Below are 144,179 nucleotides of genomic sequence, written 5' to 3'. Positions count from 1 at the left end.
TCTATGTTTTAGAGTATAAATTCTTTTGTGTATGTGTGGGAGTGCATGCATGTTGAGACAAGAGACAACCTTGTATTCCATCCTTACGAGCATTATCTACTTCCTGAGAGACAGGGTCTTTCATTGGCCTGGTGCTCACCAGTGAGGCTAGAATGAAGGGTCAACAGGCTCCAGGCATCACCACCTTGCCAGTGCTGGGAGCAGAGACATGTGCCAACGGGACTGGCATTTTCATGTGGATTCTTGAGACTGAGCTCAGGTCCTACTGCTTGTGAGACAAGCACTTTACTGACCGATTTATCTCCCAGTCCCACGCTTTGTATAATTTAAAAACAATCTGTCTCTTCCTGGTAACACTAGATGATCAAACCAGAGCTAGTGAGAAGAAGCCCATAGGTAGGACACATGTTGTAGTTACCTTTTCTGCCCATGCATAACCATTAACCCATATGCCAGGATACAGAGTCATTCCTACAAGGCAATAAAAATAAAAAAGAAAAGCTGTCAGGAGAGTATGTAAAAAATATGCAGGGTTTCCTGTGCACATTTCTGTATGTATATGAATAGAAAATGTATGAAACTGTAAAACAGAAAAATCCTTGTCACAAGGGACTACCTCTGGGGAGAATTCGGTAGGGTACGTATGGGGACAACTTTAAGTATTTAATAAACGTTTGTAATACTTTGTGGACTGCTATGTTTGATACATCATGAGAAAAATGTAAGGAATAAATGAGAAATAATTATAAGAAAAAAATGTGATGTTAGGGAGAGAACTGGAGCCATCAGAACCCAAAGGGAAGAGCTAGTCCCCACTGGCTAGCTTTTCTCCGGAGACAGCCAAGAGAAGTCCGGGAAAGAGCTGGCCCTTGCTGTCTGGATACACAGCTGCTTCATGGGGTGTTGGGCTGGTGGCCCACAAGGTTCTGCCACTCCTGTGACTCTACTATATTTTCAAAGTCTGTGGGATGAAGCCACTGAGTGCTGATATTTATGATGATTTGAAAGTCATAATCCTGGGCCTGAGGGCAAACACTTGGCAGCGGTTCTAGTCCCTTCTTTTAGGACTATCTCTGTTTACTGTTGTTGGTCAACAGTAGCTCATTTATACAAGTGCTGTGCTCCAGTCACTTTGCTTAACGCACATAACTTCATTTAATTTTAACTGCACATGCCGACCCTAGTGCTGTTCCCATTCCAATGATTAGGCAACTGAGGCTCATTACCCGTGTAGTGGAGGTTTGGGTACCAACATCTTAGCATTTATCTGACCTCTCCCAAATCATATTAGAACACATGACTTTGAGTTTATCTACTCTCTAAAAATTTTTTAATTGGGTTAGCTAACAACTGTAATGTCTGTTTTAAAAATAAATATTATTGTCTTGTGTTCGTTGATGAGATCACTTGAAATTTGATGTGTGCTTTTTATTTTTCTTCCTAGGAAGTCTTTCTGAAGGAATGACGATGGCCTGGTGGGATCAGAACATACCTCTGCCTGCATGGGTGGGGTGGGAAAGCATGAGGGGAGGGTGTGGACCTTAGAAATCTCACACATAGAATGCGAAGACCAAGGTTTCTATACCCAGAAAAAACAAATCACATTCTGCCCGAAGACAATGGTCTTCCAAGGCAGCTATTGTTTTGAGGAGTGATTTTTCTAAATTCCTTAATTTCCCCTAAAATATACAAAGGAAGGGGCCTCCTTCTCAACCAGGGTGAGAAAGCCTGGGTACCAAGGTTGCTGCTCTTCCATGTATTACCCCGTGGGGAAGTATATGAATAGCACAGCATTTGTGCTGTGGGAAGAAGAGAAATGTAGGAGGGAAGGGGCGTGTGGAAAGATGAGAAGCAGGTACCCATGCCTTTTTCTCTCTGTACTGAAACCTCAGAGAGGATGGGTATACAAGACCAGCTGAAGGGGGGCCAGGGAGCCCAAGGGGAAGGCTTGTTCTTGCTTATTAGTCCTATACGGAATAACCTCCAGTGAGCCAGGCTCTGGAGACCCTTAAGGCTAGAGCCGGTTGTGACAGGTGTCTGGTAGCACAGAGATCCTGGTGTTCTGACCTGTTGAGATTGGAGCCCTATGGGTAAAGAAGGCCGTGTGGGTCACAGAGGCCAGTCGGATGAAAAGGCTATTTTCCCTCCATCATTTCATCAGGCTTTCTGATGTAGACTGGGGACAGTATCAGTGGGACAAACAGAGATTGGGTCTCTATAAAATGCCCCCAAGCCAGCAATCGAAGGACAGAGGTTTGTACGGCTACCCCAAGATCACCGAAGGATCCCAGAGTTGATGCAGCGGGGGCTCACTAAAGGTCAATCCTGGGTGGTAGAATTCCTGCCACCAACTTCAGAAAGAGAGAAAGCTACTGCTTCTTCCAAACTTCAGCCTTCCCCAGAACTCGGTGCCTGGAGAGGTCGATATTGGAAGAGCCGAGACACAGTAGGATCTGGAGTAGTATTGTCAGAGGGATGCCGCCATGATGCCCAAACTCTGAGTATGCAGGGTGGTGGAGGGACGCTGCCATGATGCACAAGCTCTGAGTATGCAGGGTGGTGGAGGGACGCCGCCATGATGCCCAAGCTCTGAGTATGCAGGGTGGCAGCCCTGGGCCACAGCTGGCAGTTAAACACCAGGACGCAGCTAGGAACACAGAGGAACTGGGCTCCTCCAATATCAAGCATTATTTTGAAAATGCATTTTATACATAATGATTGGGCAGATTTATGGGGTGGACTGGTATTTCAACACAGGTATATAAGAGTGATGATCAAATCGGAGGAACTAGCATCTACATGCCCCCAAATATTGGTTATTGCTTTGTTCTGAGAACAGTGAAAAATCCTCTCTTCCACCTATTTTGATGTATACAATAAGGCATTGTTAGCTCCAACCAACTGTATTGTGCTGTAGAGCATAGACGTCATCTCTCCCACACAACTCTAGCTTCGTACCCTTTGCCCCACTTCAAACATTATTTTTAAAATGTTTTAATTCTTTAAGAATTCCACAGGCTGTATTTTGACCATGCTCACTCTGATTTCTTCTCCTAATTCGATGGTGCCTCAGTTAAGGCTAGGATTCGTGACCTCCTTTCCCCTACATGCTGGAACGCTGACTGAATTGTCAAGTATCATTTTTTATTGTAAAAAAAGTTAAAAGATAACTTAAAATATTAAACAATATTTTATCACTCAATCCTTACACCCTAATGTAGTTGCTTCTTTCCATCCTCTTGTGCATTTGTTTCAACATTTTTTAAATCATAGGATAGACACACAAGACAAAAATCGACTTTCAGTTATTTCACCTCTAAAGAGATCTTGGAAGAAAGCTAAATGATTTCCAAAGGGTAGTGGAAACAAGCTCTTGTATTTATTGTTGAGAGTTGTTTTAAGGAGTCAGAGGGGTGTGGGGGTCGAACAGATTGAGTGTGTGGGTTGATTTGTACGTGTTAGCAAAGCTAAGCAGGCCCTGGATCCTGCACAAGGTGGTGCACATTCAGGGATTTTATTTAAAGAATTTGACTGACTGAATTGCATTTTTTTTCGAGACAGGGTTTTTCTGTGTAGCTTTGGAGCCTTTCCTGGAACTCACTCTGTAGCCCAGGCTGGCCTTGAACTCACAGAGATCTGCCTGGCTCTGCCTCCCTTGTGCTGGGATTAAAGGCGTGTGCCACCACCGCCTGGCCTGAATTGCATTTTCATGTGGGTAGGATGAAACACTGGTCCCTCTTATAAAGACTGCATTAAAAGCCGGGCGGTGGTGGCGCACGCCTTTAATCCCAGCACTCGGGAGGCAGAGCCAGGCGGATCTCTGTGAGTTCGAGGCCAGCCTGGACTACCAAGTGAGTTCCAGGAAAGGCGCAAAGCTACACAGAGAAACCCTGTCTCGAAAAACCAAAAAAAAAAAAAAAAAAAAAAAAAAAAAAAAAAAAAAAAAAAGACTGCATTAATAACAGACCAAACTTCTCATCTGTGTAGACATCCAACAGTTATGTGGATTTGGATCCACTCCCTGTGTTACTGCATACTGTTGAAGAATCTGCAAAACATAGGAGAGCTAAAAGGAAAAAAAAAGTTAATATCTATAATCCTACCTCCCCCCCCCCTTTTACCTTAATAAATGTCTCTCTGGTCCCATGCATGGGTGTGTCTGTGTGTGCAGGATTGTGGAGTTACATCATCCTATTGTTTTACAGTTTGCTCTTTTCCTTGTGTTCTATCACAACTAAGTCCCCGAATAAAACTATTGATGCTGTCTGTGACGCTTCTAGTAATGAATGCTGCTTTGACAAGTGTCCTGACTGCCGACCTTTGTTCACAGCCACACTCTGTCTATGCTTCTACTCCCCTCCATCTCACATCTCTCCACTTCTCTAGAAGTTTCTTCCTGTGCAATCAATGACCCTTTCCCTTCAACCCACCAATTTATCTTTTCCTTATCTTCCCCTGGAGCCCCCCCCCGACCTTGAAGGAACTGGAGGCTGATCATTTTCATCACTTAAATCCAGCTGTTTACCAAGGTTGAGCTGGACAAGGGGAGGCAGACCCTGTGTTGTCTCCTGCCTCCTGGCTGGGAATGGGGTCCTCCACATGTCGCCACTTGAGATTTAAGAGGCAGAGAGGACATGGCTTGTTTCCTGTTTATGGAAGGCTCCTCTTCCCTTACCAGCTTACCTGTCTCCTTCTTCCTGCCCTTGCCTGTCATGTGCCCCAGACAACTTCCTGCTCTGTGTGTCCTGTGATCGGAGCTTGATGAGAGACCTCCTTCACCAGCCAAGATCATTTTATATTCCATGTACTCAACTATAAAGCATTTCTAAAACCCCATGGATGACTTTCTGCTGTTTGGGATCATTTTCCCAGCTGGACTCCCTTCTCAGTGGCAAACCACTGTGCTAAGATCGCTTGGTCCTGGGACAGATTCCTTAAATAATTAAACTATGACAGCAGTAAAAGGAATAGGAAGGAGTCGTTTGCTACTGATAATCGTCTTCACACGCCGTGACTCATCCATCCCTGATTGTAAGCCGGAGTGAATAATAACTTTTGGTAAAGAGTGGCTTTCACAATGATTTTATCCAAAAAGCACGAAAAGATACAGAGCAAAAGCAACGATGTCTCTGACCCTCACCCTTCTCTTTACATGGGGACTCTTTCCATCGTCCTGTGAAAATGACTGTACCTTTGACGGTCAGTTACAGAGCAGCTAGGACATGTGCCTTGAGCACAGCACACTAAACCAGGAAACGTGACTAGTCTGAACTGACCTGTGCTACAAGTGTGAAACACATTTAAACTTATGAAATAATATAATCCATCTCATAAATGTTTCATACCAATTGCATGTCTATAGTATTTGGGGTACCATGAAGTACATTTTATATGTTTCTTTTTATTTTTCTAAGTGCAGTTACTGGAAAATTTTAAGTTGCCTATGTGGCTTACATTTGTTGCTTAGATTGTATTTCTACTGGACAGTGCTGGTCTATTATAAAATAAATGAGTTCATAGGCACATTTGTGTATGGGCACAAACAGGGCAGGGTAACATGAATGATATTCACATCTTTCCATTCCACTTGGCAATAGCTTTGGAAATAATTACATACCACTGTCTAAAGAGACTTTAACAATAATTATTCATGGTATTCTGTTATATAAAACTCCTTGTATATTATCAGCCCTTCTGATAAATCTTTCATTTATTTCAGTTTATTCCTCATTTCATTTATAGATGATGATGTAATAAACACCTTTATTTCTCACACTTGCATACTGGGAAGAACTGGTTCAAAGAATATGCACAGGGTTAATTTTGACAGATGTCAACTTTTTCTTCTTTGAAGATGTGACAGTTCACATACCTACATGCAGTGATGAGCCTTTTCCTATATGACCATTGGCATCTATAAGATTAATCTTTACTACTGAGTCATCTACTTCTGTTTAAATAATGTCTGAAAACAATAATGACTAGTTTTATATAGCAAATGATGGCTTCCAAAGCATTTTCATGTACCTCATTATATTATTACAACATTTTACCTAGGAGAAAAACTAAAACCAAGGTAAAGAGGAAAAGGAGATTTGTGTGTGGAAAATATACATGTAAACTAATTTACGTTTCAGGTCTATATGGAAATAGATTCTGTGGGTTTTGTTATTCTTGTTTTAACATATCAATATACTAAAATCCAAATAGCAAAGTAAATCACCAGAAAATACAGAACTAGTGAATAGGAGATTAGTGGCCTAACTTTGTTGTTAAGTAGGCACAAGTCAACTGTGGTTCAGTTATTTTAGTAGCTATGTGAACTTGAGCAAGTTCTTTGATTCATATGTATGTGTCAATGTATAGAATATGGAGGACCATGCTGGGAGTGTAACTTAGGGGTACAGAACTTACCTAGTAATCCACAAGGCTCTAGACCCAGGCCCCACAAAGACTGTAGCAAATACGAATGTGAGCGCATGTGTGCACATGTACACATGTGTGCATGTCTTTCTATTCCAAGACTCAAACCCAGGCTCTGGTTTTCTAAGTTCTCATCCTGCCTGTCATCTTTCCCATCCTAGTGACTCAGTCCCTCCTGGGGAGCAAGGCTCAGTTTGTCTGACCCAGGTCTTATTTTGGTGTGAGTTGGGGGAAGGGCAGGAATGCTGGGGAGACATTTCCACCTATTCAAGTGCTTGTCTCTCCTCCCCAGCCTGGGAAGGTGTTCAGCCTCCATGGAGCTGAGCATCATCTTCCTCATCTAGGGAGCCACTGAGTGTGTGTGTGTAAACAGGTAGCTTTGGTTCTGGGGACCCAGGTGGAAACTGCTGGGCGTTCAAGGGCACCAATAGGTTAGGTAAGTCCTTCTGTTCACCCTCACCACAAATCAAGCACACAATTATAATAAACTCCAATTGTGAAGTGCAGCAGAGGCTCCTGTGATTTATGAATGGTCTTTCTTCTTTCCCTGCAGAAAAAAAATGACAGGAAATAAGTGATCCGGAAGTGTAGGAACAATAGGCTTTTCCTGGAAGAGTGCTTCTGAAGCAATGACTAACTGACTAGCCACGCTGGACTGAAAGGCGAAGCTGGAAACCACTGGCCATAGGCAGGGAAGGGGGTCTGGTATGCAGTTAGAGGCAGTCAATAAGAAGATTTGGGCAAGTACATTATTTACTCTATCTACCTGGTGACAGGGAAAGACGGGTTTCTTGGGGTGGTCACACTAGACCTGGACACCATCAAGTTGGTAATTGGCAATCCCTGCTTCCTGACTCAAAGCTTTGAAAACATGCTCAGTATCAGACAGGGACAGTCAAGGGGAGCTGCCTTTGTTTGCTTCCATAAAAGAGACATCCTAAAGGTCTGGGAGAGCTTTAAAAAGGGAAGAACCACCAGCAGTGCTGATGGGTTTTTGACCTCTTGGATGTCTTTGAATCCCCTGAAGTCTTTGTTAGTGTTTGGAGAGACTATGAATTCCTAAGCAGAATTTATTAATTCAAGAATTATTTTCTCTCTTGAAGAATAAGTGGTTATAATTGGTAAATCAAAAAGCAAGAAAGAAAGATGAAAAAGGAAGCTGCCCTTCTGTCTTTTGAGCCTCAGTGTGGGAAGAATCACCAAGAATGAATGGGATCACGGCCTGAAATGAAGACCCTGTTTTAGTAGGTCCAAGCAACCCAGCCCCAGTGATGCCTCACTCCTGCTGGGCTCTGTGAGATGCTGCAGCCTCCCCACAGCTGCTTATCGGTCTTCCCAGATCCTCCAACCTCGGCATCTGTTTTGCAGGGATCTTTGGGAAAGGAGAGAGTCCCTTTCCAACTGAGTATCATCTTCAAGTAAAATTAATAGTTTTATTTACTTGGAAAATATTTTTTAAAGAAGAGAGAAAAAAATCACAATTCTGCCATTTTGACAAATAAGAAAAACATCTCCTTAGTTCTCTTATGCTGTGTTCCAGACAACTGCTGTTAATAAATAAATAAAAACAAAAAGTAGGTATACCTACCATTTAACTGTGCGATTATATTTATACCCATTCTTAAGTGAAGTGTAATGACATTGTAATGTGTTGGCCCAGAGTGTTCAAATCAGAAGCCAGAGAACTTCCTTTTAAAACTAGTTATAATGTGATATGCAGAAATTATAAAATGATAACACAATTATGAAAACCATTGACAGCTAGCTCATTGTAAAGTTGACCATACTCAACCCATGACTCCTAAATCTTACTTTTATAAAAAAAAAAAAAGAAAAGAAAAGAAAAGAAAACACGGACATGTAAGCTCTTGTATGTAAAACTCATGGCAGTTTTAGTCATAGACTCTGTAGACGATGGAAGCCTCTGGAACGTCTCTCAGCTAGTGAGTGGAAGAACAGATTTGCTGCATCCATGACATACTGCTCAGCAGAAAAAGTGAAGACACGCAGCCGCACACAAGCCCCCTGATGATGCAGAACTCACAGCTGACTTCAGGATCTCAGGCACAGAAGGGTATGTGCTTTGAGTCCACCTTGGTGGTATTCTAAAACAGCCTAAGCACACACAGCTCAGGGGTCCATGAGACAGAAGGAGAGGATACCCTCTAGAGGGACATGTGGAAGTTCTTTGGGATGACAAAAAAAGTCTTGATTGTTCTGGGAGTTTCACATTTCATACAGTTACCCAGATTCATAGGATTTCAGCATCCTAGGGTTGGGTGAATATATAAGTTACACCCCAAACAGAAGCAAAAATAAATGAAGGTGTTAAAAAATAGCTGAAACTTAGTAGTTTGTTAGGTAGTCTTCTAGTATATTCAAAGTGTTAACTCAATTGTCACTGTGACTTATGAAATAAACACTTCTGTCATGGCCACCTTACAATGCTGAGTGGTGGAAGCCTGGACAGGTGATTTGCTCAGGACCACACCACATGGCTACCCCAGGATTCTGAGTCAAATCCTGAGGCTCCATCACCCACAGACCTCAGCTGCATTCATTATCCGACAACTTAGCCTTGCTCATAGCCTCCTATTGTGGTTGGGTGCAGGTTAGTTAGGCATTCTAGTTTTTCTTCTCTTCCCTGTCCCAATGCCTAGTGGATATTGTACACACATTTTCATTTGCCCGTGTTTTCCACGAAGAAAGCTGATTTTACAGAAATGGGACTGCTGGATTAAATAATAGACATATTTGAAATTTCAGTTAAGGGTTGAGTGTGTAGCTTGGGCACAGAATACTTGCCTTTGATGACCAAGGTCCTGGATATGATCTCAAGACTGCAAGAAAAACAACAATATCAAGTAAAACTTCAACTAAATTTCCCTTTTTATACATCTGCTAGGTGACAGGCATATTGGCTACATATTTAACTTTTATGGTGCTATGGTTTGGATAAGCTTTGGTTTGCCAAAAGCCCATATGTTGAAGACTTGGCCGTAGTTGGGGCTATTGGGTGGTAGTGAAAACTTAGGATATGAGGCTTAGTAGAAGACTTTTAGATTTAAAGGTGTTCCCTTGACAAGGATCGTGGGACCCTAGTCTCTTCCTCTGCTGCTCCTTTGCCTCTGGCCAGGAAGTAGATGGCTTCGTTCTACCAGGTTATAATAAATGTTAGGTGGTAACAGGGCCACTGTGAGATGGACAGGTAGCTTGTAATCAAGCTGCGTACCATGTGTTATCCATAGGAAGACATAAAAAAGAGTATGGAAGCTGGGTGGTGGTGGTGGTGGCGGCGGCGGCGGCGGCGGCGGCGGCGGTGGTGGCGCACGCCTTTAATCCCAGCACTTGGGAGGCAGAGGCAGGCGGATCTCTGTGAGTTCGAGGCCACCCTGAGCTACAGAGTGAGTTCCAGGAAAGGCGCAAAGCTACACAGAGAAACCCTGTCTCGAAAAAACAAAACAAACAAACAAAAAACCATGATTCCAGTTTCTAGGGAAAAAATGAGGTAGTTGGGGTGATCATGTTGAGGAGAAGCTAGGATAAAATGGAGCTGAGGGAGGAAGAATGAGTCTTCCTAGGGGATGAGCCCCCTAATTGGCTATCCAATGCCAAGTAGTCAGCCCTGAAATCATATGCATACAAACAACACTAAACAGACTCCATTGAAACTGAATTCCTTCTTCCCCTCCCCCCATCTTCAAGTTGGCCAGAAACCCCGAGGATCTTCCCTATCAAAACATAAAATGTCTTCTTCCTCAGTGAGAGAGGGAAGGGAAGAAGGGGAATATTATAATTGTATTTTAATTAAAATAATTTTTATAGAATTTTTTATTATTATTTTATGTGCATTGGTGTTTTGCCTGCATGTGCGAGGGTGTCAAATCCCCTAGAACTGGAGTTACAGACAGTTGGGAGCTGCCGTGTGCGTGCTGGGAACTGAACTGCGTGCTCTGGAAGAGGAGCCAGTGCTCTTAACCTCTAAGCCATCTCTTCAGTCCCAGTTAAAATAATTTTTAAAAATGAAAACTGACTACCAGGTGGAGACCCTTTGACACCGGCCTCTACCATGAAGCTGTGCCTCCCCTCCCCTCCCCTCCGGCTTCTTAGAGCACACCATGGTTCCTCACAGTTCTGCCTTTAAGCTTTCCCATTTCTCAACTTCAGTCTCTCTAGCCATTATCGACGGTTACAGAAACCAGAAAGATTAAGGATAGATGAGTGCAATGGTTAATTTAATTGTCAACCTGTCTAGATTGAGAGCCACCTAGGGGGGGGCAAGTTTACAGGCACACCTGTAAGTGATTTTCTAGATTAGTTTAATTGGGAGTGGAAAGATCCACCTTAACTGTGGGTGACACTACCCTCTGGGCTGGGGTCCTCGACTACATAAAAAGAGAAAGCTGGCTGTGTGGTAACATCCTTGTGGATGCCTTGTGACCAGCTAGCTGCCTTGAGTTCCTGCCGCCTTGACTTCATCACCATGATGGACTGCACCCTGGAATCATGGACCAAAATAAATCCTCCCTTCTTCAAATTGCTTTTCTCAGATGTTCTGCTGCGGCAACAAAACAAGTCATGGATACCTTGAGGAAGAAGACGTTTTATGTTTTGGTAGGGAAGTTGCTTGGGAGTTTTGACTAACTTGGAGATAGGGGCACAGCAAGAAGGAATTCAGTTTCAAGCAGCAACCTGAGACTCAGCGTTCACTGTTGGTTCTTGGAGTTCTTGGATCCATTGAATCTTTTTCTTCCCCCAAATGATAAAATGTTCTCTCTCCTTTTGCATTTTGCCTGAGTGGGTGTGAATTAATCAAACCCTATGGAGTGTGTTGAGGATCACAGGACCCACAGCTCTATCTAGGTATGTGTGTGGGGTAATTCACCAGATGTGATTGTCGAGTTAGTAAAACTGTTCACAACAGCTGGGGCAAAGTTTTATCTAGGAAGAGCCAAATCTGTGGATAAAACAGGCTCTTAGTTTTGATCCCTAGGTCCTCATAGTCTGTGTCCTCTACTAATTGAGACCTGGCTCTGGGCCAGTGATATAGCAGCCTCAGAACCAACATGTGTGCTCTTTACTATCACCTGGCAATAACTATTGAGTCTGTACAACTAGCTGGGAAATCTCGTTTAAAAACTCAGAAAAAAAAATGGTCTTTTGCTGATAAATTGGCTCCTCTTCTATTGCACTTGGTGCTATCATTCAAAGGAAAAAAGATTTTTTTACTTTTCCCAGATTTTTTTTTTTTTTTTGTGGTTTGGATGCAGAAGCTAAGAAAAAAACACAATGCTAAAAAAAGGACAAGTGAAAAGATGGATTAAAGACGATCCAAGATCCAAGTGAAGAAAGTTCACGATCCTCTGTGGCTTGGCCTGCTCACCACTTCCCTCCTACAGGCGGGTTCCAGCTCTTCCTCTGGAGAACCACATCTCCCTGATGCTGATTGTATGGTTTGGATGTGGGGATTGCTACCTCTCAACTGTATTGGAGACTCAGGTCTGATCAACGAATATCCCATAACTCCCCATAACCCCCCAGTCACAGTAACTATTCTGGGCTGGGTCGCTGACCAACACCACATCAAAAAGACAAACCTGAGGATCTTGCTTGAATTCTCAGGAAAGAGATCGTTTCCTACCTAGAGTTGATGGGGGATATCTTGTCACCATGGAAGAAAACCCTGCCAGGAAGCAAAACCAACATAAAGGGGGAAAAAGTCAAGAGATGGATGCTAATTCCCATGACACCTTGTGAGTGTCTGGGATGAAGCCAGGCTAGAAGCCATGTATGTTAGCTGAAAAAAAAAAAAAAACAACTCTTTTTTTCCCTCTCTTTTTCTTTGCTTCCTTCCTTCTTTCCCTCTTTCCTTTTTGGTTAAAGCCAGTTTTAGCTTTTTTAAACCTCAGATAATTTGGAAATATATCCCATGGCCAGAAAAAGAATCCATCAACACGCAAAGGTATAGCCCAGAGAAAGGAAGTGTTACAAGGTTCTGTTCAAGGCATCAAAGGAAAACACCTCACCTATGCTACTGTCCTCCTATTGGCTGCTCTCCAAAATATGTCAGCATGAGAAATCACGTTTTTCTTTCTCTCCCTCCCAAACGTGTTTCTGACAAGCATGTGATGTTCAGATAGCTAGTGTCCCTGCACAAATCCCCTGTCTGTCTCACCTTGTCATGGTCAGTCCTATCTCTGTTTGTAGAGACTAGGTGTCCCTTCTCTGTCTTTGGTCTTGACTCTAATGACCCAGTCCCTATCTACAGCTCTGTAGACTCACATTTCTCCTTTCAGGAAAGTATCCCCACCCCCCACATGAATCACACTGACTTTGTAGATTGCACTCACCTCCCAGGGAACCACCAGGGAACCCCTAGGTCTTGGGGGAGATGAAGAAAGAGGTGTGGAGGTAATCTAGAGAGGAGAGCAGAGCTGATTTAGGCAGCTGTTAGAAGGCTCATTTTCCCCAGATGCCATGGCTAGTGTTGCTCCTGTTATCAGAAGCCGAACCTTAGGTCAGTGATTGTAAAATACAACTGGCCTAATGCCAGGAAAACATTACAGTGAGAACCCCCTGACTCCACGTGTCTGGCTTTACTGCAAAGAAAACTATGTCCAATGGTGGATGAAGCCATTAGAGCGGAGTCCAGGCTGGAGACCTAACTGGGTGGAGACGATGGGGTAGGGTCCGAGTGCCTGAATGTTGGAAGGACACTGCTCTCCCACCACACATGTGGACCTGGTGCAGGGACCGTGGCTGTGACACCAGATCCTCTGTGCTTCAAAGAGAGGCTTCGAGCCCAGAAGGATCGGTGTGTGGCCTCTGGTTCTCAGCGGCATGGATGGTTGTGCCGGCTCGCTGCAGAGTGAGCTGTGTTCAGATCTAATTTAGTTCCCAGCAGCACCCCCAGTGTTGACAGTACAGGCACTGGTGCCACGCTGACCTGGGTGTGTGGGTTGGCTTTGCCACTCAGGAGTGTCACGGCCTTCTGCAAGGAGCTTAGTGGCTGAGTGGCAGTTTCTACGTCCAGGCTGTGGGGTTGTAGTTTCTACCAATGACTAAAGCGTAGGTTGGGGAGGGGTGGATTTTGAGGTTAAATTACATGATATGGATTGCTCTCAATGTCGTCACCAAGTAGCCATGGTAAATACTGGGAATCCTACAGATAGAACTGAAGGTATTCATGTAAGATACTGATTTTGTCTTTTCCTGGAGGAGTATCTGCTCAGGGAGATAATATGCAGTCGTAGTTAAGGACGCCAATCTTCTCATCAAATCCTGCTCGCTTCTTATCACGAGCCTGTGGCCTCAGTCTTCACATCTGTACAACGGGGGCCTAAGGTGCTCTCCTACGTGATTAGAAGGCTAGTTAAATGAGGTAGTGTACACTGCACTCAACATTTCTACGACTTTCTAGCGTAGTCTGGTGAAGAGAAGAACTAAGGGTGTGAAAGGTTTTAATTCTGTAATTGCAAGCAAGTTTGAATAGATCCTGTGTTGTAACTAAGACTTAGCATACCTCTGAATTCACAATTTATAGTGCTCAGTAGCTTAGAGTCTTGTAAAAATCTACCTACAAAACTATAGGGAAAGGTGTAAAAAAAGAGAGAAAAAGAAGGGGAGGGAGAGACCGTCAAGGTCACAACAGCCTGCAGTTCTGAATACTTGTGGGAGGAAACTGCCGTCATGCTCCTGTGCAGGTAAGAATGCTCAGCTTACCCGCTACTCCCAGCTCCAAGCCCTAGACTGCTTGCTCCGTGGATAAAAAGAACTAGTGGAAATGAGATTTGTATTTGCTGAAAAGGGAGAGGCAAGTAACTGGCTGTGGTAGGGAAGTGATTCCGGGAGGCACTTGCTAGATGGGAACAGAGGAGGGCTCATCCACTCAGCGTCATACTAAGAATTATTTGAAGCTGTTCCCATATGTCATGCATAACCCGCCCCCATCCCCATGAACTGAGACGCTTCACTGAACGACACTCAGGAGAGACATGTGGCATAAGAGTTCTTACAAGTCCACCAGGAGGTCAGAAAGGAAGTCTGACCTCAAGTGAATGGTCTTTTCATCTCTGTGAAACCCAGTTTCTTCCTCTTTAAGGTGAGGGCAAGAGCAACCTTTAGCTCCCTCTCCACTTCAAATTCCCTAGCAGAAAAAAGTTCATTAGAAATGATCACAAATGGAACAAATCAACTATTAGCGAAGTCCAAGCCTAAAATGACCCATTGTCTAATTCATCTCATGATTTAGGCAATACATACTTAAAGGAAGAGCTGAGTTAACAGCTAGCTTCTTTTGGTAAATGTTTACTGGACATGTGCTTCCGTAGGGCACTGCCTCTGACTTCATCAACGTGGACAGCTGCTCCGAGTAACTACAGCAGCCCACAGCATCTTATCAATGGCTCTGGGAGGTTTGCGGATACATTCCTGACACATCTTCAGTTGCGCGCTACATTTTCCCTACGATTGCCTGTCAACCCTCCTTTTCTTTCTTTTTTAACTATAGACAGCACATCTGCCCCTGAACACTCCCATCGAGATCTTGGAAGCTCAGCGGGGCTGGACCCGGTTAGTACTTGAGTGGGAGAACACGTGTCTAAGTGATAAATTGGCTTTACTTCCATGGGCCTTTCTACTCCCGATTTATTACTATTTAGAAGTACGACTAACCACTTTGAAAAACAACATGAATTTTACTCAGCAGGGAAAATATACTTTTATTGCTGAGTTCTTCCCAGGTCAGGTTGTTTTCAAGTAGTTGACTACAATTAAAGCTATTGACTCGGTAATAATGCACTTAAGAACTCGAAAGAGAGTGATAAAAATTCCTATGGAAACAATGACATCACAATCCTTGGGGAAAGACGGAGCCTAACATTATCTTCAGGAGAAAGCAATGTACTTTATTCAGAGTAATTCCTAGGTGGAAAGGACTGACCATCTAGCCTGAGTTTTGCATTGCTAGAACGTTATTAACAAGGTCACCAGAAGTCTAATTGCCTGGCCTCTGCAGAGCTTTAAAAGGGTAATCAAGCATTTCCAAGGAGCACCTGAACTCACGCTTCTGCACTACTCTAAACTAGAATGGAAAGACCCTGAGGATGAGGTTATACGTTCGTTCTTGTAACCCTCCAGCAAGTACCTGTCATCAAACAGATTCCAAAGACTTTCATAACTGATACTTTTGAGTCTATAAATTACACTAATGCCTTTGTTGCCTTTGAGCCAAATACCACTATCCCTGTATTAGCTAAATACTCCGTTGTGAAGTTGTGTGGTTCATAAGTTTGAACGTCTTATAAGTTACCTTGGCCTGCTTGGCTTCCCTAACAATTTCCCATGGGGGTGACCAAGTGCTTTCTTTGGTAGTCAAAGAAGAAAGTCTCTTGGAAGTAGTTCAGTATGACCCTCATTGCAAATATCTGGAGAAAGAAGCCTTGCAATCTATGCACAGGCCACACAGCCTCTTTCTAGTACAGTTGGGTAATAATTTCTCATAGGATAGCTGTGGTTGACAACAATGAGCTGTACATTTCAAAACAGCTAGTACAGAGAATTTTGAATGCACTCAACACAGTCAATGTTGCAGGTGGTAGATAGGCTAGTTCCCATGAGCTGATCATCATACATTGTATATATGTATTGAAATGTCACACTGTGTGGTGCGAACATGGACATTCACTCCATTTCAAGTACAAATGAAAATGGGTATTAAAAGTATCCGTTGCCATTTGCTCTGTCTGAGGCTTAGAGGCAGCTAGCTCTCCCAAGGGCGCCTTCTTGGCTATTTAACCTTCTGTTCCAATCTCTGCAAATAGGGAAAGTGAGTAGGGTGCTTCTTTCATCCCTGATCACTTTGGGAACATCAAAGGATGATGGGAAATGTTTTTTTCTGTGTCTCTCACCTACTTCTTCTGTCCCCTCCTCTTCACTCTCCATAAAGCTTATCTCGGAAGCCAGACACCATTTGCCATGTCACAGTAAGGTGTGTGTAACGCATGCTCTGATAGGGTTGTGTTTATAGCACAGCTACATGGAGTTGTCATTGAGGCAAGAATTGCTTGCTATCAGGGCGAGCGTCCTCCCCAGGGATTGCCCAGACTGGCCTGGACTCAGATTGGCTTCTTACCATAAGGTGTCTCTCCCATTTGATATTGCGTCTTGTTTACGAGATCTCCACTTGTTTGCTGGTGCTCTTCCTGCTGTCCTCATCTTCTTTTCGGATCTCAACCTAGTTCTGTGCACACTTGTGTTTCGTTTTGGAAAAAAAAGAAAGACTAGGCTCTTCCCCTTTGAGAAGGGTAGAGGTAAAAACAAAATGAAACGGGAAGCTGGGCAGATAACCCAGGGGGATTTTAAAACCCCTTTGTTATAACAATCCTTTTATGTTTGAAATATTTATTGGGCCTCTTCCTGGTCACCATCGGAAGGGAAACCTGAATTGGTGCCCTCTAAGCTGCTCGGGCAGACAGAAGAGCACATGTTTACACGTCAAGATGGTGCTTGATCTTGGAACGACAGGAAATGATTTTGCAAATCCAGATAAACTATTTTATCCTAGAAAGCGTATGGGCTAAAGACAGTTCAAAGTAAGCACGGGAGATTCTTTACACTGTGCCCCCGAGGTAGCAAGTCGGGGGAGCCTAGCTTCACCTTAGGGAAGATCTGGTGAAACAGAGGGGCTTGTCTTGGTGACAGCACTCCCACAGTGTCAGCACTGAGCTGTTAACACAGTGAAGGGGTGCACGGTGACACGGAGGGACTTGTTCAAATGAGCAAATGAAGGAGTGAGTAGCCTCACTCCCCAGAGCTTCCTGATTTGACATCTGTATGGTAAAAGTTGTGAGTGTTGGACAAGATGATGCTACATGCCATCTCTAGTTTTGATATTTGTTTGGTGAGAGCAGTTTTCTTCTAGACAGGATGGAGCTGCCGGCTCAGTTCCACTGCTCATCGAAAGTGATTTTTGAGTAATTTAAAGTTTGTGCAGATGAATGTTGTACGGTCAGATTGTTTCAAAGCTTATAAGATAAACACACAAATCAATTTCTGACACAAGAGCAGAGACAGCTAGTGAGCGAATACTTTTGCCCCAAACCCTGCCTGACAAGTTAGACCTTGGAGCACATGTGGTGGAATGAGAGAACCCACTTCTGAAATGTGTGATCTCCCCAAACACATCATGAGATTCACAAGCATTCACACACATATGCACACACACACACACACACACACACACACACACACACACACACACACACACACACGAACAAACAAATGTAAGGGCTGGAGAGATGATTCAACAGTTAAGAGCACTGGCTGCTTTTCCGGAAGACCCGAGTTTGATTCCCAGCACCCACATGGTGGCTCACAACTGCCTGTGATTCCAGTTCCAGGGGGATCTGATGTTCTCTTCTGACCTCTGTAGGCACTGCACATATGTGGTGCACAGACACATAGGGAAAAAAACACCCATACACATAATTCTTTAAAAAATGAAAAAGATTGCTGGAAGAGGGCCAGGGAGAGGAAACTTCCCTTCCAGTCTTTATGATTTATCATGAAGCTAAAAACAAAAAGTATAACATTTATATGTAGATCAATGGAAGCAAAAACCTAAAATAGATCAATATATACATATATTGATACATATATATACTTTATATATATTATACATATAATATATATAAACTTTATACTACTAAACTCTGCATTTTGACTGAGAACAATGTTTAACCAATCATGTCAGTACTGTCCCACTGGCTTAGTTAGCTGAATGAGCCCTTCCTACCCACTAGTTAGTATTCCAGGAGCTTCTTATGCATGAACTCAATTCTCACAACACCCCCTTGAGAGAGCCATTGTTATCATCCTCGTTAGCAGACGAAAATGCTGGAACACAGCAAGGTTTGGTGACTGATCTAAAGTTAAACAGCTGCTAAGTGGTAGAGACAGGAATTGAACCTAGGCAATAAAACTTGACTTATACCACATACGAAATTAACTTCAGGTAGATTAAAAATGTATGAAGGCGGTGATGTTATAACCTCTTTATACTAATAAAAGGTAATCTAGAGAAACATTCATGCACACTTCCCTAAGCAAGACTGAATCCCAGAAAACATAAAGGAAAAACTTTGATTTAATGACATAAAATTTCAAAATCTCCGCTGACACAGCACAATAGCAAAATCAGAAGTCATGTGGATAAGCAAGAAAAATGTATCTGCAATACATTTGATAGCATGTTTAGAATATGTAACAGATAACGAATGTTTATAAAATTGCTTAAGCACAGTTCAATTGAGAAATGGGAAAGGCACCAGAACCAGTATTTCACTGGAGGTCCAGATACATCAAGAAAACCCATGGTGGCAATATGTATGGTACCAATGGACTTTTGGAGAAACTCCCAACTTCCCTGTTTAATTTCATTTTGAGAAGGGAACTGAGCTGGGGTGGTAGCTCACCCCATCTCTCACCTCCATCCTCTTTGAAGGTACAGAAGTTTTTTGCCCAGTTCTGGGGCTCTTACAAATCCAGACTGTAGGTGGAAGCTTGCCAGTGGCCGGGGAGGGGAGAGGTTGAGCATGCATGCTTCAAAGCTTCTCCTGAGAGGATTTCCTGTGGTTCTGTTTCCTGGTTTTCTTGGTGGGAGGTGTTTCTCCCTCCCACTTGGTGGTCCAGTCTTCCTGTCACTGCTTCTGCTCCTAGTAGAGTGGCTCTTTGACCTCCCAATCTATGGCTTTTCCTTCTACCCACCATCTTATCTAGTCTTGGGGGGAAGGAGAACAATGCATTGGAGTCTCCCTCCCCTTCACATTGGGCTGGGATTCTGCTTGGGGTGAACGTAGTGAACGCAGTCTGTTCTAGTGAGAGTCCATGGGAAGCAGACTTTTTGAGATAGTATCTTGCCCCAAGTCAATGTTTTAAAAACTTCTCTTGTGGCTCAGGAAACATGAATAATGATGAAACAATCCTTCAATTAGGTTGATTAAAGATTAAATTATTGATAGCATTTGATACAGACAAGGGTAAGGTGGGAAGGAATGCTCTTATACATTGTTATTAGAAATGAATTGCTGAATGTTTTTAGAAATTGCCAAAACATGTCTTTATTTATTAAAATTCAAATTGACAACACTTTTAAACCTAATATGCCTAAAAATTTAGCCAAAAGAAACAAAACATGGGCTTTGTTTCAAATGTGTTCATTGAAGAATTTGTCCAAGAACTCTAGACAACCAAATAGCTCTTAGGGAATATTTGAGTGAATTACATCATATCCTCATGTAGACTATCATATGGCTGCTAAAAGGAACCTCTTAACTCTGTGATGCTCTTTCAAAAAGTTTTATAAAACATAGTATGAGTAGCTCACTTAGAAATAGGTTTATATAAGTATAAAGACTTTAAAAAATACAGCCATGCTATCAACATATGACAAGCCTGAAACATGTCCATGACTCCAAACTAGGAAGCTGATAAATGAAGCTGAGAGGGTACTGATGCAAGGGAGGACTCTCATTAGTATTGGGAATTTAGGAATGGGGCAGACAATGGGCTCAAAGTCCAGAAGATACGGTTATTATAAAGCAAACAAAAAGTAGGACACAAACAGATGCAGTTGGCTTACGTGAGAGTGAGCAGATGGCTGTTTCTACTTTTCTACAATGAAGGAGGTTAAGGGCTGGAGGAAGGTTCCCTGGAGTATGAGAAGGGGAGACATCCTAGGATGTCCAATCCTTTTAGCTTGGTGAGCACGAACTTACAGTATGACCACCAAATACTCTTTAGATTGGATTGAATACTAGAAACCATAGCAAACCTCAGGTGGAAGTTGTAATTTTTGTCTTTTGAAGAAAGAAATTCCAAAGACCAAGAAGAGGGTTGTAAAGTGGTATAGCCACTCTAAAAAAGAAACAGATGAACTCATGCCTTGCTGGTGGGAGTACAAATGGGTAATATTGTTTCATGCTATATCTATAGCACATATTAGTTAGTGGACATGCTTATAGCTCAGGCAGATGAGAATCTATCTCACAGAAACAGTCACACACACAAAAAAAGGCACATTAAAAGATATACGTTGAAAATTCTGAAACCACTTAAATGTCTATCAATAATAATAGGAATTTCGCCCTCAAAATGCGCCCCCCAATTCCAGTGTCTCTACCAGTACTCTTTCCCTCCATCCCTCCCTGCCGCCTGATCCCTCCTATTCCCACCCCCATAGCCCCAGTCCACCTGCAAGATCAATTCTATTTCCCCTTCCCAGGGAGATGCAATCGAAGCTCCCTGGAATCCATGAGGAAGAACCTAGTGAAGACTTCTGGTAATGGGAGATACGGAGCCTGAGCCACCATCTTCTGTAACCAGGCAAGGCTTCCAGTGGTGCCCCTGGGACACCAACCCAGCCACCAAACCTTCAACCTAGAATTTGTCCTGCCTGCAAGATGTGCTGGGGTAATGACGGCGCAGAACTTCTGGCAGTGGCCAACCAATGAAATGATTCCTAATAATATTCTGCTATACTAGGAAACCAAAGGCTAGCCCAATTGTCATCAGAGAGGCTTCACCCAGCAACTGATCAGAGCATATGCACAGAACTACAGCCAAACATTAGGTGGAGTTTGGAGAACTCTGAGGAAGAGGAGGAAGGAGGATTGTAGAGGCCAGAGGGGTTGAGGACACCACAAGAACATGGTCCACAGAATCAACTATCCAGGGCTCAGAGGGGCTCACAGAGACTGGAGAGACAATCACAGACCCTATATGGGTCTGAGCTAGATCCTCTGTATATATGTAATGAATGTTAGCTTGGTATTCTTTTGGGACTCCTAACAGTGGGGGTGGGGGTTGTCTTTGATTCTTTTCCTTGCTCTTGAGACCCTTTCCCTCCTACTGGGTTGCCTAGTCTAGCTTTGATATGAGAGTATGTGCCTAGCCTTTTTGTAACTTGTTATACTGTGTTAGGTTGATATCCCTGGAAGGCCTGCTCTTTTATGAGGGGAAACAGAAAAAGAGTGGATCGGGGGGAGGGGGGAGAGGGGAGGTTGCGGGGGAGACTGGGAAGAAGGAGGGAAAGGAAACTGCAGTTGTAATATATGGGAGAAGGATAGATTAATAAAATAATAGGAATTAAATCTCTGGAAGGCAAGGTTTATTGTTAAGAAAAGCAACAAAAAAGTATCTCACAACAATATATCTCACAAACAACCCACTCTCTTTTGAAAGTACTAATAACCAAAGGTGTGTGTGTTTGTGTGTGTGTGTTTGAGAGAGAGAGAGAGAGAGAGAGAGAGAGAGAGAGAGAGAGAGAGAGAGAGAGAAGAAAGAGAGAGAGATGTGTATGAGAGAGATGTGTGTGTATGCATGTATGTAATAAAGAGATGTATGTGTGAAAGAGAGATAGAGAGAGATGTGTGTGTGTGAGAGAGAGGTGTGTGTGTGTGTATCTATATGTGTAATAGAAAACTGTAATTACATCACTATCAGTGTCCCCTGTGTCTTAGTTAAGGTTTCTATTGCTGCAACGCAACACCATGACCAAAAAGCAAGCCAGGGAGGAAAGGGCTGATCTGGCTTACACTTCCACATCACTGTTCATCATCAGAGGAAGTCAGGACAGGAACTCAAGCAGGGCAGGAACCTGGAGGCAGGAGCTAATGTGGAGGCCATGGAGGAGTGCTGCTTACTGGCTTGCTCACATGGCTTACTCAGCCTGCTTTCTTATAGAACCTAGGACCACCAGGGATGGCACCACCCACAATAGGCTGGACCTCCCCCATCAATCACAAATTAAGAAAATTCCCTACAGCTGGATCTTATGGAGGCATTTCCTCAACTGAAGTTCTATCCATTCAGAAGACTTTGGCCTGTGTCAAGTTGACTACTAGCCACAACACCCTGGGTGCATGTGCATACCTGGGAGTGCCTGGTGGTTACAGTGAAGGAATAACACACTGTTTCCTAAATAATAACATAGTCACCTTAACATTTATGGAGCACTTACTGTATGTCCAGCATCATGTTAAGAGCTTCATGTGAAATATTGGGTTTAATAATGGCAACCATCTTATGAATATTAGTACTAGAGTTCTGGCATTAAATGAACAGGGTCACAAATGGGTGAAATGATTCATTTGAGATGATAAAGTCAAAAAATAGAAGTGTTTATGATCTAATCTAAATCAATGTAGTCCGTCTCTAGAGACCATCAACCCATTCATCCATCTACCCACCTCCCTTATGACCACATGGATATCATCTATCTATCTATCTGTCTGTCTGTCTGTCTGTCTGTCTATCATCTTCCTACATTTATACCTTTTTCCACACTAAGGTTCTTAGGCTGCCATGGTGGGGAACCAGTTTTTTAGTTTCATCACTTACTTATAAATACAAATTCTGAAAATATACTTTTTTTTTCACAGACGAGCACACAAGACTGGTGACCTAATTGCCTTTATCTCGTGTGTAAGGGAAGTGGCCCTTTCCAAGGATGCATGTGGAGACTGACAAGCTGTAGATCTCCAGATAGCGCAGAACTGCTGTCTCTGGCTTGCTGTGGAGCCACAGAACCAAAGTCCCGCATGACAGAACTTTAGAGATCCTGTTAATTTGCCAATGAAGACACAGGATCCAGAGCACATTAGTGACAGAATCTGCCTTAAAATTAGATTTTCTGACTCTTGCATTAGCCCTCTTTCCAGCATATCATGACTTAGGATTGGCCATTTGTACATACATTTGCTTTCTATAGGATGTGACTAGACATAAGGGCACTCAGTGCTGATCCACTCATCTCTGGAGACCCTCACATTTTCATATCCTTTTCCATAAGGAAAGTAGATGCTGAACAATTAATATTGAGCAAACATTTTGCCTGTCAGTCTTAAAGATGTGGTTACTGTCCCATCCCGCAACAAGAACCTCAAAGAAACCACGTAAGTTCAATTTATTTCCCCAGACTCAGGCTGGCCAGTTAGTCAGCTAGTTGGCTCCTCCAACTTTTCTGTTTCAAAGATCTCCCTCCCTGCTAAGTAACAAAAGCACCGTCATTAGATGGTATCTTCAGAAAACGACATGAAAACCACAGGGGTGACCTAGGCACCCCAATGAGCCACAGTCCAGGGCCATGGAGATGAGCAGGATGTAACCATCAGCCAAGCTCATGTGCAGGTGACTGCCCTTGACTGCCAAAGGTCAGGAAACACGTGGACCCTGAAGAGGGCAAAGAAAATACAGAGTTTAAACAGCATTTCCTGATTCTCTTCAGCCAAGTGGAAGGCTAAGGACTGTGGCAACAAACTTCTCTGAGTTGGTGTATCAGGAGGATGGCCTGCACTCAGTCACCTCCAGATCTCAAACACATATCTCATGGCCACCAGCTGCCCTGCTCAGAGCTCCTCAGGTATAAGAAAAAAGGCCACATCCATGTCTACAGTGCCTCCATCTTGTCCGCAGTTGTTAAAGGTCTCTAGAAGGGAGCATTGCCTGGCTCTTGGCCCTTCACATTATCTTCTCCTGGTTTTGTTGTTGTTTTGTGGGGTCTCACTGTGGATACTTGGCTGGCTTGGAACTTGATATGTAGACAAGGCTGGCCTTGAGCTCACAGAGATCCATCTTCCTGTACCTCCTGAGTGCTGAGATTAAAGGTACATGCCACCATGCCCAGCAGTTTCTTTTTAAACACTGTCATGAGTTGTATGACTGCCTCAGTTTATAAACTGAAGATTCTGAGGCTGTGAACTATATTTTAGCATCAAAAGTCAAAATATTCATCCATCTTTTGCTTGAGGGAAATTTGATCTCCTGTGAGGCAATGGTTAAATAAGTACTCATATTTACTAATGAAAATAATTGGTACACAATGACCGTTCTACATTTATTTTTTATGGGCCTTTTGATAATAGCCTCATTTTGAGTCTCTGGGACTGCCAGTAAAACAGAGACTCCAAAACCCCCAAATGTAAAAACTGCACATATAGATACATCCAAACTGTACCATGTTTTTAGGTTATCAATGTAATATGTACTTCAAATTTTCCACCAGCATGGAAAATAACACAATGAGAAATGAAAGTCAACTGCCAATCTCATAGACCCCAGCATCATTAACACTTTCTCATGTTGCCCCTTGGGAATGGTTTGTGCCTGAGCTACAAACATTGGTGCCGATGTCCTTTCTGCCTTAACTGGGATCACCCGAGACATTATTGCTCGCTGGCTTACCTTTTCCTGTATTTAACTCCTGTCTATTGGCAGGCAGTAAGACTGTGTTCAGTTTTAACATTTTCAGTTACCTGGCCTTGCTATGTCTGCCGTAGGCACCTTTGCAGAAGCCTATTTGTGCATTCCCATTTTTACATCATTATATTTTAGTGCCCATTTTTCAACTCCAGCCAAAGTTTCAGAAAGGGGAACTGAAGGCTAAAAGAAAAGGGGACTTTTCTCTAACCTTAACTGCAAGTGGTAAACTTGAAACTCGGTTGTGGGAAGAGGAAGAAACAGAAGAGATATACTCTTAGGAATTGTAGGCAAGGACTATTTTCTTCCTGGCTCTGGTAGAGCTGCGAGTTAGCCTTTATCTTAATGAGCAATTAAGAGGAAAGTTCATTTGCCACAAGATCAGTTTTTCTTCTTCAAATCTCACCAGTGTCGAGGGGTTCCTGTTTCCCCAACTTTGGTTTTTGTTCTTTTTGAAGTGAGTCTATGGTACTTTCTGCCTTTCCTGTAAATCAGGTATGCAGCTTTGCATATTTACTTTCTAAGTACTTTCTCTGGTTTCCTAATCTTACCCACCTCTCCAGGGCAGGTTTGATATCTGGGAAGCTTTGGGTACGAGATCAGTAATTAGTTACTTTAAGAATTAATTTCTCTAGATTCTAATGCTGCACCCCATTTTCTCATTAACACCAACAGACGAATAAGGGCAGCTTCTTTCCTATGGTAGACCGATGCTCGGCATCCCAGATGAATTTTCCAAGCTGTGTTTCCAGAGTCTGGGTGGACCAGAATATTACGTGTTGGTAGGCAGTGACCGTGAACTTTTGTTTTGTTTCCTTTCACACGTCAGGTGGCCTTAGCTGGCACATAAGTACAAACAGATGTTGAGAAGGGCAATACGGTATGCTGTGCCAGTGTCTCAGTCCTGGGAAAAGGAAACACTTCACAAAGAATAGGTGCTACCTGTAGGGAGCTACAGTTTGCCAAGTAAAACCAGTTTGACCAAAAATAGTTAAAAATAATTCCCTGGGGTATACGGTGATATTTGTTTACCTATGACTTTGAATGAGTGTGTGTGTGTGTGTGTGTGTGTGTGTGTGTGTGTGTGTGTGTGTGTGTGTGTATACATATGTACGTGCCTGGCTGAGTGTGTGCACCTTGCTTGCTTACGTTCCATAAACATGAAGCTTTGTGATCCACTCATGAATCTAGTTGCTGAAATAACAATTTTTATTTAATATTTGACTTAGTACAAAGACCACAATTGTTAAGCAAACTTTTAAAAGGCATAGAAGAATTTAAAATATCCTTCTGTCTTCAGCTCTCCCAGTGAGATTCACTAAGCTATCTAGAAATGACTGAGTTCTCTGAAGAACTCCAGGATCTTACATAACTCATAACTATAAAACATGACTGACTCAAATTTTCCTCCTATCAGAACTTGGCTACATCTGGAAGATGAATTATAACAAGTCTATTAGATGGAACTGAATGCAGACTCCATGTCTCCCTGAACAAACTTGGTGTGCCTTAGGTTTCTCATGCTTAAAATGGGTATGGTAACTGCACATAGCTCACAGACCTGCTGAGAATAGTCAATGTTCTAAGACAGTGATGGCATGGGCCTATAGGAGGTTCCTACTTCACCATCCCCCAACTCTTCATTTCTTCCTTGTTGATTTTCACAAAGTGCACAAAAATCAATAATCTAACTTATTAATGAAACTCCATTGAATTTTGTGAAATCCTCTAATGTGAGGGCTCATTATTTCCTTTAACCTTGGAATTAAAGTCTGATGCTATGAGAAAAGCACTATATGAAGACCCCTACAACTTGGGTTTAGGTATAGGCTTGGTACTTTCTATCAGTTCGGAAAAGTCACCTCATTTTCTGAGGAGTCTCTCTTTCTTCAACTGTTGTATGGGGGGATGTGAATGAATGAGATGGTTCATAGGTGCCTTCTGGTCGAAATTCAGATGATTTGGGTCATTACAGACCATCAAACAAACAAACAAACAAACAACAACAAACACCCTGCAATGTTTTATTATTTCAAGGTGAACTCAGCTGCCAATTTATTTCTAATGAGTTAAAACTAATCCTTTTGCAAGTGAAAGAGCTTAGGTTGGAACTGAAAATAAGTTTTAAAAATTTCCAAAACAGGCTTAAAATAGGACATTAGATTATAAAATCCACAACGGCCAGGACAATGCCCTAGTACATATCCTCACATCCTTAGAGGCTGCCAGAGGTCCTGGCATATAGTAAGTGCCAAAAATAAAGTTTACTCTAATAAATAACTCAGAATTTAGAGTCAGTGTAGTTTATGGGGTAAATCCCACTTGATTTGGATTGAACTCGGGGTTTTAATTTTGAGGAAGCTTGACATTCTGAAATTGGGGAGCATTATATGACAAGAGAAGTTCTCTTAAGGTTGCAGGAGTGACGTCATAACCACTCCCCACGTACCACCAACTGTTCTACACAGTGAAATACAGGTTCCCAGGCTCCACCAGAAACCTAGTGAAGATGAAGTCTGTCTTCATTTGCACTCGTTTACAGATGAACTTCAGATTCACTGCAGAAGTGAGTGTGGAAGAAAAGACGTTCCTATCGTCGTGAGCACCCTGCATGGCTTCCTCTCTGTCCTCCCCTCCCACCACACTGGTACATTCATCATGGTCAAACGACGCTACGTAAAAACATCATCGCTTTTGAGGCGCGCCACCCAGATTCTTTCTTGGTAGTGCACATTGCAAGGGTTTTGACCCATATGTAAAAACATGACTCCCCCAGGGTGGAGGTCATACATACTAGTTTCACTAAACAACTAAACAAGTCATGTTTTCCAAAACCCTCCAGTGATTCTCATGCACATTCAAGTCTAACAACCGTTGCATCGCATTGCAGGTACTACCAAACCTACCCTGAAGAAAAAGTCAAGAAACCAAGATCATCTTAAAACCTACTTCTGAATTGAAGCTATAATCACCTTACCTTTAGTTCTCCTTTTCCTACTTCTCTGATGGTGGGAATCGGATCCATGGCCTTGACCATCCTAGGCAAGGATGCTACTAGCGAGGTCCATCTCTAGCCCTTGCTTTTTGAGGCAGGGGTATCTCAGGCTGGCTTGAGCTTGTGAGATAGGCTTGCTTCACCTTGAACTTTCAATTCTCTGGTCTCTGCCTGTGAATGCTGGGGTTAGGGGTCCTAACTCCCCATTAACACACATTTGGATGCTAATGAGCAGTATGGTTTTCAAAAAGGCTTTTGAAACTCTTTTTCTTTTAGATCGATGGAGATATTATTGCACATGGGGGACTCATAGAATTGGTAAAGTCTTGGTTTATCAAAGTCCAGCACAATATATGCTTCTCTAATGTATCTAGAAGGCAATTTATATTTACCTGGAAAGAAAATCTGCCACCAAAGCCCATTTATGGAAGAGCCTACCTTCGGACACTTACAGAGTTATCACTCAATGCCATCATGGTCAACATTTCCAATTAAACTTTATAAAATCACCTTATAAGTCATTTCCTATACTAATTTATGATTTTTTTAAAAAAGGCTAGGCTCACAATAAAAAACAGACTTTTGAACTCTGAGTGTCTGAGCATCTGCTTCTGTCCTTGATGAAAATTTGGGACTTCTTCCTCATCCAGCATGCTAATTGTAAAGCATGAGAGATGCTATGGAAAGGAGACTGGTTTGTTTTTTAAATAAAATATTTTAAAGTTTTAAATATTAAGAACAGAGAAAACAATGATAATCCTTACATAGTATTACTTATCCTGAGTAATTATCAACTTAGGTCTATCTTATGTCACATAATGTTTTTCTCCTTCAAAATTTTTTTTAATAAATGTAAGGGAATAGTATAATTTCACTGTAAACATATGATTCAGAAGACAGAGAAGTTGGGTACTCTTCAACTGATTGTATGAGGTAATGTACCATTACCACGATAACAGAAACAGAAAATTATAGAAAAGAAACATACTCCTTGTGAAAATGGGATTTTAAATTCTCAATAAGGGCTGGGATGCAGCTCCGTGGGTAAAAGCTCTTACTGCGGAAAGCAGGAAGACTTGAGATATGGACCCTCAGAAGCTGATGAAGCTGGGTATTACAGCATGCATCTGTAACCCCAGTGCTCCCAGAGTGGTGATATGGGAGACTAAGACAAGCGAACCCCAGAGGGACTATGGGCCATAGCCTCGCATACACAGTGATGAGCAGCAAGAAAATCCTGTCCCATACAAAGTGAAAGATGAGGACTGATACCCGAGGAAGTTTTTTTCGAACCTCCATGTGTTCTGCGACATATTGTGTTTCATGCACACGTGCAAATATTCAGACATTTGTCCTGGTTGGTTTTTGTCAATTTGACACAAGCTAGGTTATCTGGGAATAAGAACCTCAACTGATGAACAATGCCTCCATCTGATTGCCTCAGGGCAACTTTTGTGATTCATGATTGATGTGGGAGTGCCCCAGCCCACCACATGCAGTGCCACGCCGGGGCATGTGGTCCTGGGCGGTATGGGAAAAAACAGGTTGAATAAGCTGTGGAGAGCAAGCCAGAAAGAAGGATTCCTCCATGGTCTCTGCTTCAGTTCCTGTCTGCTATTTCCCAACCGAAGTTCCTGGCCTGGCTTCCCCTGATGAAGGACTGTAACCTATAAGAAGCCAAATAAACCCTTTCCTCCCCCAGGCTATTTATGGTCCTGGTGTTTTATCACAGTCACAAAAAGAAAGTAAACTATGACATCCTATATACACAGAAACACAGACTTAAAAAAATATGCTTAGTAAAATATTGGCAAATCAAATATGTCCCTGTGTAGAAAAACAGAGCATATCACATCTAAGTGTGACTTTAGAACGGGGAATGTGAGGTTAGGGTCATTAAAATATTAACAAATGTAATATGATATAACAGTAAAAAGACAAGTGTTTATGGTTTATTTTAATATGTGCTGAATTCTAAATTCGGTAAAAATTTAGAATTTACAACTTCTGATAAATTAGGACTAGGAGTGAACTTCCTCAGTCTAACAAAAAGCATCTATGAAAAAACCTCTAACTGCATACTTTATGAAGAGAGGCTGTGTGCCTCTTTTCAAGGTGATACATTCCTATCACTGGTATTTAACGTTATGTTAGAGAAGTAGCTTATGCAACTGTTGGAACACAGTCCAAGAGTGGAGTCGTATGAAGGGAATTCTGAGTGCTTGTGAGAAAACTCTAAGAAAACAAGTGTCTTTTTTTCCTCAGTTTCTTCAGAGACACAAGAATTATTCTTGGATTATGCTTCTGTGCCCCTCCCAGGTGTAGTGGTCAGGAGTGAGTTTACTTCAGATTACTCATCACAACTGGCTGTTCTTATTTGTTTACATGCCTCTATGGAAAAGCATGTTTCTCATCACCCTATGGCTTGTCCTTGTGATTGCACACTTTACTCATGTGACTCTTCTTAACCCTCAGAGTATAAATCGTCGGATGCTCTGAAGAAAGTTGGCTGTTGCATGAGCCTTTAGTCCGCCTTATTTTTTGGCTCCATTCCCCCAGGTCCCACTCCCTCTTGAGTGGTAAACATGCAACAAATCAAGAGCTAAAAGACACGTGGATTGGAATGGCATAAAACTTTTCCTTATTTCTGACAACATGATTATCTATATAGAAAGATCTCAAGAAATCCACAAAAATACCCAAGTAGAATCGGTGTATGCGTTTGTCAAAAGTACAGATGACAAGGACATAAAACTTCATTATATGTCTTGTAGCATGAATCTTAAAGAGTCTTATTAATAAAAACAAACCTGGAGCCAGGTATTGGGGTGAATGCTGGAAGATCAGAGAAGCAGAACAAGTCACAGCTTCCTCACCTTGCCAGTTCCTCAGCTGATCCTGTTTCCTCAGACTGGAAGCCTCTGTGTCCTCATCCAGAATGAATCTCAGCTGAACTGTTGCTCAAAAGCCTAAAAGCTTAACCAGGCCAAAAGCTTCTAGTTCCTGGTTTTCATGCCTTATATACCTTTCTGTTTTCTGACATCACTTCCTGGGATTAAAGGCATGCGTCACCATGCCTGGCTGTTTCCAGTGTGGCCTTGAACTCACAGAGATCTGCATGGATTTCTGCCTCCCAAGTGATAGGATTAAAGGTGTGTGTGCCACCATTTTCTGGCCTCTATATCTAGTGGCTGTTCTGTTCTCTGACCCCAGATAAGTTTATTAGGGTGCACAATATTTTGGGGGAACACAATACCACCACAATGTCTGAATCCTAATAAACAACAATTGGAAAGTGAAGCTTACCAAAATGGAACTTTTGTTTTGTTTTTTTTTTTTCAAGACAGGGTTTCTCTGTAGCCTTGGAGCCTGTCCTGGAACTCACTCTGCAGACCAGACTAGCTTCGAACTCACTGAGATCCGCCTGTCTCTGCCTCTCGAGTGCTGGGGTTAAAGGCGTGTGCTACCGCTGCCCAGCCAAAATAGAACTCTTTATAATGGCATAAAAGGACAAAATACCTCAGAATAAATCTCTCAGAGCAGGGTCAACATTTGAATGTGGAAAACAATGAGACACTAATGAGAAAATGTGCAGTCGGCTGCCCCCTTCATCAGTCCCAAGAACAATTACAAGTATGGAGGGGATGAGGGAGAGAATCTCTCTCTTCTCTCTCTCTCTCTCTCTCTCTCTCTCTCTCTCCCTCTCTCTCTCTCTCTCTCTCTCTCTCTCTCCTCTCTCTCTCTCTCTCTCTCTCTCTCAGATGGTGTCTTCCAATGTTATCTTGACTGGCTTAGGATGCTTTATGAAGACCAGGCTTGCCAAAGATCCTTCCGTTGCTGTTCCCAAGTGCTAGGATTAAGGCGTGTGTCAGCTCACCTGGCCCAAACTAATGAATTTCTAAAGCTAGAACATGATGCTCCTTCTGTAAAATATCATTTCTTACATATTTCTCACTTTCTCCTCAGAAGAGCACTGTGGGGCCCAGAAACTTCAAGCATCTTTGACAGGGAGCCATGCTAAAAGGTGGAAGAACCAGAATTTCAGTCCACATTTCCCTACATTCACAAGGCCAAGCCTTAAATGAAAATAAAACTCAGGAAACGATTGGGAAATCTGAACACTAACTGGGTATCTGTCAGAGTTGGTGATATTCCTGCCTACATAATTCTCCGTAAAACTCTATCATTCTATAATTCCTCTTAGATTTCACACGATTAGTCAACATCCATGTCTACCAATATCCTTGAGATAAATATTTCTCAGTCTTGAACTTCTACCGAAGCTGAAGCAGTGCAATGGCTTGGAGTTTCTTAGGAGTTCTGTCATTTAATTGAATGATCCTCTGAGGAAGATTCAGGTGTTCCTGCTGCACCCTCTGCCTCCATGGTCCAATGTTTTCCAGAACTTAAACCCTCATTGGCAGCCTAGCCAATGTTGTAACTCTTTCACTAACAATCTCTTCAATATTACTTATGACTTCTTTAACTCACTTCTCAAAGTCTTAGCTTCTTCTGAACAACCCCATCGGAAGGCCACACCAACAAGCAAAAATACTTGCCATGAAAATGTCTCACTTGTTGGTTCCAAGGCCCATGTTAGCTCTCTATTATGGATTAACAAATTGCTCCCAAATCCAGTGGCTTCAACAACAAGTATTTGGCATTTCTTGGCATTTCTGTGAAACAGTAGTATAGAGCAGCTTCCTTGGGTGGCTCTGGTTTGGGGTTTGGCATTTCTTGGCATTTCTGTGAAACAGTAGTATAGAGCAGCTTCCTTGAGTGGCTCTGATTTTGGGGTCGCTTGCAGATTAGGCTGTTGTCAGCAAGTGATGCAGTCATGTGACTGCACAAGTCCAGCTGAATGTATTTCTAGTGTGACTCACTCACATGGAGAACAGCAGGACTCGATCCTCACTGAACGCTGGGAGTGTCTGGTGAGTTACTCATGGCCTCATGACATGAGAGTTGGCTTCCCTAGAGCAAGTGACCCAACATACCAAGGGAGAAGCTACAATGTCACTTGTGGCCTATAATGTCAAGTTATACAATGTCTTGTCCACAATATCCCCCTGTTTCTTCTCAGGCGCAGCCTTCTTCAGCGTAGGAGAATGCTAACAGCAGGAGAGGGGCCATCTTGCAGCCAACTGCACATTTTCTCATTAGCGTCTCATTGTTTTCCACATTCAAATGTTGACCCTGCTCTGAGAGATTTATTCTGAGGTATTTTGTCCTTTTATGCCATTATAAAGAGTTCTATTTTGGCCGGGCAGCGGTAGCACACGCCTTTAACCCCAGCACTCGAGAGGCAGAGACAGGCGGATCTCAGTGAATGAGAACGAAAGGGGTGGGGAGCTGATTTAAAACAATTTGGGACTTCTTTGTGGTCATGGTTGTGCTTTGTCAACATCATTTAATCTATGGTAAAGCCAAGAACGTGTAACAGAACCACGTCTGGATCCTTTGATGCTGTGTCTAGCCTAGTCTTTTAACACTACAACATGACATCAATCATCCATTAAGTTCTTCTTGAGAACAAGGTAATTTTCTAGTTACAGTGAAAATTGCAAAAAGAAAACAAAAAAAAACCCCTCATAATGTTGTAGGTAAGTTTATGATTTTTTTTTTTATTGGTTACATGTGGACACATGTGATCTGAGAGTGGTGGGTTGGCCAAACACACCTGCAGAGGACAGGCAAGCTGTCACCCTCACCCCCTTGTACAAAAGACGGGCTCATAAAGTCACCTCCAGAGAGAACCGAGACGGCCTCTCCTGCCTTTTTTACAGTTCAAAATTTATCAGCACAAGTTCAATACATTATATTCTAAGTTATCAATAAAAATACTTTAAAAATATAAAATGGTATGGATAATTAAACAAAATCTTTTCCACTTTCTCATCTACTATCCTGATTTTAGGGAGTAATTATGCTTCGTGTTTGACTGTTAAGATTTTCTTTCTATTCTTATACGTATTGAACATATTAAGTGATTCTTGAAGAAACTTTCAGCTGTCTATATTTTTCTCACTGGAGAATACCCACTGTTAGATTGGGGTGGGTAAATATTTAGTGTGTACACTATATGCAAACAGACATACACGCTTTTAATCTTTTCAAATGCAAGCTCATGAAGAATTTTACAGACGGTTATAGTTTGGAGTCCTTATTTTCGATCCTGGAGAATCTTAACTACCTGTGACTGCTACCCTCCACACATTGCCCCCGCCTTTATTTTTTGACTTTCGAGGTTAAGGGCCAGGAAGGGTGAAACATGAACATATTACACTGTGTTCAGCAATGTCTGTGGATCAGAGAAACCAATTTCCATGATTTATCTTTCTTGAGACTCAGTTTTAGTGTCTTCCTCCCACGCAGTCTCTCAAGCAGTTCTTTCTGTCATAACAGAATTTAATAAGAAACATAGCAGGAAAAATGAAAAAAAAAAAAAAAAAAGCCGGAGAGCCATTTTCCTAGCCACGGAGTCTTATCTTCCGTGTGAAGGGAAGCTGTGATTTTCTATCAAGAATGTATTGGTGTTTCCAGACTGTTGATTTCCAACTTGTACTTCCTTAGTATTTTTTTTTTTTTAGTGGTAACTGGGAACGTTCTGTGCTGTCAAATGCTGAGTAGGAATGTGAAGTATTTGAAGATGCTTTCAGACCCGATTGCAAGAGATTTTCTCAGGAGATCTACCCCGAGTCACGGCAGACATGTTCAAATTCACTCAGGACTCACATCAAATAGATTTTGAGGGGGTGAACACTATTGAAAAGAATCAGTCATTTTGTCTGATTCGAAGAACAAATGACTTCGTTCTTAAGAGTTAGACTTGAAAAACGTCTCACGTATTTTTGACACTTGCTAGAATGTTCTCCAAGCTTCGAGCACCAATGAATAAAACAATCCTGCAAAGCTTGGGTTCCCACACCCACGTTTTAGAAGGATTACTTTTGTTCTTGGGAACAAGAATTTTATGTGATGTCATGGAATCATATTAGAAAACAAGGAAATAAACTAACCTCTTCAGTCAGCTCTCCTCCCAGAGATTTTAATTTAAATGTAGAAAGGTATCCAGAACAGGTATTTGTTAAAAGCTCTCAGGCCTAAGAAATCATGACACATAGCCAGGATAGGGAAGCCTTGGATTAATAGTCATAAATAAATCATCTAATGAACCATAAATAACTGGATACAGTTGAAATGAAACAAAACAACAGATATCTAACGCATTAATCAGTAAGAGTGTATCTAGTGCCTGAGTACTACTTTTAAAGCCTAAATTTCTGGTATTTGTGTAGCTAAATCATCATTATCTTGCTGTTAAAAAGTAAGTGAGGGCTGGGTGTGGTGACCCAAGCCTTTAATCCCAGCACTCAGGAGGCAGAGCCAGGCGGATCTCAGCCTGGTCTACAGAGTGAGTTCCAGGACATCCAGAACTACATTGTGAGACCCTGTCTCAAAACAAGAACAGAAAGTAAGTCAGGGGATGGTGGGATTGCTCCGTTGGTAAAGTTGCTTCCTCGGCAAGCCTGGCGAGCTGAGTTCAATCCCCAAAGGCTGTATAGAAGAACGCTGAGCTGGAGGAGGCTGAAGAAGAAATTGAAGGTGGGAAGAGCCAAAGAGTTCTGCTTTGGACATCCTAGTTTCAACAGCCGGAGAGATATACCCAAGGATGTCCAGAAAGGGTCGGAGACTAGAACCTGGAGCTGTGGGAAGACTCATAGAGTTGGCCAGCTCCGCTTGCAAGTTATCTCCATAATGAAGATAAAGACACAGGAATGCGAGCCCTGAGAAGGTCGTGGAAGAGCCGAAGGTGGGTGGGCAAGATGGATCTGGTGACTCCTGTCCTTACAGTGGAGGTATAGAGTCAAAGCCAGCCAGGGGCACTGGCTGGATGGGCGCATGTTATAGGGCCTCAACTAAGATGCAGTTCCAAGGCAGATAGACCACGAGATGAGTGCTGAGGACACGTTGGGCAGTGTGGAGACCGTGACTGTATTTGAGGAGAGAGGCTGAAGGAAGACCTCTTCTCCTTCAAGAACCTCTCTAAGGCAGTAGGATGCTTCAGGAGAAGCAAGTCAAGTTTACTTAGGAGGAGGAAATGTAGCGGTGAAGGTAGCTTACATGCCAGAGAGCACTTTTCCCGTCCACCACTTTTGATGCAGCCCTTTCCTGCTAGGCTTGTGCTCTCTTCATCTGGAACTTCTGTTCATGCTATGGAGTCAGACGCGTGAAATGACTCCCTGGGGCCTCTCATCTGCCTAGACCCAGCCTGACCTACTTTTGGCTGATTATCAAATACATCCCAAGTTGTGTTTTCCACTTGGAGACTTTCTCTCTGTGAGACATTCCTCGATGAGTCATTGGACTTATCGTGTGCATGAAGCCAGTGATACGTTAGAAATGAGTGTATAAATGAATGAACAGAAAGAGAACTTTCATGTGTGCCTCAAGGGACTGCCCGCCAACATTTTGGAAACTCTGGAGACTAAGTTTATATACAAGGAACATAAAACTTTCTGCTGCCATTGAGGAGCTGTTGCTGCTGGAGCAGCAGCCTTACTGCAAAACATCGTCTTTATTCTGCAAAAACGTGAACACCATTGCAAACTAATAGAATGTCTTAGTTGCTTTATGCATCCCTGCATGACCTTTGCATTACATTTTTACACATCCCTGCATGAACTTATGGGAGGAAAGGTTTATTGTGGCTTACAGTGCCAAGGAGATTCCGTCCTTCATAGCAAGGAAGGTACAGCGGCAGGAGCATGATGCTGGCTGAAAGCAAAGGAAGCAAAGAATAGGAAGTCGGGCAGGGCCATGGAGCTCTAATGCTCACAGCTAGTGATCCACTTTTTTTTAGTGAGGATCCACCTCCTAAAGGCTCTACAGTGTTACTGAAGAGTGTCACCAGCCGAGGACCAAGTGTTCAAACACATGAATCTAATGAGGGACATTTCACAATAAAATCACAACATACAATTGACTTATGAGTGTGTATAACCTCCTTATAAGAGATGTGGGCAAGATGCATCTGGCAAGTCCTGTCCTTGCAGTTGACATGAGATGGAGGATGCTGAGTACAGTCTGGGCAGAGATTTATAACTGGTTACTGCTCTAGAATACAAAAGATATCTCTGTGTATGTTTAGTCCTTTGAAGACCTGAGAAGATTTAGGAAGGAAGATGGGTAATACACTGGAAAATGGTTACAATCTGCAAATGGCAGAGATAGGAGATTCAAATCATATTTATTATATAGTCCATACAAATATTATAATGCTGTTTTTTCTCACTTAAAATTAAAAGGCCTTTCAATTTCCACTTATTACTAATTACAAAGACTCTGTAGATTGGTTGACATTGAATAGTTTCACATCCATCAGCGGGTTGCTGTCATTAAAGACAATTGTGATGGGCACCAGAGACATGTGACTTTGAGTGGTAGGAGACAGAGGAGAAACAAAGGGCACCAGAAATGGACATTAAAAAATACAGTCTCAATGTTATTAATACATCAAGAGGTTTTGGACATTAGGAATACAGGATGAATCTGACCTAATTTCTACTATCGAGAGAGAAAATTTGCCTAAACGTACAGCTGCATCATCATATATCATACAATATGATACATCATAGATCATGGGTGTGCAGAAAAGGGAAAGTCATTCACTGGTTCTGTCACTAGTAAGACAGTCTATATCAAATTGTCTAAGATAAAGTGTAAATTCAGCACACAATTGGTTATACATTGTTATATATAACTATCTTCTAAATGTGAATGTAAAGGTGAATATATGAAGTATGTTTTACATGGCTAGAGCATATAATTTTAAACCCACAATATCTTCATTTTTTCTTTTATACAATTACTTATTTTACTTATTTTTCAATTTTTTTTAAAAAATACTTTTAAGATTTATTTTATTTTGTATGTATGAGTGTTTTTCCTACATGCATGTCTGGTGCCCACAGAGATCAGAAAGAGACCTTAGGTTTCCTAGAACTGGAGTCATAAGCCACCTTATGGATGCTGGGAACTGAATCTGGGTCCTCTCAAGAGCAAAAAGGGCTCTTAACTGCTGAGACATCTTACCAGCCACCTCTGCCATTTTCTTATTTTATTTGTGTGTCCGTACATACATGCCCCAGCACATAGGCAGAGGTCAGGGACAATTTGTAGGAGTCAGTTCTCCCCTTTTTTTTTTTTTGGTTTTTCGAGACAGGGTTTCTCTGTGTAGCTTTGCGCCTTTCCTGGAACTCGCTTTGGAGACCAGGCTGGCCTCGAACTCACAGAGATCCGCCTGGCTCTGCCTCCCGAGTGCTGGGATTAAAGGCGTGCAACACCACCGCCCGGCCAGTTCTCCCTTTACCATGTGGGTCCTTGGGCTCTGACTAAGGTTGTCCGACTTAATGGCAAGTCTCTTTATTTGTTGCGTCATCTTGCTGCCCAAATTCCTTAGTATCTCTGTCTAATGAGACATTCGTAATAGGTTTCATAACAGACAAAAGTAGATTTTATTAACATTCATCATTATGCCCTTTACCATTTTTACTATATATTAATAGTCATCCTTTTAAATTTAATTCCTTCCTCGGCTGATTGATTTTATGGGAGAGTTCCAGGAAGATAGCTGGAGAGATGGATTAACCGCCAGGAGCAATGGCTGCTCTTCCAGAGAGCCTAGGAAGTTCCTGGCACTCACATGGTGACTCACAGTCATCTGTAACTCCAGTTCCAGGGAATCTGAGGACCTCTTCTGACCTCTGTGAGCACCAAGAGCACACTTGGTTCACAGACGTACATGCAAGCAAGTGATTGATCCATACATAGAAGTAAAATAATAAAGTGTAAAAAAAGGAGGAGGAGGAAGAGGGAGGAAAGGGAGGAAAGAAAGAGAAAAAAGAAGGAAAGAGAAAAAGAAAGACAGAAAAAAGAAGGAAAGAAAGGAAGGAAGGAAGGAAGAAAGAAAAGAAAGAAAAGAAAGAGAAAAAGAAGGAAAGAAAGAAAATAAGAAAACACATTGCTTGGGTCTCACATTTCAGCTGGGTATTAAAAGATGTCCAGGAGGACAAAAGATTTTTTATTTTTTTAAAACAGAAAAGAAATACAGAAAACAAAGTTTGTTAGTGATTGCTCTTCCATTAGTGGAGAAGACTGGTGATTTGAAGGTTAAGTAGAAGAGGCAGAGATAACATGACTCTGTTTCCTTGGGTGGAGGCAGCCCGATGACTTGCCTTTCTTCCTTGGTCCAGCATCTCAAAGTCCCTCCCCTAAATCACTCTCAGCTCACCATCTTTCTAGGAAAATGGGTCATTTAAGGGGGATGTAGTGGTTTGGACATGAATGTCCCCCATAGGCTCAGATATTCAAATGGTTTAGTCTGCCGTGGGTGGAGGGAGGTTAGGAGGTGCAGCCTTGCTGGAGGAAGTATGTTACCAGAGGCGGGGCTCTGAGATTATAAAGCCTCACCTACTATGTGGTCGTAAGTTTTCTGTGGTTCTGTCCAGCTCTGTGGTCTGCACAAATCTCTCTCACATATGGTCCTGCAGCCAAAAGTTTTCTCTGGTCCTGCCCGGCCCCATGGTCAGGATGAATCTCTCCCACCTGCGCTTGGACCTAAATAAACACACAGAGGCTTATATTATTTTCAAACTGTATGGCCTATGGCAGGCTTCTTGCTAGCTAGCTCTTATAACTTAACCCATTTCTAGTGATCTAAGTTTTGCCACATGTTCCGTGGCTTTATCGGTCTGCTGGCATCTTGTTCCTTGGGCAGCAGGCTGCTGTCTTCCCTGCCTCTCCTCTCTTCTTCCTGTCTCTCTTGGATTTTCCACCTGCCTCTAAGCTGCCTTGCCATAGGCCAAAGTGACTTATTTACTAACCAATGGGAAAAACATATATTCACAACACCCAGAAAGACATCCCTCAGCATTTCTTCCTCATTCTCTCTCTGCTTCCTGCTTGTGTTTGACTTGATGAGCTCTCAGATTCCTGATCCTGTTGCCATGCCTGCCCACCATGATAGACTCTTAATCCTCTGGAACAGTAAGCTCAAATAAAGTCTTTTCTATAGGTTTCCTTGGTCATGGTGCATTGAAAAGCTTACAGGGGAACCGGAGGTGCTGATTCACTTAGCTTTATCCTTGGGTGAGGTCAGTCATCTGTAAGAAACGATAAGCTTAAAGGTCTTGGATGCTTAACATCTATTTTAAAAATCGTATCCAGCAACTTAGAATGGTGAAGTATCGGAAAGCTACTTAAACCTTCTGAATTCCTTCCCTCATTCTACTGGATTATATAGAACATTTTCTATCTGGTTTTTTGAGCAGTAAACATGACAAATGAAGGAAAATGCCTGCCATACAAAGAGTGTTCCTAAATGTATTTGTTTGGTTCTTGCTTTTAAACGCATAGTGTCTTGACTTCCATTGTTGCTAACAGTGAGAAAATACGCTTGTGGAGCTGGAGAGATGGCTCGGTTGTTAAGAGCACGTGTTGTTACAGAAGCCCTGGGTTCAGTTTTCAGCACCCACATGGTGGCTAACACCTGTAACTCTAGTTCTAGGGGATCAGACACCCTCTTCTTACCTCTGAAAACACCAGGCACACATGTGGTGTACATATATACATAAAGGCAAAATACTCACACACATAAAAATAAATAAATCTAAAACAATTATTTGAAAAAAGAAAAAAGACACCTGATGTTAGAAAACCTGTATGACACTTTCTTTTGCACAGCTTTAAGAAGGGAGGAAGACATGCTCTTACATCAAGAATAATTTCTTTTTCTTTCTAACCCCCAAGACTGTCAATAGTGTTTGCTACCCTCATGGGTTGTCTTAAGGATGAGGCAAGAATGAAGTTCACTATTCTGCTGAACTATGTGTTCTCAAATGCTGGCTGCTTTTATATTTTCTGGCATCCTTCTCTGGTGCTATGTAGATATTCAGTTGTTTAAGTTCCTGTATCTTTTATATGCTTTACTAAAGAAACATTTATTTTATTATTTGTATATATGTGTGTGGGTCTGTGAGTATGTATGTGTTTTCCCATGGAAACCATGGCAACAGAATCCCTGGAGTTGTAGTTACACATGGGCTATGAGCTGCCTGGGGTAGGTGCTGAGAACCAAACTCGGGTCTCGGAGAAGAGCAGCAAGCATCCTTAATGCTGAGCCATCTCTCCACCTCTACTTTAAAACTTTTAATTTATCTTTTTTTTCTTTTTGAGGAAGTTCCAAGTAACTATAGGAAAGTGTCTGGTGGTAAACACATGGGTGCATATGTCCCTAGGACCAAGATATTTCCTTTACAGGTAGCAAGTGATGAAGAGTCATTTTATCTGTTTCACAAAAAGGATGGAATGTCCTTAAACTATTTATTCCACTGTAAGATGTTATGAGTAGGATTGAACTCTGATGAAACTTGCAAGGCAAATCTGAATTCCAGGTAACTGAACCTTCTTTTCCTTGAACATAAAATACACGCTTTAAGTTAAAAATGTAAGCTGCACTTGGAGTAAAATAAACTTGGGAGCAGAAAGAAATCTGATAATGAGAAGAAAACAATGCTCAAGAGTTTGACAAGAACACCAGTTGCAGGCATGTATGGGTTGTAAACGGAACCGACATCTGGTAAGGCAGTCATGTGCTCTGTTAAGTCCCAGCACACGAAAACATGGGAAAGCAATTACATGAAGTAAACATAAGGAGGTGTCACGCAAATGTGTAATTGACTAATGGCAATGTTTGAAACCCCAGCAGCCCCAAGAACAGAATAGCTTGTCACATTTTAGATGTGAAAGTGATTTTTTTTTTGGAAAAATATGTAAGAAGCAAATATTTCTTCTCTCCCACCTGTCTTTGCAGAAAGCACTTCCTAAATGCTGGAATTTATATAGTGTGATCATTCTGGGTACTGCTTATGACATTTCCTACTGTTCATCTATGTCTGTACCTAAATAGGGAGTGTCATCGAACAATTGTGTGTGGGTGTGCGCATGCATGCCCACACATAATGTTTTGATGGGGGTGGTTCATCCTGCTGGAGGTGAACTTTGAGTATCATTTCTCAAGAGTTCCTACTTTGAGACAGTGTCACTCACTGGTCTGAGGGGCTCTAGCTGATTCATCTAGGTTTGGGGGAGGGGGCTCAGGGCTCCTTGTATCTCTGCCTCCTTGGCACCGGGATAACAAGGCTACCACCACACCTGACTTTTTAAACATGGGTCTGGAAGCTCAGACTTGGGGTTTTTATCCTTGCATAGTAACTTCACAAACTGAACCGTTTCCCGATCCTCCCCTCTGTTTTTTTGCCTCTTTCTTTCTTTCTTTCTTTCTTTCTTTCTTTCTTTCTTTCTTTCTTTCTTTCTTTCCTTTTAAAACAGAACTTGTCCTTTTTTGCTTCCCTCTAACAAATGCAAAACATTTCTCAGTGTGTGTTGGAGGGAATACAGTAGACTGATTTCACTCAGATTCTGTCAAATCTGGGTCCCCTAGCCATCAAAGCTGCATGATTCCCTCTAAGATTCTAAAGGGGCTATTACCATGGGCCTGCAGGTTCTGGTTTGTATTAGAGGAGACACTCTCTTCTTAAACAAAACATGGAAGAGGAAGTGTCCAGAATTGTAAATAAGGCTTCTAGAGAAGTCTTGCTTGGGGGACCAGGATGGAGAAAACGTACCTTGTCTGAGCCAGGATCCATCTTCGCTGCCTTTACTCAAATCTGACACAGCCAGAAGTTTTCTGAAGTTTGGTTTAGTTTGTTTGCTTTACTCTCCAGGAGGAGAAGTTTCCTTAAGTGTTCTACCTTGTTCTCAAATAAATAACTCTTGGATAAAAGTTTACCTACGCAGTAGGACACCATTGAGAAGAATGAACCAGGGCCTTCAGAATGTTCTCCATGGGTACACTGTACAGTAAAAAAAGTGAAGGCTCCCAACAGACTTCATATGGAGTTTCCATTTGTCAGAAGAGAATGGAATACACAGCGACCTAAATGTGCATAGGATTGCATGCCTCCACCCAAAGAAGATGCTCCGCACCGAGCATCTCTGTGTTTTTCTAGCATAATTTCACCATATAGATTCACTATGTGTACAAACATTTTTTTACTGTGAACTTGGGGGGAAAAAACCCTCCTGGGCTTGGCACCTGCTTCTAGCATGATCCTTCTGGCTAATGCACATTTGTGATGAGAGGGCAGCACTGTTTCTCCCCTCTTGAAAAAAGAAAAGCATCATGTTACATTAATTGTGCATTAACGTACATTAATGTAGTTGGTATTAGATACAGGAATAATAATCTTATCTCTTTATCCTGCTGAAGGACTGCCTTTAACCTGTCATTATAAACGCATTTGGTTATAGTCGGGAGTAAAAGATGAAGGAATAGAAAGAAAACTAGTGGTCATGAAGGAACCGCAGCTCCTCAACAATCGCTACTTGAAGTCTACATAGATGAAGAATGTAGGCGGTCTCATCACCCAGGGGTCACTTGCCTCTTTGCTTCAGCGGTGACACTCCGGTAGAGAAATGCCCGTCTTTTCCGCTGAAGGGCATCTTGGTTGAAAGGCCAGCTCTAAAAAAGACCTGGCCAAAGTCATTCTAGGGGACCGTGGTCACAGAACCGGGTGGACCAAAGTACTCTGGCAGTCGCAGAAGGACCGGTCAGTGATCATCACCCTGCGGCTGCCAGGGAGCCCTGGTCACCGTCAACTCCCTGGAACTCACGTTGTAGATTTTTTGGACAGAGCCAGGCAGGAGTCCCCAACCGAAATGTCTTCTAGAGCTAGGCAGGTAACTTCAGATTTGAAGTTGCTGGGTGGAGGAGAAAATAGTAGGGACATCGGCAACCTGAATAAGCGCCCGTCTAATTAAGCCGTTCAGACCCGAGTTTTAAAACTTTGGCTCAGCTGGCCAAAGCACCATAAAACAAAACTCCCAAGTTCTGGCCAACTCACTGCAAGTTGGTGCCCCAAATACATCTAGGTCCAATGTCTGACCTGCCGCAGCCGATTTTTGGTCCCTCGGGATGCTCAGCTGCAGCAGCTAATTGAGTTCCGCACTTGGAGGCGCCTAATGAGGGCGCAGTGGGCCTTGTCCTTCTGGGGACAGCAAGTGTCTCAGAGCCCGTTACTGGCTACATTTTACTTCCACCAGAAACCGAACTGCGTCCAGATTTTCTCTCGGGTGCGACTTGCCGCCAGGCACAGTTCCGGGCTAGTGGGGGAGTGGGCGTGGGAAACCGGGAAATCCAAACCTGGTATCCAGCGAGGGGCGTGGCCGGACGCAGGGAGTCCCCGCCCCTCCCAGCAATGACCCCGCCCCCATGCTCTAGTGTTTAGCCAGCGCTCGCGCTCGGCACTGAGTCCTCTGGACCCCAGGAGAGTGGTAATAGGCTGTGTTTCCTTAGATCGCGCCGGACGCTACCTGCACCACAGAAAGCTCAGATTGAGTCCTGCAGCCGGGATAACCTGGCTTGCCGGTGTCCGCAGATCCCGCTGCAGTTGCGGCCGGAGCCAGGGCGCCCTTGCCGGGCGCTCTCCCCGGTCCTGCGCTACGGGACGCGCATCGCCTCTGCGACTTCTTTGCGGGCCAGGGACCGAGAAAGAGTCTGTGCCTGAGAACTGGGCTCTGTGCCCAGCGCGAGGTGCAGGATGGAGAGCAAGGCGCTGCTAGCTGTCGCTCTGTGGCTCTGCGTGGAGACCCGGGCGGCCTCTGTGGGTAAGGAAGGAGCCCACTCTCTGAAAGTAAGGCGACGAAGTAGGGTGCGGGCGGAGAGCGGGGATGCCAGAGAAGAGGACCTAACTCGGAGAGAACTAGGGACCTGCCCTTTGGTGTTCTTTCATTATCAACGGGGACACGGGCTCAAAGACCAGCCCTAAAGGACTCAACCAAGCAGTGGTCTCCAGCGCTCTAGCCCAGAATTCTAATCTCCCCCAGGCTTAGGTTAGAGCTTGTTGTGCCTCGGGCGCTGGGGAGACGGGAGTGGGAAGGCGCTCGGAGCCGGGGCAGGAGATGCCCCCACAGGCAAGAACAGGCAGTGAAAACTCCTGGAAGCCAGCGCCAGCCGGGCGCCCTGCGTGGCATCCTGCACTCCGTGGAGCAGGGAACCCGCCCCCTGCTCCGCTCTGCTTTTGCTCCAGCACTTGAGCACACAGACTATGTGAAGTGAGGTCTCTTCATAGGGCGACACTTTCCTCCTCCAACTTTCTTTGATGCAGAATGCTACTTTCCTCGCAGGAATTATAGGCGGTTCCCTCTTCTTTGACAGCGTCTCCGGGTGTCTTAAAGTAACTATCCACTTAATACTCCAAAGCGTTTGGTCCTGGGGTAAACTCATAGTCAAAAGCTGAGTTCCAGAAATCTCTTGGGCTTGGCACCTAGTTATAGGGCCCCTTTTCGTGTCACTTAAAAATGCTCTCTGCTTCAAGGTTAGTAGCACACAAGCTCTTGGGCTCTTGGTGCAACAAATTCCCTTCCCTTCCCTCCCCTTCCCTTCCTTTCCCTCCCCTCCCCTTCCCTTTCCTCCCCTTCTCTCCTACCTCCACTCTTCCTCCGCTATTTCTCATTTCCTTTTTGTAGCCACAGTTTGCAGAATTCCCAGTCTCCACCCATTGGAGAATGAAGGGTCAGGAAAAAAAAAAGTCAATTCTGTAAAAGCATTCCTTGCATCAGAGGAGAATTGCATGCCTTAAAAACACTGGCACTAACATACAGTACCAAGATCATCTGTCCACAGTTATTGAATTTTCTTCATAATGACTTGGTTCATCAGGCCAGCTCCGTCATGGGTGCTCATTTGTCCCTGACAAACGGGCACTCTTCCCCCTTTCTGGGAAGAGAAAGACAGTCTGGAACATGTGCTTGCCCTATGTCCCACAAAGATGTGAGTTGCTTTGAAGCCCGGGGTGTTCCTAGTACAGCAGTTTAACAGTAGCCTGCTTCCCTGAATAAAATGGAGGGTGCCCTTTTGGAGTGTGTGACTTGCTTAATTGGATTGGACTATAATTGGTGCCGTCGAAGTCTAGAGACAGAGCTGCTGTTGTTTTTCCTTCTCGTCTTCAAGCGGGAAGGATAACAGTGCACAAATTAATTAATGTTGGTTCTGGGATTTGAACATAAAAGGGCTTTTATTGTGTAGTAGCATATGTACCTCTTACAGTCAGAATGAGCTGTCTAAGGGAGAGGACCCAAACTTGCCAATGAAAATGAATGAGGTTTAATGGGGGGGGGGAGTGTTAGTCATTGATGGAACTCTCCAGTTATTATTGATAACCTTGTTGACTACATTTGATTGTGGATAGATCCCTAGGAGAGCGCGGTGTTATATTTGGCCTCTTATGAATGGGACGGCTTGTCTTTTAAAGATGAACGTAGCTAATGGGCCTGCAGTCTAAGATAATCTCTGGCTGTATTTCATTATAGAGACAGTCAAGAGGCTCTCAGTGACTGTGGCGTGTAGATCAGTGGTAGAGCGCTGAGGGTTCACTTCCCAGCACTGAAGAATAAAAGTCATTTACTGCCGAGGTGGAGTGGACACAGCTTATTGAATGGCTAGTTATTTGCTACCACATTTTCCCTTACACATCTGCCCACCTAATGGCTTCTTTTTCATTTGGCTCATTATATGAGTCGTACCCAGTATTGTTCTCAGGCTAATGTTTCTCATTATTATAAATCTATTTATCAAACAAAGTATTTATATTTTCCGCTTCTCAAACAAAGTAGCGTTCCATCATTGGAAGACTTATTTAAGGGCATTTTAATTGCTTGACTATGTTGAAGGCGATGACTTCTTTCATATGGAAGAGTGTTATACGGATTGATTGAACATGACTACCCAGTTCTGCAGCTGTCTCAGGGTGCCCCACAGAGCACCCGTGATACAGTCACTTTAAATGCATATTTGCAGATCTAGGGCTCGCCAAACACTGCATAAAGTTCAGAACCACTGCCCAAACACAAGTCATTCACAATGTTAACTAGCTGCTGAGATTTATTAATGTCATTTAATTTCCAATGTTTTCAAATATCTCATCAGTCAATCAATCTATAATTATATCAGCAACATATGTGCATTGGATTAGCTTGGGTGTATTTGGGGTGGTATGGCTGTAGACTGACTGTTCTGCACATCTGTGTAGGTGTGTGAGAACCTGTGCTGTTGGTTAATCGCCTACCTCCAGTTGTTCACACAGGGCCTCAGTGTCATGGCACTGGATATTTGCCCTAGTTATTTGCTTATACTCTCTTTATCAACACGGCCTCGTATTTGCTCATGTTCACTTATTTGCCCAACAATGTCATTGCCAGCTGAGGCCTTAAGAGTCATCTGTTGTTAGTCAGTGTGAATTAGGAAACCTGGATGGCTGCCTGGTATTAACTAGTTATTTTTTCTTTAGACAGTCTCACTATGTGGCCCAGGCTAGCCTCAAACTTCTGGTCCTCTTTTTCCATCCATCTGAATGCTGGGTTTCCAGGTGTACACCACCAGGCTAGGTGGGCCAGTTACTTTTCAAGCTTAGAGCTAGAAGATTTTGATGTCCCTTAGCCTGGTGGGCAACTTCTGTTTTTCTCATGCTTTTAACACACCTGGTGACACTTTACATTTAGGTGACCGAAAACTAGTTATCTTGCTGTGAAATGACCTGTAGAGACTGACTCTCTCATGATGTCTTTTCTACATTTTAATCCTTTAGGCAACACGCATCTTGTCTCTGGAGCTTTGTGTCAAGATGAACTCAGAATTTTGATGAATGAGTTGAGACCACCCCCCCAGTTGCAGTTCATTAGAGTTACACTATTTTTAGTTTTGTTCAGAGAAAAAGTATATCAATATGTATGTATGCATGAACTTGAGAAATGTTTCTCTTTCTCAATTCCTTTCCCTCCATTTAAATGTGCTGTCTTTAGGAGTCACTACCTCAGCATTTGCAGCTCAGTTACCAAAGGAAATCTGCTACGCAGCATGATAAGACAATGGGACAAGGTCACAGTGGCTCCTGTCCCTTTCAGGGGTATGGAGATGAGCTGTATAGAGATCTCTCCGGGGAGCTTTGACTAATCAGCGATGTAGCTAGATGTGTGCATCCTATGCTTTACAAGAAATGTCAGCGGGTCCTTTCCCAAGGGCCTGAGATCATCAGATGGCCGTTCACCGGGTTTCAGTGTCCCATATCCTTTTGTAAGACCTTGAAGTTGGCAATGCAGGAAAACAGGAACTCCACCCTAGTGCCGTGAATTGCAGGACTGTTGTGTGGGTTTGTGACCATCTGCCCATTCTTCCTGTTATGACAGAGCTTGTGAACTTTTTACTGGGAATGGGGCAAAGTGAATTCCACTTTTATACAATGAATTGCTGAAGAAGCCTTTTAAAACTTGGAGTGTGCATTGTTTATGGAAGGTGTTTCCTATTGGGTCTGACTCTTATCTAATTTGTTTCTAGGTTTGCCGGGTGATTCCCCCCACCCACCCAAGCTTAGCACACAAAAAGACATACTTACAATTCTGGCAAATACAACCCTTCAGATTACTTGCAGGTAAGGATTCATTTTAGATTCAGATTTCCTGTGTGGAAGGACTCATTGTTTACTGAGGTCACAACAATTTCCATTACTGCAGAATTATAATAGTATTGTTGTAATTGTTTAATATGTCATGAGGCTTCTAAGAACTCACGTAATAATGAAACAATGAGAAAGGTCATTTCAAACTTTTGTACTGTTTTGCTGGGCCTTTTCAACACGTACAAGCATTTTACACCAATGCAACACACACACACAAGCATGCATACACACAAGCACGCACACATGTGCATGTGTGCCAAAAACTGGCATGGAATAGACATTCATGGCTATTGATAAATCAGTTAAGTTAAGGACATATCCTTATGAAATAGAGTTGAAGTCTGAACCATGTACATGTCAGTCAGAATGGCTTTTGGACATCTTTTTAGTCCTTTATAAGAACTGTGCTCTACAAATGGAATTCTGTCTGTAGTAGCAATTTAGTCTCTAGTCAGTAATATTCCTGACCATATGTCTTGTTCAAAACACAAGCTTCATACTCTGGCTTTATGTTCAGGGCTACTTGTCCACTTGCCAGCAAGAAGCCATGTTGTTGATGCTGGATGAGCAGGCCAACAAAGTTCTTTGACAAGAAGTGGCCTTTGAATTTTGCTTTTCAACCAAGAGGCAAGAAAGGAAACCTAGAGGAGGTGTAAGTGGATGTGGTGATCATTCATGAAAGACCCGGAGGTCTCTGCAGACCAGCGTGGTTTGGGAGATGATGGTGATAGACCCAGGCAATGGTACCATCTAAGAAGTGGGCTTGGCACCACAAAAAGTCCTGGCAGCTTGTGGCCATTGCCTCATTTTTGAAGACTACCAAGTGGTCCACAGAATAACTCAGGTCTGTTTTAGATTGGTGCATGTGGCCTAGGCCTCCCTCTTAGCTGAGGTCTGCAAAGTCACCAATACCCAGTCTTTTGGGGGAAAACAGAAACAGAAAACCATAGCAGGAGCTGTTTATCTTTAACAAGTCATGGTGTTTCCCGAGACTTTCCTCAACCTTTTCTGAGACACAAAGCTCACTTAAGATCTGCAAAGGTTCCTCCCTCCCTTTGGAAATGGCAGAAACATTTCTTGTGTTCTAAGCAAGCCCTGGAGTAAACAAGTAGTCAACACTGCGATGTCCTGGGATTTTCAAGCTCTTTGAATGAAGGGGCTGTGGGTCACATTGTTTTATTCATATTAACTATCTTCCATTTCCCTTGTGGAGAAATGAAGCAATAAATGTGTTTTCTATTTAACGTGACCCTTATGAGGTACCAAGAGTCTCTTCTCTCTGAGACCTCTCTTCTTACCCCCGCCCCCATACCTACATGATGACTCTGGCTTCCTTGCTGTTCCCCCGACACTCCAGATGTGCACTGGTCCCTACCCTTCACATTTACTGTTCCTGCTTGAAATGCCGTTTCTCCTGATGTGCATAGGGCCATCTTGGCCAGGTTCCTCCCTTCTCTTGGCTTCTTTCATATTTTTTTTTCACACAACACTAAATCACCGCTTTTTTTTTTTTTTGGTTTTTCGAGACAGGGTCTCTCTGTGTAGCTTTGCGCCTTTCCTGGAACTCACTCGGTAGTCCAGGCTGGCCTCGAACTCACAGAGATCCGCCTGGCTCTGCCTCCCGAGTGCTGGGATTAAAGGCGTGCGCCACCACCGCCCGGCTAAATCACCGCTTTTTATACAATGACTTGGACTTTCTCGTTGTCTATCTCCCCCGATTAAAGTGAGGTTCCATAAAGGTGCTGATTTATATCTTCTTGGTGCACACTGGGCAAGTGCTCTAGAAGTGAGCATTATATTCTCGGTCCCTTAAAGTGTTGGTTTTTGTCCTTAATAATGCTCAGCTATCACATATGCTTAAAAAATATTGACTGAAAGAGTGAGTGTGTGAACTAACAGAAGACACAGGACCCTGTGGGTGATTTCTGAAATAGAGTGTGTGGTCTTCGGTGGCATGTCCATGCAGACTGTCTTGAGTCTATCAACTTTAAAGTGTCTGTCGAGCCTTTTATATGCATGTGAGAACCAAACCTTCCATTCTCTTAGTCACGGCCTCGTGCCATGGAGTGTCACATGAATACCTTCCTGGAATACTTTTTTCAGGGGACAGAGGGACCTGGATTGGCTTTGGCCCAACAGCCAGCGTGGTTCCGAGGACAGGGTGTCGGTGACTGAGTGCAGCGACAGCATCTTCTGCAAGACACTCACAATTCCAAAAGTGGTCGCAAATGATACCGGAGCCTACAAGTGCGTCTACCGGGACGTCGACATGGCCTCCTCCGTTTATGTCTATGTCCAAGGTAAGCAGTGGGCCGCAATGTACTTCCCACGTCCACTTACTGAGTCTAAAACACAACAGGCACCAGAAAAGTTGAATCCCACAGAAGGCTTGTTGGAAAGGCTGTTTGCCGAAAGGAATATAAAAACTTCTCTCCCAGGCTTCCTTTGAGAAAGGACTCACTGACGGTCTGGGCTTTGGTCTGAGCTGCATTTCTCTTCTCCAGTTAGGTCAGTCCTGGTCCCTTTTCTATGATGCTCTGAGATTTTCTGTGACCCGCCATGGGCTCTACGGACTCATAAAATGCCTTTGCTGTTTGAGACCCTGGGATCTTAGAAATGGAGGGAGATTGGAGGTGAATTATAGAGAGGTTTCTGTGGTGAGATAGGTTATCTAAGGAGGGAGGAGGTTTTGGCAGGAATGCCTAGCCAAGGACTCTGGAGGTTGTCTCTTTTCCCCTCCCCCATAAGATCTTGCCTTTCCAGACTCACACTTTATTGAAAAAAAATTCACATACCCATGGGCACAGCACAGCCCCACCTCTAGAGAATGCCTCAAGGGATGACTGCTTTCTAGTCTTTGCTTGTGTGCTCTGAGAGGGCTGGAAGTTTGGAATCGACTCCAGGGAGATGCAGCCCAGAGACATATGAAAAGTCATTTCGTAGTTAGCATGTGTATTTTATTTTGAAAGGATGGGTAGCTGTGTGGGCTTCCTTTGTATACTTCACCTTTAAGGGCTAATGATTTAGGACTAATTTACAAAGACCTTTCATTTTATGTCACAGGATTAACTTAGCGTTTGTCTCACTTCAAAGGGTTAGTTTAACTCCATAAGCAAATGTGTAACTTAGCATCTTTATAAGAAAAGCTACAGCACAACATGTACTCAATGTTTAGAGCATGAATTATGATCTTTTATATTTTAAAAATTGCACACCACCTTTCTTGTGAAAAACCTGTCTTCACTTATGAGATGCACTTCTCAGAAATATAAAGGTTGCATTATATATAAAGATTTGTTTTTTTTTATTTTTTGTGAATGAGAGTTTTGCATGTATGTATGTGTACTGTGTGCACGCCTGCTATCTATGGAGGTCAGAAGAGGGCATGGGACCCCCCCACCCCGGAACTGGAATTACAAATGGCTGTGAGCCACCATGGGTGCTGGGAACTGAATGCAAATCCTCTGCAGGAGCAGCCAATGCTCCTAACTGCTGGGCTGTCTCTCCAAGTCTGGGTTGCATTATATCTGACATGGGCATACTGTGCTGTGTTTCTTTCAGAGAAGGATGGATCTTTACAGGTATTTTATTTATTCATCTATATGCAACCTTACACGTCAGAGGACTTGAGACTAATGAAATTGACTTCAAAATTTTTTCTAGAAGCCACTATTACCAGACAGGAAGGCTATTCATCAGGGCACACTTGCAGATCTGCCCTTCCATTTTAGTAGGAACAGTCTATGGAAGACCACATCCAAATGACCCATGGTGCTCTGGGGTTGCTCAGTGGTTGGGTCATCTTTCTGCCCAGGGTAGTAAGCAAAGTCTAAGATGGAGTTCTGTGCTCTCCTCCTCACTCTGCAGAGCTGAGGGAGAAAAGGCTCGGACCTTGGGGAATGTCTGGCTCCTTTTGATCTGGCAGTCTTAGGAGATGTGGCTGTCTCAGAAGATTGCAAGGATTTCCTGCTCTCAGCCTGTCTGGAAAAACTACAAGATGAGCCTCTCCCACAATATCTTGTTACTTCCTTCTCCCTGAGTCAGGAAACCTGGAGACATGTGAAAAGTCATTTCATGAGTTACCGTAAATATTTTATTTTGAGAGGATGCGTGGTTGTTTAGTGTTCCTTTGTTTATTTCCCCTTTAGGGCTACTGAAATAGAACTGATTTGCCAAATAACTTTAGTCTTAAGTCAAGAGGTTAATTTAGCTTCTCCAGGCTTGCTCTGAATGAAGCAAGTCATGTAATATTCCATTAATATGTGCACGGAGGGTAGACAATTGCAACAAGCGGTGGTCTTTGGCGCTGTTTGCCCGTCTTCTCTGTGCCTTTGGATACACCATGAAATTCTGCTCCTGCTTCAACTTAGCACTCTTAAGTTGAGCTCTCCAAGAGTTTGGTCATGAAGTTTAACAACAGGAAAGAAAGCATTGACTATATTATTCCCTATGGACAGGTCCTTAATGTCCCCCTCTGGTCCCCACCTCACTTCCTCTGTCCTCTGACCCATCTAGCGGTGGATGGAGCCAGGAAGCTGGCCTTGGCCTCATAAGATAATGGCTGTGGCATGTGGGGGGTGAAGCTAGCTGCATTTCTCTGCTTTCCAGCTGGGGGAGGAAATCAGATTTTTGCTGTTGAAAGGAATTAGCTACTCTTCTTCCCTTTGGCTTCATTAACTCTTTCTTCACCTCTGAAAAGGCTTGATCAGATTGTGGGGGGTGGGAGCTGAGATGTTATCTCTGAGATTTCAAGTGGTGACTTCAGACTATGTCCCCTGTCTCTGGGAACTGGAGTAAATTCTCAGCCATGTATTAATACTTTTTGAAGGATATCAAAATCACTCTGGCTCAAGCTTTCTTCATTGTGGTTTTCCAAACATTCATTGGCAGAGATATTAATAAGTTCTAAATCTTGAACTAAATGTAGTGGTTATTAAACATTATTGCATAAGAACATTTATCTTCAGTGCTCATAGCCTTAAGGTGTTATAGAAATCATCCTTTGAATTACTCAATCATCTAATTGTTATTTTCTCTTAGTTTAAAGACTCTAATTTCATTTCAGGTAAGTTATATTATTTGCCTACTGAAAGAAATGAATTTTTAGCATCATAAAACTCATAGTTTGAGTGTATGCATTTAAATTGAAATGTTTATTTTATAAAAAAAACTATAATCTTTTAAAGCATGGAATTTCTAAAATAGATTTTACTTGTTAATGTTCCATGTGGAAGAAGAAGTTAAGCTCATTTTTGCAGTTTTCATTCAGACCTCCCCACCCCTACTCCCTACTCTCTCTCTCTCTCTCTCTCTCTCTCTCTCTCTCTCTCTCTCTCTCTCTCTCTCTCTCTGTGTGTGTGTGTGTGTGTGTGTGTGTGTGTGTGTGTGTGTGTGTGTGTGTGTGTGTGTTTCTCTCCCCTTCTTGAACCATATCTTTGGAGCCAGATCTCTGCTTGCAGACTAACCTGTGGGCATCTTTGTTCATGCAAGTTGTTAATGACCATCATTCACTCATTCAGTTAGGGTTCGTGGACCCAAGAATACCAACCCTCCTGCTGATGACTCACTGGGAGAATTCCCTTTTCTTCCAGATTACAGGTCACCATTCATTGCCTCTGTCAGTGACCAGCATGGCGTCGTGCACATCACCGAGAACAAAAACAAAACTGTGGTGATACCGTGCCGAGGGCTGATTTCCAACCTCAACGTGTCGCTCTGCGCAGTGAGTTGCCTCTTCTTCAGTCACCTCCTAGGTTTCCATGGTTGCAAGCCTCTTTGCAGATGCACTTCCTGCTTCCAATGGCATGTCAATACTGCACTGCAAAGACCAATGGGGAGGGTCAACAGCACAATAAATGAAACCAACTTACGTTCTTGAAAGTAAGATGCATCCTTCAGGGGTCATCAAGTTAGGACGACACTGGGTAAATATCTGTTGTTTCTTTGTTGCTATGCAGAGATATCCAGAAAAGAGATTTGTTCCTGATGGAAACAGAATCTCCTGGGACAGTGAGAAAGGTTTTACTATCCCCAGTTACATGATCAGCTATGCCGGCATGGTCTTCTGCGAGGCAAAGATCAATGATGAAACCTATCAGTCTATCATGTACATAGTTGTGGTTGTAGGTAAGTGGGTATTTCCTTTCTGTGCTATTCATCTAATAAAGAGTGGCTTTCTACATGAAGATCCTGGAGAGGAAGGTGGAGGGTGGAGGGCAAGGGATGTGGAAAAAGATATTAGCTCAGGATATGGTGCTGGTCAACTCTTTACAAATGCTCTTCTCTACCAGACAAACATTGAGACTGGGGCAGGAAAGTGGTGTTTCTCCTTTCTTGCCAAGACCAAGAATGAAAAAGTGCCACCACAGGAGCTCGTTTTATGAAAAGTGCAATATTCAGAGCATTGCTGGGCACCAGTTCTTTTAATTGTATCTATTTTACGGAAAGTTCAGCAATTTACTCCAGTGGGCCCCATTGGCCCAGACTTTATTATTCACCAGGTTACAACATTTTGGAAAATGCTGAAGATAGTAATTTGTAAATCACCATAAACCTTTTTCCTAAAAGCCATCAAGAAGCAGTGAGTCCCCCAAAGAGAAGTGATGTCACATGCTTTGCACTGCTTTAAAAGATGTATGCCAAGTCCTAGATGTCTTTTCCATCTTACTTTCTGCTTTTATCATTTCCTCACTCCAGGATTTAGGATTTATGATGTGATTCTGAGCCCCCCTCACAGAATCGAGCTATCTGCGGGAGAGAAGCTTGTCTTAAACTGTACAGCAAGAACTGAGCTCAACGTGGGGCTTGATTTCACCTGGCAGTTCCCTTCTTTGAAGGTAACACAAACAGCTCAAAGCCAGACCTCTGAATACTTTGATTACAAACTCCAGTGAAGTTTGCTTAAGAGATATGGGGTCCCCTCTGGTCAGATAAATTATAAAGGCTTTAAAACACATGCGCATGCGCTCTCTCTCTCTCTCTCTCTCTCTCTCTCTCTCTCTCTCTCTCTCTCTCACACACACACACACACACACACACACACACACACACACACACACACACACACACACCAGTGCACTCACACTTTAATATAGGAGTATGGCAGAATACATAGCATGCTAGGAATCCCAACCCACCCTGCTACAGTTGGGCTGTGCCTATTGGTCTCCACTAGGTCATTCATCTTTTGACATTACATTATTTCTCTGTTCTCTAAGTCCCTTGATCCATTTTCCCCTTTAAGAGGTGACCTGAGTTACATTTCTCTTTAAACGGTTGTATTTGTTTCTCCACTCCACACACATCTCATTCTCATTAGGTAAAGAAGGCTTCAGAATCCTGCCTCAGTTCCACAGATTTCAACTTCCACTCTTCTCCTGAATCCCCACGCACATGTTGTTGATGTGGTGTTCAAAGCCTCAATTATTAATAGTAGAGACAGGACTTGATTCAGCCGGTCTCTAGGAGCTATTGGATAGTGTTCTGCTGGGCTTTGAACATTTACTAAACTCTTTTTGTTTTTCAGCATCAGCATAAGAAGATCGTAAACTCGAAACCCCTTCCTGTGGCTGGGACCAAGAAATTTTTGAGCACCTTGACAATAGAAAGTGTGACCCGGAGTGACCATGGGCTATATATCTGCTCAGCATCCAGTGGGCTGATGACCAAGAGAAACAGCACATTTGTCCAAGTTTATAGTAAGTGACCATTTTCTTGCTAATACACTGTACCTGGGAGAGTGAGATGACTTATATCAATTTAGGTTACCTTGTTCATTCACAAGATACTTTTGAGTTCTTGTTAATGATGACACAAGACCTGGAGATCAACAGCATAGCTTTGGAGTCAGGGACTTGAGTTCAAAACCTCAACTTTGAAATGACACATGGTAAGTGCTCAGTAGGCATTATTTGTTATAGCTGTTTCTGAGACTATAATTATTACTATAAGTAGAGTGTTAGTATATATGACACTATATTGTTACAGATTTCAGTTTACTATAAGGAAGGCTAAGGGGCTTACTTGGATAAGCATGCACTTCTCAAATTGGGGGAACCCAGGTTCAGTTGCTTTCTCTGTGGCTTTAGGTCACAAATCACCCAATTTTTTGGTTCTGCCTTCTCATTTTCATAGCTGTCTCAGTTTAGATAATTTATAGATACTAGAACTCTAGATTGTGCTTTTACAGGACTGCTTTGAAGCTTACATGTAATAGCTTATTTTGTGATGTCAGGGTCTTGCACATGCTAGGCAAGTGATATACCAATACGATACTTTAAGGAAGTGAAGGAAGAAAAGGGGAGACCAGTTAGTTAGGAGGTTGATTGTTCGAATCCAGGTGAGAGATGGTGGAGGACTTGGACTAGGGTATCTGTGGAGGAAGTAGAAGTGATGAGATCCTGGATCTATTCTGACAGCACAGTCAGCAAGATCTGCTGATGGATTTACTCACTGTAATAATGACTTGAGCTTTAACACAAAAAAAGTGGCTTAAGCTTTAACACAAGCAATAGAACAGTGGTATTACTAAGTGAAGGGGGCTGTGTGGGATGGGATTTGGAGAACAGTGTTGAGTGCATTGCTTTGGAGATGCCCATTAAACATTCAGGTGGAGATGTTTGATATATAAACTTGGAGCCCAGAGAAGTCAGGGCAGGGGTTGAAAGTTTGAATTTGTAACAGATGCTTTAAATGTGAAACTAGATAGAAAAGGGAACAGGTATAGAGAGGAGATCTGAGGAGTGAATCTTGGGAGAATCAACACATAGAGGGTGGGTAGAGGGTGTCATGGGAGCAGAAGATAAGGTGTGCCCACTGGGATTGAGAGAAGGCTGTGTGGAAGAATGGATGCTCAAGGCTCATGAGAGAACACTAGCGAGGAGAAAATCCTGACAAAGGCTGGAGAGGAGCTGGAATGTGGCTGCTATAGACAGTGTGGGAACTCTCAGAATGGCAGTATATATGTGTACCCCAGCATCTAACCTTTCACTTGATTAAAAAATTCAAACCAAAAGGACATTTACAATAACTTGGCATTTATGAGAACCATTGCTTTTATTTTCTTGTAGCAAAGCCTTTTATTGCTTTTGATAGCGGTATGGAATCTTTGGTGGAAGCCACAGTGGGCAGCCAAGTCCGAATCCCTGTCAAGCACCTCAGTTACCCGGCTCCTGATATCAAATGGTAACTACTGGAAATAAAAGCAAAGTGTTGATCTGCACGAAATACAATCCTTCTGCTGCACTGATTCCTGGGATTATCTTCCATAGGTACAGAAACGGAAGACCCATTGAATCCAATTACACAATGATAGTGGGTGATGAACTCACAATCATGGAAGTGAGTGAACGAGACGCAGGGAACTACACGGTCGTCCTCACCAATCCCATTTCAATGGAGAAACAGAGCCATGTGGTTTCCCTGGTTGTGAATGGTGAGTCCATTCAGTGCCTGCTCTGCCTGAAATTGACTAGGAAGGGAGAGAATGAAACTTCCTACATCTCCCAGCCATCCTTCCTTTGTCTCCTGTTACATCATCCACATGATTAACGGGGCCAATGCATAAAAAATGGGAAGTGACCCAGGGAAGTGGGTTTGAAATGAGATGTGGTATGGCCTGCTCTGGCCGTGCCTCCTTGATAAGTCATGGAAATGTGCTGTTTGGGTCACATGCAAGGTGAAAGTTGATGCATCCCCTAGACAAATGCCTCGGGGGTCACCCTAAGCTTTGTGAGCTCCCATTGCTCCTGTCCACAAAACTATGCATTGAGTAAAAATTTGGGTGACTCTCTTTGTGTTTTGTGTGATGTTTTAGTCTGAAGCTTTAGCGTCTTTACTCCAGATACATGGCAGAACTCCACACAGGAGACTCATGGAGGCTAGCATCCTTGGCTGACTCGCGGTCCAGTCAGAGGACATGTTTTGAATCTGCCCAGAAAAGACTATAAGCTTTAGATTTAAGGATGATGTAGACTTTACTTTCTTAAGGTAAACGTTACAGTTAAGTATTTGGGGTTGAGGGAAGAAAGATGCCATGGTCAGGTGAGTGTAGAAGGTTCCACGCTGGCTACCGACTTGTTTTCTTCTTTCAAGACTTCTTAGAATCTTCACTATGTTAATGAACATTGCCTTCTCCAATGGGAGAGACAGAGTCCAGAGGATTTAACTAGCTCGTTTGAAGAGAGCACTTTTCCTCCCCCAGTAAATGCATTCATATTTTGCTCCAAACACAGTTGGAGAAATGCTCCTAGTGTAATTCTTTGTGCTCCCCTGCTGGCACCACGCATTCAAACATCAAGATATTGTCTCACAACAGTAATGTTCTTCCTGCGCCTCTGGATCCTCCTCTGTGTGTCTGCCGAGCATGGCTTCATTTCTTTTTCCTTTAGGGAGTGTTTTAAAGATAACAGGGTCTAGGATGGTTGCTTGGGAGCAGCATGGGCAAAGGGGATTCAAGAGAGGGGAGGCAGACAAAAGGTGCTAAGGACAAAGAGAAGAAAATAATCAGACCGCAAAGAGAGAGACAGACAGTGAGAAACTCTTCATCGCTCTGCTTCATGGAGTCACCAAATGCGGTCACCTTAGCATTTCCCTCGCTGTGTGCAATAAACACAGACGTAAAGTTTGGGCTTCTGTTCAGATGCCAGAATGTCTATTTTTGGCCTGGATTTCGTCACCTGTTAACGGACGCCCTTGGGCAAGCCTTTTCATATTTGGCTCATTTCTTCTCCTGTGTAGAGTGAGAGCCATAGCCATGGTTATGAGGACTGAAAGTCAGTGAGTGGGAAGCACTTCAACAAGACCTGGTGCACAAGAAATGTATTTGCTGGGTTATTCCAACGGTTTTCTCTGTGTTGCCTCACCTCATTCTTGTTAGGCTGGAGGACATGAAGAATAATATCTTTAATGTAGAGTAAGCGAGTGAGGCATGGGCATGGGGAGCTTGCCTAAAGTCACTTAGCTTATCAGGTTTTAGCTTTATGATAGCGTAAGAATTCAGGCTCTCTGTCTCCGAGTCTAGGTGTTCCCTTGGAAAAGCAAGCCGAGGTGAAATCATCTGAGTACAGAAGGCAGATCTGGTTGCTGAACTCCTCTCTTGGTTCTTTATAGCAATCAGGCCATTCACAGGCTGTCTTTTCTGTCTCCAGTACCACCCCAGATCGGTGAGAAAGCCTTGATCTCTCCCATGGATTCCTACCAGTATGGTACCATGCAGACACTGACGTGTACAGTCTATGCCAACCCTCCCCTGCACCACATTCGCTGGTACTGGCAGCTGGAAGAAGCATGCTCCTACAAGCCCAGGTGAGCAGGGCCATGTGCTCTGTTTTGTATGCCATCTTGCGTTTCTGCTGGACAATCTACGCCATGATTCCATCTAAACCAGCAAGGCTGTCTGATCTCCAAGGATGTTACCCTTTCATCAGTACTTGGACTCTCCTTCCACTGTCCTCTGTGTCTTGAGTTTGAACAGATACCTTGGCTCGGGGCATCCCACTGTGTGAACCAGCTTTCTTCTTAGTTAGCCCCGATGTCTGCCTCTCCAGATGAACACTGTTTGCATAGTCTGCTAATTGCCAGGCTTTGGATCATCTTCTGTCTGTAAGCTGGAGAGTACCAGCTCCTCCTTATCTGTGGGAAGGTCCATCTCTCACAGGAAGTGCTGGTGGGATGGGAGGCAGCGATAAACCTAGCCCAGGCCTCGAGAGCCTTAGGCCCAGCTTATCAAGGTCTACCACAAGTGCAGACATCCTTAGGGAAAACAACAGCCACCACCTTCAACCTACCATCCCAAGCATTCCACTTCCTGTTGTTGTTTTTGAAATAGCAAACACAAGTTTCTTCCTCAGCTGCTGACTCTTGCCTAAACAAAAGCCACAGTCCCAGAGAGATGACTTTAAGAAGCCCAGTGGCTTCCAGGTTTCCTTACCTTCCTTTGAACTGAATCAACTTGAATTGTCTTGTTGATTCAATTTATGAATGGAGACTTGTTCCCTGAATAGCTGCTTCCCTCCTGTATCCTCAGTCAACCACCTTGGACCTTTCCACTGTTGTTAGCATCTATTTTTAATTGGCGCCAAGTCCTATGAAGTGTTAGCCTGTATCAAAAGTTATCACTGAGAACATGATAACCAAGGTCTGGCCCTTTCCGGTACTATTGATTCGAACCAAAGAAAAGTCAAATCATGACAGGCTTTGCTTTCTCCCTCCTACAGCCAAACAAACCCATACACTTGTAAAGAATGGAGAAACGTGGAGGATTTCCAGGGGGGAAATAAGATTGAAGTCACCAAAAACCAGTATGCCTTAATTGAAGGAAAAAACAAAGTGAGTTTGAACTTCTTGATTTTGAATATATCTCTTTCGAGTTCTCACTCTGAATAGAAGAAGGTGATACAATAACATGCAAAGGTATATTGGAGGTTATTAATGAAATAGCCTGTGTGACACATTCATAATAGCCAAGTTATAGAACCGAATCAATCAGCCTAGGTAGATAAAGAAAGAGTTTTGCACACACACACACACACACACACACACACACACAGAGAGAGAGAGAGAGAGAGAGAGAGAGAGAGAGAGAGAGAGAGAGAGAGAGAGAGCTTCATCTTTAAAGAAGAAATTTATGCCATTTGCAGAAATATGGGGATCATCATGTTAAGCAAAATAAGCCAGACTTAGAAATAACAAATACGTTTCTTCTCATATAAATCCAAGATAAAAAAAAAAGACACAAAGGTAGAGAGGATTATTTGGGAAGAGGAGAGGGATCATTTAGACTGAGGATGGTGAACAGATAGGGTAATTGGGAGAGAACATAATCTAAGTATATTATGCACATGTACAAAAATGTCATAATGAACCCTGTGTTTTGTACAATTAATACCTACTAATTAAAAAAAAGAAGAAACAAACACAGTACCCATAGCGTACTAGCAGTGTATTGAAGAGAAACAAAACACACACTGTCATCCAGTGTTCACATCCGCTGAAAGGTAATTCTGATTCTGCACACATGAAAATTGAAAAGTGTGCATAATACCCATTAAAGTGAATCCTTGAGGATTTCCAAAGCTCATTTGCATTCTGTGGACCACTGCCTAGTTAGAGCTGCTTACCTTGGAAGTTGGGCAGTGTGGAGTGTGAATAGCAAAGGCAGGTCTTAGCACCTGTGGGGGCTGATGGATGTGTGTGTGTGTGTGTGTGTGTGTGTGTGTGTGCATACTCAGTCTACAATGCTCACGACTTGGGACTTGTGTGTTCACAGACTGTCAGTACTCTGGTCATCCAAGCGGCCAATGTGTCCGCATTGTACAAATGTGAAGCCGTCAACAAAGCGGGACAAGGGGAGAGGGTGATCTCCTTCCACGTGATCAGTAAGTAAACTCTTGAGGGGTGGGCATCCCTCAGAAAGTGGGTGCTAAACTGTGAGGTTCTCTGTCATCCTTGGGGTATGAGTGAGTAGCATGGTGTAGAGTTAGGACTTGAAGGTAACAGAAGTTAAAACTGCTCAGGTAGCCTCTGGGCTTGCATGAGAGTTCATGCACTGGCTGCTGTCATCGGCCTGAGAATGCTTTCACATGCTCTAAGCCTCCAGCTCCATGCTGTGTGTGACTTGTCTTGCTCACCAGTTAGTGTGATTCATGACTCACTGGGGTTCGTGATGTTATCTGGGGGTTTGTTATAGAACAGCAGTGAAGCTGGAAGGGAGTGGAATGGCATGAGAGCACAGGACTCTGCCTTCCAAGTCTCCTGATTTTGTCTATGCAGCCTAGTTTTGTGGGTAAACGTGAGCTGATTGTACTGGCTCAAATATTTCAGTCTGAGATAATTGTAATAAATGTAGTTTTACTGCCATGTATTAATAAGAAGGCATTGTTAAATGATGATTAAATGCCTTGCTTTGGGATTTTATTTTATTTTTCAACTTAGAAACCATATCCAGAACTCAAAGTGGAGTGCAGTAAAAACTTGAGGAAAATTAATTCGCATTTCCAAATACTAAATTTTGGGAAATGAGTTGTCTTGTCTGGCTCTGTCCTTGTAGCAATGGCTGGGAACAGCAAGACCTGTCTTTTATTTCTTCATAGCAGCGAGAAGACAGTGGTGTCATGCCCCGACTGAGGTCACCATCCTCTAACTGTGGCTTTACATTTCAGAGGGCCCAGAAATCACCATGCAGCCTGCTACCCAGCCAACCGAGCAGGAGAGTGTGTCTCTACTGTGCACTGCAGATAGAACTACATTCGAGAACCTCACGTGGTACAAGCTTGGCTCGCAGGCAACATCGGTCCCCCTGGGCGATCCACTCACGCCAGTTTGCAAGAACTTGGATGCTCTTTGGAAAATGAATGCCACCATGTTTTCCAATAGCACAAGTGACATCTTGGTTGTAGCATTCCAGAATGCATCCCTGCAGGACCAGGGAGACTATGTCTGCTCTGCTCAAGACAGGAAGACCAAGAAAAGACATTGCCTAGTCAAGCAGCTCATCATCCTAGGTATGGACTTGTTCCTGGACGATGGGCTGCAACGCCTTAAGTGCAGTCAGTGTATTCGGGTGTTGTGTTCACAGTACCGACCTCTAGGAGCTTTTGTAGTAGGCTGGAACACTCCTAGAAGCAGAGCAAAGCAAATAGTGGTGAGGGGATGCATTGAAATTAGAAGACAGGTTGGCTCGTTCTAGCCTTTTATGATGAAGTTATTACCAGTATCTGTGAGGGATTAGCTTGAACCAGGGTACTTCCTGGGGTATCTTTGAGCGTTCAATGATTAAAATCAGAAGGTTTGTGTAATACTGTGAGCAAAGAGAGTGCCAGAAGCGCATAGTGCAGAACTAGAAGGATGGGAGGAGACCGGAGGCAAACACTGTGGTCGTACCGTTGTGAGGTCTCTAATTCATAAGGACAAAACTTGGCCTCTGCGTGCTTACTGTTGTGCATTAGCCACAGAGCACAGTGGCACGCACTAGATAGTAACTTTAGCCAGAGAATACAGTGGCATACACTAGGTGCTCAGTGTGATACCTGTTTCACAAACAGTGTGATGAGGGAGTGAGTTTAACATCTAGAAGATCGCATGGGAAGGGCACTACATTCATTGCCTGTACTTCTGTGGTTCCCCATGTGATCTAGGGTAGCTGAAGTTCAGTGAGATAAATGTGTGATTAGCAAGCCTTTCGCATTCCCTGTGGGGATGATCTCTGTGCCTTGTCTAACCTTGTGCTTTGCACAAAACCTGGGCGGTCTCTGCTCTGTCTCTGAGGAGAGCTGGAGAGTTCAGGGGGTTCCTCTTTCTTCCTTTTCCTTTTGTCTTCTCCTTTCTTTGCTGCACCCTTCAAGGTTCTTGTGATGTGTATCTTCTCCGTTTTATAGGGCAAGGAGGAGACACTTCCCAGGTTAGCTTATCTACACCAAAATTTTGTATGAATATCATCGTTCTGAGTGATTTGGCGTATTTCAGGAAGTCCCTCCAAATAGACACCAGTGTAAGATTTCTGTTATGAAGACTTGGGGACAGAAGGAAAGATGTTTTTGAATTAAGTCATTCCCAAGACCCTCGAAATCACAGCACACATAGGACCAGTTATATCACGTGAGCATTAGTAGCTGGTCCGGTTGTGGAAGGGTTTAGAAAGAGATGTGAAGGAGGCTCCTGGCTGAGCCATGATCAGGGAGTGCAAGATCAGAGTCAGAGGGTGTGCTTCTGAAAGGATACCCTTGTTGTTCCCAGAAATCTGTTCTTAGAAATAGACCAGAGCCCAGTTTAAACTCCGATGTAATGCGCAGCAGAGATGATCACATTTTGTTAAGTGTTGAAGTGGATTCTTTCAACGTAATTCTTTTTGATGCTCATTTGGGTTGGACAAGATCTTTCCATGGCAGTTGGATGACTTGCAGGAGGCGGGTAAAGCTTGTGTTTTGCTGTACATGTAAACAAATTCCCATGGGTCCGTGCCTTTTCATGGGATATCATTGTTTGGTTTGTTTGTTTTAGTGGAAACTACATTAGACTTTCAGGCTCACCACATTCTATTATTAACACAACCATTTACTTAGTTATAGGGACTGGGGTGAGATACTTAAACCCCTGAAATACAATTACTTCACCTAAAACTAAGGCTAATGGCCTGGCCCTCATCATATATGGCTACTGGTAAATATTAGAAATAATATAAAGTCATCCCATGAACATAAGTCACTCCCTGTGTACTTGTGCTGAAGTTTTGCCCTTCCCCAGCGAAAACACGATGGAATTGTACACTTAGTGGCTACCACTTTGATGAGAAGGAGTTGCCTTTGGGGAAAGCCTTGTGTGATTGGAGGGGGGGGGGGGGGAAATCCTACAACCTGAAAAGAACAATCCTCAAACATTCCCGAATCCTTATTTCGTGATTTGCATGCAGGGTGGCTGAGGTGAGCATTTAAAGGCTGCCAGGGTCTGTCAGAACTGCCCTTCCTTATTTATTTCACTCCACTCCTCGCCCAGCAAAGCTCTCGTCAATGTGCAGTTTCAGCTTGCTTTATCAGTGGGCCACGGATTCCTGAGTTTGGACTGTTTAGTAGTCACAGGACACTAAAGCTGTTCTCAGTCGGAACCATGGGCTCTGTGGTTTTCTTTTCGTGTGCACAGAGCGCATGGCACCCATGATCACGGGAAATCTGGAGAATCAGACGACAATGATTGGCGAAACCATCGAGGTTGCCTGCCCCGCGTCTGGAAACCCTACTCCACACATTACGTGGTTCAAAGACAATGAGACACTTGTGGAAGATTCGGGTGAGTGAAACCTGTCTATTTCTCCAGTGGTAGAATGTTTTCAAGGATGCTATATAAGACTGCTGTCGTTTCTTGGTTTGTTTCAAAGTAGACAGAAAGTATTTATGGGACGGGGGAGACAGCTCAGTCAGTGAAATGTTTGCCACACAAGCATGAGGACCTCCATTCACATGCCTAGAATTCATGTAGAAAACTAGACTCAGCATCCTTCTGTAATACCAGTGCTAAGGGGCAGGGTGTGTTGGGGGGTTTGGCGGTGGGGGGGCGGGGGGGTGTGGTGGTGGTGGTGGAAGACAAGTGCATCCCTGGAGCTCACTTGCCAGCCTGTCTAGCTGAATCACTGGGCTCCAGATTCAGGGTGAGACCTTGTCTCAAAAGAATAAGGTAGAAAATAATAAAAACAACACCCAACATTGATCTCTATGCACATGCACCCCCCCCCCTCCCCCGCCCGCCCGCCCCCGCCATGAACACACAAAGTGGTATTTGGGCACAGGATCCTTCTGGCTCATTTCAGAGCCAGAAGCAGCATATTTGGAGCCCTGTTGATTTCACATTGGGATCACCTGGGAGATAGTCAGTAGCCCATCCTAGGTGCCTCTTTAGAGTTGGACAATAGCCCGAGATGGAGGGCAGCAACTATTCGAAATAATTTGCTTGACTAAAGCACAGATCGCATCATCGGAAATAAAGCAAGCATTTCTTTCCTCTCTTAGGCATTGTACTGAAAGACGGCAACCGGAACTTAACCATCCGAAGGGTGAGGAAGGAGGATGAAGGCCTCTACACCTGTCAGGCCTGCAATGTCCTTGGATGTGCCAGAGCGGAGACACTTTTCATAATAGAAGGTAGTGTGACGTCACAGACCCGTCAGATGGCTTGGGGAATTCGTTTGTGTTCTTCATACTGCTTTGAGTAGGATGGCATGTGGGTGACTGTGTTCTTTGTGGAGGTTAAATATCTCATATCTAAAATATTTGGGAACAGATATAGTCCAGGTTTTAGAATATTTTTCACCAGTTTAATAGATATTTTGGGGAGGGGACTTACACCTAAGCATAAAACTCATTTAGGCATATATGGTGGGTATAGCCTTATACACATAGCCTGAAGGTAACTTTAGAGAATATTTTCAGTGTACCTGCCCTTTGACTGTGGCTTGTCACGTGACATAAGGGGTGGGTACTCAAAAAGCTTCCCATCTTGGTCCCCTGGGAGTTCTGAGTTAGGAATTCCCCACTTGTTCTTCAGAATCTGTCTTCAAACCAGCATGGCAAAATTAGAGGTGCGCTCCGGCCTGTGCCCTATTTCCTGGCCACGCGGTTCTCACTGTGAGGAAACTGTTAGCCAGGAACGATGACCGGCCTCCCGTCCCTGGTTCTCACTTGGTTTGAGTGGCCAAGTTAACTTACAAGAATGGTGCTCCCATATCTACTTGGAAAAAAACTTAGAGTTGGTGTTGACATCGCTATTCAATCAGTGACAAGGGTTCAGAATGTTCACCAGAGCCGAGACAGGATTCACTCATAAACAATAGACGATTGCCTTTGTGACATGGAAAATTGAGGGTTATCATTGAAAAATGAAAGGAGACCTCTTTCCCTCTATTCATGTGTGTGTGTGTGTGTGTGTGTGTGTGTGTGTGTGTGTGTGTGTGTGTGTGTGATTGATGTGAAATCTGCCTTTTTTTTCAGTCAGCAATCTGTGACAGACGGAATATTCCAACTTATGAAGTGTGTGCCTGAGTCCTTTTTTTTTTTTTTTTTTTGAAACACACTGAGAGAACAACGCAGCTCTATTGTGTGACTGAAGGAGTGCTATGCCAGAGGATGGTTGAGGTGTAGTAGAGAGGTAGGTTTGGCAGATTTCTAACATGTTGAAGTCTAGGTGTTGGTCCTTTAATCTGTCAAACTCACATTGGCGAATATTGCATCTAGAGAAACTAGCATGCTCTCAAATCTGTAAGAATGCTAGGATTCCGTACATTGCAGCGGCAAGGGAAGATGCTGAGGGGCATGGTAGCTCTGTCCCTTCCAGAGGCACTCATGTTAGTGCTGATCTCAGGGAGGAGGCGCTGGTCAGTTCTCTCTGGGACTCTATCTCCGTCCATTAGCCTACGTGGACACAGTGGTGTGGGTACTGCGGAGACTCACCTGGAGACAATAGCAAGATGTTCAGCTCTCAGGTGTTAAAATGAGCATAGTTAGATAGAGAGACCTTTGACCTTTCTTCTGTCTCATGTGAATAGGCTTTTAAATCTTTACACACAGAGAATTACTTTCCCGGGAACAGCAAGGAAACCAAATCCACTTACAGATGCACTCAGAGCTTGTCTCCCAACGGGTAACTCTAATTAATTGCTTGTCTTCTGGCTTCTGGGCCATCCCCCCTCCCCAGCTCGGGGCTTGTTTTAAGTCACACTGCACAGTGTGAGTGGAGAGACAGAGACCCCAAGTGACAATTACATCCTAATCACCTCCCTCCTGATCAGTCGGTGCTGAGATCTTCTGACTGTAACTCCGCACTTGGAACACGCTCCAGGGAGGAGGCTACAGCTTTCCTTGCCCTGTTAAGCTTTGCCTTTCCCTTCTCCTTTTACACGCCGGTGCCCTTACACCAGTTCTCTCTCTCTCTCTCTTTCTCTCTCTCTCTCTCTCTCTCTCTCTCTCTCTCTCTCTCTCTCTCTCTCTCTCTCTCTCTGTGTCTGTCTCTCTCTCTCTCTCTCTCTCGCTCACTCGCTCTCTGTCTCTCTCTGTCTCTGTCTCTCTGTCTCTCTGTCTCTCTGTCTCTCTGTCTCTCTCTCTCTCTCTCTCTCTCTCTCTCCTCGCTTCTTGTCCTTTAAGCCTCTGCCATGTAGGCACAGGATGAACGATTAGTCAGCTCAGTTTGGACAGACCCAACTTAACCCTTAAACAACCCACCAACTTCCTGTGTCTCTAGTAGCTTAAATCTTTCAAATCTTATTTCTTCAATCTGAAAACTGAAAACTTACTGAGAAAGTGAAGGAGGGTGATGTATTTAAAGCAACAAGTTCGTAGCAGGTGTGTGGTCACAAGAGGCTGCCTGGGCAAAGGGCTTGCCTTTTCTCCTTGTGTAGTTTCCTAAACAATCACTTTTCCCATGCCATGCAAGTGAAGATGTTGACTTTCAGCACAAAACTAGACTGTATTACTCACAAATAGAAATACCTTTTTTTTCCCCTTGAAAGAGGTCTCTTGCCAAACACACCTTATGTGCATCTCTTCTGACACTTACACACCTCTGGTTCATCGTTTGACAGTTTTATTGCTGGGTGATTTCGTGAGCAGTATGCTTCTCTTATTCCTTAAGGGTGCCGTGAACTCTATCAGACTTAAGGAGTCTGCGGCTGTTGGTCTCTCGGAGTCTCGAAAGGGAATGAGCCTGAACTCTTGCCCTCCATGTCACACATTTATCACCCCCCTACCAAAGGCTATGGGTTTCCAGTGGTTAATCACTCCAATGTGTCTTCCAGGTGCCCAGGAGAAGACCAACTTGGAAGTCATCATTCTCGTAGGCACGGCAGTGATTGCCATGTTCTTCTGGCTACTTCTTGTCATCGTTCTACGGACCGTTAAGCGGGTAACAACATAATGTCTCCCTGTCCCTTGCATGTGGGTTTTTGTGATTAATGGAACCTGACTGGGCTTCTTTCAGCTGCTTCTCCCCATTGTTATTGGCTCAATGGGCACATTTTTACTTCACTACAATAACATTCTTGTCCATTTTCTTTGGCTGAACTATGGACATTAATTGATGGAAGCCACTAGAGGGGTAAAGGGTTTGGACTGTCCACTGTAATTAAGATTTAGAAACTTTATTCTGAACTCATTTTGGAAACTAAAGAGGCACCAAAAGCAGGATTATAATGGGACTTCTCTCAAACGTCATGAGTTTTATTGGAAAATGAGATACCATGAATGGGTCCCCTATTAAAGAGCAACAAGTATGCAAAACAACAACCCAACAACAGGATCTGTGTGTGACTGGAAGTACTTATGCTTTCCAGGCCAATGAAGGGGAACTGAAGACGGGATACTTGTCCATTGTCATGGATCCAGACGAACTGCCCTTGGATGAGCGCTGTGAGCGCTTGCCTTATGATGCTAGCAAATGGGAATTCCCCAGGGACCGGCTGAAACTAGGTGAGTTGTCAACTGCTATTAACTTGGTATTGGTTTTGCCAGCCCACCTAACTCGTCTTGAAGACAATGACATGTCTGGTCTCTTCAGATGATGCATTCTGATTCATAAATATTAACTCTGTCTCTTGACTTTGGGTAATCATCCATATAGCCTTCTAGTAGTAAGGAGCCTGTATAACCATCCAAAGCAGGGCATTTGGGAGAGTGAAGGGCAAAGCCAAAACAAGGGAGTAAAGTGGGCTGTGGGTCTAATGGACTACAACATCACCTGAACCAATTAGAACCTTTACTTAGCCCTCTAGTCATGTGATGTGACAACCCAAGTCTTTTGTAATTTCTATTATCATTGGTTCCAGGGAAGCCTCTTGGCCGTGGTGCCTTTGGCCAAGTGATTGAGGCAGATGCCTTTGGAATTGACAAGACAGCGACTTGCAAAACAGTGGCCGTCAAAATGCTGAAAGGTAAAGAGCAAAATGACGTTGAGATGTGGCTCTCTCTGCTTTGCCCATCATTGAGTGTGGTACAAGGCTTGCATCAGTGGCTTTGTGCATAGGTGGGCCAGAAAGTCCCTGGCTTATAGTGCCTTTGCACAAATTGGAGACAGTTTCCTCCTATGGAGCCTCATGCAAGGGCACAGGACCAGTGAGCTAAGATCAACTTGCACAATTCTGTTTAGTGGTCCTGGTTATGTGGGGGGAAAGTATCGGGTTCTATTAAAGTTGTCCCTCGATGTATTATGAGGTAAGCTGATTATAAACCCTTTAGAAATGGAGAAAGAAGTTTGCTATCAGTAAAAATAGCAGAATGCAAGACCGTCATGTTCTCTAGAATTGGAACATGCCAAAGAACTTGGTTTGTGAAGGTGTTTTGCAAAGTAAGAGTGGCTATGCAAATGGAAGAGATGTGGGCATTCTTTTAGACATCAGCATCTTTTCATTGTAATGGAGTGACAGCCTGGACATTCTGATGAGGGGAGGTGATGTAGGTAAAGCTTCTGCTCTGTTTGTGGCTGTTTCTGTGGAGGAAGATGCTGCTGCATGCCCTTGGCCAGTAGGTCTGGTGCCTTTCAAAGCCCCTTCTTCCATTTGCGTTTTCTGTCTAGAAGCTTAGTGTGCACGTGTGTGTGTGTGTGTGTGTGTGTGTGTGTGTGTGTGTGTGTGTGTGTGTGTGTGTATGGAGATGGGTCATCAGGCCCTGAGGTGGAACCCATGGTTGTGAGTGAGCAAGAAGTGTAGCAGTCCATACAGCATCAAATACAATCTTGACCCCACAAGGCTCATGAGCAAACAGCTTTGCTTGTGTGCTGGTCCTGTGAACTTATTTATTTGGTGCAGAGCAATTGGAATATCAGTATGGACCTGAGCAAATTTACCACATTCAGTTATGTGTGTGTGCACGTGTTCATGTGTGTGTGTGTGTGTGTGTGTGTGTGTGTGTGTGTGTGTGTGTGTGTAGAGAGACAGAGAGACAGAAAGACAGAGAAGGGGACAGAGAGACAGAGACAGAGAGACAGAGAGAATATATGCATTGTCAGAGGACAACTTGCAAGAGTCAGTTCTCTCCTCCCACCAGGTGGGTTCCAGGGTTTCAACGGAGGTCGTTGGATTCCGTGGCAAGCGCCTTTACCCACCCAGCCAATTCACTGGTCCCTAGATCTGAGAATATTTAATGTATGGGATGGCTTCCCTATGGGGAGACATTGAAATGATCAGGCCCTAAGCAGCCTACTGAACCTGAAATTGAAAATTCCAGTTTTGTGCAGAAAGAGAAGCTGGATGTGGTTCTATCCCAAATACATTCCCAACTTTACAAGAGACGTCACCTTAGATTCCTTTCAACACCAGTCATTCAGGGTTTGCTTAAAGCAAAGCAAAGCTTTGCTCTCTAATTAGAAAACCGAGTTTGCATTTGACTTTTCGAAACACACAGTTGCTCTGTTAGCGATAGCTGTGCTCCACGGGTGAGCAAGCCGCACAGTTAAGGGCATCCCTCATCCTGCGGCAGTGGCCACACTTGCTAGTTTCTGTCTGTCTTTCTTCTGAATTCGTAGAAGGAGCAACGCACAGTGAGCACCGAGCCCTCATGTCTGAACTCAAGATCCTCATCCACATTGGCCACCATCTCAATGTGGTCAACCTTCTGGGCGCCTGCACCAAGCCAGGAGGTGAGGAACTGCTGTGGGTCTGCCGGCCCGAGTCTGACCTACAGGTCTCTGCTGGTGTTGGATTCCGAAATGTAGTGTACTTCATGGAAAGTTAGTGGGCACGATAATCAAAGGATGCTGCAGCGTCCTTTGAATTAAAGAATGGTCTCATCATGGGGATACGACTTGCTTCTTGTATAGTAAGTGTTAGATGGGAAAAAGGAACATTTCCCAGACCTTGAAAGCAAAGAACCTGGAGTCATCCCCCTTTCCTCCCACCCGGAAGTCATCTCAGCTGATTGCTGAGGTTTTGATTATTCGTGTAGAATTACCTTCTTGAACAAGAAAAGTTATAATAGGAGGGATTGGTGTCAACTGTTTTCTGCCACCCTGTTCCAGTGAAAGGTTATATGTAGTCTTCTTCTAGGGCGGTCTTGAGCTTATCAGTATGCTAAGCACATAGTGAGAAGTGTTCGTGAAATGCATTTTCCTTTCTCAACACGCTGTGTTATTTGCAGGGCCTCTCATGGTGATTGTGGAATTCTGCAAGTTCGGAAACCTATCAACTTACTTACGGGGCAAGAGGAATGAATTTGTTCCCTATAAGGTATGTCATTTTCTACAGGAGCCTTGGTCAGGAAAGCAGAGGAAAACTCAAAGTGGTGCATGGGTGTCTTTAGTTGAAATTCTTTGCATGCTTCCTGGGTTGTCTCAACTCCCACTTTTATCTTCTGGGGGTTGCGTGCCTCTCATATTTTATTTTTAGGACTTTAATCTCCTGACCCATTATGATGGTGCTAGATTTGATTAAGGGAAGGGTAGGGCAGAGGGAGCATTGGCTCTGGATTATAGTCTGTCACCTCACCCATATTTGGCTCTATGGAGGGTACATCCCTCGGTGAAGAGGACACTAGTGACAGTGTGTCTGAGTATTCCTGGAAATGAAGCACTTACCACTTGATGCCGAAGAGAAGGAGCTTAGTGATAGAGAAGGAACACTGTTAAAACTTGCCCCACATTTCAACTCAGAGACTATAATCCTAGAATTGTCTTCCTTCTTTGCTTTTAATAAATTCAACTGTTTGTGGCCTTGCAACACATTAGAGACCTATTTTATATTTGAGGAATTTGCACATCCCCTTCTTTTCCAGAGCAAAGGGGCGCGGTTCCGCCATGGGAAAGACTATGTCGGGGAGCTCTCCGTGGATCTGAAACGCCGCTTGGACAGCATCACCAGCAGCCAGAGCTCTGCCAGCTCGGGATTTGTTGAGGAGAAATCCCTTAGTGACGTCGAGGAAGAAGAAGGTACCTGCCCTTGCTGCCCCCGCTCCCACCCACGCCTAATGCACACTCTTGTAGAAAGAGATGATGACAGGATATTTGGCCATGGGGGAAAGCTTCAGGTTTGGAAGAAATCTAAATTCCTAGGTAGCATGCAGTCAAGCTTAACTGAAGCATGAAATCACTAAGTAGAGAGTAAACTCCACTGGGAGGCAAAGCGGGGTTATCCTGAGAAGTCTAGGTGACTCAGTGGGCTAAGCTGTGGCTAACAATCAAATCTACACTCTGACCCGATACTGGATCAGACTTTATTAGCAGTAGAACTTCAGTGCTATGTTCGGAAAGGGAGAAGGAGCGTTTTGGTGCTTGGCTAGCCTTCGCTGCAATAAGGGGCTCAGACCCAGTAGGTAACATACTTCAGCAGCACACAGAGGCCCCTTTGGTGGTCTCCACCCAACCTTCTCCAAGATGGGTTAGGACACTACCCATCATTTTCACCCCGTTCCAGCTGGCTTCTCACATCTCCTTTCTGGCCATTCTTTAGATGTGTCTCATTTGGTGGTGATCCCAAGGGTATTTTAGTCCTGTGTATGGGTGGAGCTGGACCTCAGCCTCACCTCCAACGCTTCAGAGCACACTACATGTCTGTTTTAATCAAAAGAAGTAGGTGCAGCTATGTGCTCAAAGAGACGGGGATGCCTGAGGCTGGGTGCCCTTGGGAGTGTGAGTTTAGACAAGCCCAAGCCCGCTTCTGTTTCCCCTGCTGTAAGCTGACTGACAGAACTTACTCTACCTTCTTTCTCTTGGAAGCTATATAGGCGGCTGGTGGCTAGGGCTTGGGCTAGAGGGGCGTGGGGAAGTTGGTCTAGACCTGTAGTCATGAGGTCTGCAATGAAGTGGGTCGTGCACCCTCTTGCTCCCCAATGGTAGCCAGTGAGCTGGAAATGCAAGGGATTGGGGGGCGGGGCTGAGGTCTAAGTGGCTTGGAATTGCAGGCCTGGCCTTTGCCTTTCTCTCTGTCTTTGGAACGTGAAGAGGGCATCACTGTTCCGCAACAGCCCTCTAGCCCTCAGCATAAGAAGTCATTGAGGAAGAAGTCCCAGCCTTCTTAATCCTAACAAGGCTATTATGGCAATTGAGTTTGTGTTTACTCTGGTCTTGTGTCCAGGAAAGAGACAGTAGTCATGTCTTATCTGATCTAAGTTAGGAGAGCATTTCCAAATACCCAGGGCTGCCTCCGTGTCTATGTGGCTCAGTGGCGCTGTAATAAATACTACCAACTTATGTAAATTCACCTTTCTTTCCTGGCTGGTGTCACTCACTCCTATTCTTGAAGGAATGTCTCCTTGACAGGCCAGACTTCATGTGCGTACTGCATGGCCTAAGTTTGAACGTGAGAGAAATAAATCTCTTCCTGGTATTTTTAGTTATCTGTTGTGGACTGTAGTTTGAACTTTGGTCTTTGTCCCAGGAGACAAAAAGCCAGAGAGAAAAGATGTGATGCCCCTCAATATTGTTGTTTTATTTTTAGAGTTCTTAATACGAGCTATTGTTTTCCCCTCTGAGTGCATGGGAAAAAAACAACAGCAGCGTGAGATAGCAGACTTAAAAAGATCCCGTTTCTCTCCTCGCTGCCTGCACCGACTTCATCCCTATTCTCCATTCTGGGTTTGATGGCTCAATTGGACTAAAGTAAAGAAAATTTTCTTTTCCCCAAGGAGTGTGATGAAGGCTAATAATTTGAGGTTTAGCCAATGAGCAGGTTCTCTGCTTCTGTCTCCTAAAATTGACTCTTGAGTCTTAACGAGATCACTCTGGCTGACTTAGAAGCAAGGCTCCTGACTGGTGGGAATACTCAGCCACGCCCTCTTGCCCCCTCTCACAGCTTCTGAAGACCTGTACAAGGACTTCCTGACCTTGGAGCATCTCATCTGCTACAGCTTCCAAGTGGCTAAGGGCATGGAGTTCTTGGCATCAAGGAAGGTATGGCGGGTCAAGGGGAAGTAGGCTTTCTATTCCGATCACAGGCTTAGAAATGAGACATCACTCGTTTGGTTTGGAAAGTCACGCACAGATATCTGCCTCCCAAGTGCTGGGATGAAAGGCATGCACCACCACCCCCCAGCTGACTAGGTGGACTTCTAAGTGCCTCCGTAGTGCACCAACTGAGACAGCCTGGCAGCTTCCTGGTGTTCACAACACTGGTGGTCGACGGGACAGCCAGTCAACATGCAACATGGAAGGTTAAGTAGGAACAGAGGTTGTGGGATGGAGTAAAGCAGGAAGGACTTGCAGAATATACGGAAATACTGTGCTTGTGTGTGCACATGCTAACATGTGTGCACTTCAATGTTATACAAGCTAAATGAGGAAGCCCTTACTAAGGATGTGGCATTTTAGCCTTGAAGAAGTAGGGAGTGGGGTCTTGTAGATATCTTGGTGTAGTGGGGTCTATTTTTAATTTATTTTACGTTCATCACCATCCATCAAAAAGTTATTTGTTATTTGTATAATTAGAAGCCAGGAAGGCCAGGCTTCAGATGAGGACGATTAAAAGGGCTAAAATTAGAAAGTAGGCCAAACAAAGGCTGAGGGGGGACGTGAGGAGTGACAAACAGTGCAAAGGTCGTAAACAGCGCTGAGGTGGGAGGGATGTCGGTGGAAGTCACTGGTGACCTTGGGCAGGGGAAGATGTGTGGTCTCACAAGCGGTAAGAAAAGGTTCACGTTCTCTCCAGGAAAAGCTCTCCGTTGGTGAAGTGCGGTTGCTGCAGGGTCCTGAGGGATCAAAAGGCTTTCATATTTCTTTTTGTTTGCTTTATCGTTGTAAGGTCCCTTGTCCCTTTCCCCACTGAAGTTTAAAGTTTCTCAACAGCTTCCAGAACCTCGGGATCTCTGATAGTTCTGCTGAATACTTCTTGTACTCTATTTCCTAATGAGAAGGGAGAGAACCAGGGTCCTACCGGATTGTCCCAAAGGGAAGGGCCTTGAGTCTTTTTCAAAGGTTGTTATTTTGTAAAGCCAGAGTTCACTCTTGAGCCAAGTGATTCCTTTTGGCAACTAGAAGTGGGAATTGATATAGTGGTTGGGGAGTGGGGAGCCAGAATTCTTTCTTTTCTCTTGTAACCACCAGGTGATCTTTGTGCATACCACCTGGTCATCCAGCTGGAAAAGGAAGCTCTTTGGTTGAGAGCAAGTAGGGGTACAGTCTGCTTTGTGGCCTTTCCAGTTTTGCTGGATCATGCTAGGCAATGCAATCCTGAATATTCTGGTGCAAGGGAGACGGCTCTACTGGCCTGGGGTGCCAGGTAGGGGAGAGATGGTGATTCCCAGCTCCCATGGTCACTCTTGTGCTGATCCAGGTCTTCTTATGCTGATCCAGCTCTCCCAGTGAGCCTTTCATTCGTGTCTAAAAACTCTTTGAGGCTCTTATGCCCTCTCAGATGGTGCTTAGGCACTTGGCTGAAGGCTATGATCCTAGAGTGATACAGCTGTTTAAAAGTTGAAAGTCAGAGCAAGTCAGAGGACAGAAAGGAGAAACCACTGGAAGAGCTGAAGATCCCAAGGCTTAAAGCCGAGCTCCAGGGCACTACAGAATGTAGTCCGCTCATGCCGGCCAGCCTTGCCCGGGTTGACCTTTACTACAATATCAAATACTTTGAAGCAGGATGAGTACCACTGCGTACTGCCTCCAGATCCAGGCCAGCTTCAGTACCAAATAAAGTAGGAAGCCAACCAAACCAATGAGAACCCTTGCTTCTGCTGTCTACACATCCATTCAAAACAAATCTATTCTGGGAATAACCCAGTTTAAGCCACAGAGGTTGCCAAGCAAAAGGATGTGTGGATGTGATCAGAGGCACATTTTTTAAACTATGTCCATCATCAGACTGTAATTTAATCATCTAACTCCAAAGGACAGGACTGTTTATGGAATAAGCAGATGTGTCTCAATGAAACACACAAGCCCTTTTCCTGACCTGTTGGGATAAAACACTACCCCAGTCCTTGCTAGTCAGTTGGTTCTCTGATGTTGGATTTTTTTTTTTTAAGCATGAGGTCACAACAGATGTAAAAGAGATTAGCTGTGTAGAGACTTATCACACATACTGTTCTTTTCACAGTGTATCCACAGGGACCTGGCAGCAAGAAATATTCTCCTATCAGAGAAGAACGTGGTTAAGATCTGTGACTTCGGCTTGGCCCGGGATATTTATAAAGACCCAGATTATGTCAGAAAAGGAGATGTAAGTATCTAAAGATGAACTGGGTGGATTCAAACTTTGCTATTTGTGTTTAGAAGTGAAGGAAGTATTTTCTTCAGAAATCTGCCAGTTTGAGTTCTGATGCCTTGCTATCACCACTTAGGCCCGACTCCCTTTGAAATGGATGGCCCCCGAAACCATTTTTGACAGAGTATACACAATTCAGAGCGACGTGTGGTCTTTCGGCGTTTTGCTCTGGGAAATATTTTCCTTAGGTAAGTCACTTCTCTCTGACTCTCTCCTGGGTGGGGGTTCAGGAGCAAAGAAGACGATAATAGTTGATGAGCCCTGTACGTCCTTTCCTCTTTTGTATTTTACCTCCTGTCAAACAGAATTTCTTAGAGGATTTAGATGGCAAAATCAAGAAGAAAAAAGAAAAAGGCTCTGTAGACGATAAGGATGTGTAAGAACCAGGCTTAAGGGCTTTTTTATGATGAATTCAAATCGCACAATGCTCCTTCCCTGTCTTATTCTAGGTGCGTCCCCATATCCTGGGGTGAAGATTGATGAAGACTTTTGTAGGAGACTGAAAGAAGGAACTAGAATGAGAGCTCCTGACTACACCACCCCAGAAATGTAAGACTCTGAAAAACATCCTTCTTTTCTCACAAACCCTCCTCACTAAGAAGGCGAGAAGGCCTTCTATTGTGAGTGTCTGCGTCATGGCCTCGTTTGTGCTCGGCTTTCTTAGACACCTCCCTTGGTTACCTCAAGCACTGTCTTTCCATTACTGGATTATCTCCACCAGAGAGGTTTTACTAACCGTTGATAGAGATGTGTGATAAACAAGACGCTTTTACAGATAGTTGGATAGCCTGCCTGAGTGGAGACTTCTGTGTCTCCTCTAGTTCTACATCTTCAGTTAGCATCTCAGCTCTTGATAGGCTCTTTACAAATGCTTCCCATTTGAGGATTATCTTGACCATTAGCTCTTGGAAGAATGGCACAGTTAATGAAACCAGTGTCTTGCTTGTCTAGGTACCAGACCATGCTGGATTGCTGGCATGAGGACCCCAATCAGAGACCCTCCTTTTCAGAGTTGGTGGAACATTTGGGAAATCTCCTACAAGCGAACGCTCAGCAGGTTTGTAGCCCTCTACTCAAGAAGCTTCTACAGAGAGCCCCCAGGGCGTGGGTCTGTGATCTAACAGTCTACTGCCTGCATATTCGTGGGGCACCACATCATCCTTTTGGCCACTGAAAAAGGAGCCTCTGTCTCCCAGTTCTGAGCAGTAATGCTTCCTAAAAGCTGTAATTGCTCTTTAGACCAATAGCTTGAGAATAGACAACTCTAGTCTGTTCCTAAGTTGCAGGAACCTGTTCTCTCCCTCTACCATGCAGGTCCAGGGGATGGAACTCAAGTCGTAAGGCTTGGTTGAAGATGCTTTTACCCATTGAGTTATCTTGCTGGTCCCCACCTACTTATTTTAGTGTGATGTCTTCAAATGTTCTTCTAAATTAAAAAAAAAAAAAAATCTATCGACTGTGATGGAGCATGTCTGTAATCCCAGAATTCTTAAGGCTGAGACAAGGGAATCGTAAGTTTGAGGCCAGCTTGGGCAGCATAGCAAGACTACCTCCAAAAACAAAACAAACAAACAAAACGAAACAATAAAACAAATCTGGTTAACTTACTGATGATCAGAAATGGAAAGAATTTCGAGTAATTTTTAGTAAATTCTGCAAGCAAGGCCCAAACAAAATAAACATGCAAATTATGCAAAACTGTGACTTGGGCCCCACCTGGTGAAATGTCAAGCTGTCATGATATTTCTACAACAGAGTTCTGCACCCCCCCCCCTTTTTTTTGGTAGAGCGTTTGCTGCTGCTCCGGGTCCCTTATTCCAGTGGGAGCCAGTTGCTTCCTGTTTCCTTCTGAGCACTTGAGGGTCGCATCCATTTCCACCACCAAACCTTCCAGATGTTTAAATGTATCGGCTCATCTTGTTTGCCCTTCCTCTTGAGAAACAGCATCAGAATTCCTACGCTCCGGTGCTGGCTGCTTTTCTCTCCCCTTTCCTCTGATTCCCCATTGCCTTGGAATGTAGAAGCTCGACTGGAGGAAGGATGCTTTGAAGGTCCAGCTCCTGTGGAGGGCTTTGTGGAGAATTGATGTCTGGGCTCAGGGCTCTCACATCTCATCCACAGCCATGGCCTGCTTTGTCTTCATGGCAACCATGGCCTCTTGTCCCTTTACTAATCCGGTTTTTTACTTTAGTACCTTTATTAACCTTCTTCCACACATCCCTTTCAAGTGCCCTTTTGTTTCTGTCGACCCTTTTCCAATACAGTCTGGAAGTCTTGTGCTCAGATATGAAAGCGGCCCCCACAGCCAAGCGCCCCCCTTGCCCTTTGTTTCTCCTGAAAAGGCCCTTGAAGACTAGCAGCCATAACAATAGCACACTGTGTTTATTGTTTCAGGATGGCAAAGACTACATTGTTCTCCCAATGTCAGAGACACTGAGCATGGAAGAGGACTCTGGACTCTCCCTGCCCACCTCACCTGTTTCCTGTATGGAGGAAGAGGAAGTGTGCGACCCCAAATTCCATTATGACAACACAGCAGGAATCAGGTATACGGCCAGCATCCCCTCAGGGGGGCGTCAAGGCCAGCTCAGGAGGTAGGGGGGGGGGGGGGGAGAGGGGGACATTCGGTTAGGCTGTCACTTACCACTTCTAGCTAACTGGAGTTCTGACATTCACAAGGGCAGTACCTCCCAAACAAGGTCTGCAGAGTTGAGCCACCTCCCATCTGTGGCCCATATTGCTGGCACAGGTCTGCCTTTAAGAATTCTAAGCCTTGTGGGAGCAAATAACTAAAATGCCACAGTTGGTTAATCTCCAGGAGAAAAAAAGAGAGAGAGAGAGCGAGCCATGGCACGGAGACATCTGTATTAAAATCGTCCCCGTGTACATTTTTATTAAGGTGCATTAGATGGCTTAGGGAAGACTCAGGAAGGAAGAGTTCTGTGCAAATAGGGAACATACTGAGGGCTGTCTGCTGAGGCTCCAGCACGCACAGGCTGTGTCCTGAATGGGGCTGTGTACTACAGAAATTTGTCCCCCAACGAGTTTCAGCATTGTGTATACCTAACGAGGTGCCTGAGTTTATTTAAAACAAATGTCATGCAGCCCGGCCTCGCACTGTAGGTTCCGCAGGAAGCTTTCTATGTTCTTAGTTAATACCTGTGCGTGGGGAAAATGCTGACGGGGTGTCCCATGATTCGATATTAGCATTGCCTTTCCTAAGCCCAGGACAACTGTACTTTGCTTTGGGTATTGTCCTTCTGCAAGCAGACCCCCTGAGAGCCTGGGTGCAGCCTGCCTTCCTGCGTGTGCTCAGGCTGCAGGAGGAACCTGCAGCTGTCTCCTGTGAGAGACATTGGCCCAGGTGCCATGCTGCAAGAAGGTTAAGGAGGCCTGGGGGGGGGGGGGGAGAGTTAGATATCAACCAGCAAGCTACCATTCCTTTTATAACAGGAGCAGGCAAACCACCATCTAGGTTGGACGCTGAGCACAGGTCTTAGCTCCAGTACCTGAGCTACTGTAAAATATTGTGATTAAAGACGTAGACACGAGAGCTTGGTAAAACCAGATGCGGTGCCTGGCTCTGCCTTTTAATAGCTGTGTAACAAGTCCTGTATCATTTGCGTCCCCCCCACCCCCCATGAAGGAAGGCAAGGCCACAGGTGCTGTTTGTGAATGGCCGCTTGGAGGATTGCACGCTATAATGTACTTCTAAGTGCCTGGCACTTGAAGGCACTTCATCAAGGACAGCTGTTAAGAGAGCTGTTTCCTGTCCTACCCCTGAGATGAGTCTACCTCCTCTGATTCCAGACTTAGGGCCATTTTCCCTCCTTCCAAGGAGAGATTCTCAGAAAGGAAGAGTCATGAAGTGCAGTTCCCATATGTGCAAAGTCCTAGTCCTTTCTGGCTTGACCACTGTTCCTGCCATGCTGTGTAGCCTTTTCCTTAGTCAGGGAGCCATGTGATGGCTCACTGTCCTCCTCAGGTCCTGTGACAAGGCAGAGGAGAATTCAGAGCTGGACCATTTGGCTTGCTGGGTTCTTGGAATGTGGTGCTAAGCAGGAGATGAAGTCCTGTTTTGGGAGACAGAGGTGCCAGTGTGAGGCTGGGTCTTCAAAAGGACGGGCTAGCATTGATCCCCAGGAGTGTGGATGAATGTGACACCCTGCTTTTAGCCCAGCCAGGCTTGGCTCAGATTTTCAGCCTCTAAGTTCTGAAGGAGCCTTCCCAGACTAGGTTCTCTTTTAGCTATCCATACCCTGAAAAATAAAATTGGAAGCTTTTATTTGCAGCTCCTCTTGACTCCTTTATCCTTCTTTTTATAAACATCAAAGCCCTCTGTCACCTTACAATGCTCTAAATAAAGGCAATGCAGATTAGAGGTGTGAGCACATTGCTCCGTGCGGGACTCCCCTGTGCTTCAGCATTTCTGGGGAAAATACACGGAAGCGAAGGCACCTCCCAGGCCATGTTCTTCTATCTATTTCCTTGCTTCCAAGCAAGTAGAAACGCTGAGTCTTTCTCACTTTGCTTCCTCCTTATACTTTTCAACTCCATCGCAGTATAAATAGAGCTGGACAGGGACATCACTGTGGGAGACAGCCTCTTGATTTGCTGCCCCTTGAAACTATTTTTAAAATGCTTGTCCAACAGTTATGTCGAGAAGAGGCAGAGGAGTGGGGGCAGGGAGGGCTGCTTATGTCTAGACTTAGCTTTGTTTTCAATTTTCCCCGTGGATCCTCTCTGGCCCTGAGTGTGCATGCTTCCCGAAAGAAAACCTGTATCCACTGGGCTCGTCTCTCTTGGAGGGCAGTGTGTGGACGTCTGTGGTTTGCTTTGTTGTTTTCTCTGGGAGTTTCACCTTCCATATCAAGCAGTTTATCAGAGATTTCTTTGCAGTTCTCTCCCAGAGCCAGGCTTCGGTACACACTGTTTTCCTCACTCTGATTAATTGCCAGTGGTAATTAAATCCCCGTGGTGTCCAGCTTTTCCTTGATTTGGCCCTCATGTTAGACTACCCAAAATGGGACTGTTCTTTCTCTACCTTCCCTCTACTCCACACTCCACACTGACTTCACCCACCCGCTCACCAGAGGGTCGGTGCACGTGTGGGAACCAGAACAATGCTATGAACACAGTAGGTGCTTAATAAAGAGGTGAGCAACACGTCTTTGAGTCTCTTCTTTCTTTTCCATCCTGATACTCCAAGGAGTCACGTGGGATGGAGTGAGGAACAAGAACCCCACGTGAGTTTTAGAGCCTTCAAACTTGAGTGTGAGTCCTGGTTCTACCCTTCCTCTGCCATTTTCTCACTGGGGCTTTGCTTCTTCATCTCCAAGTGTGAGATAATCAGAGTTCTGTTTGGGCGACTGTGGGGAGCAGATGTAAGGCGATCTTGGAAAATTCTTTGTCGTTTATGAAGAACCATACTGTTTTTTAAATCATCTGGCTCAGAGTTCAAGGATCTGAATCTTCTAAGATAGCTATGTGCTATCCACACCTCCTCCCTCTGCTCGGCTCTCCCCTCAGATATCTATGGAATCCAGGCACTGCTTCAAACCTCACGCGCATGCCCTTTCTTTAATCAGATTCCCTACTTTCCTGCTAGATAAGTGTGAAGTCTCCTAACTGACTTTACCGCGCCTGGTCTTATCCTCCTCAATCACAGCCAACTTTCTCAAAAGTGTATCTGGTCACGCCAATCCCATGCTTAAAAATTTTTCAGTGGCCCTCACAACTGTACTCTAAGATTCTAGTTGTGTGATTTTGGACAAGTGGATTTGGGGGAGGTTACTGTGAAGACGCCATGAGGCGATGTCTGAAGAGCATTCAGCTCAATGCCTGACCTGTGGTAGATCCCCAAAGGTCTTCCTGAGTGACTAGTCCTGATCCCAGCCGTCTTTGACAGCCACTACTTTCAAGGACCGGAGTCAGCAGGAAACGGGCTTTGCTTGTTCCCTGAATTGCATGTCCTCTTTCCTGTGGAGTCTCCTGAGGGAGGGTGTCACTGGGAACCTCATTCCCTCCTCTGTGTGGGGAGGAAACGACCTCTTGGGGAAGAGAAGAGGCACTCGGCTTCCATTTCTCAACTCTGACCCAGCAATGCACTGTGCCAACCGGCTGCTTGTCATGGGACAAGAGTGAAGAATATGCTTGTTGTCTCTATGGACCTTTCCTGTAAAAAGGACTTCTCTTACCTACCTTTGGGCTGTAAGAGATTTGGATAGAATTTTTTGGACTCCCCTAGTGTCAAGTGGCAAGAAAGAGCAACCACCAGGGAGAAGCGATGTGCTGTCTGTCAAGGCTCGTTCTTTGAAGGACTTTGGAATCCAAAAGGGGAAAACAAATGCTGGTTGATAGAGTTTTGTGCTTCCTCAGGACACCAAATTTGACATTTGCCCTGCTGTTCACCTTCCCAACACCTTTGTAAGCTAGAAAGAATAGCCATTACCCATACATGTTTAAAATGGAGCAACAGAGTCGTGACTCTCACTTCGATAGTCAGAGTTAGGCTCAAAACTCAGCAGGGTCTTGAGACTCTGAAGCATGGCTGGGTACGACTCAGCCTACTTCCCTCTGTGCCCTAGATCTGTGTCTCCTGGAGAAGGAGGAAGTTGACTTGAGATCACTGCCCAGCACAGTATCCTTTAGAGAGATCAAAGGTGTTTCCTTTGCCCGGACTGCCATGTCAACATGTGTAGAACACCTTTCTTTGGAGATGGCTAGAAAAAATGGAGAGCACGCAGCAATACATGCAGAGTTCCCTGGAGGAATCCCATTCAGTCAGGGCCCATCAGAAAGCAGCTGCTGTTGAGTCAGCCAGCACTGGCCTGAGGTCAGCACTGGGCCTCAGAAGCATGGTCCAAAGGCGCAGGGTTTCCTTTAATCTTCTCGGTTATATTATACTTTTAAATGGACTTTCACAGGAAATTAAACCTTCCATGTGTGCTAGCAAAGGAAGATTTTGTTTTTCTTTTTTCCAAAGGCTGTTTTGAAGGTTGCTATTAAACTTGTGGTCGAAGATAATGAACTTAGGTATCACTTGAGGTATCCACAGCCAAATATACCACCACTCAAATACAAATAAATGTTTGTTCTCTTGCAGCCAGTATCTACAGACCAGTAAGCGAAAGAGCCGGCCAGTGAGTGTGAAAACATTTGAAGATATCCCACTGGAAGAACCAGAAGTAAAAGTAATCCCAGATGTAAGTACATCTTTCATAAATAGTCATAGAAATAATACTCAGGGTGAAATACTAGCTAGATAAATATTAGCCTAAGTGTTTGAGTCTTTGGAACCTCCTTAAAGCTTTCCTTGAGAGTATGTGCCATAGGGTCATTTTGGAGATGGATCTTCGGTTTCGCCATAAAAAAGACACCTGGACCAAAGTTCAAGATAGTCTAACTGTATGCCCAACTTCACTCAAGAGCAAATGGTGTCACTGTGCAGAGAGAAGGAGACTCCAGCATCCTCAGCTGCTGCAGATCTTTGTCTCTCCCTGGCCTAAATCTACTTCCTGGAAGCATTTGCTTTCTTTGGGGCTTGCACAGTCTCTGGCTGCCATACTCTTACCCTCCTTGGTGGGACATTGAACCATGTTGTCTGCTAGATGGATCGAGAAAGGAACTTAATGGAGCTGGCCCTGTGTATAGTCACTGTGTCGTCATCTCATTGTCTCCCATAAAGGACAGCCAGACGGACAGTGGGATGGTCCTTGCATCAGAAGAGCTGAAAACCCTGGAAGACAGGAACAAACTCTCTCCATCTTTTGGGTAAGATTCAGCTAGATAAAAAAAAAAAAAAAAACCTTTTTCAATTGGAATTTTTGAAAGGACCTAATAAAGACATTGAGCGTGATGAGGTTTCCCCTTTTGGTGCCTTTGAAGGTTGATGACGTTAATATTCCAAATTAACAATTTGATAAATAACTAAAGTAAACCAAACATCAAAATTGATAGGCCTGGGAAAAAATCTGAAGGGAGGTAGAGGGTTTGGCCAATTTCTAATGGCCAGATTAATGAAGGCTCTGGAGCTTGTGAGCATGTTGCTGTGGATTGTCGTATTGACTGATCCGTGGTTTATGTGGCCCCAGCCACACAGTGATGACGTCAGCAGGTACCATGACCCTGAAGAGTTAGGAGTTTGCAGGCTGAAGGATTGTCAAGCCTGTCCTCAATTGGCTTTATCTGTAATTAAGAAAGATGATATGTAAGTAGGTACATAGTCACTTATTTAGTATATTTGAATATTATTGTTTGAATCATTTCCCTTTCAACGGTCAGAAAAGTATTAAATTTGATCTTGAGTCATACATCTCTCATGGCTCAACAGGAATGTATTGTTGCTTTGAATACGTGTACCTGATGTGAACATAAGAATTTATGAAGATCTATAGTTAAAAGAATAATGGGATAATGGTAGTTATTTACTTGCCAATAGGTTCATTCTAGGTAGGAATACAAAAGGTTTGATCTACACGTAATGGGACAGCTGTGTGAGAGGGAATCCCCATGGGTTTTTGAGCAATGCTTTTATAGCAGTCACAATGGTGATAGTCTATCTTGCTGTTTCCTTTAGGGCCCAGTGAGAAATCATGAGCGCCAATCATACACCTCTGTCGTTGACTCAAACCACCCTTATCTAGAAGGACTAAGTGGCCACATCATGCCATTGTTTGAGACACGAATTGGTTTTGGTGGGGGGGAGGCAGGAGTGGATTGGAAGGGGGGAAATGTATTTCTAGTTCTTTGAACCTACTTTAAACCATATCTTAACACAGAATAAATAAACTCTTTTTTGTGTGTGTGGTTTTTATTATGAATAATGAGGGTAAGGCCCTTGAAAGGGCAAACCCTGAGCTTTTTGGTCCACACAGCCTACATTTGTTAGTTTTGACATGATTACTATGTCACTGAAAACATTCTCCAGTTGCTGCTGAGTGACTGAATCCCCAATTTGTCCAAAGAATGTGGTTTTGATGAGTAAAAAGCAGTTTTTGACATGTCTGGCTTGACTGCACACACTCGGCCAGTTTTTTTTCTCTACGAATTTATTAACATCTTTCATAAGCCATGTAGTCCCCTAAATGACCGAACAGGAAAAACACAAATGAACTCTTAGACCATCCCAATTTCCTTTAATATCATGAAAGAGACCCTTTGGCTCCAATCATTGTATACAAACTTGTCAATCATCAAGGCCGTAAAACCGGGCCATTGGTTGGGGGGCTCTGCATACCTCAGCAGAACTGCCTTTTATCTCTTCTCAGGCTTGAAAGACTTGGACCTGAATAAGAGGACTTATCTGCAACTACTAACTCATGCTAGTACCTGAAAGTAGACCTTGTCTGAGTAAACCTGATAGGCTGATTAGGGCAAGGAGAGATAGGAGCTGGTGTCTCTGGAGGAGATTCCACCTCCTTGGAGCTGGGGACTGGGCGTGTGAAAAGCCAACAGGCTGTCTCCTCCTTTTCAACTCATCTGGTTGTCATTTCTTCCACAGTGGGATGATGCCCAGCAAAAGCAGGGAGTCCGTGGCCTCGGAAGGCTCCAACCAGACCAGCGGCTACCAGTCTGGGTACCACTCAGATGACACAGACACCACTGTGTACTGCAGTGAGGAGGCAGAACTCTTAAAGCTGGTGGAGGTTGCAGTGCACGCTGACTCTGGGACCACGTTGTGCTCACCTCCTGTTTAAAAGGAGGTGCTCCCACCCCACTCCCCAACTCCTGGGAATCACGTGAGAGGTGCTGCTTAGATTTTCAAGTGTTGTTCTTTCCACCGCCCGGAAGTAGCCACATTTGATTCTCATTTCAGAAGAAGGACCTCAGACTGCAAGGAGCTAGTCCTCAGGGTATCTCCCGAGAAGATGACCCATGACCCAAGAATGTGTTGACTGTACTCTTTTTCCATTCATTTTAAAATCGTGTATAATGTGCCCTGCTGAGGGTCTCACTACCAGTTAAAACAAAAGGCATTCAGACAGTGGCTCTATCCTCCAAGAAGTAGCCACACCAGAGCAATGGACACCTCTGTGAAACTGGGTGAAATGGGCAATGTCAGTCCTGTGTGTGTTGAAGATAGGATGAGATAGCTAAGGGCTGAGTCTACCTAAAAGGCTTTGTTGAGGATGTGGGCTGTGAGCCAAGCGTTAAGTGTGGGATGTGGACTGGTAGGAAGGAAGGCGCAGGCTTGCTTGGAGAGCGGCTGGAGCCTGCAGATGCATTGTGCTGGCTCCGGTGGAGGTGGGCATGTGGCCTGTCAGGAAATGCAAAGGCGGCCGGCAGGGTTTCTGGTTTTAGAAGGTTGCGTGCTCTTTGCAGCGGGGCTTGTAGGCGAGTTCCCTGTGCTGTTTCCTACTCCTAATGAGAGTTCCTTCCGGACTCTTACGTGTCTCCTGGCCTAGCCCCAGGAAGGAAACGGTGCAGCTTGCTCCTCATCTCCCAGGCTGTGCCTTAATTCGGAACACCAAAAGAGAGGACACTCGGTAGAGGCTCCCTTCCATGTTGAAGTGCACAGCGCAACTCAGGGTTTCTGCTGGATGGATCCCCACCTGTCCGCCCCGGTGGCTGTGTCTGAGGCCGAGTGCAGTGGGTTCTGTGGCAAGGTGTGGCGGTAAAGGCTCAGACAGGATGTATCCATTTGTTCTCCCTCCAACCCCACTCCACACTCACCCCCAGTCCTCAGGATTTTAACTTCGTGGCCTCTTTATGGCAGACACTCTGAATTGGTTTGTTCACTCTCCAGATGAATAATCACTAGTCAGATTTCAAAATTACCTTACAGCCAAGGTTATAATAACATCTACTGTATCACTTAGGATTTTAACATATAAAGCTATGTCTACTGGTTTGGGCCCTTGTGCTTACATTTTTTTCAAAAAGGAAAACTGTACTTTTCATTTGGTACCATAGTATGAGAAGCTGGGAACAATGACTGTAAAACATGCTATGGCACATATATTTATAGTCCGTTATGTAGAACAAATGTAATATATTAAAACTTTATATTATATATAATGAACTTTGTACTATTCACATTTTGTATCAGTATTATGTAGCATGACAAGGGTTATAATGCTTTTAGCAGCTAATGTTGTTTTATTAAAAACATTGAAAAACTCGAAGGAATCCTTTCACAGGGGATGTGCAGCTAAACCGATAATTTTTCTCATCTCAGAGGAGGAGGAGGAGTCAGATATAATGTGAGGGTGTAACGCCTTTCCTTGTTCTCTCTTCTTACAAAGAATATTTTCATCAAGTGTTTATAATGCTTTATAAACCAATAAATGTATTCCGAGTAAAAAGATACAGCGGTATCATATTATTACAACTATTTATTCCGTGGCCTCTTCCCACTCTTCCCTCTTTACAATCATAATTAATACAGAAACACAACCTCGCCACATCCCGAGCACTGGTGACATTGTTAACACATAGACTGAGATGAGTCATTCTATGGCCTCCTGGTGAACCTCAGAACTCAGGAGTGAGAGATCCTGAGACAAGTGGCCAGAGCTGGAGGCAGGAGTAGAGGCCCAGGCTGCACTTCACTGTCTAGCTAAGGTAAGAGTGTAAAATCCATTGTTGACATGTTTGAAGGACTGCTTTTGCCCGAATTCAGAGAGCGAAGCAAATCCCTGGCACCTGTGTGTGTCTCTACCTTCACTAATGCTGGATGTTCTTGCTTGCTTGTGTTTTGAGGAGACAGGGTCTTTAGCCCAGGCTAGCCTCCAACTCCTTGTGCAGCCAAGGATGGCCTAGTGCTTCTGATTCTACTCCCTCCACCTCCACAGTGCTGGGATTCCAGGCATGTACCACCGTATCTGGATTTTCTTAATGTGTTTTTGTAAATATAAGATTTTGAAATATTTATCTAATGAAATATGGCTATCTTTTTAAAATGACTTTTAGGTTGTTTTTTTTTTTAATCCAAAACTCCCTTCCTCAAATCTAAAGTAACACCAACATTTAAGTGGTTTTTTTCCCCTCTTTGATTACATTTTCATTTACCGGACATTTCTTTTCATACATGGAATGAAGCAAGGTCTAAATTTTGGGGTTTTTTTGCAAGCAAATTGTCAAACATGGCAGTTCCATTTATGAACTATAACTCGTCGCCCCTGAAGCTGGAGAAATATCTCGACGGCATTACTTTTCAGCCCCTACCATCGTATTGAGACCTTCTCCCCAAATTATGATGAAGGGAGAGGCTGTGCATGTGTGTGTTCTAACAGCCAGGACATGGGCAGGGATCAGTGAACCAGGGCCCTGCAGGGAGTCATCCCCCCCACCCCCCCACCCCACCCCGCCTTCCCTTAATCCAGCCTCTTCCAGTAAATAAATGGAAAGAGAGCCTAGGCCCATGAGGGCTGAAAGACCACAGAGAAAAACAGAGCTTTCTTCACTTTAGGGGTAAAAAGGTTTCGTTTCTCACTGGTGGCTCCTGGCATCGTTTCTGATGGCAGGAGTTTGGATTCAAGTGAAACTCTGCATTCTGTGAAGAATGCTCTCTTGCCCTGTGCAGGATGATTAGAGGCGAGGTGTGGCATGTGCCTCCTCTGTCTTCCACGTGCTGTTTCTCAGATGCTCACTCTCTGTCTCTCCTCTCTTGCCCTTGCATTAAAGAAACAGTAGTAGCTTTTTAGAGTGCTTCTTGCTTGGTCTTAGGTCCAAAAATTTAATTGGAGGCATTTGGGATATTGAAGCGAGGCTTTGCCCGTACCTTCTGTGGCTTCTGCCCTGCCTCCTTCACATCCTTCAACGTCCTCTGTGTGCTCACCTTCTGTTCCTCTGTCCACCAGCTCCCTTCTTGCCCACAGACCACCTGCAGCTACGTTTCTACTCCACAGCATCATAGGAGAAGGGAGAGCTGTGGGGAGGTTTGAGTTTTGATCCCTGGGCTGGGCATCCCCATCAACGCGCATTCTTTTGTCCTTTGCAACGAAAGGAGAGAAGAAACGTAAAAGCCATAGCCTACCACCTCAAAGTAGCTAACTTAACCCAACTTTCCCATCTCTCACAGCATCTTCCTTTCTACCTCCGAGTCGGACATGTATCCTCTGGTGGTAAAATGTTGGCAAACGCAGAAAATCTTTGGAAAGACACGACACTTTTCCTACATAGCTGTCCGCACTTAGGGAGTAATGGGCATGTCTGCATTCTTGGATAGGCAGTGAACCCAGCTCAAACGGGCTTAGATTCCACTTTTATAAAATCATACTTTGACATCAGAGGGATAGCCAGCTTGGTGGCTAAGAGTGCTTGCTGATCTTTCAAAGGACTCAACACTGATAACATAGCACCCATGCCTAATGACTTCAGCTCCTAGATAGAGACATGACGGCTTCTGGCCTCTGAGGACACTTGAACCGACACAAATGGTATACACCTACACACACACACACACACACACACACACACACACACACACACACACAAAAACTGCACTTTTAAATGAATCTCCTCCATGTAACGGAGGTAAACACAAGCAAAAATTTGTAGAATTTTTTTTTAAAGCAACTTGAAGTCCAATTCTGGGAAAAGTTGAAGAATCTTCCTACATGATAAAGAAATTAACAAGGTGAAATAAGATGGTTTACACTGTTTTTGAAAGTGGTGGAATCTGGGAGGAGCAGCGGGAGCTCTTTCCCAAGCAGGTTGGCCTGAAGCTCTGGAGCTGACGTGGTAGACACACCGTTACCAAGCCAGGAGAAGCCTGACTCGGAGATAAGGGTATGGAGTAGGGAGAAAGTGTTCACGTCAGAACTACTGATAACACAAAGGCTGCAGTAAACTGTCACCAACATCAGGTAAATGTCCTTAGAAGACACTGAGTTATTTCTGAGATTTTCCTCTACAGTATGGAACTTTTAACTTCTCAGTACCTCAAAAACATCAACCTTAGCAGTTTCACTGTGTTTGTCTTTGAAGTTTAAATATAAAGCAATACAGAGATAATATGTATCTTAATGTTTTATTCCAACTTGTTTTTTTGTTTTGTTTTGTTTTGTTTTTATAAAAAGTACTTTATAACACTGGCTGGGTGAACTTGATGGTGACAGTGTCCTCTTACATGTATTATTTGTGTGATTTCTCAGATTCTAGACACCTTGCCAAGGAAAAGGGGTAGAGAAGAAGAAAACTGGCCTCTTCTCTAGTTTTCCTCCAATTTTACTGTCTTTTCCCTTTTGCTAGTAGCTGACATGTCAGACAACCTCCCATCTCTCTTCTGTTACTACAGCTGAATCCCACGGACATCATAGTTTACAAGAGGCATTTACTTTGTTCATGATGCAGGAGCTGGAAAGCCGAATACCAAAGTGCTGCCTTCTGGGGATGGCCTTGTTGCTGCGCGATAAGGCCATGGAGGTGTATCACAGGCAAGGGAAAGCGAAGAGGCTAGCCCACTCATTTCTTCCACCTCCTGCTAATCCATTAATGCCATCTGGGAGCCCAAGTCCATGATTTCATCTAATCCCAAATGCTTCTGAAGGTCTCACCTCCAATTATCATCACTATGTGATTTTGGGGGGACTGGGTGCTATTTATTCATTGTTTTTAACACATGAACTTTAAGAGTTAGTAAACCACAGTAGGGGAATGAATTCAGGAAGGTGGGCAGGATTTTTCAGTTGAAGATTCCCTTACAATGTTGAATCTGGGGCTGTGTGCAGTTCACAGGACATGAGACAGAGACCATACCTCAGGAGTCCTCTGAACTGGGTCAGCCAGCAGAGGGACGGTAGGATCCTGGTGCCTTGAGTGGGAACTCTTTATAAGCTAAAATATCGTATCCTGATAAAGAGGATTGGAGACATTCCACATACCATGGAGAAAATATAACTGGGAATGAAAACCCAAGTACAAGGCTAGATCAAAGGGAAGCCAAGACAAGGCTAGATCAAAGAAATGCAATAATAACCCATAGTATTTCCCAGGTTCACAAGGACACTGGTCGATAGCATCCTGTAGCATATATTTATGAAAAACAAGGCCCCCCTCGTCAAAATAAAAGGGACTCCAAACTCAGCCCTTAACATTAAACTTGAAATGAGCAGTCTTTGGCTGGCTTGCTCATATCCGACTCTACCTACACAAGGCTTACAGTGCACCAGACAGTCTTTGCAAGCGTTTACTAACTTGTTAAAGTCACAGCCTCTTGTATCAGTTATCTTACACACTGCTGTGACAAAACACCCGGAAAGAAGTAAGTTAGGGGAGGAAGTGTGCTTGGGTCAGGGTTTGATGACGCAGCCATCATGAAGGGGAAGTCATGGAAGTGGGAACATGAGGCAGCTGGTCACATGGCTCTGCAGTCAGGAAGCAGAGAGGGATGAATGCTGGTGCTCAGCTCATTTTCTCCTTCTTATTCAGTCTGGGACCTCATGGATGGTGCTGCTCACACTCAAGATGGGTCCCTCTCTAGTTAGACCTTTCCTTGAGGTTGGTCACCTAGGTGATTCTAAATTCCATCAAGTTGGGAAGGCTAGCCACCATAGTACCCTAACATCACAGTATAGATCAGAAGGACAGGCCAGAGCAGGATACAGAGAGGGACCAGAATGAATGGTTTCCACAGTGTTTACCAAGGACCGACTGTGCAGACAGACATCTTACAGGGAGAGGAACCGACTGTGCAGACAGACACTCTACGGGTAGAGGACCAACTGTACAGACAGACATTCTACAGGTAGAGGATTGACTGTACAGACACTCTACAGGTAGAGGACCTACTGTGCAGACAGACACTCTACAGGTAGAGGGCCGACTGTACAGACAGACACTCTGCAGGTAGAGGACTGACTGTGCAGACAGACACTCTGCAGGTAGAGGACTGACTGTACAGACACTCTGCAGGTAGGGGTCCACATTGTTTCTTTGGTTGCATGAGTTAAGGGCTGTTCACAGCACCACAGAGAGAACTCCAGTTTTATTCTAGAACTCTCTGTGTGTCTGTGTGTCTCACCTTCGGCTCCCTCATTCTTTGTTCTCATTTTGGATTGAGTTCAGGGTTTTCTTAGGGGTTGTAACTCAGTCATTGCAGCTGCCCTTAACTGATGTTAGAGTCAGGAGACACAAGGTAAGAAATTTCTCACTAAAGACTGAGAACACTGGGTTTCCTTTCGCCCGGTTCACCTTCTGTTGCAAATTTGCGTTACACGTGTAAGGCAAGATGACACTGTAAGAATTTCCACCCTGGCAGAGTCGCAGCACAGTAGGAATTGTTGATGTTAGGATAAGGACTTTCATATGCTGTTCTGCATTCCCAACCTTTCCAGATGATGAAAACCCGGACTATAGAGAAAATAGATTCCACTGCTGTCAGTCATTTTGCTGGCAATTCAATAGAAAAGGTCTCATACAGTAGTTTCTCCTTCGTTGCTTCCAAGTATTATCAGGGAGCATGCAACATTCCCTGTGTGCATCTGTCTCACCAAATGGAGTACATTTCTGTATACATTGCTTTGGAAGCCCTTTAGGCAGTAGGCACCTGGGGTCCATGGTGGACTTGAATTTTCCTTCAGTCCAAGTGTTATAGATCATGCATATCTATCCTGTCTGATGTGGTTGGGCAAATTACCTTGAAGATCTGTGAGTGTGTGTGTGTGTGTGTGTGTGTGTGTGTGTGTGTGTGTGTGTGTATGTGTGTGTGTGTGAGAGAGAGAGAGAGAGAGAGAGAGAGAGAAATAAAGAATGCTCTTACCACTCAATTCATTATCAAATGTTAGCACTCTGCCCAGTGTCTGTGCCTGTAGCCTTTTGTACCAGCAAAGAGCTCAGAAGATCAAGATAAAGGTGTTCTGCCAGAGTCCAATCCTAAATAAGATCTTACAGAATTTGTTAATAATGCTCACATGAAAAGTTACAGCAAAGGGGCCAATGTGATTACCCAGAAGGTGAAGCTGATGACCTTGAATTCCATCCCTGGGGCCACATGTTGGAAGGAGAGAAAGAACTCTCACAAACTGACCTCCACACCTATGCCATGGCACACATGTGCACAGAAAATAAACTAATATAAATGTAATAACTACTTAGTATTAACTTTGAGTGGGCATATATGCTAGAGAAAATTTAACCATGATGTAACGGAATTGTTGGATAACTGTGGATTATGGATTTAACTTCCATTATGTTTATTTCATAGACATGTAAGCAGATATGCAGTCACTCAGACTTGAGCAGTTCCAAAGGCAGAGAACTAATATTGATCACTGACCACATGCCAGGAATTGAGTCTCACATATGAGCTCATTGAATCCTGGCAATGAGCCCTTGCATTGGGTATGTATATCATCAGGTTACAAATGAAGATTGGCAGTTAAAGATTTAAACCTCAGTAGGCAAAGTCATGCTAGGAATCCAGACTACTGAAGACCTCAGGAACAAATGAATAACCAGGATGGGATCTTTGCTCTTGATGGAAAATGGCAAGCTGACTTATCCTATAATGATGAATCAACTAACCATTGAAATATATGTGTTAAGATGACCGGTACCATGAAGTATCTTGTTAGTATGTGTTGGCTTCAACACCACTGTCTTTAAGTTGGCTTTATCTGTAAGATAAATCCACTGGGGTGTGACCAAGCATGAACGCTCAGCTCAGTATTGTAACAAACATCTACCATCCAAGGAAGGCTGTGTGCTGCTCACTAGATGTGTGGCCTTAAATAAATTACTTCACCACTTTGAGCCTAAACTTTTGAGTGAGGTTAGATGGGATCCCCATAAAGCCTGCAGGGCAGTACTAATGGGTGGAAGTTATCTGATAGGAATGATGTTGTCATTTGCAGGAAAATGGAGATCATCATGTTAAGAAACATAATCTAGACACAGAGGGATAAATTGCATGTTTTACTCTCATATGCAGGATCTAGATTTAAAAATACAACCTAAGATATGAGAGTAGAAGGGGCACTGTTTGAGAGGAGGAAAGGTGTTCTAGAGAAAGGGGAGTGAGCATGTGCTGTGGGATGTCTTTCCATATGCTGTGTATATGTGTTGCTCTGAGTGGTTGATAAATAACGCTGCATTGGCCTATGGCAGGGCAGGATGGAGCCAGGTGGGAAAATCCAAGAGAGATAGTGAAAGGAAAAAGAGAATAAAGGGAGACACCAGCTACTGCTTAAGGAGCAGCAAGATGCTAGCAGACCCGTAATGCCACGGCCATGTGGCAACTTATAGATGAATAGAAATGGGTTAAGTTATAAGCAAGAAGCTTAAGCCATAGGCCGTCCAGTTCATAATTAATATAAGCCTCTATGTGTTTACTTGGGTCTGAGCAGCTGTGGGTGGGACCGGGCAGGACACAGGAAAACTTCCAACTACAAACATAAGAAGGCAATGGGGGGTAGAATATGAGCCAAGTTCACAGCATATACACGGGAACATGTATAACAAACCCATTGCTTTGTATGCCAACTAGGAAAGGTTAGATATTCTTATATTCCTTTTTCTATGTTCTAATTTTATATGTAGGGTGTTTTGCCTACATGTGTGTCTGTGCACCACATTAGCATGTCTATTGGTGACATCCTTGTTCAGACAGTATGTTAATAAGACTTCATGGGTGGACGTATCTGACATTTCTTGGAGACGCAATCTCACAGCAAACTTCAGAGCTCTTTCAATCTTTCTGCTCCCTCTTCCGATATGATTCCCAAGCCTTAGGTGCAGGGGCTGTGTTGTAAATGTATCAGTTGGGGCTAGGCCCCACACACCCACCTGTTTCCTGCATTTTGATCAATTGTGGTTTTCTGTAACCGTCTCCATCTGTTACAAGGAGCTGGTTTTTTGATAAGGTGTGAAACCTATACTTACCTATGGTTATAAGGATAAATATTTGGAATGTAGTTAGGAATCATGATGATTTAGTGAAGTGGTGGCTGTAGGTTCTTTTCCAAGGTCCCATGACTTCTCTAGCCCCAAGTAGTTGGCTAGGTTTCCAGTACCAGGCATGATTTCTGTCTTGTTCTGTGGACCTTAAGTCCAATTAGAGAGCTCTTGGTTGCTACCAAGACATGCATGCTACTGCCACACCCTTATTGGTGCAATGTCATGCTGTTGTTGTTATTGTTGGTGATGTTTTTGTTTTGTTTTTTTTCCAAGACAGGGTTTCCTCTGTGTAGTTTTGGTGCCTGTCCTGGAACTCAATCTGTAGCCCAGGCTGGCCTTGAACTCACAGAGATCCACCTGGCTCTGTCTCCCAAGTGCTGGGACTAAAGGCGTGTACCACCACAGCCCAGCTCATGCTGTTGTTGTTTACAGGCACCATAATTGGGTATGGCTATTGGTTGTTTCCCTCTCTGGGAAGCATGCACAGCACCTTTCTGGAGTAATGAAAGCTAGTCCTCAGGAAGGTTTTGTGAGGTGTTCAAGGGGGACTGAATTACCATTCTTTTTCACGGCACAATCTTATAACAGAAGTGGTTTCTCAAAAGATGAGGGAAGGGACTTAAATCTCCTATAAATATATTTAATCATTTTAATGAGTCACTGGAACATAATTTCAGCATAATATTGTAATAGGTATTATTCATTAATTTAAAAACTCTTTGAAAAATTCAAACTAATCACATCAGTATTAAAGGTTGATTTTTTTTTTACTGGTTGCCAGAAATGCCAAATGCAGGCTTATGTGGTTCCTGACACATCTTGAAAGTATGCCCCAGTGCCCAAATATTGAAACATTTAAACCAGCAGCCAGAAGGACTGCCAAGTCTTCAGACAGGGCTGCAGCATTTCTACCAGGATGGAATGCTTTTGCCTGTTATGATTGGGGTTTTCTCTCTGCCACCTCACTCAGTGTGTGACAATACTAGGCACTCAACCAGTATCTACAGGCATCAGTGATAGAATCGGTCCTTTGGCGAATACAATTGGAGCCAAATGGCCGTCATCAAGTTGATTTTTTGTCATTTCAATCTGCTCTCCTTGGCACTAGCAAATACAAGAAATCTTTAGAGAGGCTTTTGTTCATTGTATTTAGGATAAGGCTGTCATGGCTTTTCCAAGGGAGTGTATTATGCTACGTGTATTAGTTACTTTTCCCCATTTCGGTGACAAAAATATTTGACGACTTAAGGGAGGAATGACTTGTCTTTGCTCATGGGTGAAGGGTCCGTCATGGCATGGTGATGGGAACAACATGGCTACTGTAGAAGAGTATGGTGTTGCTTGTTCCCATCTTGGCGGAGCAGGAGGGAGAGAGAAGGACAGAAGCTGAACCAGGCTGTAAGTCCATAGGCTGACCCCTGGGGTCTCATTTCCTCCAACTAAGCTCTGCCTTCTAAAGGATCTACCGTCTTCCAAAACTGAGCCACCAGCTGGGGCCACATGTTCCAACACAGGAGCCTGGGGGGCCACCTTCAAACCACCACACTATGTAACCAGATGGGCATGCAGAGCAAGGCAGGAGTTGTCTTGCTGTCTCCAAGCTGATTAGATACACTTGGACTGTGACACTCAATAACTGTAACCACATTGAAGAATTAATAAGAGCTGCAGGAGGCCCAAAGGCAGAGAGGGCTATCGGGGCCTTGGAATGTAATGAATGACTGAGAAACTAGAGAGAGACCAGAGAGGATTGGAAGGCCATGCGGGGACCCTCTTTTAATAAATGAAGGGATTCTAGGATCCCGTCTAGCCTTTCTTTTGTCTTCTCAAACAGCAAAGTCAGAAAACAGAAACCACGACACAGGCAGCACCTGGGCCATCTGACCCCTCATCACATGCGTTTCCCTTTGTGCCTTTCAGATCCTCCACTCCCTGGAGTAAAAGGTGACTGCTCAGTAAAGCTGGTGGAGAAGAGGTAAGAGTAAGAGTTGGATTCGGAGACCTCCAAGCTGCCTTTTAGCACAGCGTCTCAGAGACCAAGAATCTACCTTGAGGAAGACAGACCTGTGTTTGCATCCCGGCCCCATGGTTCACTAGTTATGTAGTCATGTGCACATTCTCTTAGCCCCAGTTCTCTCATTCATAAAGTGGGGGTAATAGTCGCGCACACCTCCGAAGGCTGCTGTAAGGCTCAAAGGAGGGACAAATGCATTTAAACTGTTCACTACAGGGCTTCATGCATAATAAGCACTCAATGAACACATCAAAGAAAAGAAATGTGCCAAGTCTACCTGTCATTTCTCCGTGCCCGATAACCAAGGTTTCCACCTCAAACGGTCAAAGTGCATGCTTGGAAGAGTGCATGCAGTTCTTCTGAGAGCAGGGAAGTCAGGGTTTGGTTTCAAAATAGCTGCTTCCCCACATGACGCCCAAGTATGTACACAGCACTTGAGTCTTCACAGTGGACTCCAGACTTTGGCTTTGTTTAGGGGTCAGGGTGGAATGGAGACAGGAAGAGCAGCTGAGACACCCTGGCCAAGAGCTGGAATCCAGGCTGGGGAGAGCGGGGAAGTGGGCCTGTGAGTCACAGCCTGGAAGGCCCCAGTGGCCGCGTCCCTCAGACTCAGACTCCTCACACAGTGGGACATTTCCTGCCCTTTGCACCCTGCCTCCACCCTACGAGTTTCTTGAGGCAAGTTATTTGACTGAATTGCTCTCATCCAAGGGAAGGAGTGCTTTCTGTGGCTGCCAAGGCTGGGGAACTCCCAAACCTTGAGAAAATATGTGTGAGGTGAGCTGGTTCACCAGCCAACACGGCAAAAGGAGGCTGGTGACATCGACTCACTTCCTTCTGGGTAGAAAGGCGTAGCCGACTTGTGAGCCAAGAAGACAAAGCTCCCTGCTTCCAACACAAGGGCTACCAGAGTCCTTCCACAGAGCCCCTGGAAGGGCAAAGACTTCACTTTGATTTGGCTGCAGGTGTCCCATGCTCCCCTTGGAGTTTCATATTGGAGCTCCATGGTGCATGAAGGTTGGCCTAGGAAGAGGTGGCCACTTGGGAGGAGAGCTGATGTGTGGTCCTCTTGGTCCAGACCCTCCGTTCTGACAGGTTTATGGAGGACAGAAGGCAGGGAAGTACCTCCCCCTCTTGGCTGTGACCTCTTTCCCTCATTTCAGGTTGGGACCCTTTTTAGGCCCTCTGGTCTGGAGACTGATTAGGCCCCAGGAGGCTTTTCCTGGGGTCATCGGGAACCTGGCCAGGCCTTGGAACATATGGCGCCGATAACAATCTCCCTCCCCAAGATAAGGAGCCATTTCGGGGACTCTGAGGAAGCCCGGGTTTGTTTCCATAAAGCTGGACAATGTAAAGTGTAATCCCTACACAGATGTAATTAGCTGTTAAGCATATTAAGTCGTGAGGAAGGAGTGCTCTGCTGCCTCATAAATTACTGTGAGTCTGCCCAGGGGCACCAAGTGGAGGGCAGGTATCTTTTCCTGCTAGATTGTTAGAATGGCACCTGATGATGGATTAGGCAGCCGATCTTGCAGTGTTCCAGCAAACACTGAGCTCTCAAGGAAGCAGCGACTGGGGGAGCTACAGTCGTGAAGGACCAAGGCTCTTGGGGCCTTTTGTTTCCATAGTGAGAGCGACTTTGGCAGGTTGTATTATGCCTAACTACGGCGAGGGGCTCTCCGTGTCTTTTCTGTGGACTTCAGGGTTTGGTATTATGATGTGTGTTTCCTGGGAGGGCCAGGTGATCCTGGTAAAGGATGCTTCCCCTCTAAAACTGCCAAGCAAGCCAGTTAAACGTCACAAGTCAATTAAAGTCTGCCAGAAGGTAGGACACTCGATGGCCCTCCGTCATCTTACATGCTAATGGTGCTTTGAAATTACTTCTACTAATTTTATATAAATAGCAGCTACAAAGACAATGCTGTTAAGAGCTCATTCTGTTCTGGGACTATGACTAAGTATCCAGAGTAGTGCTCAGTGCTCAGTACTAAAGGGTCATACATCTGATCTTCTCTATAAGAACTCTATAAATTTGGTTATTGCCAATGTACAGGTAGAGAAACAGAGGTTTAGACAGGTTAGTTATCTATCCAAAGTTGGAATTTCTAGGTATTGGATCCAGGTTTAGACTCCAGATGCCCATTCAAGAATTCATGATCATAAAACTGATTGAGCCCTTATCGGTCACATCTCTCATTCCTTGGGCTCACACTGGTATTAAGATCAACAAGAATCAACTGTGAAGACAATTTGGCAGAGATTTCAAAAATAATCTATTTGCTTCCTCTAGTTTGATCTTTTGAAACTCATTGGGACTTTTTTTTTTTTGTATCCATGGTAAGTAACTTGGGAACCTTTAAAAAGTCACTTATTTTTATTTTATTTATGTGTATGAGTGTCCTGCCTGCATGTATCATGAGCACACAGTGCCCAAGGAAGTCAGAAAAGGATGTCTGATCCTATGGAACCCCAATCACAGATGTTTGCTAGCCACCATGTGGTTACTGTGAACCAAACCCAGGTCCTCTGCCAGAGCAACACGTGTTCTTAACCACTGAGCCATCTCTCCAACCCGATCTGGGAACTTCTTGAGACGGCAAAAGAACAGAACTTTTGGTGGTAAGAAGTGCTTGTAATCCTATCTTTGGCTTTATTTTATAAAGTATCCCCCCCCCCACCCGCTTCTCTTATCAGGTCAAGATTGTATGTGTGTATTGATGTACTAATAAAATGATGGGCATCACTGTGACATTTCCATACATGTATGTAACAAAGTTTATTGATATTCACATTCCCCTTTCACTCCCAACCTCCCTCGGGCCCACTTCTTAGGAACGGTTATAACGGGATGATGAGATTGTTACAAGTGAAACCTGGGGATGTTTGAGTCAGGTCTTCTAACAGCTCTTCCTTTGGCATGAGCCAGCATGTCCTGCCGTGGAAAGGCTGAGCAGGCAAGCTTGCCCAGCACAGCACATTTCTGGGTGGACGGCTACCATACCAGCTTTTCTTTCAGTTGACATTTCTTTCTCTTCTGAGTCCCCCTGGCATCCCCTAATCAGAAATATGAACACTGAAAATGACCAGTGTTCCTATTCAGCTTGCGTGTACTGCAGATGAAAATTGGGACATCATAGTCCTCTTGAAGAGGCCAGTTGGAACTTCTAGCCGTCAGCATGTGACAGAAAACTTGGACAACCTGAATCATTCTAAGAAGCAGCTTTAGTGGTTTCTTTTAAATGACAAGAGATTCTCCCACCGGATAATTAAAAGTTCCTGCCAGGCTCCTGCTGGCCTCTGAAACCTGAACTGGACCCTGAATCATATGGCTTTGGGTCTGTACAAAGGTGAAGCATGACCAATCTTGAGCTAACACACAGGATGATGAAATTGGTGGCGTTGATGGAGGACGGAGGGAAACCAGGAGGCCAGCAGAGACCAGGCAGGAGTGAGGCTGCCGGTGCCCAACTCAGCCAGGCTATGTTGGAGGAAGGCAGCCAGCTCCATATCTTATCAATTGTCATTTTGTGTGATTTAAGACAGCCCAGCATTAAAATCTTAAAAACATGTGTGGGGGTGGTGGGGGGCAGGCATGGATAGAAGTCTAAATGCCATGGCACTCATTTCCAGAGCCCTCAAGAGATAATGTCCCTGTGGAAGCTGTGTGGGGCACTTAAGGGTGGCTTGCCACTCAACATAATAAAGTCCCGAAGTGACCGTTACATTTTCTGATAAAGGCTCCCTCTTGCCTGCTGGCAGAAGCTGATGAACATGACCGTGGAGTTAAGCACCCAGGGCAGCAGGGGAAACTGAGATAAACCACTGCAGTTATTAACTTAGGAGCTGTTTAATGGCACAGAAAGTGTCAGGAGCATGGCTGGTCTGACCGCATTCCCACGCGATCCTGCTTTTTTTCAGGTACAGCGTGTTATGTTTGCCTGGCAGCCCACAGCTAGTACCAGTCCTCACAGCTGAGGCTAGGAAGGGTTTGTGTCTGGAAGGCTCACGGTCAGCCGTCTCCACACCCCGCTGTGCTCCTCAGAGCTGCCTGGAGACAGTGGCGGGTCGGTGTGAAACTTGTCACTCATATTTGGGGCTCTTGGGTTTTATTCACTTTTCATCCAAAGAGACGGTGTTCTCCAACTGTTCAGACAATCTATCCACCAAATGGTGCTGGCCAGACTAGGTACCCAGCTGCAGAAGAGTAGACTCAGAGCGAGTCTGTCGTTGCGTACAAATCAATTCACAGTGGCTCAAGCCTCTTATCCTAAGATCAGAGACACCAAAACTTTGGAAAGCATAGGGGTATACCTGCGGTTATAGGACAAGAGCTTCCTGAACAGGATCCCAACCGCGCAGGGCACAGTCCCATGCATCAATAAACAGGGCGACTGAACTGAAAAGTTCCTGCGACACAGGGGAAGAGCGAGCCAATGGCCTACAGACGGGAGAACGTTGTTGCCAGCTGTCCCCCAGACAGGGCGTGTGATGTCGAAAATAAATTAAAAACTGCACACATTAAACACCAAGACCATAAAATTACTGATCAGTGAATAGAGAGGTCTCAGAAGAAATACAAATGGCCCGTGAGCAGTTGCTGTTTTTTTAAAAAATGTTCCCCAAATCGTCAGCCATCAGGGAAGTGTAAATTAAAACCACTTGGAGAATCTATTCCATCTCATCCTGTTGGAATAGCAGTCTCAAGATGAGAAACCAGGACTAATGCTAGTGAGGCTGTGGGGAGGGAGGAACCCGGGTGCAAACGTCTTCCCAGGGACACCCAAGGCCAAACACCAGAGCAAATGTCCACCGATATCTTTTGAGATCGAGAAGTGAAGATGGGGATGAACTTGGCAGTTGTTATTGTAGCTGGACATACAGATCTTCGTGCTGGTCAAGTTACGCTGTATCTCATCTTTAAAAAAGATCATCCATAGGAGCCTTTCGTCAGTTGCCTGTGTACTGATACAACGTGTCAGGGCTGGAGGGAAGCCCCAGTTTATCATGGCATGAGGGTCTCCCTGGAACAGCTTGTCTTAATCAGGCCTGTTCATCAGTAGCTACGCTCTAAGCAAGGATCTATTTGGATGGGAAGTTTTTGCTATGAGGAGGCGGGACGCTGATGAGGGAAGGGTGGGCTGTAATGCAGACAGGTTCTAGGTCACCCCTTATCCTTAGGAAAAGCACCCTCCCAGGACGGTGGTCCTCACATCCTCACATGCGTGCTATTCTTGGGCTGTTGTTTAGGGATAGTTGTGATTAGGGCAGGGATGCTGATGTCCAGCGGTTTAAAAACAACTTCCTTGGGAAGAGGAACAGTCTGGAGAGCCCACTGAGGAAGGGCACGGAGCTGCAAACTCCAGGAGTATCCTCATTGTAGAGGTATCTAAACAAAACAAAACAAAAAAAACAAACAGCCGAGAAACTGGCCGAGGGGAATAATAATAATAATTCTGGGGCCACTGTTGCTTCTAGAAGAAGAAAGGGCCTTCAGGTTTGGAAGGGCTTTTATTGACTAGAGGGTAGGAAGGGGGAGGCCAGGGGCCACAGAGGATGTGTTTCCTTCCTCCTGATAATTGTTTGGCCAGTTGCTGTACATGCTCACACACCAGGGTCTGCAGGAGGTGGCTGCCAAGAGAAGCCTCTCCATATATGCACATGGGGAAAAGCCACCCATCTTGATAATAACTTTTCTGAACTTATTAGGTGTCCTATTCCACTGCTCTGTTACTTGTTTGCAGGTTTGGGAGTCAAGCAGTTTGTGGCAGGACATCCTTTGGTGAAGCCTCTTGGCTGAGCGTTGGTTGTCCCATCTTAGCCTTACCTGTTTGGGAGCCTTGTAGGGACCGATGACGGGGTAAGAGCCCTAGCACTGGCCCCAGACTAACAGTGCTTCCTCAACAAATACTGGTGACTGTCCCAGTGGCAACTGATACTCTTTTTGTGTGTCTTGTTAGGAAGAAACACTAACCATTTAGAGAAATAACAAAGATTCTTTATTTAAGCAAGGCCTAGCTAGGAAGTGTTGCTACCCATCCAGAGTAGAATGGATGGGGGTGGACCACGGAACTGAAAATCACTGGGGATTTTTTTTTTTTTTTTTTTTTTTTTTTTTTTTTTTTTTTTTTTTTTTTTTTTTTTTTGGTTTTTCGAGACAGGGTTTCTCTGTGCAGCTTTGCGCCTTTTCCTGGAACTCACTCTGTAGTCCAGGTTGGTCTCAAACTCACAGAGATCCGCCTGCCTCTGCCTTCCGAGTGCTGGGATTAAAGGCGTGCGCCGCCACCGCCGCCGCCGCCGCCGCCGCCGCCGCCACCCGCCGCCGCCACCACCCGGCGTCACTGAGGATTTTTTAATAGAAGGATTTATCATACATTTATTTATTTGCCCCCCAAATCCTTACAAGGGCTTTGATTCGTGCTAGATGCTGAACTATATGCTCAGATAAAATGGGCATCAGCACAGAGGCATGGGAACGATTCTGACTTCATGGAGCTATAGTTCAGGAGGTCTCCCTTGAACCCTCTCTAAGGCTTTGCAGGCAACTCTGCTTGAACTCTTTCAGAACCACAAGATCCTTTCAGAAGCCCATTGGTAGACCTTATCTCTCAAGAGGTCTTCCATCTCAAGTGTTTTGGGAAGCAAATGCTTACAGTATTTGGGGGGGGGGGGTCTCTAGTTCACTTCTAAATAAGCCACTAGCCGTGAACAGGTCATGGCAAATTTAGGCAAGGGAGCCTCCTGCACCTTCAGGATCCTGGACATTTCCGATGTATTCTGGAAGGACTGGGAACCACTTAATATAGATATCCTGTAAATTCCACTCTCCCCGAATATGTGTTTACTCAATTGTTATGGGAGCACGTTCTTCTGTCTGTAAAGTGAGATACTCAGAGAAGGAAAGGGAGCAGCCCCCCCCCCCCGCCCCTGCCCCCGCCCCCCATTCCATCTGTCCTCACCCCCACCTCCTAGATAATCTTTGGCTTAAAACTGTTTTTAGAATTTAAATATGAAAAAGGTTCAAGCTGCAACACACTGGAAACTTTTTCAGTGACTACCCCTGTACCACTCTAACGCCCCTCTGTTCCTCTACCCATCCACTATCTCTTTTACTCATTGTTTTATAAAGTAGTTTGTGCCTGTTTGAGTCACTTTTAAGATAACAAGGCGGCCTTGTAAAGCTCAGAAAGTTGTTTATGTCCTTCCCATCAATCTCTGCCAGTTTCCTAACTCACCCAAAGCAGCTACATTGTTCCCGTTTTCCACTGTGGGTTGGCTTTTCTACTTTTCTAGTTGCAATGTGTTCTCTTCCTATGAGCCTTTAAAAAATGAAATATTATGTTTGTAAAGTCACTCTCTAGAGGGGCTGGAGGGATGGCTCGGCGGTTAAGAGCACTTACTGCTCTTGCAGAGGACCTTTATTTGGTTACCAACACCTGCACATGATTACTCACAACCATCTATAACTCTAGATTCAGGGAACCTGATGCCCTTTTCTGACCTCTGAAGATACCTGGCAAGTATGTGATGCACATACATACATGAAGGTAAAGCATGCATACCCATAAATAAATATGTTTGGAAAATGAAAGAATTTGGAGTTGCTCTATATTATTGACTGTTTCCATAGTTCCTTTTGATCATCACTGTCTTATTCCACACTGTGACTATGTTGAAATTTGTTTCTCCATTTTCCTACTGAGGGACAGACACCCAGACTGTATCATCCAGGGGATAATATAAATAAAGCCACATGAGCTCTCTTATCTGTATCCTCAGTAAATAAATGTTTTCATTTCTTTGGGTAAATATTAAGGACTGGAATTGTTGTGTAAAACATAGCTGCATGCTTAGCTTTATAAAATATAGCCAAACTGGATGTCCCACTTTACACTCCCTCAATAAATGCAAGACAGCGCTTCAGTTGGTCTAGACAGGGTTTTGGTAAAGGCTGAAGGATAAATACTTTGGACTCTGCCCATTGTATTGTGTGCTGCGAATTTCCAAAGTTATTAATCTCTCTGGAGAACCAAATTTGACTTTCTGATTTTTTTTTTTTTTTTTTTTGGTTTTTCGAGATAGGGTTTCTCTGTGTAGCTTTGCGCCTTTCCTGGATCTCACTTGGTAGTCCAGGCTGGCCTCGAACTCACAGAGATCCGCCTGCCTCTGCCTCCCGAGTGCTGGGATTAAAGGCGTGCGCCACCACCGCCCGGTGACTTTCTGATTTTTTTACATGTTAACATCTATATTCTATCACCTTAAATTTCCACACACATCTATCCTTTTATTCTATTTATTTTGAATTTAATTTACTCTTCTTTGATATTCTAGTTAGGTTACCTCATTTTTTGACCTCTAAATTTTTCAAACAGCATTTTACTCCATAAAAGCTTTCCCAAGCACCACTTTAGACACACCCCATCTACCATGTATTTAATTCCATGTCATTACTGTGAGTTAAGATATTTTTTCCCTTAGTGATTTATTCCCTACTGGAGGCATCGTTAGAAATGCATTGCTTAATTCTTAAATCTGTAGCAAGTTCTCCAGATATATTTTAGATTGATTTCCTATTAAATCCCAATTTTAGATATAGTATGCTTTATGGTTTTCAATCCTTTAAGTTTTATTAAAATTTATTGTATAGCCAACATATAATGTATCATGGTAAATAGTACATAGATATAAGAAAAGAATGTGTATTCTAAATTATTTGTTTAAGTGTTTTTTCTTTCTTTTCCTGTTCCTGTTCCTCTCTTCTCTCCCCTCCCCCTCCTCCCCTCCCCTCTTTCCTCTTTTCTTTATATGCTGGCCTGAACCTGTAATCCTCTAGCCTCAGCCTCCCCTGTGCTGATTCCATCAGTCCAGCAGCAGGTTAAATGTTCTATCAATATCAATTAGCTTAAGTCTGTTGATAACATTAGTTAAATATCTTATACTTGTTCATATTCTTATCTGCCTGTTCTGTCAGTTACTAATGATTTAAACATTTCTAAATACAGTGGTATTTCCACTTCTTCTATTAGTTTTTAACAATTTTTTTTGCTTTATAATTATTAGTTATTTGGGCTTTGCTTTGTATTTTTTATGAATTGGACAGTTTATCATTGTCAAATATCTTTCTTTATAGCTAATAATACTTCTTGCAATGAAATCCACTTTGTCTGATATTCATACCACTATGTGATAATTAACACATTTTCCTACTACTTACTTTGACTCCATGGCTACATTTTTATCTAAAGAATTTTTCCTGCAAATAGTATATATTTGGAAACTACATTTTAACTCATCTTCTATTTTCTGCCCTAATCGGGAGGGTTTATCAAATTTCCATTACTATTATTGACATGGTCAATGTTCTGGCTATCTGTTGCTAAGCAATGAATCATTGCAAAGGTTTGTGGTACCTAGTAACTACTACAGTGTGCTCATGGTGCTGTGAACTAGGGATCCAAAAGGAAAGTTCACAGTGGCTCTTCTTCCCTCTACACTGCCAAGGGCCTCGGGGGGATGACTCTGAGTTTGAAGATGCAAGCTTGGAGGATAACTTTTGAGGGACTTCTTCACATTCTTAACAGATGCCCTGGAAGGCAGGCTCACCTGGACTACGGACTGAAGTACTGTGTGTATCTCTTCCATCCGTAACCACTGTGTGGGAAATTCCCCAACTGTGCTTCATGCTGTTTGAGCAAACGTTCACTGTAAAGGTCAATGTCCTGAGATCCTTTGTTCCTAACATCAGAAGCCATTGTTCAAAGCACTCACCAGCCTATCCAGGTTCAATGACAGGGGTCATAGAGCCTACCTTTCAAAACATGGGTGCTCAAAGGACTTGCTACCATTTCTTAAAAACAGTTCACTTTACTTGGCTTGTTTTATCTCTTTATTCCTTTTTCTTTTTTTCTTTCCTTTTTTTTTTTTGGTTTTTCTAGACAGGGTTTCTCTGTGTAGTTTTGGTGCCTGTCCTGGATCTCTCTCTGTAGACCAGGCTGGCCTCGAACTCACAGAGAGCTGCCTGGCTCTGCCTCCTGAGTGCTGGGGTTAAAGGTATGCGCCACCACTGCCTGGCATATTCCTTTTTCTTATTCACATGTTTTCTTTTGCATCAACTAGATAATGTTTAAGCCTACTACTGGTTGTTGAGCGCTCTCTCTCTCTCTCTCTCTCTCTCTCTCTCTCTCTCTCTCTCTCTCTTTCTCTCTCTCTCTCTCTCTTTCTCTCTGTGTGTGTGTGTGTTTCCAACTACAGTATATATTCACATCACATATGGTTTATTTTGAAATCATTCATACTATTTCAATATATAATCCCCCAAACATTACTTTTCAATAACCCTCTTTCTACTCACTTTAAGATGTTATTGTCTTTTTAAAAATCTATTGTCACAAATGCCACAATACAACTACATAATTCAGTGTTAAAAACATTCACAAGAGAACAAACTATCCTTTATAGTTACCCATTTTTAAAAATTAATAAGCTTGATTTACAGAGCGGTTGCAGATTCCCTGAAAAGCTGAATGGAAGGCGCATCCAAGGATTCCCTTATGTGCTTTGTCTCAGAATCTGAACAATGACCACATCCCACGCCACAGCAGTGTGCTTGTTGTGATCAATGGCTCAACACCAACACATCATCACCATACAAAGTCACCTTCATTTCAGGGCTCACTACAGGAGACTTCTGTGGGTTTGGACACAAGTCTATCATGTTTATCATATTGCCTTTGGAATATGATACAGAATCACTTGTCTGTCCTAAACCAAAGCAAAACAAAACAAAAACAAACCAACGAACAAAAACCCTCTGCTGTTCCCATTCACCCTTCTCTCTTCCCTCCCCTCTGGCAGGCATTCATCTTTCTCTTTCTCCCTGGTTCGGTCTTTTCAGAATGTCACAGTTGGGACTGCCCAGAACAGCCTTTCCCAGCTTGGCCTCTTTCACTTGGTAGCAAGCACTTGAGTTTGGCTGTGGTTTGGGTAGGGTTTGAATATGCACTCCAAGGGTTCAGGTGTTTGGAGCTTGGCTTCCAGTATAACTGTACTGGGAGGCGGTGTGGAAGGTACAGGAAACGGGGCTTACTGGGAAATAAGTAGGTAGCTGAAGACACTGACCTAAAAAAATAATAATAAGGGTAGCCCTCTTCTCACTCCCCTTTTAAAACCGTCTACGATGTGTGGGTCCCTCATCTCATTGGTTACTGGGTATTTTTGAAGCTTTTGGGGGGAGGGGGTTTACTAATTTTCATTCTTAGCGAGCTTGTTATTGATGTAGAAAAGCTACTCAGTTTTGTAGGACTGCTATTTTTGTTGATTTGATTCTAGAGAGTTTCTGGTGGGCTCATTAAAGTCTTTTAATATATAAGGTCACATCGATGCCAACAGGGATAATTTGACTTTTTCCCTTCCTGGTTGCAATCCCCATTTCTCCTTTTCTTTGCCTAATTACTCTAGCTCAGGCTTCAGGTGCTACACAGAGTGAGAACGGGTGTGAGTGGACACTCTTGTCTTGTGCCTGCTTTTGGGAGAAATGCTTTACTTTTGGTACATTTAATGTAATGCTGGGCACAGGTTAGTCATACAGACCCTGTAGTATGGTGTGGTATGTTCCTTCTGTTCCTAGTTTCTTTGTCATAAAGGGTATGCTGAACTTTGTCCTACATCTTTTGTGCATCTTCTGAGATGATCATTCCTCTCTCTATTCCCGTGCCTATCTGTGTGCTACTACACTTTCTGTTGTACATGTGTTGATGTCCTTATATCCCTGAAATTAAACCAACTTCATCATGATATATGATTTTTTTAATGTATGGTTGAAATCAGTTTGCAATAATTTATTGATAATTTGTACCTACGTTCATCAAGGAAATGGGTCTATAGGTTTTTTATTGTTTTGTTTCTTATGATAGCCTGATTTGGTTTTGGTCGCAGAGTCATGGAGCTCACAGAATTCACTTGGCAGTGTTCTTTATCTTTCTAGTTTACAGGACAGATTGAGGAGGCTTGAGGAGCCTGCTGTTAGCTCTTTGATGATCTGGTAGAGTCCTGCACTGGATAGGTGTGGTCCTGGGCTTGCCACTGTCAGGAGACTCCACTACAGGTTCAATCTCATTGCTCACCACAGAGCCATTGAAGTTGTTTATATCCTGCTGTTTCAGTGTTGCGAGGACAACATGTCTAGAAACTTACCAGTTTTTTTCCCCCTAAAATTCCCAGCTTTTCAAATAAAGTTGTTTTTTTTTTCCCAAGCATTCTCAACTGATCCTCTGGATTTCACTGGCATCTGTTTTCATTTCCCCCTCTGCATCTAAGTTTATTGTTTGTGTCTACTGTTTCCTCTCTTTTGGCCAGCATGGCTGAGGATTTGTAGATCTCCTTTATTTTCTCAGAGAGCCGACTTTTTAGTTCATGGATTCTCTATATTTTTCTTTGCTTCTCCATTTCATTAATTTCTGCCATGGTCCTCCTTGTTTATCTACTGCTTTGAATTGTCCCTGTTTACTTGAGATGTTAAGGGACATCATTAAGTTATTTATTTGAGATCTCTGCATACTTATTGTGGAAAGCATAAAATTTCATCTTGAAATCTCCTTTTCTGTGTCTCAAAGGTTCTGATAAGCTGAGATTTTATTTTCATTTGATTCTAGGACTTTTAAATTTTCCTACCTAAGGGGATGGAAGATGAGAACCTGAGGGAATGGGATGGTCAAGCTAGGGGAGGGACGGAGTGGGAGAACAATGAAAGAGATATCTTGATAGAGGGAGACATTGTGGGGTAAGGGAGAAACCTGGTGCTAGGGAAATTCCCAGGAATCCACAAGGATGACCCCAGCTTAGACTACTAGCAATAGTGGTGAGGATGCCTGTACCGGCTTTCCCTGGTAATCAGATTGGTGACTATCCTAATTGTCATCATAGAGCCTTCATCCAGTAACTGGTGGAAGCAGATGCAGAGATCCACAACCAAGCACTAGGCCAAGCTCCAGGAGTCCAGTGAGAGAGAGGTCACAGGGATTATATGAGCAAGGGGGTCAAGATCATGATGGGGAAATCTACAGAGACAACTGAAACAAGCTCATAGGAACTCATGTCCTTTAGACCAACAGCTGTGGAACCTGCATGGGACAGGACTAGACCCTCTGCATACAGGAGACAGTTGTTTAGCTTGGTCTGTTTGAGGATCCTCTGGCAGTGGAATCAGGATCTATCCCTGGTGCATGAGCTGGCTTTCTGGATCCCATTACCTATGGTTGGGAGGCCTTGCTCACCCTTGATGCAGGGGGAAAGGGCTGGGTCCTGCCTCAACTGGATGTGCCAGGCTTTGCTGTCCCCCCATGGGAGAACTTACTCTTTTGGCAGAGGGGATGAGGGGTGGGCAGGGGGGAGGTTGGGGGTGGGGTAAGCAGGATGAGGGATGAGAGGGGGATCTGTAGTTGGTAAGTAAAATGAATAAAAATATTTTTAAATAAAAAAAATGTGCTTCCTGATTTCATTGACCATTCAATAGTGTATCTTTCAATTTCCATTTATCTGTGTGATTTCTTTTGATGTTGACCTCTACTTTTATTCCATTAAGATCTGGTAAGACAGGCCAGGTGTGGTGGCACAGGCTGATCTGAGTGAGTTTGAGGCCAGCCTGGTCTACAAAGTGAGTTCCAGGACAGCCAGGGTTGTTACACAGAGAAACCCTGTCTTTAAAAAAAAAGATAAACAAAAGATCTAGTAAGATGTAAGAAATTATTTTAATTATTTTGTATTGGTTGAGATTTGTTTTGTGTCATAAAATGTGATGAATTATATAGAAAATACCATGGGCTGCCGAGATGAATGTATGTTCTACAGCTGTTAAGTTGAATATTCTGTAGATGTCTGTTAATTCCAACAGATCTATGGAGCAATTTAACACTGAACTTTATTAATTTTTTTATTTTGATAATCCATGTTTTGATATAAGTAAAGTATTGAAGTCACCTACTATTTATTATTGCGTTTAGATCTATCCATCTCTTTATATTCAGTATTTTTTTATGAAATTGGGGCACCAATATCCAATGTGTATATGCAATTATTAAATCCTTTACAGACTAATTCCTTTATTCATATGTAGCAACTTTATCTCTTTTGGCTAATTTACAGTTTGGATTATGTTTCTCCGTACTTTTGACTTTTATTTGCTGGATATACTAACTTCCATCTTTCCATTCTTAAACTTGGGGCATCTTTTCCAGTGAGATATATTTCTTACAAACAATAAAGAGTTGGGTCTTAATTTTCATGCAATTAGTCAGTCTGCATTTTTTTAACTGGAGAATTAAGACCGTTACATTTGATGTTATTATTGAGAGAGGTTCATGATTCTCACAATATTAGTATTGGTTTTCCCGATTGGTTCAATATTTATTCTGTTCTTTCTCCCTTATGTAAATTAGGGTTTGCTTGCTGAGTTAGATGTAATTTCTTCCTTCTACTCCTTTATTCATTCACTCCTCTCATAAGATGTATTCTTTTCTTTGCTCTTTAATCCCAGCACTCGGGAGGCAGAGGCAGACAGATCTCTGTGAGTTTGAGGCCAGCCTGGTCTACAAAGGGAGTTCCAGGAAAGGTGAAAAGCTACACAGAGAAACCCTGTCTTGAAAAACAAAAACAAAAACAAAATGTTATTTAGGGCAAAAGTAAAAACAGCAAATTAAAGCCTTTCATCCCAGAACTTTGGAGGCAGAGGCCAGAGGACTTCTATAATGCTCAAGGCCAGCGTGATCTACATTTCAGGCTACTCATGGCTACATAGTAAGATTTCATATTAAAAAATAGTAATAATAAATATTTTTAGAAGGATGCATGGGAGCTGGAGAGATGTCTCAGTGGTTAAGAGCATGTACTGCTCTATTCCAGAGGACCTGAATTCAGATCCTAGCACTCATGTTGGGTGACTCAAAATCTTTGTAACTTCAGCTCCAGGGAATCTGATGCACCCTTTCAACCTCCTCAGACACCTGCACTTATGTGAACACACCCGACCCCATGAAGACACACTGACACAGACACAGACAAACACACACACCATTAAATATATTAAATGTTATTATATATTAAATATATATTTAAATATATGGAGAGGCAGGAGACATTGCAGACTTGTCTTTGGGATGGTTTAGGCTGCTGTTCACCTCTGATCAGTCAGCACTCACATGCACACTGGAGCGTCTCCTCCCTACAGAAACATCCCTTCTTTGTGTGCGAGAAGCCTCTGCCAGCCTCATTTAGCTTTGCAAGCTGATTTGTTCTTACTCCTAAGATTTCCTGGATCACACACTCCAGGGTGGCTCATTCGGGGGATGTTGCCCCAAGAGCCCTGGATGTGGGAGAAGGAAGCCAACATCCCTGAAAACTGTACAAGTAGACCATGCTTTCCAAACCCGTTCAGCATTAAACTCCTGGATGGAGGGATGAAGCTGCGGAAGTAGAGTTCTTAGTCCATTTGACAGTGAACTTCATAGCGGGTTGGTGGTCCCAGTGGTTGGGCTATCCACTGACCTCAGGTTTGGGGCTATCAGACCCTGGAGTTATCCTCAGGTAGTGAATTCAACCTTTAGTCACAGTGTTCTGCCCACCGTAGCCTACATTGCCTGAGTTGAGAGACCTGCCACCTGAACTTTTCATCCCCTGGTGCCTGGTCCTCCCCTATTCCTAACTGCTTCCTGTGGCTGATTCCCACCCTGGAACTGTAGCAGGTTTTCTACAGGCTTCCTGATTTAGGATTACTCCTTGTTATTAACCCCTTTGGGTGACTGAAGTTCTTTCTCAAATGGCATCCAGCCCACAGCCCCCTGGCACGTGCCAAATAACCAACCGAATATGATCTTTTCTCTACTGCTGACCTGTCACACTGAAGGTCCCAGTGTCCCACCGGCACCCCCAACTGGACATAAGGCTTGTGAGGACAGTAAGCTTGCCCTGTGGGTAAGACTACCAGTCCATTTGCGATGGAGCTGCCTGGCTATCCCTTTGGTTGGGGCTTCTGGAGAGCCAGGGTGGAACCATGTGACGCTTCCTTCTTTACAAGGAATTTTCCTCTCTCTTCACACTTTCCAGGCTGGAAACCCTTTGTGGTTTCTTAGTCTCTTTTCTTTGTTATCCTGACTCTTCTTGTTCACAGAGTCAGCATTGTACCTGACATCTTAATCCAGCAAAGCAACCTACCTGATTGGTTCCGATGCTAGTTTGTTTCTTCGGTCTATGCTCCTTGTCTTTTCAGTTTTGTGGCCCCTCACACCACAGGAGACAGGATGGCTATAGGGAGCCAATGTTTTCCGTCCCCCATGTAAAAGACCAGAACTGGCTGGAGATGGGCATTTTTCTTCCTCTGGGTCAGTTAGGCTCTGATGAAGCGCTCGCAGAGAAGGTGCTCCTAAAGCAACTTTACTCAGCTCTTGTCATGAAGAATGGTGCTCTGGAATGGTTCAAAACAGTTCCACACCTTCCCTCTCTGCCAGAAACACAGGGGAACATCTCTGATATTTACTGTGAGGACCTGGTAGACACCCCCACCCACCCCACCCACCCCATGAGGGAAACAGGCGTGGAAGCCCTGCTGTGACTGGGTCTCTCTAGAGTCTTTAACCCTGTGTTGTTCATGGAGTCTTCATGATTTAGTCAAAGGTTTTGTAGATCTTCCTATCACAGTAGCGGTACTGGTTTCCAAGGTGGTTTCCGCTCTGACGAGCTATAGTTCTACATTTCTCTGGCTTTTCGATTTCGGGAGTGACAGTTTGCTCTGCGCCCTCACCTCTTTAATAAGTTAGCTCTTGGTAGGATAGAGGGACAACTTCTAAGTCCCTCAGATACTGGCTGGAGACCGGAAACACACTAACTGTTTTCCTGACCATTCCTTCCTTCCTGCATGTCCAGGTTTCTACCTGTGATCATTTCTCATTATAGTGAAGCATTATGGGTAGTGTCTATTGTAATGCAGATCACCTTGCAGTAAATTCCCTCAGCCTTCTGACAATGTCTTTATCCTGGCAGGCTGTAGAAGTCTGTGCTGCTGCTTACTTACCTTATAGAAGTCTATGCTGCTGCTTATTTACCTTACAGACATTGTTCCAGTGTCTTCTGGGATACTTTCTTATTTGTAGAGTTTCTGGTGAGAAGTCAGTCATTTATTTTCAGGTCTGCTTTTAAAGATATTTTCCTTCTGTTTATGTTTCGTTGATGTTACTCTTATGTGTTTAAGTGTTATTTTTCCTATTATCAGAGAAAATAGGGTTCAGTGAACTTCCAGCACTGTAGGTTGATCTTTTCATAAAACTTGGAAAGTTTTTTTTTTTTTTTTTTTTTTTTTTGGTTTTTCAAGACAGGGTTTCTCTGTGTAGCTTTGTGTCTTTCCTAGAACTCGCTTTGTAGACCAGGCTGGCCTCGAACTCACAGAGATCTGCCTGGCTCTGCCTCCTGAGTGCTGGGATTAAAGGCGTACGCCACCACTGCCTGGCTAACTTGGAAAGTTTGAATCAGTATTTCTTCTATAACAGGTTGTTTGCTTGTGTTTGTGTCTGTGTGTCTGTGTGAGTGTATGCCACAGGAGTGTGGGTACCTAGGGAAGTGGAAGAGGGAGTTTGATCCTCTGTAACTGGAGTTACAAGTGGTTGTAAGCCACCCAACCTGGATGCTTGGAACTGACCTGTGTGGTCCTCTGCGAAGGCAGCAAACACTCTTAATCCCTGAACCCTCTCCGCAGGCTTCACTCATTGTTTCTTCAAGCATTTGGTGTTGTCCAATGTTCAGCCTCCTCCCTGCCTGGGACTTCTGTTGTGTGTATGTCATAAACTCACTGTTATTCCGTGCTTATTAATACCATTTTCACTTTTCCTCCTTTGCACTCAACTTGTGTATTTTTGCATATGTTTACATGTGTGTGCAGAAATATATGTGGGGCCCAGAGGTAAATGTTGAGTATCTTACTCAGCTGCTCTGCGTCTTATTTTTTGAGACAGGATCGCCAAGTGAACCTGGATTTAACCAACTTGGCAAGACTGGCTGGACAGAAAGACCCTGGGATTCTCTCTTTCTACCTGGCGCTACGTTTGCATGCACTACTGCACCGGCCTCTTATGTTGGTGCTGGGGATGGAACTCAGGTCCTCATACCTGGGTGGCAAGTATTTTCCCAACTGATCTGTCCCCTTAGTCCAGGATGAATAATCTTCCTTGCTCTTTATTTACATCGACTGATCTTTCCTTTTGACTCTAGTCCTGTTCTTGAAACTACTAATAATTTAGACACAATATCTTTCAGTTCTATAATTATCTTCTGTTTTCAATTCTATTTTTTAAAAATAATCTATTTTTAATATATTACATTCATATTTTTCCATACATTTGTTAGCATATTTATGTTATTTCACCCTGTTAATTCCAATAGAAGGTATCTTAGTTAGGGTTTCTGTTGCTGTGAAGAGACACCATGACCATGGCAACTGTTATAAAGGGAAGCATTTAATTGGGTCTGGCTTACGGTTCAGAGGTTTAGTTCATTGTCATCCTGGTGGGCAGCATGGAGGAATGCAGACAGACATGGTGCTGGAGAAGGAGCCGAAAGTTCTACATCTGGATCAGCAGGCAGAGGAAAAGAGAGTGAGCCACTAGGCCTGGCTTGACCTTCTGAAACCTCAAAGCCCACCCCCTGCATTACACCTCCTCCAATAAGGCCACACCCACTCCAACAAGGCCACATGTCCTAATCCTTTCAAATAATGCCACTCCCTATGAGTCTATGGGGGCCATTGTCTTCAATCTACCATAGCACGTCTCCCTTGAATCTTTCTTCACTGTTTCTGCATCCTACCCAGAATTTTGAATTCTCTCATATTGTTTTTAGACAATTTCAGTTTCCCCGGGATCCAGTTATCTCACTAATAACAAAACAAAAACCCCTCCAACATGATCTGACATGTCAGTGATGCCTGTTTTCTGACCCCAAACTTTCCTAGGAGATAGGAGAATGTTAGAATGCTTCCAGAATGGCCCAGGATGCTGGAGATTTGGGGTGTCTTCTAAAGGTAGGAAATTCCCTAGGTTCCATGTTAGAATGTGCCTTATTCTTACTCTATATATTTTTACTTGGTGATCCCATCCATTCTCGTGGTTTCAATTACCTCCAAAATACTGTCAAATTCAAAATATGTCCTTGTAGTCCTTTCTTTTGAGTCAGATGGATGAGTTCTGTCTGTCCAACTGCATACATTTCCATGTGTGTTTATACAATGATCCGTAGCCAAGCATGGAGAATACATACAGGCATGTTTTCTTCTTCTCTTTTTTCTTATACTCCAGGATTACGAAAGAAAACTTCAAGAGATATTTTATTTACTATCTCATATAATTTTATATATATTAAAAATATTTGAGTACCCATGTTATTTTCCTAAGGCATCAATTTTTAAAATATACAATTAAAAATGATTTCCTATGTTTATATCATTTTGTATTACAACTTCTCAACATATTCCAATTGTGAGTATCTATTATTTATGTAGCCACAAGTTTTAAAAAGCATATTAAATTAATTATTGCCCAGGAGAAACTGAGATGCAGGGAAGCATGAATATATAAAAGGATAGTGTGCAATAATTAATGCAATATCTCTTCATTATCTCATACAGAATTCAAAACAAGCAAGCAAACCAAGCTGAAGGCTATTCTGCCCATCACCGTTGCTCTGTGTAGATCTTATGAAGAAATCCACTGACAAACTCCTGAAGAACTCTAGGAAAGGGAAGCTTGAGCATCAGGGCTACGACTGTCATCACAACTTCAAAGCTGAGGTTCTTGTATTGCGATGTATCCCAGGAAACCACAGGGAGTGAGTTGAAGTCCCAAACACAGAATGGAACACTGTCCTCCAGACAAGACACCAGTGTGAACTGCTAGCCTGACATCTCCAGGAAAGTTGCTCAAGTATCTTCTCTCACTGTGAATTTACTGGACATTGATAGGTTTTCTGTATCCCTATAATAGGTTTCTCTGCTGACACAGTAAGCCAGATCAAGCCCAATTTTTAAAAAAGCACTCCCGAGTGACCCTCCAGACCCAGAGATTGAGGTGGTGTCGGGGGAGGGGGACGGGGACAGGAGAAAAAAATCACATGGCCGGTCTAAAGGAGGGGGCTTAAATACCCTATAGTGGAGGGATGGCGGCATGTCTGCCACAGGCTGGGTTTGTACCCAAGTATGGTACCCTTTTAGGTGGAATCTTGAGAAGCTGGAAACTTTTGGGGAGGAGCCACTGCTGCTGCCAATGCGGGGAACTGGACTTTTGGGCGGTTTTTCTCAGAGGGAAGAATGGCCCATTGAAGTAGGGGTGAGCTGGAGATTCCAGGCGAACAGACATCATCATAATCATCATTTCTTTTTAATTTTTAAACTACATTTATTTATATTCTTCCCCCCCACTCCTGTGTGTGTGTTCGTGTGTGCACGTGAGGACACATGTGGAAGCTGGGAATTCACTTAGGCCCTCTGGAAGAGCAACATGTGCTCTTAACCACCGAGCCGTCTCTCCAGCCCCTACCCCATTTCTTTTCTAGCGAGCCAAAGTGAACTAAGTGGCTAGTGCAATCACGTGTCCCTCTCGGACTTCCCTTCTCTGGAAATGTGCAAATCATGGTAGCCTCCTTGCACGGTGGCTATGATAATGAAATGATACTTTCCTGGTCAACAGTGGGTGCAACATACATGCTCATTTTCCCTCCTTTTCCTTTCCTCTTGGCCTCTAAGAAAGTGGAGGAAAAGAACGATGAAAATGATCAGTTCCAGCCACAAACCAGTGTGAGACACGAGGCCTCTGGAAGTCACTATGACACCTGTCTGCACTTTCGTCACCCATGTTCCTCCACTGATGCTGCACTCTGCTATGGAAAGAAAAGAGGAAACCACATGTGCCTATGGCCGTGGGTCCCGTGTAACAGAATCCAGATGTTTTTAAGCAATCCCGGAAAGCCAAGAGCAGCATGTTCTTAGCTGGGCTACCTCATGCTCTGAGAAAGCGGGCTCTGATCTGACAGAGGGCACAGCTTGGGAAACACTCACGGGGAACACAGTCAAGTGGACAGTGCCAAGCATATAAGTATGCCCCGGATGTTTCTCAAGTCTGTGGTGGCCACTTCCCACATTCTGCCCCCTCCCAAAAAAGAAATACTATATGAAGACGGTGAACCGTGAAGGACAGAATTCCTGACTATTTTAGATACAAGACTCCCCCCATCCCCACCCCCCAGTGGCTTACATGGAAATTCAAGAGCAGCGCATCACCCTTTTGAAATCTATTTTAGGTTTCTATATATCTTGTTGACTTTTGGACACAAAGTTAAGTGGCAGTGTGCTTATAAGATGACTCTGGGGGGTGGGGTGGGGGGAAACAGCCTTACTACGTCACCTGCTTATTTCCATGGTGTAAACGCTGCCACTGGTGCAGGTGACCAGCTCCAACCAGACATTAGTCAACAGACAGTTGACAGGGCCACAAGCAAGCAGTTCTCTTGGCCAGTGTGAGCCGGACTGGGAACACCCCCAGAGCTGGAGGCTCATGATTTAGGGAGGGTTGCTATTGGCACGGCAAATCTTTGCTGAAAACGGACATCATCATGTTCTAGGATTCTCCTGTCTCCAGCTCCACGGCCTCAATTTTGGTCATTGTTTCTTCGGCTTCTCGAAGCAGTTCAGAAAAATCTCACCCCTGTGGAACCTCAGCTCCTCGGACTTAACGAAGATTGATGTCCTCATTAGATTTTGAGAAGGAATGCTCAGACATTTGATTACCTGGTGGCTGGTGCCTAGTACTCTCTGTTCTGCCCATCTCCCCCACCTCCCGTGACACATTCCTGAACGTACTCCAGCAGAACAATGTAACCGGCTTGGCCCATTGGCCTTGCCGATTGTGCAACGTCCTTCCTTCCAAAGCCCGGTCCCCACAAGCAGGCATTCTGAAACAGGACTGGGAAATGGGGGACAGGTCGGTCCCAGGGAGGGCAGCACAGGAGGCCACGTGCTGTGACCAGGACAGAAGGAGTCTATGGTGCCCATGGATGGCTCACCAAGTTTATGTATTTAGAAAAACTATGAGAAAGTTCACTGGAAAGAAGAAGGGGTTAAAAGGGGTACTTTTTCAATCTTCCCACTTTCATTAAGTCATTTTGTTACCCCTAGGCAGTGACTTCACAAACATGGTCTTACTTATTCCCCATAGTGGAATGATGAGACACCATTATAATACGATTACTATCCTCAGAATAATAATAAGTCGTATGATACGTTGGTATAGCACTGTTATATAACTATCAGCATTTCTCCTTTGCAGATCAAGACATCAGGTTCACAGGAGATAAATGTCTTTCTCAGGGTCACACGGATGTTCAATACAAGAGAAACTTGAACTCCATTTGTCTAGTGCCTGGCTAGAACTCTCTCCCTAGTGAGCTACATGTACATACAGTGATCACAGAAGGTTTCCATCAACTCTGATGACTTTAACTCACATGTGAGGCAGAACCAAGATTCCCAGAACCTTTAAGCAGCTCTGACGTTACACACTAGCCCTGGAAGACCAAAAGCACCCTGGGTGTTCAAGTCTCAGGGGTGTAGTTGATGACACCCCACTTCTCTACCAACACCAACAGAGGAGACGCAATGCAGAAAAGAGATGACTGTGATTATTCACACACTGTAAGCTTCCAAATCTCAGACGAAATTTTTTTAGGTGCTATGCACGTCACCCTGTTTTCAAGCACAGAAAGGCGGAAATAGCTTATTAGCTTTTTCTTGTTGACTCAGAGCATCCTTGTAAATCTCAATCGTTTAGACTTTTTATCTGCAGCCCTCTGGGACTCTGGGGCCACAGTTCTAGGTTTCAGAGCCTTTTAGCTTATGATTCTGTTGGGTCTCTCACCTTCTAGGCTCTGCATTCCTCTAGCTTAAGATCCTTCTCGGTTTTGGAGTACAGAGTCAGTCCAGATAAAACACAGACTAGATTTGTTGATGATGTAGGGATAGGTGGGCTTTAAATAAAGGCCTGGGCATCTCTCTGGAAAGCAGCTTAGTAACCTAACGGTAGAGTGCGTCCTAGCACATACAAAGGCTTGGGTTTATCTCCTGTGCTCCAGGGAGGGGAGGGGAGTGAGAAAGAGAAGGGAACAGAAGGAAAGGGAAGAAGAAAGAAGAGAAAGAGAAGGAAGAAAGAAAATGAACACACTAATTCCCTCCTTCGTGGGAAACATTCATGTTTCCCTCAACATCCCAACAACAAAACCCACCACTGGAACAATTAATACATGCCTTGTGTTTTGTCTGTATTTAACTCCTTCAGTTCTTTGCCCAAGTTATGGTGCGAGTTTCATTCCTAGCTGACACTGTGGAGGAGAGCGATGTGTGGAGAGGTTACAGAACTTGCTCGGAGCCACACGGCTGCTGAGTGACACACTGACATCAATCTGGTTTGCTGGGCCCCATGACAACACCTAACCTGCTGTGGACGTGCTCCTCCCAGCCTTGCCTGGTCACTGCTTCTTCCACTCTTTCCTCTTTTTTTCATCTATTTCAAGTGTCCTTCATCCACCCACCTGAGCCCCTGGCCAGCGTACCATGTTGTTGCTCTCCACGAAGCTTTCCCATCCCAGTTCCTTATACTGATAGGAGAGATTTACTTCCAGGTAGAGAACAGCCTTATGGTCAATCAGTCTGTATCATGCCCTAAGGGTTTCAGTGGATTTGGCTTGCTCTCTCTCCTGGGTAGGGATCAAGTCTTGAGACCCGAGCTCCTCAACAGTACCCAACTCAGAGCCGGGCCAAATACAAGAAAGTCCCTGACTCTTCCTTCATCCCTGACACCAGAGAGTTCCCATCTGGGAGCTGCCCTGGTGGGAAGAAGCAGAGGGTGCGGATCTGATAAGGTCTGAGGGGTGGCAGGAGAAGATGTCTGATTAGGAAGAATTGGCAATGTTTACCATTTCACCCACAGAAGCAGGCAGAGATAATGGTTGGAGTCTGCAGACAGAAGTTCACAGGGATCTCGTGGCTTCACAGGTCAGGGGAAAGGTCTCTTGCTTTCAAAATATGTGAAGGGTCAGGAAACGTGTGCGCCAGGTGTTCTGTGTTCATGGCTGCCTGGGAAAGATAATTCTGTCCACTGGCTAAGAACACTGTGCTCCACACATCAGGTTGTTTTTCCAACAGCTATTTTCTGCCTATAAAAATGAGCATTGCTGGTTCCCAGCCCCTGTCACAATCCCTGGGGTCACAAACAGTAACAAAAGGTATCTTGTATTTATACAAAGCCATCCCCAGAAAGGCTCAAGGCTGGCTTGCTTCCTATATAGAAAGTTCTTACATAATCCCCAAGGGAGAAAGGAGCAGGGGGTGATAACTAAGTTCAGAATGTTGTCATTCCCAGCTAACAGAACGGAAAGGTGAGGCCCTAGCCAACAGCGCACTGATGGCCACGGAAGGACAGGAAGTTCTTCCCTGCTTCCTTGCCAGAGTTCTGCCCCCTGGGCAACACTGCCTGGTCTGAAACCCTGGAGGACTTAAAAATCTAGGGGAGACACAGAGTGCAAAGACTGGGGGAGACAGCCCAACTACAGTTACAGTCTCTCAGGACTGCTGTTTTCACTGATAAGGATTCAGCACCTGGAGAATGAGTTTCTCTTGTCCTCTGTGGAACTGACCCCAGGGAGCATTTTAATCACTATCATTAGGAGTGACAGCAGGATCATTGTAGATCCCAGAAGCCTGGATGGTTTGGAGAGAACAGCCATCCAAGCCAAGGGCGTTCTGTAAATATTTATTGGACACTTGGACACAGCTGAGTAAGGCATGAGCCAGCCTTCGGTGAGTGCAGCATTGAGCAGGGGGATAAATGTGGGCTAAAGGGATCTAGCACAGCCAGATGAGCATGATAGAAGAGCAGTCAGTCCCTTAGACTTCAAGGGAGCAATTTCAGGCCGGGGGCAAGGATTAGTGAGAAAAATTTTAAGAGATACCTTCTGCACTACATTGAGCTCTGTATTAAAATCAGCTGGGAAACTTTTCAAAAATACCCCACTCTGAAAGAAGGGGGGCGGGGTGGGGAGTCAAATTGGTCAGAGCCTGGACCTTGTTCTTGCAGAAGATTCCAACGTGATTTTGCTGAGCCACGAGAGAAGACAACCAGAGAGAGGGTTTAGAAAGCAATTGGGATGCTCTGGCATCCTACTATCTTAGACAAGACCCATTGTGGAGTTAGGGATCTCTCCCACGAACAATGATTTTTTTTTTTCCACATGTGCCCTCTGCCGTGAAGAGAATGGCATGAGAGCCTCCTGTCTCTTTGAGAAGCTGTCCTTGACTGAAAAGGCTTGGGTCAGGAGCAATGAGATGTGAGTTCGTCCCCAAATCTGCCGCCAAGACCCTTCATGAGCCCAGGGTATCCACACAGGGAGACCAAGCACACACTGCAATCAGTACCGGCGGGATAGTAGGTTAGAAACCCAGCACGTCACTGAGCCTCACTGTCCTGGTCTGTTGATGTTTGTAGATCAGTCTCTGTAGGTTATAAGGTCTATTTAACAGACCATAACCAGAACTACCTTAGCCATAACAGAGAAAGCAGAGTGCGCTGTGGAACGGAGCAAAGCTCTTTCAGCTGCACACATGTGTGGATCGTGACACAGGATGTACAGTGACTCCATGTCATGGAACTCAAGTACAGAAGCGTGAGAGTACTGACTTTGCCTGCATGTTCATGAGCACTGGCAAGGGACAGGGAAGATTACTGTTCAAAAGCGACGCAAAGTATTCCACATATATTTTAAAATAAGTGAAACTGGTCTGAAAAAGCATGGGGCTCTACAACTGTTAAGAATCCTTTTCTTCTGCTCTGCTACTCATGGCTACTCCAGCCCACTGTGAACTTGCCTTCCTGGGGCCTGCTTTCAGAGCATTCCAGGAAATTCCACCCTGTCTTTTTTGAAAGAAGAAAGCAGAATAGTAAATTGTGGCTAAAGGTACTTGCAAAGTTCAGGGTTGATTGTCAGCTTGACAGGGTCTAGAACTACCTAGGGGATACATCTCTGAATGTGTCTGAGAGTTTCTAGACTGGGGTAATAGAGGTAAGAAGATCCTCTCTAAATGTGGGGGGCAGCATTCTGTGCACTGGGGTCCAGGATGAAGAAAGTGGATGGCAGCATTCTGTGTACTGGGGTCTTGGATGAAGATTGTGGTGATATTGTGTTCCCCAAAATATTGTGCACCCTAATAAACTTATCTGGGGTCAGAGAACAGAACAGCCACTACACAGACATAGAGGCCAGAAAATGGTGGCACACACGTCTTTAATCCTATCACTTGGGAGGCAGAGATCCATCTGGATCTCTCTGAGTTTAAAGCCACACTGGAAACAGCCAGGCATGGTGACTCATGCCTTTAATCCCAAGAATTGAGCCTTTAGTCCCAGGAAGTGATGTCAGAAAGCAGAAAGGTATATAAGTCGTGAAAATCAGGAACTAGGCTGGTTAAGCTTTCAGGCTTTCAAGAAGCAGTTCAGCTGAGAAATTGGCCAGGTGCGGTGGCTGTGGCTTGTTCTGCTTCTCTGATCTTCCAGCTTTAACCCCAATATCTGTCTCTGAGTTTGTTTTATTAATAAGACTCTTTAAGATTCATGCTACAGAAGATGGTGGGAAGATGGTGGGGGGACAGCATTCTGTGCACTGGGGTCCAGAGAACAAAGGGAGGTGAGCACCAACATTCATCATGTTCCACGTCCTCACTGTACACACAATGTGACCACCTCATGCTCATGCTTCACACCGTGATGTACCCACCCTCACACCCTGAGCCAAAGCAAACCTTGTTTCCTGAAGTTACTCTTCTCGGGCAATTTGTCACAGCATCTAGGAAAGTAAGGAACAGCGTGCCTTTCTGAGTTAGCTAAGCCTGTGTTTCCCCACCCCCACCACTTATTAACTGAATGACTAGCAGATGTACAACGCCCCACCCCACCCCCAAGATTTAGATTTGTTGCATAGATGATAACACCCAGGATACGCAATAGTTTTAAGAATAAATGAAGGCTGGATTTATAGCTCAGTGATACAGAACTTACCTAGTGCACTAGATTCAATTTCTATTGCACATATGTGCGGATACACACACACACACACACACACACACACACACACACACACACACATACACGTCTTGTTCGTAGAAAGCACTCAGTGTTTAGTAGAAATTATAACCCAACTCCAACCCTGCTCAGATCTTAAGGTACACCCTGTTATTTGGTGCAGACCAAATTACAAAATTATAAATACCGTATGCTTATCTGCCTGGAAAAACACATGGATTCCAATCCAAACAGAGCCTGAGGTTGAAGAACAGCTGTTTGCTGCGGCCATGTCCCGTCAGCATGCAGGCCTTGTGGGGAGAGTCGGAGAATTTCAGAACGTGTTGTGTCCTCAACTCATCTCTTTTAGCCTGTCTGTGACATGGCCAGCTGGATGTGTGGAAAGGAGGCAGAAGCCGCTGATCCTGATGCGATCCAAGCCGCTGATCCTGATGCGATCCCCTCTAAGCACCTAAACGACCATGCCTCAGCGCTATCAGAATCAGCAGACAGGTGGGAGTTGAAGCTCAGCTGTGTCATAAACTGGGCATGCTCGGAAAGGTCAGCGGTGGGAGCGGCGAGGGAGAGAGAGAAAGCGTGAGCGAGCAGAACATTGAGAAATTGGAGATACGCTTCAGATATTAGACTAGAAAGAAATGGCTGTCTACAAACAGTAAACAGACAAGCAACTCAGTAATTCCTAACAACCTTAGAGACAGGTTGGGAACCAAGGGCTTGCCTTGTACATGATCCATTTCAGGAAATACCCACTGATCAATTACTAACTCGGCTCTGTAACAGTGTTGCAGATTTATTGTCAGTGACTGTGTGAATTGGATAGCAGCAATAGTGGTAACCTAATCTAATTACCCCCAGTAGCAACAAAGACACTAGCTGCCCTTGGAGGAAGCCAGCCAGCAAGCGGAGAGAGAAAAGAAATCCATTCTTCATGGCAGAGCTTCACAGCATCCTCGTCCCCTGAGGCATCCAGCTATGGCGAGAAGATGCTGATGGAGAAGGGGATAATGACCCAGAAAGAGAGACATTGGGAGGGGGTGGGGAAGATGGAGGAAGCTTCACAAGATTGCACAAGAAAAAAATGGGGGGGCTTGAAATGATAAAAACGAGAAAGCTATAGATGATTGTAGAAAACTAGAGTAAATATCCAAATGATGCTATTAATGGTAGGATTATTGATAGCAGTGTGAGTGTGTGTGTGTGTGTGTGTGTGTGTGAGTGTGTGTGTGTGTGTGTGTGTGTGTGTGTGTGTGTGTGTGTGTGTGTGTGTGATTGTTCTTGGAAGACAACATGGTTTGAAATTGTATGGTTAAAAAAAAAAAAGAAACTATGTGTGAACCTGTAACCCCACCTAAAAATATGTTGCTAATACAACTTTTTTTTGTTGTTCAGGAAAGAAAAAGCAGGGTTGCCTGGAAATAGCTGCATCGAATCAGCCCCCATCCCCAGCAATCAACTGAAGTCCAGGAAATTCCATATGTACCCAAAAGAATAGACATCCTGGAGCATTCTACCACAGTTAAGATGAACGGAAACAGACCCCCGGGGCTGGGCTCTGAACAAAGAACCCGAGGCAAAGAGATCACAGCAGGTCCCTCTGCTCCTTGCTGGGAAGGTGGTGGCCATGGGGACAAGGGGGACTGGGGCGGGGGACAGGACCGCTTGGCTACCTTGGCTCTGATGATGATTCTTTGTTCTAAGACCATCTTCAACAGCAGCCCAGAGGAGCCCACTTCTCCAAGAAAAAGAACAATGGTCAAAGTGACCAGAGCTTAAGCACCCTTTGCCTACATCTGCTGGACCCTTAAACATGCACCTTCACAGCACTGTGGCTTGTGTTGAGGCCTCTGGATCTTAAGGAAGCCTTCCTCCACGGAGGCCAGGCAGTTGCTCTCCTGTCCATTACGTAAAAGACTGAAGGTTTTCCCATTCATACAGTCTCATCCTTTTCTACAGACCTGAAAGATGCAAAAAGCACCAGCCAATGGGAGGAGAGAAGTAAGTCTCATGTTATTAAATGAAGATCTTATTTTTGTCAAATATTCCAGAGAGTGAAAAGACCAGCTCCATGTGGATGACAGAAGACTAGGATTGGGAATAAAAAGAATGCCCCCAACCCACTGGAAAGCATGCCAACAAAGGACAAAGCAATTCACTGGGGAAATACACATGACTATCAACATATTAAAAGACCATCAGTTTCATTAGTAACCAGATAAACACAAGTTTAAATTAAGATATGTTATTTTATCCCCACTATGTGAACAAAAAATCCAGTGGAGACAGGTAACGGTGAAGAGGATGCAGAAGAGGAAGCTCCAGCAGATTGCCCTTGGGACTGGAGATTAGCGGAGCTTCTTTGAGAAACAACCTGGTGTCATTTAGCCCAGATAAAGTGACATTTCTATGGCCTGACATCGCCCTCGAGAGACGGCTGCAGATGTCCACCAGGAAATATATATAAGCAGCATTTGTGCTGACAGGCACACAGGGAACCAAAAGATTGCTAGGGGACAATTCCTGGGTAGCCAGCTGTTCTTAAAAGCAAGGATTATGATACCCCCAAAATTCAAGACAAAAGGCCAGGAGGGGGAACAGGAAAGAATTCTCCAAACCCACCAGAAAATGTGCCAAAACACAGCAAGGGACAGGAAGGCAGGGGGATGAGAGTTAGGGAAGAGGGCACAGCTAAATTTAATTTAATAGTATGGTTATTGAGACTATTAATGTAGTTAATTGGTAATATTAGTTGATAATAAATAATAATTATAGATACATATGGAATATAATTTCAGTACGTACACACACTGTATCATGATCAAATCATGGAAATTAGTATATCTGTCACTTCATTTATTTCTTTTCTCTTTTTTTGTTTGTTTGTTTGTTGTTGTTTTTCTGAGACAGGGTTTCTGTATGCAGCCCTGGCTAGACTGGAACTGGCTCCAGGTAGACCAGGCTGGCCTTAAACTCAGAGATCTGCCTGCTTCTTCTGCCTCCTAAGTGCTGGGATTAAAGGTATGCACCATCACTGCCTGGCTCATCAACATTTTGCAGGGAGAACATTTAAGATTATTTTCCCAGATAGTTTGAGATACAATACATAGGTTAGTGAGGTGGTTCAGTGGATAAAGAAGGAGCTTGTCACCAAGGTGATGACCTGAGTTCCATCCACGGAACCCACATGACAGACTGTAAGGAGCCAACAACTCCCACAAGTTACTCTCTGACCTCCACATATATGCTGTGGGACACATGTGCACGTGCGTGCGCACACACACACACACACACACACACACACACACGCACACACATAAAATGTGACAAAAATTAAGAATTAAACCATATGTTATTACTAACTGTCCTCCCTACTGTTCAGTAGACAGAACTTACTCCTTCTAAGTGTAATTTGCATCCACTAATCAATCCTCACTTCCCCTCTCACTCCTCGCCAGCTTCAGGTATCCAGCGTTGTACTTTCCACTTCTGTGAGCCTAACATGTTTTCATTCCACATATCAGTGATAGCATACAGTAGTTTTCTCTCTGTGCTGGTCATCATAGACACTAGAATCCCCTTCCTTTGTGGGACGAAGCTACCATGTTTACTCCAGTAGTCTGTCGTTGGGCCCTTGGGTTATTTCCATGTCTTGGCTGCTATAGATGAAGCTGTAGAGGACATGGCAGTACAGATGTCTCCTTAGTATACTGATTTTATATATGTTAATATATATACATGCACACACACACACACACACACACACACACACACACACACATATATATATATATATATATAAAAAATTTTGGATGAATAACCATTAGAAGGATTGTTCGAATCATACAGTAATGATGTTTTCATCTTTTTGAGGAACTTGTGTACTGTTTCCCAAAATGGCAGTACTAATTTACAACCATTAATAGCATGTAAAAGTGGCCTTTACAACCTCACCAATATTTGTTGTCGTGGACAGAAAAGCCAGGCTAACTGGAATGAAGTCATACTTCATTGTGGTTTTAACTTGTGGTTCTCTGGTACCCATCATTTATTCATGTATTTGTTTTATGTTTGTTTTTGAGAAACAGGGTACTTCTGGTTTAGTGGGAGATGCTGCCTCAAGGTAATAAGCCAGAGAGTAACAGAGGCAGACACCTGATGTCTTTTCCTGGTTCCCATAGTACATACATAGGCACACACACCTGCATACTCACATGTGTGTACCACATACATACACACCACAGGCCGACACCCATGATGCAGTGCGCATAACATGTTGATGTCAACTTAGATTGGACTAGTATTTGCGTGATAATATTTCTTTGTCCTCTTCTGGGTCTCCACCTACTTGTGCCCATTGTCACTAAATAGATATTTAAATAAATAAATAATAAAATTGAAATGGATTTGTTTCTTTATCCAGTCCGATAATCTTGGACTGTTAACAAGAACACTAATGTCCCTTCTCTGACTTAATCACTGATATGCTTGAATGCGTGCCGCTGCCAGCTTTGGAATAAGGAGGAGAAAGGAGGTTGTTGATGGTGGTGAAGGGGGGGACGGCAGTGGGAGCATCTGTGACAAGTGAAGATGGAGACTCTTCTGGGCGCTCACTTTCCTGAGCTGTTCCCTTTTTTTCTAAAAGGTGGGCGTGTTGGAGGGAGGACTCAGAGTCACTGTCTTTAAACGGATTGTTTCCCCAGTTACCAGGAGCAAAAGTTGTTAGCGTCTAGGGTCGGCTCACTTGACGGACAGAGCTGGCCAGACAGGATTTGATTATCCAGCCTGGGATATTCTCTGGGACTGGAGCCTCAGGAGGGATAACACTGATATGATGCAGTTGTTTATAATTGCACTTTCCCCTCAGGTCCTCATATCAGGAGCTCAAATCCAATTTCAGCAGACCCGATCTCACTCCCGGCCAACAAAAGATCCACGCTGAGCCTTGAAAAATTAAGCCATAAGCTTTTCTTCCACCAAAGGTTCAAATCTTTGCCCAGATGTCAGAGTTAATCCGTTCACCCCAGGACCTCTTAAACCCACAGAGAAGTAGATTTGTCTCACTGTCTTTTTGGTGGAGTGGAGTTTTCCTGCACTCAGCAACTTCCCTCACTTGGGTGATTATACCTAATTGGATTTTTCTTTTTTTTTTTTTTTTGAACCAAAATGATGGACAGACCGTTTGGTAAATGAAGTGACTGTATTTGTTCGTACAGCTTAAAATGTATATCATAGAGACCTCTAGGGACCAAGTCTCTATTGGGAATCCTTAGCCCATTCTATCTGTTTGCTCTGAAAACAAAACTGTCATCAGTAACCCTGGAAAACAGAACCCAGAGCTTTGAGGATGTTGTAGTCGTTACATGATATTACAGCCAAGCCTCCTGTGCCCAGTGGTGTTAATTGGGGTCAGCTTCCAACATGTTTTCTAGGTCCGTGGTTGTTTTCACTACAACCTGAGTCTGTCAAAGGCTGCACACTTATCTAGAGTCCAATCAGACTCCTAGTCTTCTAGATAAGTCACAGTAAGATAAGTTACTCACCATCAGGACCAAACATCTAATTTGAGGTTCGATTTTTTTCCTAAGTTTTTTACTATCATAATGTTCTCTATATTCCATATATATCTTGTATCTTGGAAATTATATGTATATAATATATATAGTGCATGTGTGTTTGGCTAAAACATAAAGACTGTTTTAAATCCTCACTACCTCTTTTTAACTGCGTGGCCTTTGGCAAGTCACTCAAACTCCATTCCTTCACCAGTGAAGACGGGATAGTAACCTTGCTAAAGGTTCGTAGCAAGGACTACATGAAATAAGTCACATAAAGTTCTTAGCACGATATAAGACTTACAGTCAGTACTCGGTGGATGGCAGTAGTTCTGATCATCTTGTTGATAAGACTCCTCTTCAGCACTGAGAGTGGGTTGCTAAAAAATGTGGACCGAAAATTTAGGTTCAAAGTTGAACGGAGAGCAAAATCTACTAGCTGAACTGGAGGTTGGTGATCGGACTCACACACACTTCTGTGCAGCCTTTGGAAGAGATGCTCTAGTATTGCGGACACGTGAGAGTGACCCAAGGGAAGGCTGACAGGAAGATGACACAAGTTGAAGCCATGCAATAGTTTTGTAGCCGGGTCCTCTTTGTCGCCCCAGCTCCAACCCAGAATTCCCCATTATGGCTGGATCTCTGCTGCCAGCTTCACCTTGCTGCTTTTTACTGCATGGTCCAGAGATCACTTTGTCCTGCATGCAAGAAGATAAACCTAAAGAGCTATGCCAGACACAGCAGACCCCAGAGGTGTGATGAAATGAGGCTGTCAGTGGAGACCAGTTGCATTCATGTGGTCATGCTGGACTAGAAGCTTCAGGAGCAATGATCCATGAGACAGCACTACCGAACTCACAGGCTAGTAGACAAAACAAACAAGTGTGTAGGTGATGCTACTGCAGAGCATGAAGGCCACAGGAATGTAGGACACAGCTAATTCCTAGGACGTTGGAGCAAGGGACACCAGAACTGACAATAAAGGTGTAAGCCAAGACGCGCCTGTGTGTAGGCCAACCTGTCCTGGTGCTTCATGGATGTTGAGTGTATAAGGGCGTTAGGAAGAAAAAGTGCAGGTGGCAATTAAGATTGGTGTAAAGATATGCTTTGCACAGTGCTGGGAAGTGAGAAAAAGCTGAGGCTGTTTGAGGACCTGTTTGCCAACTGCTCTTGGTACGTCTGTGGTGTCATCTAAGGGACCGCTGTTTTCTGAGGACCCCCTGATGACTGGCACTGGAGTCTGGAGGGCTGCTCTGCTCTGATTTTAGGATAGTACATTCACTGCATTTCTCAAGGCAAGTTTTCCCTATTCTCCTTTCGAGAAGGGAGTTGTGTCTAGATTTTGCCAACAGGTAGGATATAGGGGTTCCCGTTGGTGGTCCTTGCTACCAACTCACTTGCTGAATCCCACTTCAGGTGTATAAAAAAGAGAATACACACTTTGTTTTTTGATTTCCACAGTCCGTTGGTGCTAAGGTGATGTGACTTTGGCTTCCAAGGCAGGGTTTTTATTTCTGTGATATAAATACTTAATGAAATCGTTAGTTTATCTTCTATTACTTTTAAAAAGGAATCCAAAACTGGGAGTGGTTGTAAATGACCTTATTCCTAGCACTCAGGAGGCAGAGAAGGCAGGCAGATTTTTGTGAATTTGAGGATTTCCTGTCTATATAGCAAATACCAGGACAGTTAAGACTACTGGGAGAGACCCTATCTGTTAAAATAAAATAAAACAAAGCAAAAAGACAACACAATATAATGTTTAAAAGCATGGACTCTGAAGCCGGGCGGTGGTGGCGCACGCCTTTAATCCCAGCACTCGGGAGGCAGAGCCAGGCGGATCTCTGTGAGTTCGAGGCCAGCCTGGGCTACCAAGTGAGTTCCAGGAGAGGCGCAAAGCTACACAGAGAGACCCTGTCTCGAAAAACCAAAAAAAAAAAAAAAAAAAAGCATGGACTCTGAAGCCAGATGGTCTAGTTTAAATACCACGTCTGCTCTTACCAGTACTGTAAATTTGGCTAATCACTCCTGAGTTCAGTCGAACTCCATGTGCTCCCAGCATTCCCCAGCCCTGCTTGCTGTGGGTGGGGCTATGAGCTGGTGCTGGTCAATGGACTGAGAGTAAAAGTGTCCTGTGCTGCTGCAGACTGAGGTGTTAAGAACTGGTGTTGTTTCTCTCATGGTTCCCTTGGTGGCATCACCAGATGGAGAGAGCCTGAATCTTGTGAGCTACCATGAGGAAATCTCTGTGTGCCTAAGTCAAACTCAGCAGAGGAGAGGAACATCCTTGAGCTGTGATTTATCACTACTAAGATTTTTGGAGGTATGTCATGTGTCTTTGTGTGTGGTTTCTGTATGTGTCCATGGGAACATATGGGCGTGCATATGTATCTGAGCGCGTGCATGCATGCATGCACACGCGGAAGGAGGCCAGGAACTGATGCTGGGTGGCTTCTGCACCTTGTTGCTGCTTTTGCTTTTTGCTTGTTCTGACGGGGCCGCTCAGTGAACTTGGAGCTGGTCACTTTGGCTAGGCTGTCTGGCCAATGAGCTTCAAGGATCTGCCTGTCTCCATGGTTCCCCAACCCCGCCCCCTCTCCTCCAGTGTTTACATGGGTGAAGATAAACTCTGTTCCTCATGCTCATCCTACAGACACTTTACAGGATGGACTATCTCCTCAAACCCCAGTGATTTTCATTTCTTCTTACAACATTGTTCATGCTGCTCTAATACAGGGTCATTCCGAAAGCTGATTAGGACATAAAAAGTTATTATTGGGGGTTAAGTAGCCCTTATTTGAAGTGCTTGGGGCCAGAATTGTTTTGTCTTTCAGTTTTTGGAATATTTGCATATGTATAATGAGATATCTTGGGAATATGACCCAATCTAAAGACAAAACTAATTTATCCTTCATACACAGCTTACAAATATTGCCTGAAGGTAAATTTATGTACTATTTTTAATTATTTTGGGAAGAGGGGCCTTGGGAGATGGCTCAGTGTATAAGGTGCTTGTCACTCAAGCATGAGGACCTGAGTTTAGAGCTGGCACTGGTGTGAAAGCTGGATCCTTGGCACCCATGTAATAGGTGGGTGAGCAGCTCGTATCTGAAGCCTCAGCACCGTGGGAGGGGCAGATCCCCTGTGAGCCCTGTCCACCCAGTCTGGTGGAATCAGTGAGTTCCAGGTTTGGTGAGAGACCCTTCTCAAGAAATGGGATGATAGCCTAAAGCAAACACCCAATGTCAACCTCTGGCTTCCATGCAAGTGCACACATGCTTGACATTCACCTGTACATGCCCACAAGAACACAACACACATGCATTCAACACATACACACGCACACACTTACACTCATACACACTCACTCACACATTATGTTGCTTTAGAGGATAACGATTCCCAAATAGATCTAGAAACTTGGGGCAGAGTTTAGTAAAAAGCAGTTCCATTCATCTCAAAGCTACCTAACTTTGCTTAAGTGGACTCCATGTCTCTGAGAAGAGGTATACGGGCTTGTCCTCTCACCTCCTGACACAATCCTGGAGCAGTTCTGCATCACGAGGGAAGCCTGAAGCTGATCATCATCTCATTTCTTCGATATGGTGCCTTAGTTCTACAGTTAGCAGAGATCTTTGCAGATTCTGCAGCATCTCTTTCATCATTTAGTGTTATCATTTTCCTCTTTTTCTTGGTCTTTTATTCATTTTATTAGCATACATTAATTGTAAAAACATTACACATTATACATTATACATTAATGTATAAAAGATGGTTTCATGTTTCACTGTGACATTTTTGCAGGGCGTGAGGGTGGAGAGGACTCCCCCTCTTGGTTGAGTTGTGTCTGAGATGTCTTTACAGTATTATATCTGAACAGCATTTGAATGCATAAGCCTGAGCTCGGGGAAGAGAAACGGAGGAGGGCAAGTGTCTTAGTTAGGGTTTCCATTGCTGTGAAGAGACACCGTGGCCACAGCGACTTTTATAAAGATAAACATTTAATTTTGGTGGCTCACTTACAGTTCAGTGGTTCAGTCCATTAACATCATGGTATGACATGGCTTGCAGGCAGACATGGTGCCGGAGAAATAGTTGAGAATCCTACATCTCGCAGGGAACAGGAAGTGATCTATGACATTGGGAGCAGTATAGAATTCATAGCCCACCCCCTTAGTGACACACTTCCTCCAATAAGGCCATGCCTCCTAATAAGTGTCACTTCCTTCGGGGGCCATTTTCTTTCAAACCACCACAGCAGGGGAAAGCATTGACTTTGAAGATGAAATGTAAGGACTGCAAGTGATCCTGAGATGTGAGGAGTGGCTGGGACTTGAGGTGTGGCAGTAGTGTGACTAGAGGCCAGCTCTGGTCTGCTGGGCTGTGTGCCGCCTGTTCCCTGAGCTCCTAAAGGGGAGGGAGTAGGGCGCCTGCAGGCCAACCGATAGGGAGCTCTGGGACTGCAATGGGTCTCTGTCAATGGGTTTCACTTGCACCCACATGCAGAATGGTTCTCAAGTCCCCCAACCCCCAGGCTATGCTCCCACTCAACACTTCCAGCCTGAGAGCCTTTAGTCCCTCCCCTTCCTCATTGTGGCTGAGACTACTGCTTCCAATGCAGGCAGCATGTTGCAGCCATTGATGGGTACTAATTATTAAAATACTAATGCTGGATTTAAACGCAGGCTACAAACTTACTGTCTGGGTCCATATGTTTAAATGACTTTGCATTTCTGAGCCCGTTTCTTTTTTGCTAACCTCACTTTCTGTTGAGAAGATTTTAAAAGTCATCTTTGAGCACTCAAGGGTGCTCATCTTCCCTCTTTCTTTCTTTTTTAGTTGATTAACACTTTTAGAATTTTTTTTTTTTTGCTTTAGTGTGAGTATTTTGCCCAGAGACCTTTGTTTTCTTTTCCACAAAAGAACACCTTCCTGCTGCCTCTGGCAAGAGCTGCAGGGCCTTTCATTGAGGTCCAAGAAACCAACCCTTGTTTTAATGAATGTTTATTTGAACTTTCTATCGGGTACACAATTGATATGTCTTCTAATGAAGTCGGTTCCTCTTTTGCTCTGATGAAGTTCTTGAAAACCATTATTCAACAACAATAACAACAAGACAGCGTCTCTGCTTTTTAGGTGCAGCTGGCATTCACTGCCTCAGAAAGTTCCGTCTTGGCTAACATAACTTTGTTATTTGAGTACCATGGATAGAGATCACTGGTTCTGCCTTTTTCCTCCCATGATGCTCTCATCCACCTTACTTACCCATTTGGGGTTAATGGTCTTAAATCTCTGTTTCACTGTGGTTATTAAACTCACAGATCAAGACCAGTTAGCTTGGTGCATCATGTGGTCCCCTTTTATCATTTGTAAGTGGTGTGTCGCTTTTTTAAGACATGGAAGTACCTAGCAAAAGGTTATAACTCAGTTAAGGTCAGTGTAGGAAAAGCCATCTTCTAATCTACCCAGAGTGAATTACAGTGGTTCCTTTTCTCTTCTACCCAGCATCTCCAGGATAGATCGTGTGTGTGTGTGTGTGTGTGTGTGTGTGTGTGTGTGTGTGTGTGTGTGTGAGCCTGCCTGACTGTCTGTCTGTGGCTCCTTCCCTTTGTCACTGTTAGTCTGGGAGCAGCACCATTGAGAATGATTTACTATTTTATAATTCTTGCTCTTGGGCTCCAAAGACAGGTTAAAACATTGCCAAGGCCACACACATGACTGATCCCTCTTAGTCTTACTGACTTGTCAGGAAAATAAGCTCTTGTCATAACCTTTGTCATTGATGTTATCACCTCACATGTGTTATCCAACTTCACATTGTTGTGACAAAGAACCTAAGAAATCAGCCTAAGTGAGTTACAATTTACTTTGCCTCATGGTTTCGGAGGTTTCAATCTATGGTTACCTAGCACAATTGTCTCTAGGCCAAGGATGAAATGCAGTATCTTGGGGGGAGTATATGGTGATACAGAGTTTCTCATTTCATGGCCATCAGGAAGGAAAGAGGAAGAGAGTGAGAAAGCGAAGAAGAGAAAGAAGAAAGAAAAGGAAGAAAAAGAAGAGTGGAAGTGGAAGAGAGGGAAGAAAGAGGAGAGAGAAGGGAGACTCAGTGGGAAAAGCGATCTTCTAAACTACACAGAACGAACCCCACTGCTTCCTGTCATCTTCCAAGCATCTCCAGGCCGGATTCTTTTGCTGGTCCATGCATGACTCCTTCCCTTTGTTTTTGTTAACCCAGAAGCAGCCATTGTCCTCCAGAGAGAGAAAGAAAATGGACCAGGGTACACCCTTCAAGGACATGCCCTCAGCAAACTACTTCTTCAAGGTGGGTGCCATCTCTAAAGTCCCCACCACTTAATTTTCCATTAAGTCATGATTCTGTAGCTTTTCATGGGTGAGCTGGAGCATCGGGTAAGGAGGTGGGATGATGATAGGAAGATCAGGAGGGGGAGGGGAGATGGAATGGAGGGAGGGAATGAGGGAGAGACAGCTAGAACTGAAGAGTGCTGAAAGAGCAGTAAGAACCGAGTACAGTGGAAAAGAATATAGGAAGGTGATACTAAGGAAGTCTCCAAATGTGGGAGATGGAACCCCTTCTGGCCATCTCCTATCACCAAATAAAGCTTCCAGTACTGGTCTGGGTTTCATCCAACTGAGTTGTTGGCTGAAAGGGTCCCATGGAAATACCTAAACAACCTGTTGCCAAGACAATGGGCTGCTCTCCACAAGCTGGCATCAAGGCCCCATTGCTGAAGACAACACCCACACAACTCACTGAACATGGAGAGGTTGAGCTGGTGCCTCCACAGAACCTTAACCCTCATATTCTAGTGTCTATGACATGGAAGGTACTCCGAAGGCTGCCAAAGGAGAAAACTAAATGCTGACCCCTATCACAAAACCTTGTATCTATAATCTGTCCTACCTGCAAAATATGCTAAGGCAGTGGTGGCACAAAGCTTGTGGGAGTAACCAGCCGATGTCTGATTTGACTTAAGGCTCACTCCATGAGATGGAACCTGTTTCAGACACTGCTTGGGTGACCAAGAACCAGAGACTAGATAGCCCAGATTCCTGGGATAAAACCAAACACTACTGGTCTCAAAAAAAAAAAAAAAGAGTAAGTAACTAAAATGACTCCTAATGATGTTCTGCTCATAGATCAGTGCCTTAATCAGCCATCATCAAAGATGCTTCCTCCTGCAGCAGGTGAGAATAAATACAGAGACCACAGCAAGACATTATGCAGAGAGACTTTGGAACACAACTCTAGATGAGATGTCTGTATCAAATTCCTGCCCCCAGAGCTCAGGGAACCCCGTGGAAGAGGAGGCAGAAGGAGCAGGGGAGCCAGAGAGGATGGAGGACACCAGGAGAACAAGGCCCTCTAAGACAACATGAGCAAAGCTCATCTGAACTCAGAGACTGAAGCAGCAGGCTCAGGGCCTGCACAGGTCTGCACAAGGGCCTCTGAAGAGATACTACAGCTTTCAGTTTAGTGCTTGTATGGGATTCCTGAATGCATAAACAAGCGGGTCTCTGATTCTTGGACCTTCTCTTAAGGCTCTTTTATTTTTCTGTTGGCTTGTCTTGTCCAACTTCAATATGATGTTTCCATCTTGTCTTATTATATTTTATTTTGTCATGTTTGGTTGTTATCTCCTAGAAGTCTGTTCTTTTCTAGTGAGAGACAGAATGGGAGTGGATCTGGATGGGAGAGGAGGTGGGGAGCAACTTCAAGGCATAGAAGGAGGGGAATCTACATTCAGATTATACTGCATGATTAAAAAAAAAAATCTATGTTTAACAAAAGGGGGAACAAAACAAAACAAAGACAAAGACAAAAAAGTCATGATGCTGTAAGTGAATTAATCCATTTATGGGGCCCAAGCACTTCTGGCCCAATCACCCCGCAAAGGCTCTATCTCCGAATACTCCTATTTTAGGGAACAAGCCTTCTAACCATGAGATTTTTAGGAAACATTTAGAAGCCAAATTTTAATATGACATGTCTTTGCCTCAAGAGTTCAATATCCAGGGTTTTATATTCTACAGTGATCCAGTGGCCACTGTAAACTTACTTATTTCTTCTTAACCCTCTTAGGCATAATGAGTTCAGATACCGGCATCTCTCTTGTAATGCCTATTGTTCCGAAATACTCTGAAATTATCAACTGGCAGAAGATTATTTTACAGCCCTGTCAACAGCATCTTAATTTACTGGAATTCAGGTTTTAAAAAAACATAATCACTGCTTCCTTTTATCTCTAGTGTTGACCTTCTGTTGTCTGAAGTTACTTTAAGGATCGTCTTTCAGAAGCAAAACAAGCCTAGTGTATAAACCACTTCAGTGCCTGTTTATCCAGAGTGTAGGATGAGGATACTCTTAGGCGTGAAAAAACAATTAATTTCATGGGTATTAAGCTGTAGTTCCAGGCTCCATCTTCAGGGACCAAGAGTCTCAGGCCAGTGTAGAGTTAGAGGCTGTTGATGCCTGGGGAAGAGGCTGGGTGAATATAGCCTAATTTGTTTTCTGAATAAATATTCCGAAACATCCATCTTTTGCTTTTCATCTTTTCACCTACACACCTGATTAAATACTTAGGGAAGTAAGTCCACAATTAAATTATCAGCACAATGAGGAGCAGATGTGATCTCACCTCCCAAGAACAGCAGAGTGGAATGGGGTGCAGCACATGGGAGTGACCAGGACAAGATGAGAAACAGCATAGCACAAACTGGGTCTCAGAAAGAAGCTGAGGAGACCATTCCAGAATCTTCTCAGTCTTTAGACTAGGGCAGGTGGGTTCAGGACCAAGAACTTGGAAATAGCCCTGGCAAGTGATCTAACGATTCAACGAATCTGAACACTCTGCGTAGCCTTGTCATCAAGATTGAGGGGCAGGATTTGAATAAGCGGACAGTAATACACTGTGCCTAAGGTCCTGTGTTTTGTATTAAAAAAAAAAAGAAACTAGTTCAAATCAATTCAAAATCATAAAAACCTGCCCGGGAGACTTAGAAAAATAAATATCTAATGATATAAAACATGGAACATTCACATTGATTGTGTACAGTGGGCCTTGTACATCCACAGAGTCAGCCAATGATTTTTGTTAAGATGTACCTGATGTAGAGGTGTGCAGAGACTTTCCCTGTTCATGATTACCTCAGCAACATACTATGACGATATTATTACCCAAGCAACACAGCACAGTGATTTCCATAACATGTACAGTGTCTTGGGTATTACAATTCATCTAGACATGATCTAAAGCATGTAGATATAGGAAGGGCTGTATGCAAACCCTACCCATTTTATAGGAGGGAGACAAGCATCCAAGCATGTTGGTAATGGATTGGCAGAAAGGGACTGCAACCAATTCCCCCATGGACACCAAAGAATGGCTACATCTGTATAAAAATGGTGCCTCATTTTCATCTCTCGGCCCCTCAGAGTGGGTTAAATTGAGTCTGAGAGAGGATAGTTATATTCAGTTCACGGTAACATTTGTTGTCCCACATCGTATATTTGGCATAAAGTCAATAAAATGGTTTGTAGTGCCAAGAATTGCCTATCATAGATTTAATTTTCCTGTACTTCCAAGTTGAGAAACTATAAAAATATATATATATATATAAACTCACTGCATCATAAAATTAAAGTAAATAAAAGAAATTCAGCTTTAGCCTGCACCCTAAAAGAGTCAAGTAGACAGAAAATGAGGGGGGTTGCTGAGAGCCCTGAGGTGGGCACACTATCCTAATTGCTTCCCGTTTTTGTATTTTTAATCCTCATAAAAGCCTGGAAGCTGGGAGCTGCTCTTGTCTCCACTTTCCAGAGGACGACACTGAGCCACAGGGAGGGTAGGTCACTTGTGCAACACCATAGAACGAGCTGTAGATAGACTCTGACCTGAACAACACGGGGTGTGGGGGGGAACGCTACAGAACTGTGAGGTGAGCTGGAACAATGCTAGAAGCAAGGTACCCCCAAATCCCCAGACAGGGAGTCCTTCATTCCACCTAGAGAATTCAGGAAAGAGTTTGAACTGGGAAGGTGTTGTGGGAGTTGAAAGAATGAGTGGAACTTTCAGCAGGTGAAGGAGAGTGGTCCTGTCCTAGAAGTATCGTTTCCCCCAGACGATAGCTTCTCTTTCCTCAAAACCCTTTCTTCTCCAGAATTCTGGAGAACACTTACCTGATGACTCTCTTACCTCACTAGCCATGCCCTCCCGGAGGTGACTTATATATTTATTTTGAAACAGGATCTCATAACGTGCCTTAAACTACACAAGTCAGATGAGGCACAAGCCACGAGCCCCGGACTTAGCCACGTGGGAGCCATGGTGATGTTGAAGGAAGCACAGAGTGGCCACGTGCCTGCAAGAGGCTGGCATGGTCTCCCTTTTGTTAAGAATGTTATGCACTTGGCTTGGCATCTTTCTGCATGGGCACCTAGGGAGAGTTTTATAAATGCTTCCCTGGAGCTGGGAGGCTGCACAGCTGCCCCTGTCCTCACGTGGACTGCCCTTCTTTCTCTGTGGGAAGCTCATTAGATGAAGCCTCCTTTGGGCAAAGCCATGATGGTAGATGTGCTGGATGATAGAAGAGAGCAGGGGAGACACAACACCAAGGGTCACTATCATAAACCACACTTCCTTCTCACCTCTTCTAGAAACATACTTCTCGGAGGTCTGGACATATTGAGGTTGCCCCAACCCCAACCAAGAGGGGCAGGCGAATTACCTGCATAACCATCATGTTACACTCCCTTACTACAGAGATCTGCCCAAGTACCACGAAGCCACCATCACACCAAGAAGCTCCACACTTGTTCTTACATCTAATAGCACACTTACTTGGGGGTGGATCATGGGTTTGTTGGGTCTAGAAGGGGCAGAAGTCTTCAGCTCCCTCTAGAGGCCAAAAGTGTGGGTGCACAGAAAGCAAGAGGTTATGGGCATTCAAGAGGTCAAAAGGCCACTCCACCCCATCCACAAATGTACAGCCCTCAATGGAGGGAGATTCCAGGCAGGCCAGGTTTTACTAAGAGCCCCCCTTTCCGACTTTGCCCCCAACAGCTGACTCCATACTGCACAAGAGTGACCTCAGGGGCTGTTTCCCATTATCAGCGTCCTCTGCACAATCCCATGATAGATGACGGCCTGTTTCCTCACTTCTGTTTGTGAGGGTACCGCAGAAGGACATCATACTCCGCAGACACGCTGGGTCAGAACTCCCCCTGGCCCTGGTCTCCATCCTGCCACAAGGAAGGCCCTCCCCGGTGTCCGATTGATCAGAGGCATGGCAGAGCTCCAGCTGAGGCTGGGAAGAGAGGAAGGATGGGCACTGGAATTAAAGGAGATGGAAAAGTTAAAAGAGGGAGACTTTTTATTTTTGCAATGTGCCTCTCTGCTAACCATTATTTCAAGCTTCCTGAGTGGAAACGAGTCAGGAAACTGCACTGGGACTAATAAAGTAGACTGGGCAGCAGCTGGGGAGAGCACCCGGTATCGTTAATATGTCCCGATTGTGCAGGGTTGTGAAGGGTCCTTGTCATGTAGACACCTGACCTTCTGTCCCCATCTCCCAGTATCCCCATGGCTCTGTCTTGGACAAGGTTTCTGTGACTTGGCCTGGACCTGCTGCGATGGATGGAGACAGAGTGAGAAGCAGACAAGACGTTTACAGTTCCGCTTCTTCCTGGGAGCTGTGCTTTCCTGTGTGCTGTCCTCCTGGCTGCACCCCGCTGTCCTGTCCTCTGCTCCAGCGCCAGCCTCAGCTAACTCGGGCAGCCACATTCCTTTTGGATTCCAAGCCAGACAGTGGCTACCAAAGCCTGGGTGTTCTCCTAAATAAAAACTCACATGAAAGTATTATCTAGCCTATGGTGATCTTTTCCTCCTAGTGGGGACTCTGCTCTTCGGTCTTGATGATTTTTTTTTCGTGTTGTTTTTAGCTTCTTTTTCTGTTCATTTATTCATCAAGTGGACTTGTAGGACACTGAGCTTTACTGAGCACTTACTGTGTACCAAGTGAAACACTATGTTCTGGAAGTACAGGGGCCTCTCCCAGGTGGAAAACAGGTGTTACAATTGGAATGGGAAATGTCCCTCAGAGGCTCATGTGTCTGAATACTCCAGCTGGTGGCGCTCTAATGGGAAGAGATGGAACCTGTGGGACATCAGGCTTGGCTGGTGGGAGCAGGTCATCAGGGGCAGGCCTTCAAAAGTTACCCACTTCTCTGCTCCTGGTCCATTAAGATGGTGGAGGCCCGCCCCCCATGCATGTTTCCAAGTGTCATGGACTCTACATGCCTTCCTTGCTATGATGGACTGAGACTCTGAAAGGGTGAGCCAAAAGAACCCGGTCCCCTCTTCAGTCACTTCTGTCTGATTATTTGGTCACAGCGACAAGAGAGGTGAGAACTGTAGGGGGGTAGGAAATTTGAAAGGTGAGCTGTCATGAGCCACGTGACGGGAGCAGTGGGAGAGGGTTCTGGGATGATGGGAACACACACCTGGCCGTGGGAGAAAGCAAAGCCTTGGACGAAATGCCACACAGTATGCAGCGGCAAAGAGGGGGGACTCAGAAAGAGAAGCTTCGAGAATGCGAACGCTAGGAGGAAGCCTAGTGACTCTTTCCCCAGGAAGGACAAGGGGACCTTCTGGGGCTTTCAGCAGAGCACTGGCCTCCCATAGGCTTCTGACAGTGGGTTCCCTTGGGAGCCGGGGGAGATGGCGGTCCTTCTCCTTGATGATAGAGGACACAGAAATCTTCAGCGGTATCAGTCTTCACCCTGGCTAGGATCCACTTCCAGAGTGGCTCTGAACAGAAAGTTATTAAGAAAACGCCCCAGCCAAGGTGATGGAGAAGGGCATCAGGGAACACGCACAGCCGGGAAGGAAGAATTCAGCTGGAAGATTCTGTGATCCTCCGCCAAATTCCACGAGTGCCTCGGGAGTCACCGAGCCCTGCAAGGGGGGCAGCTGGCCAGGACGCCCGGGTTCTCTGTTGCCTAGTGACTTGTCTTGGGCATGCCCTTGGAATTCCAGGTTTTATTCCTTCCCTGGGGGGTAGAATCCTGGAAAGCATTCACTTTTAGTCTGATCCGTTAGCCTCCCTTTCTACCTCTGATCACACCCATTCCAACCACTGACCCATTCCCACCTTTTCATCCTTGCTCCTGCTGCTCAAAGCTGTCCCCTCTGTGGCCCACAGAGAATGACTATTAGCATGTCTGAGGTTTTCATGATGGCAAAGGCAAGATACATTAACCAGTATTAGCCATTGTTCGTAAAGGTTCTGAGACCGGGCCTTTGCGTGGGTTGCTCCATCAACCTGGCCACTCTTTCCCCAAATGCCTAACTTCCTTTACATGAAGTCTTTGTTCAAATACCACCTCCTTGCCTCGGCCCACTCTGACTTATGTAACACTAACTGCAACACTAACTGCTTCCTAACTCCCCTCATCCAACTGTTCTATGTAATTGACTCACTAACTGGGCGTATTATTACCGTCTATTTCTCCAAACTAAAATATAAATTCACTGGGGACCTGGTATGACCCCAGAGCAGAGCGTTGCCAGCAGCTGGCACGTAGGAACTGTGCTTTAGGGAAGCACTCATGGGTGAATGCTCTCTCTCAGCGCGGTGAAGCGGGCCTGTTTCCGGCGTCCTCTTCTTGCTGTGTCAGTGGTGGACATGTCCATCATCTAAGA

The 144,179-nt window shown here is 44.2% G+C and overlaps 1 protein-coding gene across 3 annotated transcripts; it reads left to right on the top strand.

The window, feature by feature from the left end:
• The first annotated feature begins 44,030 nt into the window (after window positions 1–44,030).
• Window positions 44,031–88,213, top strand: Kdr (kinase insert domain receptor). 3 transcript variants are annotated; one of them, XM_052735180.1, is made up of 30 exons: window positions 44,031–44,401; window positions 48,126–48,219; window positions 50,350–50,546; window positions 53,838–53,968; window positions 54,204–54,372; window positions 54,943–55,082; window positions 55,772–55,943; window positions 57,315–57,429; window positions 57,516–57,679; window positions 59,394–59,550; window positions 60,462–60,573; window positions 61,514–61,622; window positions 62,406–62,747; window positions 64,879–65,025; window positions 65,742–65,873; window positions 68,519–68,625; window positions 69,053–69,188; window positions 69,545–69,649; window positions 71,239–71,352; window positions 71,850–71,938; window positions 72,483–72,636; window positions 74,498–74,595; window positions 76,736–76,858; window positions 76,980–77,091; window positions 77,353–77,452; window positions 77,855–77,960; window positions 79,298–79,449; window positions 84,009–84,108; window positions 84,591–84,676; window positions 86,406–88,213. In XM_052735180.1, exons 1-30 carry the CDS (start codon window positions 44,335–44,337, stop codon window positions 86,599–86,601), a joined length of 4,026 nt encoding a protein of 1,341 aa, XP_052591140.1. In that variant the 5' UTR covers window positions 44,031–44,334; the 3' UTR covers window positions 86,602–88,213. The 3 variants fall into 3 exon arrangements, with proteins under 3 accessions (XP_052591140.1, XP_052591142.1, XP_052591141.1); XM_052735182.1 differs by having other exon boundaries at window positions 84,596–84,676; window positions 86,406–86,601; XM_052735181.1 differs by lacking the exon at window positions 86,406–88,213 and adding an exon at window positions 85,482–85,698.
• The last annotated feature ends 55,966 nt before the right edge of the window (window positions 88,214–144,179 follow it).

The sequence above is a fragment of the Peromyscus californicus genome, unplaced genomic scaffold, assembly GCF_007827085.1.
Source record: "Peromyscus californicus insignis strain IS unplaced genomic scaffold, ASM782708v3 Scaffold_13__1_contigs__length_99412109, whole genome shotgun sequence".
Lineage (NCBI taxonomy): Eukaryota > Metazoa > Chordata > Mammalia > Rodentia > Cricetidae > Peromyscus > Peromyscus californicus.
This window is presented reverse-complemented; position numbering and strand designations above follow the sequence as displayed.

What these genes read in the sequence shown, in the direction of transcription:
- Kdr (XM_052735180.1), top strand. Translation starts at nt 44,335, where the DNA reads ATGGAGAGCAAGGCGCTGCTAGCTGTCGCTCTGTGGCTCTGCGTGGAG. An exon ending in GGCAGTTCCCTTCTTTGAAG is followed by an intron (nt 55,083 to 55,771) that starts GTAACACAAACA and finishes TTTGTTTTTCAG; the next exon opens with CATCAGCATAAGAAGATCGT. An exon ending in GACACTTTTCATAATAGAAG is followed by an intron (nt 65,874 to 68,518) that starts GTAGTGTGACGT and finishes TGTGTCTTCCAG; the next exon opens with GTGCCCAGGAGAAGACCAAC.